This window comes from Octopus bimaculoides, chromosome 4 (assembly GCF_046866305.1).
Source record: "Octopus bimaculoides isolate indiv1 chromosome 4, ASM4686630v1, whole genome shotgun sequence".
In the NCBI taxonomy this organism is placed as follows: Eukaryota; Metazoa; Mollusca; class Cephalopoda; order Octopoda; family Octopodidae; genus Octopus; species Octopus bimaculoides.
The window spans coordinates 38,103,911-38,248,089 of NC_142931.1; the positions used below are offsets into that span (position 1 = coordinate 38,103,911).

At 36.1% G+C, this 144,179-nt stretch overlaps 3 protein-coding genes and 1 pseudogene across 4 annotated transcripts; 3 read left to right on the forward strand and 1 right to left on the reverse strand.

The window, feature by feature from the left end:
* Nucleotides 1-33,525: 33,525 nt before the first annotated feature.
* On the forward strand, nucleotides 33,526-42,338 carry LOC106878576 (MKI67 FHA domain-interacting nucleolar phosphoprotein). Its single transcript, XM_014927825.3, has 5 exons — nucleotides 33,526-35,073; nucleotides 36,179-36,301; nucleotides 37,186-37,294; nucleotides 39,026-39,243; nucleotides 41,968-42,338. The coding sequence occupies exons 1-5, from the start codon at nucleotides 34,963-34,965 to the stop codon at nucleotides 42,301-42,303; spliced, it is 897 nt and encodes a 298-aa protein (XP_014783311.1). The 5' UTR covers nucleotides 33,526-34,962; the 3' UTR covers nucleotides 42,304-42,338.
* Nucleotides 42,339-43,947: 1,609 nt separating this feature from the next.
* On the forward strand, nucleotides 43,948-49,813 carry LOC149136014 (uncharacterized). The gene is made up of 2 exons (XM_089350591.1): nucleotides 43,948-44,058; nucleotides 49,220-49,813. Exon 2 carries the CDS (start codon nucleotides 49,253-49,255, stop codon nucleotides 49,691-49,693), a length of 441 nt encoding a protein of 146 aa, XP_089206717.1. The 5' UTR covers nucleotides 43,948-44,058; nucleotides 49,220-49,252; the 3' UTR covers nucleotides 49,694-49,813.
* Nucleotides 49,814-49,845: 32 nt separating this feature from the next.
* Nucleotides 49,846-114,686, reverse strand: LOC106878585 (bactericidal permeability-increasing protein). Of its 2 annotated transcripts, none has more exons than XM_014927838.3 (15): nucleotides 113,511-114,686; nucleotides 80,607-80,709; nucleotides 79,810-79,938; nucleotides 78,076-78,149; nucleotides 76,189-76,331; nucleotides 74,315-74,378; nucleotides 72,542-72,633; nucleotides 71,416-71,592; nucleotides 65,889-65,957; nucleotides 59,395-59,559; nucleotides 56,698-56,765; nucleotides 54,468-54,516; nucleotides 51,746-51,800; nucleotides 51,538-51,614; nucleotides 49,846-50,228 (listed from the first exon to the last, which is right to left on the reverse strand). In XM_014927838.3, the coding sequence occupies exons 1-15, from the start codon at nucleotides 113,692-113,694 to the stop codon at nucleotides 50,184-50,186; spliced, it is 1,494 nt and encodes a 497-aa protein (XP_014783324.1). In that variant the 5' UTR covers nucleotides 113,695-114,686; the 3' UTR covers nucleotides 49,846-50,183. The 2 variants fall into 2 exon arrangements, with proteins under 2 accessions (XP_014783324.1, XP_014783331.1); XM_014927845.3 differs by lacking the exon at nucleotides 113,511-114,686 and adding an exon at nucleotides 87,495-87,631.
* Nucleotides 89,749-90,649, forward strand: LOC149136015 (uncharacterized; annotated as a pseudogene).
* Nucleotides 114,687-144,179: the final 29,493 nt, after the last annotated feature.

Here is a 144,179-nt window from a genome sequence, read left to right on the forward strand (position 1 = left end):
CATCAGGACATCGAGGAGATGGAAACTCGGTACCAAGGACGTTGAGACGCTGTGATGATGGCAGATTATTGTTGGTGTTTAAAACGAGATGTTCTTGTTGCTCAGTATTCACGGTGCACAAAGAAACGTAAATTCATTCCTTGAATTTTCTGCCAAAAATCTTTGCCAATGTGCATTTTCAATTTTGAATTTTTATTTGTATTTTGTTTTGCTTTGTGTTGCGCTCTCTTTATTGATTCACATTATATGCCACTTGTATGAATAAAATACTTACTCTATCAGGTCTAGTTTTCTAACTAGACCTGATAGAGAAAAACTGAAGTTATTTTTTTAATTTAGCAGGCAAAATCGCTTAAAAATTCGTTGAAATATTCCAGGCACCAAACAAAAGAAAATTTCTTTTGTTGCCCAGTGTTGTTATTCCAAGTTTAAGGCGGCGAGCTGGCAGAAACGTTAGCACGCCGGGTGAAATGGTTAGCGGTATTTCGTCTGCCGCTACGTTCTGAGTTCAAATTCCGCCGAAGTCGACATTGCCTTTGATCCTTTCGGGGTCGATAAATTAAGTACCAGTTGAGTACTGGGATCGATGTAATCGACTATCCCCCTCGCCCAAATTTCAGGCCTTCTTCCTATAGTAGAAAGGATTATTATTCCAAGTTTGTCTCTAATTCTTAGTCCAATGTGCTAATACTTTCTTTTACGACATCAACAACTTCTTTTATTATTATTTCCCGCCAACCCGTCTCATAAATCTGAATTGGTCGAGTCAGTAGTCATCAGACCTGATCTTATAATTCTGCCTAGCTCCCAAAACCTAAAATTATTATCGATTACCACAATTACAAATTCAGACGAGTAATAGTATTGCGAAATCTAATAATATAGACAGAATTCTCAAATAATATATCTGATATACAAGTTGTTCCAAATGAAACTACTATTAGTAGTAATAGGATAGATTTACAAAGTTAATAATGATGGCATTTACTATTTAACATCAAAATTTTAAAATGAAAAAAAAAATGACTTCATTCCAAGTAAGAAAATGAAACAAATTCTAGTACTGAATATTTAATAAATTGTTTTTATTGTTGTTGTTGTTGTTGCTGCTGCTGCTGCTGCTGTTGTTGTTGTTTTTACTGTTGTTATTGCTGGGTTTTTTACATAGTGACTGTTGTTATTTTGCAAATGATGTTTGTTGTTCTACTTGTTAACATTGCTATTGATAAGATCTTAAGAAATTGTTTTGTTTGAAGTCTTGGTTAGGTAATTATTTCGTTTCTTCTGGCATTTTTGATTTTCTTAGTCATTTTAACAACTGCTTCTTGTTCTTATTCTTGTTATTGTTGAAGTTGTTGTTGTTTATCTCTGAGATAGCATTAAATGAACAGACTTATAATCAAAGAAGTTCCACCCGTGACCATTCCATCTTTTTGTAACTATATTGTCCATTATGTAGACCCCATATTTTCGAGAACAAGGTTTCGTCTGGGGAAGATTTAACCGTTATTTCTAACGCGCCAAGCAATTGTGTAGATTCTTTAATTGGCTCGATTAACCACCGTTTCTTGTGGGTTTTTTCCTTTTTAACAAAAACGTTCGATCAAACCCACGATCAAAGGCACTCCAGCTATGATCGTCCCCTGTTTTTAAGAGTATGCAAGACTATATGATCTAATGTATCGTTTCCTTATTTAAAACTGTAAAATGAGATGTGAGGGACATTTGGCTGTTATTTCTCGCAGATCAAGCAACTACGAAAAAGCTATTTGTTGTTTGACTTGCAGCTAGTACATTAACAACAAGTCTTAATTGAACGGTTCCATCCAATCTCTCTTATCTGTTCTCCTACAGTGCTCTCTGTTCCTCTGAAAATTCCCTTACCCAAACCTATTAGATGTATACAACAATCCATTTCCTCTCACCCCTTGCAATATGTTTTAAATCACTTCCGAATATCCTTAAAATTTCTTTGCCTAATCTTTCATCCGTCTCCCAAGGGTATACTCTTCTGTAATACTTTTCACTTAATCCAAGATCCCTTTGTAATCATGTGTGTCTAACTTTCTATCAAGCTATCGCTCACTAAGAGGACTAATATTTTTTTCTCGTAGCATATTTGCTTGTAGTTAGCTTTTTAATACTCAATTTTTTTACTAAATGTATCAATACTAACTTAGTTTACATGGAAATCGTATTACGGTTTATTTAATTTCTAAATAAATTTATTTTCCCACGCCAATAAAATGTACACACTGGTATATTTTACTTAGTGGTTCTATCATTTATACTACATCACAAAAACAGTAGAGGCTACACATTACCGATGATGTTAGAATAAAATGAAAACGATACCCTGAGTTGTTTCCCCGTATTTACAGGGAAAATAAATACATCATCATTGTCTAATATTTTTACGCCAAATTTTTAACAATTTCTTTTAAATTAATAAGCAGGAAGTGGAATTAATAATAATTGGCATTCAATATTTGCAGCAGTAGCCAAGTTCCAAAAGCAAAAACAAAAAGCTGAATTTCTTTTTCCATAAAAATTACCAATATTGTCTCTCATGCTACAACATAAAATTAATAGTTGCAAGACATAACTTAGGTTTAATCTTGTTGTTGTCTACGTTTTTTTTTATATTATTATTTTTACTGAGGTAGTAGCACATAACTTAGGTTTAATCTTGTTTTCTTCTTTTTTTTAACTCAAATAGAAGCCAAATTATTATGGTTGAAATAATTTCTCTCTACAAAATAAAACATATTTCGTTGCCTGAAAATCAAATTTTCTCTTTATCAGAAAATAGACCTCAGAGAATAAAAGCAATTCTGAAACAATGGTAACTATTCTTCCTGATAAATTACAACATAATTTTCTCCATCAGTCACTTCCAAATTTCCAGCATAGACACAGTTTCTTTATTTTTTTACAGATATGACAGAAGATATTCGAGGAGGAATAATAATGGTTTCTTAGATTAGCACAAGGTCATCAATTTTGAAGGTGGGAAACAGTCGGCTAAATTTCTCCCAGTTCTTGACTCGTACTTACTTTGTTGTTCCTGTAATGATGAAATGCAAAGTGGAAACAGACGAAGATTGAATTGAGAACACTACCAATTCTGCGATTATAATAATAAATTCTGGCATAAATTCCTACATAGGAGCTCGGCCAAAAATTTGGAGGAAAAAGTTAGTCGATTAGATTGCTCCCAGTATTTGACTGGCACTATATTTTATCAATCCTAAAATTATGTAAAACAAAGTTGACCTCGGATGATTTCAATTCAGAGCACGAGAAGCTGCAACAAATACCGCAATGCATTTTGTCTGGTACTCTAAAGAATCTGCCAAGTAGTTCTCACTTTTGCGGAATAATAAAGATTTCTAATGTGTATCGCGGCAGGGGGTGAATAATACTCTTAAGGTTATCATTTACTTTTCCGCGACTAATTCTACGTCTTCTAGCTAATCCAATTCTTGACCAAATTAAATGCAGTTACATTCTTTGAAATGGACCAGTGTTCCGCTACATTTTGAGGTATCATAAATGAAAACTGGTTGGGTGAAAAAAAAAGTTACTATAAAATATATGTTCAAAAATGGAATAGTAATGTATATATGCAAATTCTAATCAGTATAGTTTCCTTATGTTTTAGTATTCTTGTTTTAATTACACTTAAATAAAAATTACACTTCAATAAAAATTCGAATGATAGAAAGCTAATTCTTTAAACCTCATCAAAAGTGATGCATTAAAAAAAAACATGAGGAAAAAGTGATCAAATATAAATAAGAGTAAGGCCCACATTCTTCTATAAACCACATTTCTGTTATTTAAAATAAACATTTGGTATAATTATATGCTTATATGAAAGATTTCAATGAAAAGAATATATTTCTGTAAACCAAGTTAAAATTGGAGCAGAAGAAAAACAAAGGGGCAAAAAGTGGTCAAATTGGAATGAGAAAAAAGCCTAAATGTGTCTTCAAACCATCATATCTCGCTCATTCTAGAAAAACTAGAAAGCTTTCTTTAAATATTTAACTTAGAGAAATCTAATAGTGAAAATCGCATAAAATTTGATACCGTAGATAAGAGACTTCTGGTACAAAAAACGATCCAGCTTGAGGAAGACTACTAATAAATTTTGTAAGATTGGAAGCCTTGTAATTATACTTTAAGCGCACAGAGAAGAGGGGAAGCGTTGCACTTGTTCCAAATTTTGACTGGTTTCAGTTTAATTCTAGTTTTGGTTGAGTTCCATCTAGATATGTTTTTTGGGAGGGTATGGGTTTGTGTGGGTTTTTGGAAGGTAGTGTTTCATATGCTAAAAGTTTTCCGATTTTCCAATTTTTTAAAAATTATATATATAAATCATACGTGGAGAGCGAATTTTAGATGTCATTTTAGAGCGAATTTTAGGTGCAAATTTCAAGTGAGAAAAATAGTGGTTTTAGGTGCAAAACATGTCGTTTTTCAGTGCGATCGTTCGATTTAAGAAGAAATAAGTGCGGCATTTGAAATGAAATAAAAGCCTAGAATATACAGAAATAAACTTCGCTAACTTGAGTAAGCGAAACGAATAAGTAAATGCTTAAAAGTAGATTATTAAATGTCAGTATTATGGATTTCTGTTTTCATTCGTCAATAGTTTTATTAAGTTAGCCTTTTGAAGGAGCCATCATTGAAAATAAGGCATTTTTTAATATCAAAAAAAGGATACTTGGTAAAGTCATGGCAAATTGATAACACATTTCGAAAAGGAAAGAAAAATAATATCCGGGTTCCTCAAGGGCATTTTTTATAATTTACCTTTTGACTATAGATTAAGCTTTTAAAAAGAAAATTTTGGGACGTTTATATTTTTTTTTAATCTTTGCCTCAATAGCAATTACTTTTGTCTGTAAAATACGTTTCTGTAAAGGCAGTGTACAAAAGGAGAAAATGCGGGCACAGGAATGATAATATTCTTAATTAAGTGAATTGGAAAAGAAAAAGTCTAGAAAAAGTGGAAGCTCAAAGATATTGTAGCTTAAGATGGAATTTGGATTTAAATAATATACCTTTGTAGAAGTGGTTTGGATGGAAAAAAAGATAGAGAAGTGCATTGTATGTAGTGTGATCAATATGTATCCGGATTGTTGCCATAGTAATGAATCTAAAGTACACTGAGTAAAGCCACTTGGCACAGATTGACCTTGAACTCTGCTGTGCAGGCACACTAAGTTTTAACATCCTAGCTCACTTCCACTATTTACAGCAGTGCTTGGAAGGAAGGTGTGTAGCGTGTCGCATTGACCATGACAGAGAAAGTTGAGCAAAGAATTTGCATCAAATTTTGCCAAAAGCTTCGCGATGCCTGCTCAGAGGCGTACGTAAAGTTTTCGGAACGTTTTCATTGTTCTCGACACAATCAAAGAGATTTTATACAACTGCAACCCGAGTGTCTTTTTTGGTCAGCTGAAAGCAGTTTGGGCAGAAACTTGGTAGACACGCGTCTCATATCCAAATCTTCAGTGATAATGGACTGAACTGAACCATAACTAATTTACACATCCTCTGATAACTCACAGATGGTGATTCGACGATTTCCCCTTACCTTATAGCTGCACGCACATTTACGATGTTTTTCTCAGTTCTGTTGGCTGCAGGTCTCCCAGAACGTTCGTCAATAACGATATTTTTTCGTCCATCTTGGAAGCGTCTGAACCACTCGTACACTTATGTGCAACTCATACACTCCTGTGTGTGTGTGTGTGTGTGTGTGTGTGTGTGTGTGTGTGTGTGTGTGTGTGTATGCACGTGTGTGTGTGTGTTTGGGAACATGTCCATGTTTTTACTGTGTAACTTCGATCACGCCTCTTTCAATTTCATCTTTTTGCCTTAGAGAACATTAGTATAACACTTACAAACTAGAAAAACACGCTAAGCTCTGTACATCACGCAGTTTCTGTACACATATATATATATATATATATATATATATATATATATATATATATATATATATATATATAGATATATAGATATAGAATTGAATATATATATATATAGATATAGAATTGAATATATATATATATATATATATATATATATATATATATATATATATATATATATATATATATATATATATATATATATATAAAATTGAAAATATATATATATATATATATATATAATTGAAAAAATTGAAGTCAACAAGAAGGGGTATGGTTGAAACCATACCCCTTCTTGTAGACTCCAATTTTTTCAATTATATATTTACACATGACAGATGCCCAAACGCAAACCTGGAAGTACGTATAATACTACTACTGGATAGCACAGTGTAAATCTGAAGGTGAACGAGCTTTACACTGTACTCAACTACGTTCTTAACAGAATATACCATATATATATATATATATATATATATATATATATATATACATGTATGTCTATATGTATATATGTGTGTGTATGTATGCATGTATGTTTTATATATGTGTGTATGTGTGTATGCTTTATATATATATAGTATAGCATAGTTTAGTATAGTATAGTATAGTATAATATTATATAGTATAGTTTCAATATATTATGAATTTATTGTGAACAGCTTTCAGTACATCCTTTTAACTTAATTATTCAAATTCATGATTCATAAAATTGTTGCATTTTGAGGGTGAGGTCGTAATTATTACTTTTTGTGTTGTTAATTATGCAAATTATCCTTACTGAAAAAGAAACGTACTTAATTAGTAATCTTGATACACAAATCACAGTACACTTTAGACCGGGATTCAGTTTACTAGAAAACGAGTGTATCTTTTCCAGGATGAAAAACCTTGAGTGATCGGATTACAGCATTAGTTAAGGAGGCGGAAGATGATGGACCATATTCCAACAGAGATATGGCTGGGGGAAATCGGAAATTATACTCTATTAAGTTTAACAAAAACATATTAGAGGACAATTAGTTAATTAGAGAATGATTTATAAACAATCCTTCTTTGTTAATGTATTAGCCACAGGAAAGTTTACTGCCTTGGTCATTTATTGGTGCTAAATGAATGTTGTTAGACTCGAACATACAAAACCCGATAACCGCAGCTAGCATGTTGATTTTGTGCCATCTATGGAGCAAGAGGTCGGCAATTTATATTTTCTCACTGGTATTACATTGTGTACCTGGTAAACTTAATTTTCGGCGAACTATAAATAGATGCTTTGGAAAGGCGCAGATCACACTTGTATACAGTTAAGTCACCGAAAAATTGATATCTTACGTTTACAAAAAGAAAGTCACAGACAGTATTTTTAAGCGATTAACTTAATCCTGACCTGATATCTATTTTAGCAAGCCAAGAAAAATAAAAGACAAAGTCGACTCCATCAGGATTTGAACGCAGAGCATAAAGATAGGAAAGAATGTGGCATTTTATCTGATACTCTACAGGTTCTTCTCCGCTCCTCACCACCTGCTGATGTTTCTAGAATTGAATTAGTGTTTCATTAGCTTGGAGAGCCAAGCTCAAATCAAGGCATGAACCAAAACGTCAACTTCAATAATTTCGGTTATTGAGTTAATGCGTTGTTAGTGACAATGTTAAAGCCTCTACAGCTATTGTCCTTAGCTCTGCTGCAGTTTCATGACAAAATTTGTTTATCATTGGAGTCGTATCAGGTCAACTATAATTATTTCTATCCGAAGAAAATGCGTTTAACAGCACGTTTAAATGGTTTGGAGACCTGACTACGACGTCTATCGAAATGGTTGTTGTAAATTTGTCGGCTCTATTGGAGAATTCTATAGTGAAACTGTTCTGGAGCAGAGGGATTGGTTTTAATACCGAATATCATATGAATAATACAGTATGAGAAGCTAAAAAAGATCGGATGTTACCGAGATGTTGATGCAGATAAGCAAGCCTAGGGAAGTAAGTGAGCCAATATTTTGTTGACAGCTTTTGGTGGGCTATTCCTATATTCTTACATTCTTTTACTCACGTTCGTCTTCCTCCCTCTTCTTTCGCCTTTCTTCTTTCTCTCATTCTCACTCCCACTTCCTCATACACAAACACACGCATCACCGCCATCACCAACAGGGTACACCAAATACTTTATAGCAAAGCAGGAAATATAACTTTCCATATAGATCTATCGTATGTGAGATATGAAATCTTCAATCTTGAAACCTTCAAACATTTGCCGGAAACACAAACCACATAAATATATTTTATGATATCAGTTTAGAATTACGTCTCCAAGGCTGAGCTTCAAATTTCGATTGTGTTACGAAGCTTGGCTTTTGAATATCACAGTTGTAATATTAAGCTTGCAAATGTGTGCACTGGTGCATGTGACTGCAATTGTGAATATCCATATCGGTGTTCGCTAACGGAAAAATCTGAAAACTTGATTTGTACATTGGCAGTATCGGAAGGATTTAATATTTCAAGTCATGTTAAGCCAAATGAACCTGCCACGTGACAGAAACGATAAAAGGACATCAAGAGAAAGCAAAATTAGGTTGGTTGTAATACAAACCCTTTAAATGACATGTAGTGATAAGTGGTTGAGCCAATGTATCTTTTGAAAGCTGCATATAAAACACGTCCTTCTTACATGTATATTTCGGTTACGAAATAATTACATTGAATGTTTCCCGGTGGACGAAATTTGCCAAATAAAAAAGAATCTTTAAATGTCTATTTTTAAAAACCAATTATGTAATATTTAAGCTATTTAATCCTCTGAAGACAAGCGTGTTTAATAAGTTTGCAATACAGATATATTTCTTTCTAGCTATGAATGGCATGTAAATACACTTCATCCTTTTTATTAAAAACTAGTAAGCTATTTAGGCTATTCAAATACCACATTGATTCTATGTTGTCTTATATATATATATATATATATATATATATATATATATATATATATATATATATATATATATATATATATATATATTCCAATCCGAATGATCAGATATGTCTATAAATATCATGATAGCTGAAAGACAATGTTTCTTCGTTTTAGATAGAGCATAGTAACGGTTTAATATATATATATATATATTAAAATTTAATGAAAGTATTCACAAGATTAATTTATATATATTCCGTCAACTTGAGAAATACTTTCTTTTAATTCTTTGTGCTTTACGACAGGTTCTATTCGAGGAATGAGAAGAACATGGAAGATAAAATTGGTCCAGAATGTTGAACAGTAAAATAAATAAATGTGCAATTTTACAATAAAATGTCAAATAATTTAAGTGTGTGCTTCTATGTTGCAGCAGAATCATACTAGTTAAGAGATAAGCTGATGAAGTACTTTAGTCACTGACTTTATACGTTAATCTAAGAAAACGAAGGCATAGCTTTGTTGTTTCGAAGTTCACGTCGAACCCACTGTATGGTCTCTTTGGCGAGTATCGTCTACAATTGCTTTGGATTGACTATAGCCTTGAGAGCGTAATTTGGCCGGCAGAAACCGTGTTGAAGACTGTTAGATGGACCGTTCTTATCCTTAATCTGTACACAACTTAGTGCCATCATCTATGTCCCTAATGAATCCCACTCTGCTGAAAACATTCAAACCAGGCATTTAGTTTCATAATAACTTCCTCAGTCCCGTCCATCCTCCCTCAAGTCAAGCAGGCCCTGAAAAGAGTTATGAACGCTGTCCTCTCTACTTCGACTAAGCCATTAAAAATGGACCGTTTCTTCTATGTCCCATGATAATTTTAGTTATAAGTTTATCATGGGAGATATTTAACTACAATCAGCCAATCGTTTAAAATGCATATTCGAAAATGTTTTATGAGAGAAAATAAATACATAAATAAACGTGTGAGTGGTGTGGTAAATTTTTTGACTCATTTTAATGACTTCGTTAGAGGAAGAAAGGCAACACACATGACCCTTTTCAGAACCGCTATGACTGGTGAATGGAATGGAGAAGCTTACCCTTAAACTGAAGACCGGACCTGAATGCTTGCAACAGAGCAGATGCCGCTAAAATTGATTTCTAATTTTGGCACAAGGCCAGCAATTATGGGGGGGGGGGAATAAGTCGATTACGTCGACCCCAGAACTTAACTGGTACTTATTTTATCTACCAAGAGAGGATGAAAGGAAAAGTCGACGTCGGTGGTGTTTGAACTCAGAACATAAAGACGGGCAAAATGCCACTACGCGTTTTGCCCGGCGTACTAACGATTCACCCAGCTCGCCGTAAGGATGCCACTAAAATTACCAACGGACAAAGCAGCGCTTTTAAAGAAAATGTATCAGTAAAGAGTTCGCTTTCATATAGTGTTCTTACACATAACAGCCGAAAGTGGGTTATTTTCTGTACTGTGCCATACCTCTTCCAAGCTTATCCTTTGTCTAAAGTTGACCAACGTCCAGTATTTCCCCTTTGGCTTGCGACGCTAGCAAAGCATAAGTTGCTGTTAATGGTAATATTTTTCTCAATGGTATTTAAGTTCCCATTTTCACTTCAGAAGCTGTAACTGTCAATGTTTATAAATGACCCCGAATATTTCTTTATCTTTTTTGCTGTTTATCTTTCTAATAATTTTTTAAATCTGTTTTTGTTATTTTAACTTAAAAACAGATTTTTAAAAACTCTTGAGGCTGTGTTCTCTGTTATCAACTTTGTGGTAAGCCTCTGCTTCTGTTACCTCAGAAGTGACCAAATGAAACGAATATAATGAACAAAGTAAAATGAATGGTGGCTGCAATGAACAAAATTAAACGGGTGTTTGCAAACACAAAAATATATGTTGAATACAAATGTCTAAAGCCGTTTCTTCTTTCCTATCCACAGGAAAATGGATGGTCGGTTGAATATAGAAGGAAGCTTTTTATGGATAAGAATTTTTTTTTTTCTCCTGAAAACGTATTCCTGCAGAAAAATATCTTCTAAACGAAGCACTATGAAAACACGTGAGCACACGGTAAACAACAACAACAATAGCACCAATAATGTGTATATATATATATATATATATATATAGAGAGAGAGAGAGAGAGAGAGAGAGAGAGAGAGAGAGAGAGAGAGAGAGAGAGCAGTTCGATTGTCTTTTCAGTTTTGTTTCCATGAATTTCCATAATTAATTGTTCTTTCAAATTATCTTCGCTTAATTTTGTAATTATCTCTGCTACGATAATGATTTCTGATATTTATTGTTCGAGCGAGCGGAATAGTGAATGAGAGGGGAAAGCTGTTACTAAGCCGGCATTGTTAGTAGGTAGGTTTCCATTCTGGCCTTAAGGTCACACTTACTTTCTAGTGTCCATTCTCAATTTCATTGTCATGTGTCTAAATATGAAATCATAATTACATAGGTTGAAAACGAATTTTTGCTTGATCATGTCTCTCTCTCCCTCCTCATTCTCTCCTTTATGTGTGTGTGTGTGTGTGTGTGTGTGTGTGTTGTAGATGGATGTGGCGGGTCCGTGTTTGTATCTAAAAACTTGGTGTTATTTGTGTTGTGTCTATTTATAGACCGTAACTTCGTTGTTCAAAAACCCGATTGAAGTGATGGGGTTCATTTGATGTACTGCAACAATTGAAGGCGGTATTGAAACCAATGAATAAATGAATATAATTGCGTGTGTGTATGTTCATTATTTACATTGGATGGATAGGTGTCCTCACCTTGGTTGTTGTTACCAACACGTTTTTTTCGGATGATGTACTCTCCAGCCTTAAACAGGTGTCCTGGTGGAGTTTCGAACCCAACCCTTTTTTGACTAACGGGATGCTCTGTTCTCATTCCTAAAGTATTCTTTTTTTGCTGATGTTATTTTTTCTACTGATATTATTTCCCAACTCCCTGCCTGTGGTTAAACTCAGGATCCGAAGGTTAGTAGCCCGCGCTCTTATCCACTACGCTATATGCCCGTAGGTAATTATATAGTGAGTTTTGGGACTTATAAACGTAATATTTTATCTTTTCTTAATACCAGTTCCCATATTACGTTCATGTCTGCACTAGGTCTGCTTATGATGTTATTGCGTCCTACTATATGTGCTGCCTCTTTTAATTTTCGTATTTCCCAGTGGTGTTCTCTGTCTATTATTTTAACTTCATCCCACAGGGGGAGGTGGTCTCCATTTTTCCAAAAATGATCGGCTATACCCGATTTTTCAATATCTCCTTGTGTCACAGCTTTACGATATTCCTCTACCGCTATCTTAAGGAGGTAGCATGTTTTGCCTTTGTATAACCTACTGCAAATGCATGGAATAGAATGCACGCATTTTTTGGTTATATTCTCTTTTATGGGTGGTTTTACTAGGAGGAGATATTTGCGAAGTGTTGTATTACTGCTGAATACTGTCCTGGTGTCATATGGACCGCATATCTTTTGTGTCTTTTCCGAGAGGACTTTGACATAGGGTAGACAGACTGCGATCAATTTATGGGTTTCATCCTCTCTCCTCTTCCTAAGTAGAGTTGATAGTATGTTTTCTGGGTAGTCGTTGAATAGTAGATTGTTCCTTAGCCTGATAACATCTTCGTGGTGTGTATCAGGATCGCTACTTATATTCTTTGCGCGATGTTTTAGGCACTGAGTAACACCTATTCCACCAGAACACCTGATGAAGGCTGGAGAGTATATAAGCCGAAACGTTGTGGTAACAACAAATAAGGTGAGGACACCTATCTGCCCAATGTAAATAATGTGCATAATTCCTCATCTCAAAAATATAGAATAGTATTATGTATATATGTTAGTCGGAATCTTGGGGTTAGTAGCCCGCGCTCTTAACCCCAAGATTCCGATTCGATTCCAAGCAGTGACCTGAACAATAACAATAATAATAATAATATCGAAAAATACCTTAGGAATGAGAACCCAGGTTCGAAATTTCCCCAAGACACCTGAAGAAGGCTGGAAAGTATATCAGCCGAAACGTTATGTTAACAACAAACAAGATGAGGACAAATATCCGTCGAATTTAAATAATGTAAATAATGTAAATAATGTATACATATATACACTATATATATAGGTAGAAATCGTCGATCTGGGATTAACCATTAATTTTTTGCTAATTTCCTTGTTCATTTATCTTTTCACCTGTGCCATAAGAATGCACGATGTGGTTTTAGAGTCAGTTTTGACTTCTATATCTAGCATGGTGGTACCTCTCCAGTACCCTTAGTTACAATTATATTTATATAACTATATATCTATAGTAATTATCACCTATGCGGGGTTTTTTTCCATGCTGGCTACTTGACATGATCGTTATTTTAAATAATGGTCTTATCCTCTTTATATATAATTGTGTGTGTGTGTGTGTGTGTGTGTGTGTGTGTGTGTGTGTGTGTGTGTGTGCGTGTGTGCGTGTGTGTGTGTGTGCGTGTGTGTGTGTGTGTGTGTACTCATATTACTGTCAATGATATTATATATCGACGAAAATTTTTAATAGTAGCAAAGAACTTGTGCTCTTTGAATGAAGCCCTTTGCAATATCAAAGTCCTTTGTAGCGAGTTACAGATATTCTCTTCTCACTATCACCATAAGAAATGTCTGGAAATATTGATTGGCCTATCGGAGTCCTGTAAGTTAGGAGCCCCCAACCACGGGGCCACAGACCAATACCGGGCTATGGATCATTTGGTAACGGGTTAGAATCAATTTTTAAATTTTACTTCTATTTTATTGACTATCGTAGTCTGTAGGGTATTTTGCATTACATATGTGCAATATATGTAATATATATGCATTATATATGTAATAACTAAATTATATAGTATGCACTTTATTGTGTTTCGTTATACTCGTGATACTCCGATCTGTGGGAAAATTGTCTTGCATGAAACCGGTCTGTGATACAAAAAAGGTTGGTTACTTCTGCTGTAAAGGACTGCGCTATCGTTTACCAATTGCAATATATAGTTAAATTCGGTGCTACCAATAACCCAAAATTCATTATGTTTTCTAGATATATCGTACAACATATTTCTGTTAACAACTATGTTCTTGGTTATTTTTTTATTTTCTAATTCAAAGTCAAAAAATGGTGACTAGTAGCTTGGATGGTTCCAAATTAAAGACAAGTTTATTTACTGTTCTCATGAATATTTACTGTTTTATACTTCATGAAATAGTGAAATTCATGAATTAAAGAAAACTTTATTTACTCTCCTCATGAATATTTATTCTTTTTCAAGTCTTGAAATCATGAAATTCATGCCCTGGCAATAAATTAATGTTTGAAGTAATCTTATTTTTAGTTACATAAGATGTTTTCTAAACAGCCACCTTCGCTTCACTTATGAAATTATATGTGAGAGAGAGTATGGATTCGACAAATAAACCAAAGCACTGCAGGAAACATACACAAAAAACAACAATTCTGTCATGTATAAAGCTTATTTTCTGTTAGCCTACCTGTGATTCCACTACACCTCTATGTCTAAGGTCTACATTGGGTGCAGTGTATGGTGTTTATACACCCGCCCCTTGTTTGCATATTGAGGAAGACCATTTCTTTGATGAAACTGGTGTTTTGTCTTCTTTCCTACTTACTAAAACTTTAGTTTTTGCTAAGTTTACTCTGGAACCACTTGATTCGAGCTTTAGCTCCTATGGCTAGAATTTCATCATTAATTCCGCTAAAAGTTCAGCTATGCGATCTAGAGCAGCAGAATATTTGAGTTCCCATGTCTATATGTGAACACATACACACATTTGTATGCATATATATATATATATATATATATATATATATATATATATATATTATTTATGTATATATATATCATATATATATATATATATATATATATATATATATATATATATATATATATATATATATTATTTATGTATATATATATCATATATATATATATATATATATATATATATATATATATTATTTATATACATACATACATACGTACGTACATACATATACTAATGTTATATGAAATTGTCTTTTAATTTTAAATACCTACTCTTTAGTATCTGCTTGTTCCCATTTAGCATTCGAATGTCGTCTATGCCACCGATAATTTTCATGTATGTTATAAGGGCTAACATGTGAGTTGGCCTATCAGACCTTATCAGTGTGTAGATATGAAATAAAGTGATCTGTGTTATTTTTTACAGAATGGGTCATGAACAATTGCAGTGTCATGTCGTGCCTGATGAGAATTTTTTAATTCAATGAAGATGTTTTGGAGTTTGATTACTTATTGTAGAAAATGTTTGTGTTTTGTATGTGAAGTGTAAGTAAGTTTAATGTTGATACCCTGTTCGGAATTGCGGCGATGGAAAAGAACATAATGACAGTACTTCCGGTTTCAAATTTTTTTTCCTCTTGTTATAATTTATATTATATGGCGTAATTATTTAAAGTTTTAGTAAATGTTGCTACATTGGCAGAATTGAGTTGGAGAATACAAAACAATTATACAGATTCTAAAATCTTCGTGGTTTTGAGCTGCGTGTATATAACTTTCGTATTGCTAAATTTTCGTTTTCTTCACTCGACCGGCGTTGTGGTCATAAAAATCCCTTCATATTGTGTTGCATATTGTGTACAGAACTACTTCATCTACCATGTTCAGCCAGTTTAAATACGGTAGGCTAAAATTAGAATGAGATTTGACTACTATTGCTAGCGCGTCTTTTATTGAATTGTATGTATGCGTCACACATATAAGTATTAATTTCAATAATTGAAAATTAAGCTACAAGTCAATCATGCTTGAATAATCTGTAGTCAGAGCTGACGAGAAAATGTTCATTTCTTCCATTTTTCTCGTGGTACAAATTGATATAGAAACATTAACACACTCGCACTTTCGTTAAAACATGCTGGGTTTATGTTTTTGCCTCAGGTCAATTGCAGCTCCGATATCTTCTCCAGAATTTATACGAGCATATAGTCATTATTTATAATGAACGGTGAATCCATTTCCACAGAAGTGCGAATATAACTGTAACAGTTTGAAGTGATATTTGCCATATTATTTGTCTTTCTTTTTTCTTTATTGTATTTCTACAAATCAGTGCATTGTTATTTCCAGTTCATAACAACAGTTAGGCTTCGAATACTTCATATCGATAGTGTTAGAAATATTTCATTTTTCTGTCGAAATATGAAGATATTACGACAGAGATGTGTCAACTGCTTGAATAAATAAGGAAAAAACAGCCGGAGAAAAAAAGAGCTGCAGGGAATTCAAAGACATTGCTGTCAGAAATATAACACAAGCTAATCTAGAGAAAACGGTTTTAGCGTCGCGACAATGCGAGTAAAAAACATGTGCAAGAGCAGGAATTATTTCGACGAGAGCAAATAGAAAGTTTTGGTATTTACTTTTACTCCATGAACATTAATACTTATCACCACAATTTAGTCTCTGCATCAGTAATTTATGTTTTTGGATATATTTCTGTTTTATTGGTGAAACCATATTCGTATACAGAAAGGTGTATGTATTTTTGTTGATATGTTTAAGTTACATGAAGATATGTTACATATAGTTAGCTCCTAAACAGTCTATTAGTATGTAGTTTGAGTTAATGGGACGATGCTCTAAGCTTTTAATATTTGGTTGCAGATTCTTTTAAGGTATTTGTGGAGGATGTGCAGATTATTCAGCCAAACGTTTAGTAATCTTTCCAGATTTTTGTCTTAAGTGACAGTGGGTTTGTATGGTATTGTTTTTCCTGTTTTTGCTTATTTTTATTCACTATTCTTCGCGATTATCATGTTGTTGTTTAAAACTTATTCTTTCATCTTTGAAATCTCTACTATGACCTCTTTACGTTCTCTCCTCTTTTTACATGAGAGTTATGATGAGAGTGTCGATAATGAAGCCTACGAGAAGCAAGCTGATGATAATAATAACGATAAAGACAGGAAATGGAACACAGTACTGTTGGTTATGACCGTCCTCTTTATGATATCTCCTAGGATTTGAACTCTGTCCTATAAGGTAGTGAAATATGTTAATGGCTACCTTTGTAAATTACGATTAACTGAACCTGTGAGAACTTTAGTGTTTATCAAAGGTTTAAGTCTATAGTATTTAAGGAGTGTAAATTGTTGATCCCGCGGCACAATAAAAGCTCAAGCAGCTACAATTCTTGAAATCGATAAATAATGAACAACAAAAATCATTGATCTTTATATTACTGTCGGCCACTCCTGTAAAACATAGATAAAAACTACGCCCAAAATATTGGCTCTCATTAGATGTTGATCCTCTACAAAACTTAAGATCCACAATGGACGATTACCTTCATATCTGTGTCACTGCTACAAATACACTAAACTATATGCAACAGAAGACCATTTGACTGATTGGTAAAGGTACACCTACTAACACGTTAAAATCTCTAATCCACAGACGAAGTTTTCTAACTTTTCCTATTCTATCATTAAAACAATTTAAACAATATCCTCTGCTCATCATAGCTAGCCGCCAATTGCATACCACTTTACTCAGACTCATCTTACAAACCTGTTTTTCTCTTCATCACACCTTCATCTCGCTTCATCTCACTTCATCTCGCTCACAAGCCCATACTAAACCACTATTCCTAAACCTTTCTCCGTAAAACGTTGACTTTCTGGAATATCATTTGTTACCAAATTTGTTTGTTTTGTTTTTTCTGCAAATGTCGACAAAATCTCTCCGTGTGGTAAATTGTAAATGAAAACAGAGGTGTTACCTGAAGAATATTAAATTCCATTTCAGAAATTGAGATAAGAACGTGTTTTAATAAAAACAAAATTATACAATTTGATATAAACGAGGAATTGATCAATAAAAATTATTACAAGCGAACATATCAAACACGTACAGACAGAAACACAAAGATTCGGGAGATACACAAATTGAAAATTCTGTAAACAGATCTAGTTAGAGAACAAAAATTGGTAGAAAGTCCTTGCAGGAGCTAAAAAGTTATATATATTAACATTAATTAGATTGAGCAATCATATTTGGGAAGGAAAGTGAATTTCCTCAAACGAAAGCTATATGTTTCACATAACAGGAACATTAACGCGCTAAACAATGAGCGAACAATTAAGAAAAACAGCACAACACATGCCTACCTCTATTGTCACTCCAAAGACCAACAACTGGAAATAAATTATTTCAAATTATTTGGATGAATACTCAGTAATCCACAGAATTGCGCAGAATAGTGAACAAAAATAAGTAACAACAGGAGAAACAATACAATACATACCGCTACTGTTACTCAAAACTGGAAACATATTACAAAACATTTGGATGAATAATCTGCACATCCTCCACAAATACCTTTAAGAAATCTGCAACCAAATATTAAAAGACAGTGTATTCATAGTCTGTTTAGGATCTAACTATATCTAACATATCTTCGAGTAGCCTGAACATATCAACTAAAGTATATACATCTTTCTGTATAAAAATGTGATTTGAGCAATAAAACAGAAATATATACAAAAACAGAAATTACTGATGCAGAGACTAAATTGTGGTGATAAATATTAATGCTCTTGGAGAAAACGTAAATACCGAAACTTCCTATTTGCAGTCGTCGAAATAATCCCCGTTCTTGCACATATGCTTTTTGCTCGCACTGTCGCGACGCTAAACCCGCTTTCTCTAGATTGGCTTGTGTCATATTTCTGACAGTAATGTCATTGAATTCCCTGCAGCTCTTTCTTTCTTTGACTGTTTTTCTTTATTTATTCAAGCAGTTGACACATCTCTGTCGTAATATCTTCTTCTTATTTCGACAGAAAAATAAAATATTTTTAACACTGTCAAAATGAAGTATTCGAGGCCTAACTCCTGCTATGAACTGGAAATAATAATGTAGTGATATAGCGTGCTTTGTAGGAATATAATGAAAAGAAGGAATGGACAAAAATTTATAGCAAATATTACTTCACATTGTTACAGTTACATTCGCACTCCTATGGACATGGATTCGCCGTTCATTATAAATAATGACTATATGCTCGTATAAATTCTGGAGAAGATAGCGGAGCCGCAATTGATGTCAGGCAAAAACATAAACCCAGCATGTTTTATTGAAAGTGTGTGTGTTTATGTTTCTACATCAATCTGCACCACAAGTGGAAGAAATGAACGTTTTCTCTTCAGCTCTGCCTACAGGTTAGTCAAGCCTGTTTGTCATCTATCCTAGTTTTCATTATCAATTATTGAAATTCATGCCTGTATGTGTAACAAATATACATACAATCCAATGAAGGAAGCTCTAGAAAGAGTAGCCAAATTTCCTTTACATTTCACCTTACTGTATTTAAAGCGGCTGAATGTAGTGGATAAAGTAGTCATGTGTACAATTTGCAAGAAAATATGACGAGATGGTCACGGCCAGAAATCCCATCGAGTGATGAACATTTGATAAAAAGAGACAAATAAAACCTTAGTCTAAAATAACGCGTGACATAAATTCAAAAATAGTGAACGTGCGAGAAGCAGATTTCAGAATCTGTATAAATTTCGTGTGTTCTCCAGTACAATTTTCCTCCAACTACAAATGGACATTTACCAAAACTACAAATATACACCATATATTACAAATCGTAAGAATACTAACAATTATTAAAACTAGAAGTATTGTTACTGTCTTCTTTTCTAACAGCACATTTCCGAACAATATACGAACGAGATAAGTCGCATAAAAATACAGATATATTGCTAAAAAAATTAAATACCTTTATTGAAGCCAAAAAAAATGCCATCAACACGCAATTCGTCACATCGTAATAGTTCATGGAATTTTTTTTTTTTGTTTTTTTTTTTGCAAAACCAATTGACATCACCTTAAATTCCTGCTTACATGCCAATGGGTTGTTAAAAGCTAAATAATGCCGTAGGCCTTATAAAATCAAAGATGGCACAAATAACATTCGAACGCTAAAAGAGAACGGTAGAATACTAAAAATGCAGTTTGAATGAAGCTTTTGCACACTTGTCGAGGCCGAATTCCATATTTATGTCATCGCTGAATTTTTTCACAGTTACTAGTAGCCCTTTCAGATCCTTGTTATCTACATTTAATTTCAGGTCATCCATGTAGAGCAAGTGTGAGATGGTCTTGTCAAACATTTTATAACCGTGATTTGTTCTATTCAACTCGTGAGACAAAGGAATTGTTGTTGTTGGCTTGCTCTACTCTCAAGCCAATTCCGATTTCTCTGACATATTTCTCGAACTTGGTTGATAGTGCTCTGGGTGCATCCCTCTCAAAAGGATGTTGAACGAAACACATATGTTTCCAGAGGTGAATTATTCAAACTTCAAAGAATTCCTCTCAACACATGGCTATGATGCTCCCCCACTACTTCTGCTCGTGATCAGAGATACACATATCGTCAACCACCAAGGGACATGCTCAACTGGTTAAGGTCAAACAACTGACAAGCAAATCTGTGGTATTGAAGAGAATATTTGCACTAGCCCATCTTTTACATCAAGGCGAAACATGTACGTGATAACATTTCCAATCAGTTAAGATCAGAAGCCATGAGAGCCAGAGCCTGGTATCGGGGCATTTATTATTATTATTATTATTATTATTGTTTACAAAGTTTAGAACGGGGGTAGTAACACTAGGTTATTTTTTGCGATGACGTATTTTAACAGCATTGGGCAGTGGGTGTAATGCTGCAAGTAAAATATCTTAACAATAGTCTTGTTGCAAGGAAAAAAGAATCTTTCTTATTATCTGTTAATAGCATATGCCATACAAGTAAGCGAACGTTTTTGTAGTATACTCCTTTCTCAAGTCCTTCAATTCTTTTATATTGATCTTACGTTAACGTAGAAACATAGATCCATACCTAACACTTTATTATCCGTTATTTTCAAAATAACTACCTCCATAAATGCTTCTCAGCTCGATGGTTCAATAGCAGGTCTTGTCTTTCCTTGTTTTTTTATTATTATTTTTAGTTTTCAAATAAAGTGGATCTCCATTATCCTAGCTTCGATTGAAATTGGAGTGTCTCACTAAAATTTTTACCTTGAATTTTATTCCTCTTTTCTTTCTGTGGATGAAGAATACGTTGCCATATAGAAAATTAGATGTCTTTCTCAAATTTAGTCTTTGCTGCTTTTCATTACTTTGATATCAATAAAATAAGCATCTACGATAGATTGGAATATATTCCTCCTACTAAAAAGGATCCTTGATGTACAGAAATAATGAAAATGTTTCGAAAGGTAACGTCGTTGCCATAAACGCTTGAGCGTCTAACATGCTTTAGCGAGTCCCATAACACATTGAATACTGTGGGTACAAAAGTGCAATACAGCCAACCGGCACTCGCAATGGACACACTTGACATGGTGGAGCACCTGGGATGTGACAGTTGGAGGAAGAAAGAACTGCGCTAGCAACCGGCTGGTATTCATTTACAGCTGAGTAAACTGGGACAATGTGAAACGAAGTGCCTTACTCAAAGGCACAACGTGCCCCCATCCCACTCGGTCCGGAAACTGAACCCTCGGCCTTATGATCACAAGCTTAACAACCTAACCACTAAAGCACGCGCATTCGTCCCATAGGTATCACAGGAGATTCAATAGAATAATTTATCCTTAATATTAAGGGGAGCTGGCAGAGTTGTTAGCATGTCGGACAAAATGCTTAGCAGTGGTTCTTCTGGCTTTACGTTCTTAGCTCAAATTCTGCCCAGGTCGACTTTGCTTTTCATCCTTCAGGATCGATAAAATAAGTACCAGCTGAGTACTGGGGTCGATGTAATCGACTAATCTCCTCCCTCGAGCTTGCTGGCCTTGTGCCAAAATTTGAAACCAATATTAAGTGGAGTCGGCAGAATCGTTATCACACCGGACAAAATGCTCAACAGAATTTCTTCCGGCTTTGTTCTTAGCTCAATTCCTACCGATGTCGACTTTGCCCTTCATCCTTTTGGAGCCGATAAAATAAGTACTCGTTGAGCACTGGGGGTCGACGAAATAGACTGGCTCCTCCACAGAAATATCAGATTTTGTGCCTACAATAAAAGGAATATCAAGAGTAAATTATTTACCCAGCCCTCTCGAAGTTATATATCCAAGATAATAGGGGGTGGGGCGTTAAACTCATAAGAACTACAAGCTAATGTAACACGAGTCCAGTTTTCATCAAAGCTCTGGTAAGTTGTTTGGAGCCTTGCAGTTTCTACTTGTAGATGAAACTGTTCAAGATTAACTCCCTTGAGCACGATATATGCATCCCATCACTGAAAATGAGATATGAACCGCTAGACTCCTCATCAGTTTCTTTGTTATACTATGATTCCAACAACCTACGACTTATATCACATGCTTTATGGCATTCGGTTTAGGTACCTCCCTATTTCGAGTTCAAATCCAGTTAGCAGTGACTTATTTTGTATTAGTTTGTCAAAGAGGCTAATAATATCTTCCCAGACAAGCAAACTGTTGATGATAGAAGGAAAACAAAAAACAAGAAACAAATAACGGTAATAAATAACAACAATGTGTTGTGCATCAAAGGAATCAAACCAACCACTTGTCCCTTAGATAAAAATTATAAATAGGTGCAGGCATACCTGCGTGGTTAAGAAGCGACCATGCTGTTTCGGGTTCAGTCCCACTGTGCGGCACCTTGAGCAAGTGTCTTCTACTATAACCCCGGGTTGATCATTGCCTTATGAGTGAATTAGGGAGATAGAAACTGTGTGGAATCCCGTCAAATACATGCATACATACAAATTAATATTAATATTTAGCAGAAACAACAGAGTGACTCAATGGTCAAGAGTTCCATGCGTTATCAAACTAGTTTGATAAGTGCCAACGCACGAAACCCTCGGCCCTTGGGTCACTCAGTTACTTTTGCTAAAGATTAATAAAAAATATATACAGGTGTTTATATTTATATATGTCTGGTTATGTTTGCACTGACGAGTGGACAGCGTTGACCATGAAATCGTTTCGACATGCAACTGGACCTTTTCAAAAGAACTTCTGCGCGTCTGTATATTTTGATAAAGTAGTTTGATTTTAGCGTCTCTCTCCGGCCTGTGGCTTTATTTATAGTAACAGCCCTTAATGTAATAGTGTATTTTAAAAAATTATATACTTAGTATTAATTTTTTTACCTTGATTGGTTTTATACTCTGGCTTCTTCATAAAATCTTATATAGATTTTTTCTTTATATTTAATTGATATATGTGCGTGTGTGTTTATATATGTGTGTGTGTGCGTGTGTATGTATGTATGTACGTATGTATGTATGTATGTATGTATGCATGCATGTATGTATGTATGTATGCACGTGTGTGTATGCATGTATATATGTGCGTCTCTATTTTTGTGTTTGCCACACACACACATAACCGCTTTCAACCGGTGTTAGTTTGTTTGCGACACTCGTAACTTAGCGGTGCGGCCATGGCCGGGTGCAATTTATATAAAAGAAAAATAATTACTAGAATCGATTTGTCCAACTAAAACCCTCCAAAGCGGCGCTCCAGCATGACCGCTGCCCAGTGACTGAAACAAGTACTTCAGGAAAAAGAATAAGAAGACAAAATAATATTAGATACTCTGGAATTCCTATAGACTTTTATTTATTTATCTATTTCGTATGGGGTGAACTAGTATCTAAAAATTACATTCCAAAATATATTTGCATAACTGAAATTCTCTTTTTGCTGTTTCCTTCATTTTTCTTTTATTTTTCTGCTTTTTCTTGTACTTCTTATTGTCTAAGTACTGTTTCTACTAGAACTGCTGCTAAAACTACTTCTGCTGGTTTTTAAGATCTACTACAACTGAAAACTGAGGCTTTTTATTACCAGCAGCACCATGACAAAAACAACCAGCGTTCTTCTTCATTCTTCATTCTTCTTCGTCTTTATTCTTCTTCTCCTCCTCTTCTTCCACTGTCTTCTTTTACTTCTTCTCTTCCTCCTCCTCCCCATCATCATCATCATTATTATCTTTGTTCTCTTCCTCCTCTTTCTTTTTTTCCTCTTTCTCCTTCTCCTTCCTCTTCTGCATTTGTTTCTTTCTCTCGTTTTGTTTCTTCTTCTCCTCTTCCTCCTCCTTCTTTTTGTCCTCTTCTTCTTCTTCCTCTATCTCCTCCTCTTCCTTTTCTACCCTTCTTCCTCCACATTATCATCATCATCATCATTGTTCTCTTCCTCCTCTTTTCTTTTTCTCCTTCTTTTCCTTTTCTCTTTCTTCATCCGCTTCTTTCTCGTGTTTTTTCCTTCTTCTTCTACACCTCCCCATCATCATCATCATCATCATCTTTGTTCTTCTCCTCAACTTTCTTTTTCCTCCTCTTTCTCCTCCATCTTAATCTTCTTAATCTTTCTTTTTCTTCTCCTCCTTCTCCTTCTTTTCCTTCTCCTCCTCCTTCACCTCTTCTATCTTCCTTAATCCTCTCCTTTTTCTGCTCTCCATTCCCATCTTCTTTTCCACCATTCCTTTATTCTACCCCTACACCACTATATATTTTGTCTTCTCTTACTTTCGTGTCCCCTATCTATTTTCTTCTCTTCATTCTTACTCCACTTGGCCTTTCTTTTTATTTATCAAATCTTATCCCCCTTCCTTTTATGTTTCTGTTTTTCTTTTACTTTTCCCTGTTCCTCTTCTTTAAGCTCTAATCTTATAATCATTTTTCTCTTACGTATTCACAATCTAATAATAATAATAATAATAATAATAATAATCTTTTCTACTACAGGCACAAGGCCTGAAATTTGTAGATCACAACAACCTCAATACTTGACTGGTGCTTAATTTATCGACCCCACAAAAAGGATGAAAGACAAAGTCGACTTCGGTGGAATTTGAACTCAAAATACTGCTAAGCATTTCGTCCAGCGTGCTAACGATTCTGCCAACTCACCGCCATCTAATAATAATAATAATAATAATAATCCTTTCTACTATAGGCACAAGGCCTGAAATTTTGAGGGAGGGGACTAGTCGATTACATCGATCCCTGTGTTTCACTGGTACTTAATTTATCGACTCCAAAAGGATGAAAGGTGAAGTTAAATTTGTGGAATTTGAACTCAGAACGTAGCGACGGGCGAAATACCGCTAAGCATTTCGTCCAGCGTGCTAATGATTCCGCTTTAATATTAATAATAATAATTTTTTTATTAGCTACAGAGGCAAGCATACCATTACCACTGCTACCGCCACCACCACTAACTACTCCACTACAGGCTACTACTACTGCTAGTCGTGACTATTCTGTCATTTTATAGATCAGGAACTACATTGTCCAATGTGGCCTTCTTTTTTTTTTTAATCGGTAGGATGTGATTTAGGAAAAATTTGGCTGTTATTTCTAGCAGGTCCAGTAACTGTGCAGAAGCTCTTTCGTTGGTTCGTTTAGTTAGTTGTTAGGCATATAGCGGGCAGATGTCCCTAGAATAAATAGTAAGTTTTTTTCCCCACCTCCAAAAAAAAACCCAGAGAATTTATTTTCCCTGTCTAATACGAATGCATCACCCGCCAATATCAAGAATACGGCTGGTTCTGTATACAGTTTGGGTTGAATCGGTCGTTGATATTGGCTGGGGCATCTTACAAAGCAGGATACGAACTGCTAACATCTTTGCTAGCTTTGTGTCTCGCAACAAATATACCAGGTTCTCTAGATATCAATATAGATGGACTCTCTCGTCGAAGACGTGTGAATTCTTCCTTTTTAAATCGATCCCAGGACTTATTCTTGTAAGCCTAGTACTTATTCTATCGGACTATCTTGCCGGACTGCTAAGTGACGAGGACGTAAACACACCAGCATCGGTTGTCAAGCGATGTAGGGGGGACAAATACAGACACACAAACATATACATACACACACATATATATATAAATATATACGACGAGCTTCTTTCAGTTTCCGTCTACCAAATCCACTCACAAGGCTTTGGCCGGCTCGAGGCTATAGTAGAAGACACGCACCTATGGTGCCACGCAGTGGAACTGAGCCCGGAACCATGTGGTTGGTAAGCAAGCTACTTACCACACAGCCACTCCTGCGCCTATATGTTCAGCTTCTACCGAACAACCTACACAAATGATTTGTTTATAGTGATCAAATATTCGTGCTCACCCATTCCATCAAATTGAAGTTGTCTGAACAGATGCACGATGCGTCACGCGTCAGGTATTGAAGTGATAGCAGAGCAACGCGAGATGAAGTGTTTTGCTCAAGAACACAACGCACTAACTTGTCTAGGAACTGAAACCACGATTTCGCGATCGTGTGTACAACACCCTAACCACTAGGCCATGCGTCCTCATTAACCTGTATAGCTCTATACCTCGATACTAATATATCTCGATACCGTTATGCTTATATACATGGATATCAATATACCTAGATACCATGATACCTATATACCTAGATATCAATATACTAATATACCTGGGAACCAATATACCTAGATACGAACATACTTATATACAGCAAGATACGTATATATATATCAACCTACCATTTACCTAGAGCCCAATATACTTAAAAACCAATATTAGCTACATATCAATATACTTTGGTACCAATATTAATAATATACCAATATAATTAGATATCAATATTGACATATCTAGATATCAATATATAAATTTACTGATATATATCAAAATATGAAGAACCCAAAATGTCTAAGTATGAAGATATCTAGTTATCAACATACCTAGATACTCAGATACATAAATACCAAAGTACCTGAGATATCAAGAAATCTAGATATCTACAAGCTTAGATATCAATATACTTATATATCTTGATACCAGAATATCAATATACTTATACACCTATAATGTTATACCAAGATATCAAGATACTTTTATGTAAGCATTACTCGCATTACGGAAACGTTGTGTTTCTGAAAATCTTGCTGTAACGAAGGATTCGTATTACGAAATGTATTCCCCATTGACTTCCATGAGCTTACACGTAACATGAAAGTCAATGAACAGAAGATTTCTAGTTAAAAAAACTCCGCATTACTTCCATACGCGAATTTTTCGTAACGCGTGTAATGTCTGTATCTAGACGCCAATACATCGATATACCTAAATACCATTTTCCCAGCAAGTATACATTCATTATTTCTAGTTAGAGAATTCTAAAATGAGAAAGATAAGTGCCATGTGTGTGTGTGTGTGTGTGTGTGTGTGTGTGTGTGTGTGTGTGTGTGTGTGTGTGTGTGTGTGTGTGTGTGTGTGTGTGTGTGTGTGTGTTTAAACGTCAGACTGCTTGTTTTAACTTCCTGGATTTTGTGTAACTCATTTTTACCTATGAATCGCAGTGAGAGACGGGTGACTCGGAGTGGTCACTCGATTGCTAGAAATAGCAGCCAAATCTCTCTTAAATCACACCGCAGCATTTTAAAAGACGAAGAATTAATTAAATAATATATAGTCCTTTATTGCCCACAGGAGGCTAAACATAGAGGAGGGAAAAAAAGGACAAAGGGATTAAGTCGATAATTCGACTCCAGTGCATAATTGGTATTTATTGAATCGACCCCGAAAGGATGAAAGACAAAGTCGACCTTGGCGGAATTTGAACTCGCCCGGCGTGCTAACGATTCTGCCAGCTCGCCGCCCTATGAATTAAATTATATAGCCTTGGATATGTTGTACTTGGGGAAATGATAGATTGGTCTCGGTTGGAAGGCCTTCAAAGAAAGTCCTACTGTCTGGTCAAAGTCGATGTGGCCACTTCTGTTTACAAAAATACAAGTTATGATTTATTCTATTTATTTACTTGATCTATTTAAACGCCCGGATAAAGTTAGAAGAATAAACAACTACAAAATCCCAAAAACTAAAAGAGAAAAAGAAGCGAGAAAGAAGTACAGATGAATAAGTGAAATGTTCCTGTTTGTATAGTCTCTATGAATTGAAAGATCTTATTTATTATAGGTGGATCTCTAAAGAATAACCTGCAACACCAGCCTTGGTAGCCTTTTTAAGCCATTTTTAAAATGTCCGCTCTCTTAGACTGATAAGACTGGTGAATTTTTTTTACATAGGAAGAAATAATGTAAGGTTTTGTCCATAAGAACCTTATAAAATAATATTTTAAGTAGAGTTACTTCCCTTACACGCTTTTGCTTTCGTTCCATTTTCAAATCACTTAACACAAATAAACCGTTGAGCTGGCACACTCGGTAGCATGTCAGGAAAATGCTTGGTGACATTTCTTGCGGCTCTTCCCGTTGTGAGTTCAAATTCTGCCGAGGTCGACTTTGCTTTTCACCTTTTTGGGGTAGATGAAACAATACCAGTCAAGTATTAGAGTCGATGCAATCAACTGACCCTTTCCCCTCAAAATTGCTGACTTGGTACCAAAATTAGAAATGCTTAACACGAATATATACTCCTCTGGATTTTATTACTTAACGTAAGGATTTCAAATTACACTGAGTTTGATATTTCTTTTCATTTCTCCAGGATTTGTATACTAGAACACCAACACTTGCGTTACGAAAGTGCCACATTCTTAAAAAATACAGCCGTAATGTGGAATTTTTTAGAACATATTTCTCATAACCTCTACGTAACACCGAAGACAATGAACATGTGCTTCGTGTTACGGAAATCCACATTACAACAATATTTTCTACAATGCAGGGACGTTGTTATCTTTTTTCTTCTTATATATAAGGGTTATTATATACCTTTTTTTTTTTTTGTCATAGTTTGCCAGTGTTACATGGGCGCTGAAATTAATTTAATAGATAATAAATAGTTACCAGGCAACTACATCCCTCGCCTACAACAATTGGCTTTGTACATAAATATGAAATCATTTTTTACTGGGCCCAGAGAGGGAACCTCTAAGTGCTCGTTCAACCAGCAAGAAATAGCATCCGAATACCTTCAAATCACACTCTTAACAAAAAGGAAAAAAAAACATTGAAAAAAATATTGTCATCGATATACGAAATTACGGTATGGTCGTTGCTGGAACGCTTTTAGTCATACATCTCTTTAATCTTCTAGAGCTAAACAACAACAACAATGAATCAGTATTTATAACAAAATGTTAGAACAGAGACCGAATTGTTTTGCAGCATTTAATTTCGTTTCCAGTTTCGGTTTTGCTGGTCATTTCTTCTGGGGTGACAAAAAGCAGTAGTAATATATTCGTATCGAATCAGTCAGTTGTATCATTCTCTTAAAGCAACCCTTGTGCCTAAAGACAGAATCGATTATTACAAAACTGACGCCATTTGCCCAAATGCTATGAGTGATGGCGGCGATCGGGTATTGAACAAGTCATTGGTCGGTAGGGCATGTTCTGTGACCAGCGCTACGCTAATGTTATCTTTAGTCAAGGCACCGAACTCTAAACAGACCAAATTTACTCAATTACCTGTAATTTACCGATAGACCAGCATTTTACATCTGCTTAAACACAACAGAAAGCAATGTTCTATATTAGCTTTATGGATGCTTATCGTTCAGAAAAGATTAAAATTTTTTATAAGAATAATATTTATATAAATACCAGTAATCTAAGGCAGCGAGCTAGCACAATCGTTAGCACGTAAAACAAAATGCTTAGCAACATTTCGTCCGTCTTTACATACTGAGCTCAAATTCCGCCGAGGTCGACTTTGTCTTTCATCCTTTCGGGGTCGATAAAATAACTACCAGTTAATCACTGGGGTTCGATGTAATCGACTTATCCCTCCTCCAAACTTGCTGGCCTGATGCACATTTGGAATGAACGTAAGTACCAGTAATAAATTGATTTCAAAGTTAGGCACAAGGTCAACAGTTTCGGATGAGGGAGTTAGGTCGATTACATCGACCCCAGTGCTCAACTGGTAATTATTTTATCGACCCAGAAAGGATGAAAGGCAGAGCGCTAACGATTCTGCCAGCTCGCCGCCCTAAGTACCAGTAATATATTAAGATCGATCCAGTTGACGTTATCCTTCCTATTAAATAGACCTTTTATCTAAAGATGAAATCAATCATTACAAATCTCATAGATCAGTCGAATGCTACAGACGTTAATCAACTTGGTGATTCGTAAGAATGCAAAGCGACGATTAAAACCAAATTTATCCTCTTACTCCCACTCCTGTCTTTCTCTCTAATTATTAATAATGAATAAAACAATACAACTTTAAAGTAGTCACTCATATTATTTTTAAAATTTTCCATAATCCCAAAAGAATATAAATAAGAATCAATATTGCACCGAATCACTCACTAACCGAGAGAGACAGACAGACCTTTAATTGACATTACATTTTGTTTGGCTTCAATACAGTTAGCTGTTGAATAATCCAACAGAGTTAAATGTAAATAGGTACCACCGGTGAGGGGTAGTTCGAGTCCGTAAGAAATGTAAAATGTGACTCGTATTTCTTTGGTGTGCTGGGTTAAGATTTTGTCTTTTGGTTAGACATAAAGCTAATCGCTTCAATTATGTTTTTCATGTTATTAAGTAAATATATGAGTGCCAATTTTCTTCTATAATTAAAAAATAGTTGACGCCTTCCAATCTCTGAACATCAGTTTATTTCATTTTTTTTGTTTTTCGTTTTGTTTTTCTTTTTGTCTTTTGCTTCTTTGTTTGGTTTGGGGGATTTTTTTTTCCTTTTTGTACTCAATATTTCTAATTGAGTATTCTCCAATTACTTCTGTAATTGTACCTTACTTAGTGTTACGTTAAACTATGTGCATACTGAATTGTTGCAGCGGGGAACGGCTCTGTAGGCCCGATGTTAATGTATGTCTACAGTGACTGGGTAAATAGGAGTCCCAGTGCAATACTTTACCCGAAGACTTATAATCATGTTTAGGTGACCTTGACCTTACATATTCTCTAGCTGACTTAGAGCATTCATTTCTAAGTTAATTTGATGTAAATAAACTTGAGTGAAAAAAATATAAATATAGGAAATATTTTCCGGGTATTTCATTTCATTTTCCCCCCTCCCAGTAAAACCAATAAATTCTTTTTTTTTTCTTTTTTTCTTTTTTGTCATTGATTCAAAGCACTCCAGTCGACCAATTCAAATTGTATTCTTTGCTACCTGGACTAAACCAACATATCTCTAAGTTATTCTCCTACAAGGATTTGAACTCAATGGTCCCAAATCCAATTACACTCTCTTGCCTTTTCTTCGAACTGTAATACAGGATATATATATATATATATATATAATAACTGGTTCGTCAAGTGAGTCAAAAAAGATTAAGTATCTTAGGCAGTGAAATATCACCATAAATAAAATATGAATGAATGGTGTTGGCTTTGTGGTCGACTCAACCAAGTGTGATTTTCAGGAATGAGCAATAAATGCTATAACATTTTGTTAGAGATCCTAGGCAGAAATTGAATTAGCAAGGGTATTTAAATCACTTTCCATCATAATTTCTTTGAAAACTATATCAACCTACGCGCACGTCCAAGACATTTTATTTGGTCGTAAAGTTATGGAAGATCGACCTCGGAATTATGAAATGCATTGCAGCTCTGGCAGTACTTGATCTTATAAAACAAAATATTATAACTATGAAATAAAGAACCCGGTGCTCTGCGTTTTCTAAATACAGTAATCACTCGCCATATCACGCCTCAGTACATCGCGGATTTTTCAAGCTAATATATGTAAATTCAAATCGTGGACTCCTCAGTATATCGCAGGTTTCTGCGGCCAATAGGTATTCATATTTTTTTTAGATATTATTTCTGTGGTAAAAAAAAAAAAAGCATTTTCACGCCTAAAAATAAATTAATAAATAAAAATACAGTACAGTACTGCACTGAATAACACATTAATTAAAATATATTAAAAGAAAATACGTAATGTACAGTAGATGAATGAACAAAGAATCGCACATACTGCATGGAAAACGAAACTCGGGAGGCGAGTGTGTGGTGTTGTTTTGCATTTGTGTGCAAAATTGTGAATTTATTTGAAGCCCTACGATGTCGCCCAAGCATTCTGCACCTTCTAAGGTTTCTGACAGTGAACCCAAGCGCCAGAGGAAGACGCTTACTATAGCAGAGGAGGTGAGACTCCTCGACTTGCTTAGGGAAGAGAGAAGGTATGCAGATGTATGCCGGCAAAAGAACTTCAGAGAATGGCGAAAGATTGGGACACCCAGATGATTCGTGTGTTGCAATTCAGAAATGTAATCGACGAAGCCATGGGAGTTTATAAAAACCTCCTTACACAGAAGAAAAGGCAGCGCTAGCAACTGCCCATCACTATGTTCCTTACCCGCAAAAAAAAAAAAAGACACGGGTACTCCTAAGAGTTTGGGGAGAGTTTATAAAAGCTTAAATATGTAAAAATAATAAAATGAATATATACAAATTATGAAAATAATTTTAAAAAATATACAGTACAGTGCTGTTTCTACTTTGCGGATTTTCACCTATCGCGTGGAGTTTGGGAATGGAATACCCGCGATAGTCGAGAGACTACTGTACACCTGAAGATTAACGAATATGGTTATGAGATAAATTCCCACACTCAAATATCCGAATAAACTGTGTATTTGACAACCAGTTAGTATGTTCATTTAACTGTTATAAATGCAGATAATGAAGGAATCCTATTTGGAACAGACGAATAGAACATACAGAAAAGAAAATCTATGCTTTTTTGACGTTATGTAACTAGATTTTTAAATAGGCAAAGACGAAGTCAAGGGAGACTACTTTTAAATGTTAAAGTAGCCTCCCTTGAAAGAAATATTATGGTGAGTAAGCAACTATAAATTATTTTGAACTTCTTGAGAATTTATATTAAACCAACTTTGCAGACAGAGAGTGTGGGACAGACTATTGTCTGCATATTAACATATTAGTGAACAATTCCAGACAAATTTAAAGATAGTAGGTAGTGAACTGGCACAAATGTGTGTCGGTCACAGCACCTGCGATATTCAGTTACGGCCCTTTAATTCTCCCACAGAAATCAACTTTACTTTTCAGCCCTTTAGACATCAATAAAATAAAGTATTAGCCTTCATCGACTGGGATCGATTCCTAAAATACATCGAAGGCGAGAACAGAATTATAACACAAGATAAGACAAAATTTAAGTCACTTCGATTGGTTGTTTTAATTTTGAATACGAATTAATTTTATCGAAAATCTCAGTTATAAAAATAATTCTTCTCTTGAATAGTTTGTAAATTTTGTTCTAATCAGTGGTTTTTATTTGTCTTGTGGATTTTTATGGTTGGGGGCTGTTAATTACAAATGTGTGTGTGTGTGTGTGTGTGTGTGTGTGTGTGTGTGTGTGTGTGTGTGTGTGTGCGCGCGCGTTTTGTTTTGGGGGTTTTATAGACCATATCTCAAATGGAAGTTTTCGTTTTGTTTTATTTTATTTTCGTTTTCTGTCTGCATTGCATAAGTGACTAAACTAACACCCAACCGGGCCAACATGATACAGGCAACCCTAGTGTATTTGTACAACTAACTAGCAGTAGCACACAGGGACAGATAAATACTTTAGGTAATGGACGAGATTGTTATAAGATCACTTTGGTAGTTGCGGACCCCTGGTTCTTGAAGGTATCTTTCAATAAGAGGCTTATGTAAAACCTGGGGAATCATTCAATTTCTGGTTTTCCCAGCCAATGCTGGGCCATATCTGATTGGCTGAAATTCAAAAATATTTCAATTCTTAAAGTTTCGTAGTTACTTTATTCTTAATTTCTCCAAAGAGTTTGCTATCTTTAAGTTCAAATACTTATATCTGCGGGACTGCTAAGAAAATACAAAAATAAACTTGAATATTCTAACTAAGCGAAACGAATATGTAAATGCTCAAAAGTCATTCATTAATTGAAAATATATTGATTTAATTTTCTCTTCGGTGAAATTTTTGAAATATATTTTTATAACTACTTAGGGGTCTTTCCATATTAATTATTCGACTTGCCTCAGGGTTAGTCTTATTCCTGGTAGAGTATATATGGGTAGTAGGTTATTACCTGTAACCTTAGATATCGACATTATTTCTCTAAGCCATCAAATGTTCAAGTCCCTCCTGATTACCTTTCTTTTTCTTCAGAAGCAAACCTCCCGTAGAAGTTCTACAAGAGATTCCATTCCAATCTCCTTTCCCGACATGACCATTTCAAAATTCATAGTCTCTGGTGCACCAACTACTACAAATTTCATGTTCCAAATCTTCAGAATCTCAAATTTTAAGGGGTTGTATTTTTTCCACTGTTCATCTACTTTCTTCGCAATCCTAAGTATCAAATGAGCATGATAGATCAGTTAACAAGCAAATTTGATTTTCTTTGTCTATCTCTGTAATTTTACTTCAAACTCCCCCCCCCCCCATTCCTATCATTATTGTTGTTATCGTTTTGGAGTTTGTTATTTTTTCTCGAAATCTTTCTTAAGATCCAACCAATTTGAAATGTCTTTTATAGAAGTGTGACAATATGATAATTATTTTTTGCAGATTATTTTATTAAGTTACTTTAAAACATCATCATTAAAGTTAAAAATAAAATAATAACAGATTATTTAATAAGTGACTTTTAAATATTTACGTATTCGTTCCGCTTACTCTGAATACCCATGTCTATTTTTATATCAATCCTCGGATTGTTTGGTTTACTCGTTAGACCCGCAGCTATATGTACCTAAAACCAAATATAACCCGGCAAAATCTATGATTTTCATAATTAGCATTAAAAATTACATCTGTGTAAAAAAAATTTCAAAACAATAGCACCGGGTATGTGAAACCGAAAAGACCTCATATAAGCTATATATTTATATATATAAATGCCTAAGCACACGCGTAAACAGTTGTCAAAACACGAGCGACATAAATTTGTTACCTCCCTTTGAAATTCGTGTCATTTAGTAGCAAGTGAAATCCGCTAGAGGACTCTTGCGTCTTCCTCTTTTAATAATTTTCTGATCATGGCAACTGGTAAATCTTTAAGAAAGGATCATAAATTATCAGAAAATTTGGCATTACTGCCATCTGAACAGAAAGAATTCGAAAAATTTGCTAATGTCGAGTCTTCTAAAGTAAGCCATTTTAATTAAATAATTATTTTATCGTAAATCTTTTGAATGTTTGACTGTCAGCACGTGGGGCACTGCCTACATAAACATATTATTGTGTAATAAATTGTTCGTAGCAATTATCTATTAATGGTTTTTTGTTAATATTGTCTCTAAATGCTATTCTCTGTAAATCTTGCTTGTTTCATAATCTTCGAAATCAAAACCAGTAGAAATTACAAGTTTCCTTAATATTTTGCTTCCTTTCCTTTTACTGGAAAAGACGGTGTATGCTGAGTTTGTGATTAAAATCAACATTAAAGCAAATACTTGTCGAAGTGGAACAAGTTTTATCGAGTTGTGATAACCAAGTTGTTTATTAGTGGCTGGAATTTTTAAATTGTCGTGCTTTGATATTTATTTTAACCTAGAGAAGTTTCTTATCCCCGCGAAAATTATGAACATAATGTAACAACTAAGGAACTTCGATGGACATAACTACATATTTCTGTCACCCCCACCTATAACTTTCAGAAAAATGGATATTTTTTAATGAAATTTTCTACGAATATGTAACTAATGCAGTTTCACACCTCTCTTTGAAAAATGCATTCGGTTCCTTATGCATTTTTTTGAAAAGTTTTTTTTTCAGATTCCAACGTTTTAGATGTCGGAGATTACGAATGTACAAAAAAAAATTAATTCCACCAACACCACTCCCCCCCCCCTCCCATTTAAAATTTTGAACCTTTTCGAAAATCCCCCCCTCCCCCATGTTTTAGATGACGGAGATTTCGGATATGCAAGAAACCACGTTTTGAAACTTTTAAATTCAATATATAGATAGGTGTATTAAGAGATATAGGTATGAAAGTCTTCTTTGGGAGAAAACAATTAGGGGTTATTTTTGTTCCCCACTCGGGAGTGTTTCGGAACAAGTCCGTATTTGTTTCATTTTCTGCGTTTGTGCATCCGTAGATTTCTACACATACATGTAATTAAAAAAAGTTCAAACGGAATCATGCTTATTATAGAGATTATGTAACAAGTTATACTTTACACTTCTATATTTAACTGTGCACGTATATACTTTTTATCAAAATGTTATTGATTATATTTTTTCTAAAAGGTAACTAGGCGTGGTGTTGTTTATCTTGGTCATATCCCCTATGGATTCTTTGAGAACCAAATGAGAGCGTATTTCAGTCAATTTGGCAAAGTGACTCGCCTTAGACTATCACGGAGTAAAAGAGTAAGTTTTTTCCTTCTTGTTTTTTTTTTTGGGGGGGGGGTTCTTGTTTTTTTTTCATTTGATGGCTACGATTTCAATTCTTTAAGCAAGGTCCCTTCAATAGGCCTCATATTTTGAAATCAAAGAATAACAAAGTGAAATAAAGACTCCCTTACTGAATCCCATGTCAGTGCAGAGATTAGTGTGATCTAATCCTTTTCAGTTTAATAAATTGAAAATTCTACCAAGTCTTGCATGTATTCCAAAATTTTTTCTTAAATACATGTAAGACTTTGGTAGAATATTAAATTTATTTAACTGAAAGGGATTGCACCAACTTTTGTATTAACATGCATTTCACTAAAAAAATTTATGTCTACATAATTGTACTTTCACTTAAAATATACTGGAGTAAATATTAAGAAGTCTGTGTTTGTACTCTCTAGTTTTGAACTTGTAACATACTATAAATTGTAAATTTTATCAGCTTTACTGATTCTGTAGTTCTTTCTATCAATATAAGTTAATATTAAGGCAGCAAGCTGACAGGGCTATTACTGCGCTGGACAAAATGCTTAGCAGCACTTCATCCATCTTTATGTTCTGAGTTTAAATGCCACCAAAGTTGACTTTGCCTTTTCATCTTTTTGAGGTCAATAAAATAAGTACTAGTTGATCACTGGGGGTCAATGCAATCAACTTACCCCTCCCTCTCCCCAAAATTTGCTAGTGTTGTACCAAAATTTGAAACCAATATAAGTTAATGTTAATTTTATGTTGAACATCATAGAGTAAAAGGTGCTTTCTCCTGAAACTCTCACTTCTACCCTACTAATATTGAATCTAATTTCTCTCAATCAATTAATGTTTACTTCTTTTTTTTTTTTTTTTTTTTTTTTTTTCAGACAGGAAAATCCAAAGGTTTTGCCTTCATTGAATTCTTGAGTGGAGATGTGGCAAAAATTGTAGCTGAAACAATGAATAACTATTTGTTGTTTGAAAATTTACTAAAATGTTAGTATCTACTTTACAACAGTCTTTAAAAACATGTTTTATTTTCCTTGCTTTGATTTTGTAGTACTGAAAGTCTGATATTTTAAAATATGGGAGAAAATCAATAAAACTGGGCTTGAGTGGAGATGCCAAACAAGCTAGTCTCATAATGCCTAGGGCTTTTATATCATGGATTTCAAACTTTGCATTATGAAATACTTATTTTTATATAAAATTAATATAGAATAATCATTGTCATGGTAGACACAGGCATGGCTGTGTGGTTATTTCCAAATCACATAATTCTGGGTTCAGTCCCTCTGCATGACACCTTGGGCAAATGTCTTCCACTATAGCCCTAGGGCTATAGTGGAAGACAAAAAAACCTTGCGAGTGGATTTGGTAGACAGAAACTGAAAGAAGCCTGTTTTATGTTATATAATATATATTTTTTATTAATATTTAGCAGAAGTAACAGTGACTCGAGGTCCGAGAGTTTTGTACATTGGCACTTATCAAACTGGTTACAGGTCAAAGACTTGAGAGTTTATATAGCTGGTGATAAATGTATTTCCTTATGGATTGTTCTAGATCAAATTTTAAAATAATGTAATGTCACATGGATAATTCAAATAGTTTGCCTGTTATATCATTCAGTAAGCAAATATATGGATGAAACCTTGTGCATGTCATCACACACACACTGTTTCTTTACTTATTTGTGTATTTGCTTATTGAACAAAATAACAGGCAAACTATGTGAATTATCCACATGACATTACGATTTTAAAATTTAGTCTAAAAAATCCAGAGGGAACTATATTTATCACCAGCTATATAAGCTCACAGGTCTTCGATCTGTAACTAGTTTGAGTGCCAGCACGCAAAACTCAGATCTTGGCTCACTCTATTTCTTATTAATATTAATAAAAATATACATACTCATATTTTGAGTTCTGCTTTTCCTGTTTACATCAACATATATTATATATAGAGAGGGTGGGATGTAAGGTGGTGACTCCTTGTCTTAGGATAGTTGTAAATGAGTGTCACCAGCATACAACAGTGTCCTCCATTTCCAATCTTTGATGAAAACATGCCTCGCCATACCTTACTTGGTGTTTTAAAGTTGAATGCCATCTCCTTCCTTTTCACTGTGGTGGCAGATGTTCTTATAGTACCATCAGAACTAAAGATATTCTGTTACAAAACTTCTGTGTGTGTCTGTATATATCACCTTTTTTTCTATGTTGGGTTGGTATTTGAAGTGAGAATGAACAGAACCAACAATGTTGTCTCTTTCAACAGCATAAAGGCCCCATTACAACACATTTTTAGGAAACAGACAGGTGTCATTAATCAAATCCAATCTGTTGTGGCTGGGAGATAACAGTTTACTCAAAGCTTCCATCACAGTCTCAAGACAGCTCCAGAACCTGGTACATGTGTTCTCACTCTATCTCTGGGAAGTTCTTCAAACAACTCCTCGGCCTTGATGTTGCAAGCAAAACAGTTGGTATCTTTCTCAACTGTATCCCATACATTGTAATTCATGGTATTACAATGAGGAGGATTAGGAGGCCAAAATTGTAGAAATTCTCGAACAACCACTTGTGACTCTTCCTTGCTTTACCTTTTATATCAGAACTTCCATAAGTAAGATGAAGCTAAAATTCATTGTTTAATAAAATTGTAAGTGAATATTCTTCGCTTATACTAATGAAATCCTATTTTTCTTTTCAATTCCTCCAGGTAGGTTCATTCCACCAGAAGAAGTGAAACTTAATTTATTCAAAGGATGTAACAGAAAATTCACACTACCAAAATCTCATATTATTTCCAGAGATCGACACAACTCAACTAAATCTACTAAAGTAATTCGATATAAAACAATTCGCTCCCTGAAAAGGCTCAATAAAAGGGTGGAAAAGCTTAAGGATATAGGTGTTGAATTTGATTCAAGCAACTTGGTAAGTAGCAGGAGCATGATGAACTTGTAGCAACTTTTTTTTGATTATTTTACGTCTGTTTTCCCATGCCAGCATGGAGGAATGTACTGGACATGCCTGTAAGTAAAATTGTGGCCATCCATACTTGCAGGCATGTCTTCTACATCCCTCTCTCAGCTGGAAGATCCTACTCTTGCAGGCTTGTAGGTGCTGGGGGCCACATAAAAGCACCTAATGCGCTCTGTAAAGTGGTTGACGTTAGGAAGGGCATCCAATCATAGAAACCACGCCAGCATGGAAAACGGATGTTAAATGGTGATGGTGATATACAAGGTCTGATCAATAAGTATCTGTACTGTTGCCATAGTAATGAAGCTAAGGCACGCAGTGAAGCTGCTTGGCATAGGCTGACATTGAACTCTGCTGTGCATGCAAACTAAGTTTTTACGTTCTAGCTCACTTCTGCTGTTTACAGCAGTGCTTGGAAGGAAAATGTGTAGTGTGTGATCATCGCATTGACCCATGACAGTGAAAGTTGTCATGGCAATACCTGCTCAGAGGCATATGCAAAGTTGCAGAAAGTGTATGGAGAAGAGTGTATGAGCCACACACAAGTGTCCAAGTGGTTCAGACGTTTCCAAGAAAGCTGGAAAAAATGTCAATATTGATGAATGTTCTGGTAAACCTGCAACCAGCAGAACTGAGAAAAACTTCACAGATGTTTGTGCAGCTGTGGTGGGGAAACTGTCGAATCACCATCTGTGAATTATGAATGGTTGTGCAGATTAGTTCAGTTTGGTCCATTGTCGCTGAAGATTTGGGTAGGAGACACGTGTCTGCCAAGTTTGTTCCAAAACTGCTTTCAGCTAACCAAAAAAACACTTGGGTTTCAGTTGCACAAGATCTCCCTGATTGTGCCAAGAACGATGGAAACTTTTTGAAAACTTTGCGTAGGCCTCTGAGCAGGTATTGCCAAGATTTTGGCAAAATTTGATGCAGATTCTCTGTCATGGTCAATACAACAATCACACGCTACATGCCTTCCTTCCAAGAACTGCTGTAAACAGTGGAAGTGAGCTAGAACGTTAAAACTTAGCACACATGCACAGCAAAGTTCAAGGCCAATTTGTCATGTGGCTTCATTCTGCATGCTTTAGCTTCATTACTATGGCAACAGTCCAGATACTTAATAATCAGACTTCATATATATACACATACATACATGAGACATTGTTTTACAGCTGGATATCCTTCTTCTCATAAGCCTGACCTGTATTTTCAAGTAAGGGAGTTTTTCTGCTACTTGCCATCTAAAGTGCAGAACTACTAGATGGTTTACTGACAGGGAAATGTCAGTACTTTTAGCTCAGCTTCATGCAGTATGTAAAAATTAATATAGCCGTATGCACTGTATGTGTGTATATATACACACATGTGGGGATGATTGTGTGGTTAAGTTTGTTTTGAAACCAATGTGATTGAAGGCTATATCCTCTGTATGGACATTATTGGCAAGTGGCCTGTACCATAATGCTGTGAGTCAACTAATACTACGTGAGTGAAATTGATGAACAGAAACTGAAGAAGCAAGTCGTTTTTGTGAGTTCATATTCGTTCACTGTCTGTAAACAACCTTGGTATCATTTGCTTGCAATTTCCCATTGAAGCATGTCCAGATTACTTGATATATTATGTGAATCTTTGATCTTCGTAAACAAAAGTCTTGTTTGAATGGTGGTGTTTTCGATTCTCCACATAACCATCTCTGGGCTTTTCATTGTTCTTAGACTTGAGGGTTATTACCGTAACTATAAAAGAAAAGACTTGCCCAAGGTACTGTGTAGGACTGAACTTGAAACCATATGGTTTGAAAGCAAGCTTCTTAACCACAAGACTATGCCTGCAAGCATTGTGCTTGTGTTACTGAGATAAGCTAAATTAATATTGGACATCCAAACAACTCTTTCTCCTCATTTGTCAGTCTGATTCTTAATTTATTGACACCTGCAGGTGATGTATAAGCAATATAAAAGGTAATTAAAAAAACCCTAATCAGAAGACGAGCCACATAACTAGTTTCTAAATTCATAACAAAGTGTCTCAATTCTGATGCCTAACTCCGCAAACAAATCAACTCCTTACCCATTGTGAACAAAAATATCTCTAATATTTGCAGTGGAGAAGGCAGCAAGTTGACATAATCATTAGAACACCAAGCAAAATGCTTGGCAGCATGTCATCCATTTTTACATTCTGAGTTCAAATTCCATTGTGGTTGACTTTGCCTTTCATCTTTTCAGGGTTGATAAAATAACAGTTGAGCACTGGGGTCAGTGTAATCAACTTACCTCTTTGTCAAATTCAGAAGCATATCAGTTTAACTGTGTTTTATCACAAATATTGCATTGTGCTGCTTCAAATATTGCTGGTTGCACATTTTAAAGTGATTATTTTTATATGTATATATAATCTTATTTTCCATACTTATGTCACTGAAACCTAGGGCTTAGGCTGCATGTAGTTTGACTCCTTCCCTCATCCAACCAAGACATAAAAGACAAAAACAAAGCTACTTTGATTTAAACTCAGGATGTTAAGCAAAAATATTTACTGTATTCAATCCATTGTTTCTGGTTAACTCAAACAGACAAGAGTTTGAAATAGTCGAAAAATAAGTCAGGATTTGGAGCATTTTCAATAATGGATAGAATATTTCTTTTAACTTTTTTCTTTTTATTTTTTCAGGAAAAATCAATCAAGGCCAGATTAGATAAGCAGCTATCTGTAGCTAAAAAAGAAACTGATGACAGTTCAGAGATGAAGAAAGATGAGTCCATACTTTCTGCAGGTGATACCAGTCATTTGACTAATGAAACTGACTCCAAAACTGGTGGCAGCATATTATTACTGGAAGATGACATCAGTGATGATGAGATACAGATAAAAACGCCACCAAACTGTGTCAAACGCTCAAAGCTAAACCAGCTTTCCAAAAAAGAACTCAGGAAGGTTAAGACCATAAAAACAGCCAAAGCACCCAGCTATAGATTATTCCCAAAACCAAAAAAGGTTAAAGAATAATTATGAAAGTTTTACAATAAAAATTTTAAAACTAATTTCTTCTCTTTAACTTTTTTAACAACTTTTTTTGTAAAATTGTCCAAGTCAAACTACTATAGAAAAACTTGGGCAATTTTACAAATCTCAAAATTTATTGGGTCATAATAATGTGCTGAAATGGCTTTTATTTGTTTAAATGAACCTCTGGTATGACGATTGCTGTTAAGCTGATATTTTAAGGGATTTTGTTGAATTTTTAAATTTTAACTAGGGGGCATTGCAGTCTCTGGGGTTCTTCAATTATACTATTTTTTTGGTTTTCTGAAAGTGAATTTGACTATTTGAGTTTACTCATTTTATTGAAGGGTTTTTTTTTTTTTATATGGATAGTTGTAGACAGTGTCCATAGTTCATCTAGACATTCCCAACTGGTGAGTTGTAATGGGGTTGATATTCAGCTTGAACTTCTAGTGGATATCTATAGTGAAAACATAGTGGAAGCTTCAGTGGGATACACCTTTGGAAAGAAGAGATTCAGTATAGAGAAGAGTGAGCTCCATGAGGAGTTGCAAGAGGCAGAGAGTGCTTGATTGGCTAGGTTGTAAGCAGGATTCGTAGCTGCAGTAGGAGGGAGGAAACTAAGCACATTGATAGGCTTGTAGTTGTAGCTTGTTAGCAAAGAACTGCTGAACAGGAAGGCTTTCTTTTTACTTGAACCTAGAATCTAGTAGCAGCTACACTGTTCTTGATATGTGGAGTATAGCAGTCATCATCATCATCATTTAACATCTGTTGTCTATGCCAGCATGGGTTGGATGGTTTGACCAGGGCTGCACCAGACTCCCAGTCTGATTTGGCATGGTTTCTATGACCTTCCTAATGCCAACCACTCCAAGAGTGTAATTGGTGCTTTTATGTGCCAATTGTGTGACACCAGTATCTCCCACAACTACGATTTCACTTGGCTTGAAATTATTTTTTTATGGTTCTAGTAGTCAGTGTTGGAATAGCAATGCCTACACCCTTTTGTATAGAATGGAGGAAGAAACCAAGACTTGCATCAGAGTAAATTTCATTGAAGGTGCCAAAAGACCAGGTAATACTGTTAAATTGCATTAGTGTCCCATCTAAGTACAATGGACAAAGTTCTTATCTCTTCAATCTCACCTGTAAGGTTGTGGTATACTATTTCTTGTCATGATGCTCTTCAGTGTTGTTGAACTCAGGACCATGTGATTGAGAAACAAATTTCATAACCACAGGGTCATGTCTGGCCATTGCCTTCAAAGAGGTAACTTTACATTTGTAATGCAATTTTGGTAATGTTATGCTTATAGTTGCCAGAAAAATTCATCAGAGACTGTGAGGTCAAGCATCCCTAACTGTCCAAACTTTTGACTCTTCAAACTGTATTTTAAGAAAATAGTGTAATTTAACAGAAAGTTGGGTTAGAACAACAATTCATAATTAGTATAGCTTACTGAGCTACTATGTATAAAACACTTTCTTTCAAGCAGTCTAGAAGCTGTTCATTTTATATGTCTCTTAGCTGTACAACAAGCTCCTATATATGGATTTTATGTCAAGAAATATCATTAGTTGATCTGTTTAATGGCAGTGAAACCTTAACTTAGCACATATCCTTATGATTCTTTTATAAATTTTAGATGTTTTCATGCTGTTGGAGTATATATCTTCTCAGATGGATCTACTTTCTACAAACCAAAGTTCAACCATGAAATAAGATCATAACTTGACACACTTGTTTTTGAGCAAGTAGGATCTCAAATCATTTTATTTACTCTCACTGATTAACCAAATTATATCTTTCTTACTTAACATTTCTAACTTGCCTTCATTACACATTACAGCTCTATATAATTATATATATATATGAAAGAGTGTGTGTTTGAGTTAAATTTGACAATTTAATTTTTTAAGGTTGATGTATTGGAGAACATAATGATTAAAGTTACAGTTGAGAAAAAGTTAACTGAATGGGAAACTAGAAGCCATCTGAATATTGGAAAAGAATTCCCTGTATCATGATGATTCTTACCAGGTATCATGATATCAACATCATTGCTAGTTAATGCTCTGTGAACACTGTAAAATGTGACAGGGAAAGCTGTAGCCAGCAGGTGTTCTGACTCCACACAGCCTTAGGCTCAATTCAGATGGCATGTTAAGCTACTGGAGACTAGTCAATCCCTGGTTGTAGAGGATTGTTGATGGAAGGACATATGTGTGACAGCAGGTTTCAGCTCTTTGCCATACCTCTAGAAAGAATCAGAAGTGATTATCAGAGAATTTCTGACCTAATTCCCCCAATTGTAATCTCATGGATTACAATGTGTGGGGCACAGTTAAGAAAGACCTTCTGCTCTGCCTGAAATTCCAAGGCCGAGATCGAGGAGGCTTTCAGAGGTCTTCTCAAGGATGCAGTGAGGAATGCATTCACCAGATTCCAGAGTTATCTTGAGGCGCTGATGGTGGCAACTTTGAGTTAACTGTTATCTCCCAACCATAATCTAGTAATTCTTTTTGATTCCTTAAAATACTTTTACTTTTGGATGGGATATTATATTTTCTTTTCCTTTTATGCATACTGTCAAATTTACCCAAAACAGCTTGTACATGTGTGTGATTTCATTCTCACAAATAAGGAAAAGCCTGTTGACAAGTATTTCAAATTCTAAGATTTTTGAGTAACATTTGTGATTTTTTCCTATTGAGGAATGAAATATTAACAACTTTTGAAATTATATCTAACCTACTTTTTAAATACTGTTTTCTTCAGTTTCATTCTAATACACTAATTGACTTGATAAGAAAAGTTTATTGTCACTATAAATATTTCTGTACCTGAAATGAAAGATGTGCCTCATCTATTTAATGTTGGAAAAAAAAAATACTTAGTGGTCTGTGAATGTACAACAGAAGAATACTACTAATGCTCCTGCATTTTATACAGTGCACCAAACATACACATCTGTGATCATATCCATGTTACTTTGATATCTTGCAGTATTGTGTTTCATTTGAGAGGGATACTAGCTCGATACTGTGTCTTCTTCCTTGAAAAAAGATACGTCTACTCATAGTAACCATGCACACTTTGAACAGACCTCTGATCAAATGTATTTCAGCTGTAGTCATGTTGTGATTTCAATTCAAAACATAAAGGGACATAACTGGATACTTCAAAATATTTTGATCAACTGATGTACTAACTCTTTTTTCCACCTTTATCAGGGCAGACAATAGGTATTTTTGTTAGAGAATGGTTTATAAGTGATATAGTCAACCCAAGTAGCTTACTATTCATTTTGTTTGTTTTATTTTTGACACTAGTCTCGCATTATCATTCTAAAATTACTTTTAGCCCCAAATTAATGAAGCATTAACTTTAGCCATGTAAAAAGTATTTGTTTTTGGTCTTTACTATCAATGCCACCATCACTATTACATCACTTATTACCAGTAAAAGCAATTATATATCTCTAATGTCACAAAGTTATCTTTTTCTAATTTGGTAGTCTGTAAGTACTTCTCATCAGACAACTGAAGGCTTCATTTCAGTCTTGTAAAATATGTTGTTCAGTAACTTCTTGTTCTTGTATATCGCTTCCGAATGATCCCTCACAGCTGAAAACTTTAGTGAAAGTAATAACATTGCACTTGACATCAGGAAAACTTACCATGTCTGACATGTGAATCTTCTAGCTAAGATGTCTGGCTAGATTCTTCATATCTCCTACGTCTTGGATTGGAAGAATCTATAAGCCGAGATATTGTGTACATCCTTCAATTAGGACATAACAATGTAATCTCTTTCAACAGTATAATGGTCCCATTACAGCACACTTTTAGGAAACATGTGGTACCATTAATGGAATCCACTCTGTTGTAAGCATTCAGAGCAGGTCTGTGAATAACCCAGGAGTGATGGTTCTTTCTCCTTCCTACATCAGTTTCAGAGGACATGCAGAAATGATTATGCATACAGTCTCTCTTCCTCTAAGCCACAAACATATCTATAAGTGGTCTTGTGTCTAGAATGCCTTACAGGACTGGTTCTAAGTTCAAATCCTGACAAAGTCAACTTTGCTTTTCAAACTTTCAGCAGTCCAGAGTAGTGAGTTGGCAATGGGCAGGATGTCTTACAGCATCTATTTTCGCTCTGTTCATTCTGAGTTCAAATACCAACCCAACATAGAAAAAGGTGATATCACTGCCAAGGATTGGAATCCACAGATAGTAAGATTGTGTCAGCAATTTTAAAAGTCAATGGAAAATTAGTTTCCTTAAATCAACAGCCACCACATGTGTATGTATAGATGAAATGGAAGGGAACAGAACTCAACTCATGATCAAGTAAGACCACTTCCTTAACTTGGAATGTTCATGCAAATGTTCTAAAAACTCACGGAGTTCCTGTGTGTAAATTTGCTTTGAACGGATGAAGTGTTTCACAGCTCTGAACCCACTTTTCAGTGCAATTAGCTATAACATTAATGGTACAACAGAGGCTGAGATGGCCAGAAACTAACTGCACTTCAGGTTTTATATATATATATATATATATATACACCCACACACATAAGCATGTGAGCGCATAAGTTCAAGACAAGGTGGAAAAAATAGCACTCAAATAGCAGAGATATAGTAAAATAATATTTGAATGAAGCTGGAAAGACTTTACAAATTGTTACTCAGTGTTTCAGCAAGAAACTGAACACTCATAATACATCATCTTAAATGGGAGATTCCTCATCATCATCATATGTGTGTGTGTGTGTGTGTTTGTTATCACTTATTAAAACTATATCTCAAAGATTTGACTTGTTATTTGGAGCTAGGAAATTCTTTAGCTCTGATCTGTTGCAAACAGTACCAAGGTACAAGACCCACATTTGAGTCCTACTCACATCAAAGGGATTGTACTGTTGCTGATATATGCACAATCTAGATTGTATCCAAACAAAGGCTGTTGTGCAGCACAATTCTACCACTTTCTCACAGACAAGCCATTTCTTTATTCTCTTTTGACAATGCACCTTTGCCCCTCATAACAGCATGAGATGTTTTGGTGCTGCCTGTTAGACATCACTGATTGAACACTAACTTATTTGACATCAGACAATTTAATGTCTGTCTCTCACCCTCTATCTATCTCTTTATGTATGTAAACATATTTCTCTGTCTATGTATATGAGGATAGGGAAAGTGTTAATGTCATTTATGTTCAATTAATAATGTAATACAATGTCTTTTTTCACTCTATCTATATATGTAAGTTTCTGCATGCACATATGTGTGTGTTTGCCTTGAGAGCCAAAAAGAAATGTTACCCAAATCAGGCTAAATGTCCAGTCAGCCATGCCAAATAATCAGCATTGAAACAGCTGCACCGAATTGTCTCATTCCATTCAGAACACTGTTCACCACAAATTAGTTTGTTCCCAGACTTGTTTGTCACTTTTGCTATCCCTCATCGCCTTCCAGACTCTGCACTTCAAACACTAGAACTAAAACCCTCAAGAATTCTTTCCCTGCTTACATTGTTTCCTAGACACTAACCGACAAGTGTTAAAACTGAATGTTAACAACAGCAATGTCACAAGTCCCAGGGAGACTTCAAAGTACATGGGTACTAATTCCACTTCTCTTCTGTTTTGTACAAAAGAAAATATAACCGTTTTCTAAAAGAATAGTTTTCTACATTTACAATTAGACTGACCAATATTTTGTAATTTCTGTTTTCCATTATCTCCGTTTTATGGGAGGCTTCTTTCTTTTTTAAAAATATACATTCCTTTTTGAATGGTCCCATCTCTGTTGTTAGGTGTTATATTTATTTTGTTTTATGTACTTCTTGTTTAGCCACAGGCCAGCTGAGATCCAGTAAAAACCTATGGAGGGGAGATTAGTCAATATAGTACCTGACTACACATAAAGATGAGTTAGCAATGACTGCTCAGTCAGTGATCTGGAGATAAATAACAACTGCCTTCAACACTATATAGCACTAGAAAATAACATTGATAACTAGCTAGCTACTTTAAACTCTCTCTCTCTCTCTCTCTCTCGCTCACACACACTTCTCTTCTCCCCTCCTCTCTCTCTCTCTCTCTCGCTCACACACACTTCTCTTCTCCCCTCCTCTCTCTCTCTCTCTCTCTCGCTCACACACACTTCTCTTCTCCCCTCCTCTCTCTCTCTCTCTCTCGCTCACACACACTTCTCTTCTCCCCTCCTCTCTCTCTCTCAACAAACTTTCCTTTTTCTTCTATTAAATATCATTTTTTTGATCCACAGCTTTCCTATAGCTCAATTTTGATTTTATTTTAGTTTTTACTATTAAATCAAAGAGAGTCAACATGAATAAAATCAAGAGCAATTTAGAAAAGATAAGATCATAAAAACAGCCTAAAATCTCAGTGGGAAAAATTTAAAGAATAATTTTGAAAATTTGTAATAAAAATAGTTTAACCCTTTCGTTACTGTATTTATTTTGGGATGCTCTGTGTTTCTTTCAATTACTTTAAATATAACAAAGAATTTCGTAAAATAGCTTAATTATCATTCAGCTAGTGTTAGGAACATAAATTGTGACAAAGGTTTGGTGGAAGATTTTAATTCAAAACTTATGAAAACAAGACATTTGTACTCAGAGCCAGTTTCAGTCGGGTTGGTAACAAAAGGGTTAACTTAATAAAAAAAATGTAATTTCTTCACTTCAGTATTATTTAGTACTTGGTTGTTTGTCTTTTACAATATTAAGACATGGTAAGTTGGATGGTTTCAAGATTTCTTAAGTTATCAAAAATATCTTTTGGTTTCTAATTTGCAAGCTACCAACAAGCATGCCAACGTGCATTTTTTTTTTTTTTACTAACTCTGGGTCTTTTTTTTTTTTTTTACATTTCTTCAGTCTCAGCAGGAAAATTTACCAAGTGCTATAAGAATGAAAAGCAGGCATGTAATTAAGAAAGAATCCAATAACAGTCAGACACTGAATGAGAGAAATGAAGGTCAAAGGATTAATGACAACAATATCATGTTTTGGGAAAATAATCATAATAAACCATTTAACAAGAACATTGCCCTTCATTTTAAAACCCTTGATGATTCTTTTACGATTTCTGCTTCTGATGAAAACTATGTGAACGATGAGACCATTTCTGCACACCCTGACTGCTGGATACTCAGTAATACTCCATCTGCATCATCTCGAAATAACAGTTTATATTTATTGGAAGATGACAGCAGTGATGATGAAATAATATTGAAAACACCACCAAACTGTGTTAAACGGTCAAAATTAAACACACTTTCTGAAGAACAGCTCGGGAAAGTAAAAACCATAAAAACAGCCCAGAATCCAAGCTATAAATTATTTCCTTAACTAAAATCGTTTTGAAAATTTGACAAAAATACTTTAGCCTTATTTTTTTGCATTATGATATTATTTAAAACTAATTTTTGAAAGAAAGATATTTTTCTCAGCTATGGAAAGAAAGTTCATTTTAAAATACATTCAATAAAAGAAATAAAACATTTTGGTTTTTTTTTTCTTTCTTTTTATTTTAATTTATCTTTCCTCACTATACTAAAGTTTCAAACTTGGTAAGCGTTCATTAAAGGGAGGTAACTTTTATTGGCCAAAACCGGAAAAATTCATCACAACCTTTTTCAGCATGATATCCATCATGTGTATATGTTTGTGTTCCATATATGTATATACGCGCACACTCATATATAGATACGTTTATAATCAGGAACCATTCTGAAGTTGAGCCTAGAATAAAATTGCATCATCTCGGATGATAAGTAAAAATCAACTTCTACAGAAACATTCTTGTCTATTGTAGAGGTGATCTTCATGTGAAAAAAGCTCATAGATGCTTGATCTCGAAATCTGTACCAAGAGTCAGTGTATGCTGTGGAAAAAAAATTACAATGAATAATAATGTTTAATATTGTTCACAAACATTATATGTACACACTTAATTAACTTTTGATTATTCTAGCAAGTAACAAAAAGATATTTTGGTTGCCTGAACAAGCATATCAAAGTGAGAAACTCTTAGTAACAACAGAATGAATTGTCAGCTTTGAATAAATCTATAAATACATAGCATCATCACCATTGTTACCACAATTTTATGTCCAATTTCTCTGTTGGTATTAAGTGGACAAAGCTTCACATTCCAAGTCAGTTCTTGTTTGAAGGCACTGCCTTCTTAGACAAGCCAGAAGATCATATCTTACTTGTATATTTCATTTTTACCTTAGTTTTAACAGCCATTGTTCCTGCTAACACCTACCACATTGCAGAGTGTACTGCATGGCTCTCAAAGTCAGTCAACTTAAAAACCAAAGATTACAAGCACCGTCTCCTCTCTCACTCTCTCTCTCTCTGCCTTTGTTATTGATACGATAACATCCTCTGCACCTTGGAACTAGCTGGGCTCATGTCATCTCTATTCAAACACTTCTTATTTCTCCTCTTCTCACCATTTTTTTGAAACCAACTATCCCCACTTCTTCAAGCCATACATTCATCACTATACTTGGTCTTTTCTTCCCAGAACATCAGCCTGTGAAAATTTCTCCTTGCGCACAGATTTTGTCTTACAAACATTCAAGAGAAACATTAATGGCATCAGTCTCAACTGGTCTAGAATGGTCTGCAAAGGCCATTTGCACTGGCCCTTTCTCCAAACTCCAAACAAAGTTAAGAAATGTTTGAAGAATCCTGCTAACTTCTCTTCTATCTGTTTTAAATATTGTATTGTATTTTTAAAATAAAGTGTTGATGCAAGCACAAATCTCATTTGAAAAATAGTCAAACAGGAGCAAATGGTGCTTTTGTTTCAAAATATCATTTCTCTTTGCATCTAGATTTAGTTTCAAAATACATATGCCAATGATGGAGTCTCTACATGGTCACTTAACCTACAAGAAATAGCAGTCAAATCACCCCCAAATTACATGCTACTATCAGGAAGAGGAGGATGTCACACTGGGAAATGTAGTCCTAGATATGCAATTTCTGAGAAAGAATAAGATAGTCATGGGCCAGAATGTTTTTGGTCAAAGTCCTTCTCAGAACTCGCCTAGAGCTAAAGAACAAATATGTTTTGCATTCAATCTTAGATTAGTGTGTGTGTGTGTACACACACACACACAAATTATTTAATTCCAAGAATTATTTTTCAGAATTAGCACAGTAGAAATGAAACTCACCTTCTGTATTTTTAATTCTGTATTTACAACCATAGTGCCACTCATCATAACTAAAGGAATTCCAATCCTTCCTTGATCTGAAGATAAAAATCAAAAATATGTGTGTCTTTAATACTTTAGAGACTAAGTCTATCAATACTCTTCTCCATTAAAGAAAATGAAAGATATTGAAAGTGTTTATTAATTATAAACTTATTTAAGTCCATACCATTGATTCGAGGAATCACGTACTTCTTGATAACCAAATTTGTTAATGGATAGAACTGAAAAGATGACAAAAAAGAAAAAAAATATTTGAAGAATTAAAATAGCCATGGTTATGAAAAAATGCATGAATGAACACAGAAATATAGTAACTGAGTATTTGCCAATATTAAGTGTATTTTCCAATGTGTTTAGATGAAAAATACAACATATCACCATTCAATCATCACTTTATTGACCAACAAACATAGTATGCAAATGCAAATGTTCCTGAGATCGGTGGACTGAAGAGATACGATACTTAGTTCCAATCTAGCCAAGAATCAGCTAAGTGAATGAAAAAAAACATCAATCCTATCCCCTGAACAGGCTGATAGATTTTTCCAAGGTAACATTGCTATGTGCTTCACTAATATATATCTATATCTATATATCTATAATACATTAAATGTCAGATTGACTCTTGCTTGCTTGCTTGCAATGTTACTCACAAACTGGCACATAATAGGAAAATACTATGAATTAAGCTTCCCCTGAAATGTAAACACCAGTGGAATGAAACAAATTTCACATAAATTGGATAAGTATTTGTGAAGATATTAAGGGTTTTTGAGGTATAAATGCCCAAAACGGTGCATAATAGGAAATGTCTCCGAAATTAACTTGATCTTGAAAGGGAAGTAACTCTTACAGTGACTTGACAACGAAAAATGTTTCTATTTTCCCTTTTGTTAAACAATATTTTAATCATTTAGAAATATTTTTAAGTGAATGTGATTTCAAAAATGTAAGTTGTTTGTACAATAAGTATTTATATTCTAGCTTTCTTTAAACAGGTTATATTGCATTAAAAGTATGCAATATAACCTGGAAAAGGAAAAAACCACAAAGCAAAACTCCATTACTGGGAAACTCAGACTTTCCCATTGACTCAACGGGTCGCGATAGTCTAGTATATATATATATATTATGTATTATTATTATTATTATTATAAGACAGTATTTTAGAAGTGAAGAGATGATTCATTGTCTTCTTTATACAAAGAAAGACAGTAAGATGTTGTACTTTAACTTCCTATAATAAAGACTGTTTATCATATTAATGTTTAACTCTTATGATATCAACCTGCTAAAAACCACCATTGGTACAATGACACAAACTTTCTGTTTCAAAGTGATTCAAATCAAACCCTTCCATCAATATTTCATGTTAATATATGTTCTAAATCCCAGCTTAATAAGGACAAAGTTATTTTACTAAATTTTTGGCACATAAATAGCACCGCACCATTTGAGCATGATCGTTACCAGCGTCGCACAAGAAGAAACATTCGAGTGAGGTCGTTGCCAGTGCCGCTGGACTGGCTCCTGTGCAGGTGGCATGTAACAAATACCATTTTGAGTGTGGCCGTTGCCAGTACTGCCTGACTGACCCTTGTGCCGGTGACACGTAAAAGCACCCACTACACTCTCAGAGCAGTTGGCGTTAGGAAGGGCATCCAGCTGTAGAAACTCTGTCAGGTCAGATTGGAGCCTGGTGCAGCCATCTAGTTCGCCAGTCCTCAGTCAAATCATCCAACCCATGCTAGCATGGAAGGCGGACGTTAAATGATGATGATGATGATAAAAGCAGTGTATTTCAACAGAAATCATCATCAGAGTCATCTTTTATTATTCATCATCCATGACAGAATAGGTTAAATGGTTTGACTGGATCAGAAGAAAAAGAACAAGAAAAGGAGAAGGATGAAATAAATTTTCCAAACTATTAATTTCACATCTTGTGCTTATCTTATCAATATTCCATTACACACACATGCACACGCATATTTAATCTGTCTACCATTGTTCCATAGCAGTTAAGGAAGAGTTAAGAATGTTTAACCTCTGATTCAAAAATTCAAATTTCTTAGTTCAAACCCAGCTTAGCCTATTAGCATTCAGATTACTCTTTCAAATGTAATGCTTATTTATTCATTGTTTTTAATTAATCAAGCATTAACTCATGGCTTAAGATTTCAATGATTGTTACTTTTAGGATGACATTGTAGGATAGGGGTGGCTGGATCTGGTCAGTTTGAATATAAAACAGATAGAATATTTAGGCCAGATAGAGCTAGTTTAAATACCAAAGAGTTAGAGAATGTAGAGAGGCTTCTGTCAGCCAAAATTAATACTACATCTGCACATGTATGTGCAAGCAGGGATGGGATTTTATTAAGGAAAGTTGACAAGCTGCCCATGCATTCAAGTTTTCACTCTGCATAGCACTGATATTATTCAAGGCAAAGGCCACATACTAAGGCCAATACAGCTTAGCGTTAGTGTCACTGCAGGTGTTGCTGTCAGAACAGAAAGGATTGTAGCAGACACCATAAGGTATTTTGCCTGACTCTTTAACAGATTCATCAATCTACCACCTTGAATCAGTAGTTTTTTACTGACCCTGAAAGGATGAAATGCAAAGTTGACTGCAGCAAGATTTGAAATCACGCTACAGAGAGCCAAAACAAATTTGTGAGGTATTTTATCTAGCATCTAATAACTCAGCCACTTCACCACCATCAGAGAGCATATGTGTGCAGAAATATGGCATCTGAAATTAAGCAACGATTGGCCAAATGAAAACATAAAAACAGATGAGGTTAATAGTTCAGGAAATTTAAATTATCACACCAATAATTCATATCAGAAATGTAGACATGTTATAAATTAAATAAACTCACATTGAAATTTTCACCATATAAACTATTTTTCCTATTAATTGTTTTGAAACTGGAAAAAGAAAAAAAAAAGAAAATGAGATTTGCAAATGATAAGAAATATAGACATCAGATAAATTTGTGCTTTATCAGATTTATATCCTGTCCCCTGTCACAAACTAATCTTGGAAAAAACTGGAGATTGTGTGTAAACATCAATTTTCAAAAAAACTAAAATGTCTGGGAAGTTTCTAGTGTGAGATATATAAAAAGAAATGAAAGCATGAACCTTTCACGTCTGATCAATTTATATATAAACTGATTTTTGGGGGGATAAAGTCCAAAATCAATAATTTATTGTATTGATTCCAGTATTTCACTCATATTTATCTTACTACACCTAAAGGGATGCAAAGTAAAATTGACTTCACTAGCATCTAAATTCAGAGCTTATAGGGATATTGAATAAATATTCTATTTAGTCTTAGCATTGTGAAGGGACATGGCCTAGTGGTTAGGGTGTTTGGCCCATGATCATCATGTTGCAGGCTCAATTCCTGGATCAAGCATCACATTGTGTCCCTAAGAAAGGCATTTCATCTTACACTGCTCCAATCTACTCAGCTGTAATGAGTACCAGTCAGGTACTGGTGCAGCCCCACTCTCTCTCTCCCCAGTGGTCACATCTTCGATGTTTCACTGGGTCATGGGTGAGAGGATTAGATTGTATCCTATGTCTTTTATTATTGACAACATAGTTCTCTAAAACAATTAGTGAATGATGACTGATTGTACTTAGTCTAGCATGCTTTCTACTATTTCTGTATAATATTCATTTACTATTGTTTAGCCCATGTCAGCTACGATCAAGCAAACCTATAATCAAAGTATACTAATCATGACCATTCCATCTTATTTTCATACAGTATATCCAAGACTATATTATTCAAATGTTCTTCTTTTTTTAAGATTATAGGAACTTGAGCTGCTATTTCTGGCAAGCAGAGTGACCATGTACTGGCTTCCACATTCTTTTGATTAGATACTATGTAGATGTTTCCAAAAGAAGGAGTCTAAAGCAATGACAAAACTTGATTAATTTTTTAAAAATCAAAGGAAACCATGTTTCAAACTGCTGATACTATCTGTCAGTTGCAACACCTGGCACAAGTATCACCATCTTTTAGCTGACAGAGTACCATTTAAACCCAGAACGCACAGGGATGGAACTGATACTGCAAGGAAAGCCATCCAATGCAATAACAATTCTGAGAATCCATTGCCCTGAATTGGTACTTCGGATGAAAGACAAAGTTGACCTCAGCAGGATTTGAACTCAGAGCATAGAGAGTTGGAACAGATATAAGATACCACAAGGCATTTTATCTTGCACTAATAATTCAGCCAATTCATCACCCTAGTATCAATAATACACTATGGTTAATTCAATTGTCTATATTATGTACCTGAGCAAAAAACATATTTATTCATATATATATAATTGCTTTATTTTATTTTTAAATATCTTCTCTCACATCATTGTACTATGATACAAAGTAGAATTTCGCAGATATATTACTCCATAGAATTACATTGTCATACAACCACATATTGCTTGCAAGAAAATAGTTTAACTACATCAACCTTAACCCTTTAGCATTCAGATTACTCTGTCAAATGTAATGCTTATTTATTCACATTGTTTGACTTAACGATCATTATTTTGTAGCCCCAGGATTTCAATGATGTGGTTGCTTGTTTTTTTTAATATTATTATGGAGAAGGTGTGAAAAGCCAGATTTGACCAGTTTGAACATACAGCAAGTAGAATATTTGGGCCAGATATGGCCAGTTTAGATGCTAAAGAGTTAAATTATTTCAACCAATATTTCTATCATTCATAATGAATTTTCATGAAGTATATTTCAATAATACAACATTCTAAAAAAAAAAAGAAAAGAAATAATAAAATAAACCCTCTTTGCACTTTTTTTTTTTTTTTTTTGTAGCTCTTTAACTCTTTTCAAATCAACCCATCTCAAAAAGCCCCTGGTTCTAAGATACAAACTTTCTGATTTAAAGTGATTTTAATTAAAACCTTCCATCAAAATTTTACACTGATTTATGTTCCAGACACTAGCTTAATAACGAGAAGGTTGTTTTTACTAAATTCATTATTTTCAAAAGTAGCTAAAAAAAACAGCAGTGTGTTTCAACAAAAATATGATAATGAAAGGGTTAATGTTAAACTTACGTAAATTTGACAATTTGTGAATAAAGTCTACTATCCTTAATGACAGCACTCATGTGTGCTTTTAAATCCTGTAACAAAGAATGAAATGAAAATAAGAAGTTGGATAAACCTTAGTTTTGATATAAACAAATGTTTCATTGATGATTTACAAACAACAAATAAAATCATTGTAAAGTTTTCCTAATAATAAATCATGAGATCAATAATTGGCCCTAAATCAGTTGCTGTCAGCTTGCTGCCTTACAAGGGCTATATAATGAAATTATATTGAACCTTGGTGTGCAATCGGTCATGTTTTTGCTCGCTGATAATACAATGTCCTATTTATATTTTAACTGCTTTAAAGTTTTTGTTTTTTTTAATGTGCTTAAAATGCAAGTGTTGTATCTGGTTAAAATATTTGATTTCTAAAGAAAACGCCCAACACCTCCATAGTAACCCCTTTTGACATATGCCACCCACTTATGGGCCATTAATGCTCCCAAGGAGGTGCTACCACCCAAGGGAAGAACCACTACCTCTAAACTAACTAATATAAATGCTTTTTGTATGGAAAAGTAAATTTGAAGATAACATAACCTCTCTCAGTAATATGCAAATTTTCACATCTACTTATGTACAACGAATCTCTCAACATTACTTTAGCAAGTATGGTAAAATCTGTACTATGCTGAAGAAGTTTAACTAGACTGAAACATGTCTGGCGTTATTTCCTGTAATTACAATAATATTAATCATTGGCTGATGTTGTTTTATCCTCACAACATAACCATTTCAGATTATCCTTTTAATGCTAAACACTAAATCAAATAACACTAAATTAAGTAATGTTTTTCTTGTAGATTACATCTTTGAGTAATATTTCTTCGTAATTTATTCTTTAAAACATTATGCTGTCAGTCATATTTGTATGAATCCATGTGCATATCATTTGACACCAGGTAATTTGTAATAGAGAACGAAACAATTCTAAAAGAGGAAGAACAGACATCTAATGAGAGATAAAGTGTTTAGAAGTTATTAACAAGAGAGAAAGAAGGATAGGAGGCAACATATTTTATTATTTTACATTGAAGTGAATGAAATTACAAAAATATAGTAGAACAAGTTGTTTTTCTAGATTTCATCACTGAAGAAAAATATTTCACATAAGAGAATGTGAGAGGAAGCTAATAAGAGAAAGAAAGGCTAGAACAAAAATTATATCCAAAAAAGCAAGCAGAATATGAAAAGCTACAATAGTTTGTGACTACTCGAATTTTAATTGCTTGAGTGTAAGGTGTTGAAGGTTCCTTTGAACCAAATAATGTAGTATTGAAACAAGAGAATTGGTTTGAACTTAGTTTCAGTCAATTTCAAGATCAAAGATGTCATTATTGTAATTGCATTTCAATATTTTTCATATAACTAGAAAATTAATAAATACAGTGGAAAAGGAAAAAAAAAAAAAATTATTTATCATTACTATCAAAGTGCAGCAACTCATTAAAATAAATATTACTACCAAACAAAATGTACCCAGTACACTTTATAAAGTACTTGGTAAATTAGTGAAGACTATATAAAGTCTAAAAGACCCTTTAGTCTTGTTGAGTACGTAAATAATCTCTCTAATGTTGTTGTTATAATAAAATGTACCCAATAGGCTCTATAAAATGATTGGTGCTTGGAAAAGCATTCAACCATAGAAATCTTGCCAAAAATGGTAAGTAACAGTGTGCCTTGCTCTTCCAACTCATCTACAAGAGCAGCAACTCGAAATAAGAACTGACTCACACTATGATAACCTGTTAATCCATAGCAATGTGGAAAGCAGATGTAAAAATAATGGTGGTGATAGTGGGGGAACAATGATGATGAAGAAGATAACAAAGAAGACAAAAATATGTAGTGGAAAAATGACATACAGCAGCAAAATTAGGCAGCCAGAAAACTAACTCTGAAAGACAGGTTCAATCCATTGCTGAACTATTTTACTTCAATTATTCCTTGTACTAGTAACTGCCAAACTTTTTAAACTGTTTGAAATAGAATAGCTAATACCAGCTGACTTGGGCTCAGAAATTTCAAATTAATTAAGATAAACATGTATTGCTGATATTAATTTTATCATCACAACCACAGGTATGACTGTGTGGTAAGAAGTTTGCTTCCCAACCACAGGGCACCAGATTCAGTCCCACTATGTAGCACTCTGGGCAAGTGGTTTCTACTATAGCCTCAGGCTGGTCACAGGCTTGTGAGTGGATCTGGTAGATGGAAACTGAAAGAAGCCTATCGTGTGTGTGTGTGTGTATTTATATCAGCAGGCTTCTTTCAGTTTCTGTCTACTAAATCCACTCACAAGGCTTTGGTCAGCCCAGGACTATAACAGAAGACACCCAAGTTGCCATACAGTGGGATTGAACCTGGAACCATGTGGCTGGGAAGTAAACTTCTTGCCACAGAGGCACCTATTAAAAATCATTTTATACAGTAACTGAGGTACAAAATTACTATATATATGTAGATATACACACACACACACATACACATACACACACACACACACATACACACATACTCACATACATACAAGCAATCATTATGTCAAAATGTGTGAGCTAAAAAAATAAAATAAGTTGTGTGCATGGATACATATATAGAAAAAAAGATATTAAATATAAACAAACAAAACAAAATAAAATGACAACTTACCAATTCAATCATGAATATTGACACATTACGGCCATTCTTTAGAGGAATATTGAAATTTAATATTCCTTTAAAATTAAGCTGTATGGTGTCATCAAAAGTCCAGTGAGGACTTAGGTTATTGAATACTGAAAGAGATATAGATTCATTTGGGAATTGCTCACCAATCTACAAAAGAAAGATATAAGTGATATTGATAGAATTTTTGTCATTCTAATTATATATACATACATATATACATACAAACATTTTATATTTATTATTTGATTTAGGCATAACGATTGTTAGAACTCAGTATACATGTCCTTCAGAGCAAAGCATCAGTTGAGTACAGAGCATTAATATGAAAATGAAATGGCAAAGGAATAAGAAATTACATCATAAACTTCAACATAATTTCTTATTCCCTTGTCGTTTTAATTTCTTACACACACACACACACATATATATATCCATACACACACATATATAGTGGAATAAAATAAACACAAATATAAATATTAGGTTCTGTAGTGTGATTGACTAACCACTATAAAGAAGGTGATTAGATAATAATAATCTATGTGAAAGTCTAACTCACACAGTAGTAGTCCTCATGGTACTCCATCGGTTACGACGATGAGGGTTCCAGTTGATCTGATCAACAGAACAGCCTGCTCGTGAAATTAACGTGCAAGTGGCTGAGCACTCCACAGACATGTGTACCTTTAACGTAGATCTCGGGGAGATTCAGTGTGACACAGAATGTGACAAGACTGGCCCTTTGAAATACAGGTACAATAGAAACAGGAAGAAAGAGTGAGAGAAGGTTGTGGCAAAAGAGTACAGTAGGTGTTTTCACTCTATAAACACTCACAACACCCAGTCTGGGAATCAAAACCGCGATCCTACGACTGCGAGCCCGCTGCCCTAACCACTGGGCCATTATGCCTCCACTAGTAGTAGTCCTACATCTAAATGAACACAAGATCTATATATACATGAGTTAGTATGATTGCATACAAATAAGTAAATTAGTCAAGGACATTGGGGACCTTGAAGACTGCTAAAATGCAAGAAAGTGTACTAGTCCTTTAATATTTAATATTCAATATTTCATTTATTCAATAAGACAATCAATACTTCATTTCATTTTACTGTATATACTATGTATTCTATATCTTACATTAATATTATAAGAATATAAATAGAGTTGAAATTATTTTGAATAATATATATATATATATTCTTTTATTCTTTTCTTTTACTTGTTTCACTCATTTGACTGCAGCCATGCTGTAGCATTGCCTTTTAGTCAAGTAGATCGACTCCAGGGCTTATTCTTTGTAAGCCTAGAACTTATTCTACGGTATATTTTGCTGAACTGCTAAGTTACAGTGACATAAACACACCAGCATCAGTTGTCAAGCAATGTTGGAGGGCCAAACACACATACACAAATATATACACACACATACATACATATATATATATATATGTATATATATATATATATGTATATATATATATATATATATATATATATATATATATATATATATATATATATATATATATATACAACAGGCTTCTTTCAGTTTCTGTGTACCAAATCTGCTCACAACGCTTTGGTCTGCCAGAGGCTATAGTAGAAGACACTTGCCCAAGGTGCCATGCAGTGGGACTGAACCCAGAACCATGTAGTTGGTAAGCAAGCTACTTACCATACAGCCACACTCCTGCACCTATGTATATATATATATATATGTGCATATATATATATATATATATATATATATATATATATATGTATATATATATGTATGTATATATGCATGCACACAAGCACACATACACTTACATACATACATAAACATATCTGAATGCATGTGTGTGTGCATGTATACATGTGTCTGTGTACACATGTGAGTCAAGCATTTATAGTTCTATAAAAATTACATTAATTCTCTATAAAATGGCATTGCTGAAGTTGCTATTTCAACCTTTTTTCCATATTAAGGAATTACCACTTGTAGTGTCGAACGTGTGGCCTTATGTGCTTATGGTTCCAGAAGGCTCTTTGATCTTATCGTTTTTTTTTGTCTTTTTTGAAATGCTGAACACATTTAAACTACATCATTTAATATTTCACACAGTGACAGAATTTTCTCTTTCTGTCCTACTGAAATAAATTAAAAGAACTTTCTATTGTTCTCTGGCTCGGATGTTTAGAATACGGCAGACTTCTACTCCCTTGCCCTGTGAAGGAATGGCTTCATTCACTGCTTATTCATTTTAACTATGCAACTTTTGCTACAGGAAGAGGGAACTGCACACAGCACTGCAAATAAATAACATATTTGTTACAAGAGACTTGCACAGGGTGTTGTACAGAGGGATTAATACAAGAACCATGTAGTTGCAAAGCAAACTTCTTACTATGCCTTCTGAAGTATACATTCAGATAAAATAATCAGCAGGCTGATGTGAAATTGCATTATGCATTAGAGTTAGTAAATTGCAATCTTGGCTATACATGAAAAACAGCCCGCACATTATTTTAAAATGATGTGTTCTCTTTCAATCAATAAAAAAAAATAGAATTAGTAAATTATTTTTACCTTTTCGAATTATTAGCATTGCAAATCATTTTTAATGAAATGCTAAATTATTTAAAAAGTCCAATAAATCACTTTGAATAGAAATGACTGTTTCTACAAATATCTAAAACTGACTAGAAGTGTCTGAGAAGTGTTTCAAGTATTTCAGCAATAAATTCTATTTTCAACTCAGTGAGAAGTAATTGCATTGTCTGGTGAACGGTTATTAAAGTGTTAGTCGACCAACCAACTGAATAACATAATTTTGTATCAGAACATATATATATACTTTTTATACCTATACACACACACACACACACACACACACACACACGTACATATATATAATATATACACTTATATATATTATACATGTGTGTGTAGATGTGTGTACGCACCATTAAATCACACAATTCCATCTTTCTTTTCCTCTTAGCTAAAGCATATATTAGACAATGTAGACACAGCAGTGTGGTGTATTTGAATTAAAGACAGGATGGTCACATTTGGAATGCTTCTCATCATACGTCTGCTCAGTCAAGACCAAGATGAAGTTAAACAACAATAACACTTTTGGTATCAAATTTATATATTCCCTGCAAAAGAACATTTAAATTTGTTGACAAAATCATTACAGCTTTAATCTATTAGAGTTATTCAGGTTTGGTGCAGTCACAACCCCAAGCCTGTCTTACTCAGACTTTCTGTGTGTGTGTGTGTGTGCACGCATGCATGTGTGCATACGTATGTGTATATGAGTGTGTGTGTGTGTGTGCATATATCATCATCATCATCATTTAATGTCTGTTTTCTCTGATGGCATGGGTTGGACTGCTTGACAAGAGCTGGCAAACCAGAGGACAGCACTAAGCTCCGTCTGTTCTCGCATGGTTTTTTACAGCTGGATGCCCTTCCTAATGCCAACCACTTTACACAATGGACTGATATATATACAGACACAGATATGATTGTGTGGACATGGAGCTTACTTCATAACCCCCTAGTGTTAGGTTCTATCCCACTGTGTGTGTGGGGGGGGGGTGCATGTGTGTATGTGTGTGTACGCGTTTTTGTGTGTGTGCATATATCATCATCATCATCATCATGATCTTCATCATCATTTAATGTCTGTTTTCTCTGATGGCATGGGTTGGACTGCTTGACAAGAGCTGGCAAACTAGAGGACAGTACTGTTTGTTTTCGCAAAGTTTTTACAGCTGGATGCCCTTCCTAATGCCAACCACTTTACACAATGGACTGGGTGCTTTTCCTGTGACACCAGCACTGGTGAGGTCTGTTTTGGCATGGTTTTATACATAAACACACACACACATATATACTAGTAGTAAAACCTGTCGTTGATCAGGTCAGGGGTTTTCAAACTTTTTATATAAATATATATTTGCAATCAGTGTGCTTTGCTTCTAATCTTCCATGGAAACACCTGACCATGAGGAAATATTACCTTACTTGGGAACACGTGGAAGTTGGCAACAGAAACAGTGACATTAAAATGATGATGACGATATATATATATATATAATTATAGAAATCCAAAGTTAAGGAATGGAGCAGATAAAATCCAGGCTACACATGTTTCATAGCTAACAGAACCTCAAAGTAGTAATTACCCAAATGAGGGGTAATCTGCTAGCTACACATCGGGCCCAATGTGTAGCTAGCGGATTACCCCTTGTTTGGATAATTACTACTTCCGAGGTTCTGTTAGCTATGAAACATATGTAGCCTGGATTTTATCTACTCTGTTCCCTAACTTTAGATTTCAATTCGCATACACAGCAACTCTGTTGCTAACCGTAAGCTATAAAAGAATATTTTCAGCTTATCGCACTTTGATATGGGAAGAACTTACAACGTTCTATGTCAATGAACCACTATTGTTCCTGAAAGTAGTTTTTTATACCTTCTACGGATTGCTTGATCTTTGGATCTTACCTTTACTCATATATAATTATAGATATATATAGATATAGATATAAATATGTATATGTATATGAATATATGCCAGTCAATACCCAGAATAAAGCATCTGATGGCTAGACTTAGCAGCAAGGAGCAAATAAAATAACTACTTACAATCACATCACTGAAATGGAATGAAAATTAACATTATTTGAACAGGGTTTCTTTCTACCTTTATGTTTTATCTAAGCATCACAAATTCAAATATATTTTAGAGCAAACTTATATATTTCTTGATATTTAACATTAGAGATTTCTAACATTGGCAGAAGACCATCAATTTTGTGGGGAGTTTTCTTAGTTGATTATATTGATCCCAGTACTTAACTGAAACTTATTTTATTGATTCCAGCAGGAATGGCAACAAAGAACTTATCAGGATTTGAACTCAAAATGTAATTAGACAAAACTAAACTGTAAAGCATTTTGTCCCTTTCTCTATTGTATCTACCAATTTACCACCTGTCATATTAGACATTGTGAACACCAATTTTCTACAGAAGGAATTACATATTTATTGCTTCCCAATGAACCATGTTCTTAGTTTAAATTTTCATTCATATGCAGAATTAATTTGCAAGTTTTCCGGTGAGTTTTGTAATTTTCCTCATCAACTAACTGAATACATATAATACATTACTTGATTAACTTCAGTTAACTTACAGCCATTATAGGAATAGTATCCAACCATAAAATACACGTTCTTCATATTTCTTGCATTTATTTTAACTCTAGAAAACTTATTCATATGTTAACAGAGAAAAAAATTTGTTATAAAAAGCAAAGATTTAAATCTTTAGATTCTAATGTACATTCAAGAGATCGTATTTTTTATATAGTTTATGTATATTTTTCCTCTGCTTCCTGGGGTTCATTTAAAGGATTTTATTTCTTTTCTCCTATCTAGATATATTTTAAAAAGAAACTATTCTTAAATTTCACCCATTTTAAACTTTGTAATATGATACTTTACTACTTAACCATTTTGATACCAATCTACAACACCCATTTTAAATTAAAACTTTCTGACCTAAATTTTGTTAATTTATATTACAAACATCACTTACAAAAATTAATGAATAGGTTATTTTATCAAATGCAATTAAATTGTTGATGATTTTGAAAACTAATAAAAATACATAGGCAGTGCATTTCATTACAAATAAGATCACAAATCGCTTAAACTTAAATTGTATTTTCCAAGACATAATGTCTATTACTGCTTAACCATGATTGGTTTGGTACCTCAAAGCTCTTAGTTTAAACTCTGCTATAATTATCTTTACCTTTCCATTTCTTTGTAATTGATACTATAAAAATCAGAAAAATTATCGTGGTTGATTTTCAATCAAATCTTCCACTTTCACTAAAAAAAGTTAATCCAGTCTAGTGTTTACCAACTAATAGTCCAGTATTCCTTTGATGACAAATCAACTCAACCATCAACCCTCCTTAAACCTTCCTTTGATATATTCAAATGCAGACGGATGTTTAATTTGAATCTGTTTCTTTTACATTCCCAGTGTCCCAGATTGGGAGACATTGATCTAGTGCTTAGTCACCAGAATTCAAAACAGGACAGAACAGTATTTTCTCTTTTACACTAAATGCATGTACAAAGCACCCAGTACATTCTGTAAAATAGTTGGCATTAGGAAGAGCATCCAGCCATAGAAACCATACCAAAGCAGGAAGTAGAGCTTGGTGCAATCATCTAGCTTGTCAGCTCTTGTCAAACCACTCAATCCATGCCAGAATGGAGAATGAATGTTAAATGATGATGATGATGATGATGATTTTATCTAGTCCCATATTAAAGAAACCCTGCAAAGCATTCTGGTCAGCTTTCATAAATAGTTTAGAATTTGAAGTAATAGCATTATCCTTTCTCATATGCAATACAGAAAAATAAAATAAAAGCCATATTGTACTTACTTTTGGAAGCAACCGTCCAATACATAAGCCTCCTGATTCACAAGTTGTAGATAAAATGTTACCTGGCAACTGTGAGAAATACACAAAAATACAAGCAATATTCATTTATTTATATATTTTGTTTATGATATTTTATTAAGCTCCAAAACATCAAAGACATATATATCAATAAATATAACATATTGATACATTTTAGCTTTACTGCTATTTGTGTAAAATATCTGAAAGTTTATTGATGATAACTTCTCAACTTCTATTTACAAAGTGGGCACTGCTATCACAAATATCAATGGATATTAGAAGAAAATCAAATGAAAATTGTACAAGAAAAGAGAGGAATGTCCAGTGAAGTTGTACAAGTTTATTTCAAACATTAAAGAAATATATACAAAGATAGATATCTAAGTATACCACAAATTTATAGGTAGTTACAGTGATAAACCAAGAAGATAGATATGTAAATATATGTAGATTATTGTTTAGTCTCATGTTAGCAGATCTATAATCAAAGTTATTCCAGCAATGATCTTCCTGCCTTTCCTTTTCAAACATAGTATGTCTAGATTCACATTATCTATAATCTATTTCTTTTGAAAGAAAATTGGATGCAGTTGAGGGAGATTTGACTGCTATTTTTTAGATAGAGCAATTGTATAAAGACAACCTTGTTGGTTTGATAAAATATAGGAGAAGTATAAATATATCGTTTATTTTTTGTTTGTTTCAGTCATTAGACTGAGGCCATGTGGGACACCACCTTGAAATGATTTTAGTCCAATTTGACTTATTTTCTTTTTAAACCTGGTCTTTTTTTGCCGAACTGCTACATTACAGGAACATAAACAAACCAACACTGGTTGTCAAGCAGTGGTGGAGGACAAACACAAACACAAAGTTTCCATCAACCATAACCACTCACAAGATATCTCGGTTCATTGTCATCTCCTCCATGAACCCCAACATCTTGAGATCAGCCCTCACTACTTCGCAATGATTATTTTATAATCATCACTCACAAGTGAGTATGACTTGTAGCTGGTACCATGCTTTTCCTAATTCATAAGGGCATGAGTTCAATTCCTGGCAACGTGTTGTGTCCTTGAGCAAGACTCTTTATTTCACATTACTCCAGTTCACTCAGCTGGCAAAAATGAGTAGTACTTGTATTTCAAAGGACCAGCCTTGTCACACTCTGTGTCATGCTGAATCTTCCTGAGAACTACGTTAAGAGTACACATGTCTGTGGAGTGTACAGCCACATACATGTTTGTTTCACGAGCAGGCTGTTCCGTTGATGGGATCAACTGGGACACTCAACGTTGTAACCAACGGTGTCAGTTGTTAGGTGTCTATATAGTCATGAACAGGCATAGACTTTCCCATCCTTGAACCAGCAGAACATCAAGGAGACGTAACAACTGGAGGGAGACAGAGTTACACCAGAACACTCTCTCTTTCTTTCTTTCTCTCTCTCTCTCTCTCTCGCTTTCTGTGTGCTCACTGAAGTTGAAGGTAATAAATATTTCATTCTTTTAGAGAGGTGGTTGGTGAAAGAAGCAATGTGATATATGAAGGCTGTGATAGGTGCCATGTGATATATGAAGGCAAGTGAAGGTGCATGGCTCAGTGGTTAAAGCAATGGGCTCACAATCATGAGGTAGTGAGTTTGATTCCCAGACTGACCATGGGGTAGTGAGTATGATTCCCAGACCGAGTATGGAGTAATGAGTTTGATTCCCAGACCAGGCTATTCTTGAGCAAGACACATTATTTTACATTGTTCCAATTCACTCATCTGTAGAAATGAGTTGCAACATCACTGGTGCCAAGCTGTATCAGCCTTTGCATTTCCCTTGGATAATATCAGAGGGGAGGCTGGAATGCATGGGCAACTGCTGGTCTTCCACAAACAACCTTGCCTGGATTTGTGTCTTGGAGGGAAACTCATGCAATCTCAAGGTCATTCATGATTAAAAGGGGTCACTCTCTTTCAATAGGTGGCAAGCGAAAGGGAGAGTATATATACTTGGAGAGGGATTGGCTCTATCAAGTTTAAAAATACCCAGGAAATACCATATGTTTTGACTATGCCCTTACAACTTCTGATGGAGATGAGGGGACCCAAGGAAGAGATGAATAGATATACTTACTTAAATTCCATTATCATTTTTCATATATTCTAGGAAAAAAAACTGGATTACCTATATTCAGTTCACTGCAGGACAAAGACCTAAGCATGTTCTCTCAACCAAGTGATCATACTGGTTTGTTGACCCTACTCTGTCACACTGGCTTGGTAGAGGCGTGCAGTTTTATACTCTTACCCAGGAGTAGTTAAGTCAATTACATCACCACCACCACCACCACCATGTGTCTCCTCTTCAGCGAGACATCTGTTCTTATCCATCATACTCTTACCCAGGAGTAGTTAAGTCAATTACATCAGCTCCAGTGCTCAACTGGTACTTATTTTATCAACCCCCAAAAAGATGAAAGGCAAAGTTGACCTCAGCAGAATTTTAATTAAGAACATAAGGACAGACGAAATACCACTAAGCATTTTGCCTGACATGCTAATGATTCTGCCAGCTTACCAACTTAAATAAGCATAGTCAAATAAATACAGCAAGATTTTAAAATGACTAAACAGATAAAGTGTTTCTGCAAATGAACACAGCATAACATAAATTCCTTGCAGCATGTAGAACAGCATATAATATTGGTTTCCATAGTTGTAAGATTTAGTTAGCTTCTGCTCATAATTATACAGCTGTGGGTTTTCCAGAATCCTATAGTATTCTGCATAATGTAAAAAAAAAGTTGGCTTACTAACTTAAGACGTACTTGATTTTGCTCAGAAGTTGAAGATAATATGTTTACTTGAGAATTAACATGAGTGAAAAAAACATTGAGCATGTAAAAATTTCTGTCCAATCTAACCTAAATGAGTTAAAATTATAGTCATCAATGACAGACTGTTCCATTTGCCTGCATATTTTTGAAGTTCAAGTTACTCTTGAACTCTCCAGGGATGTATAATTTTCTTCCAGAAACATTCTGTGTGACATGATCCATTAATTCAAAAACCCATCTGCCAAGCTAAGAGAGATATAGTTATCAGAGGCTGTATCAACTTGTAGCTGATTTGGAATGCCATGCATTCTAACTACAATGAATTTATAGCAGGAAGTTAAGTCAGGTTTGAAGGTAGTTAGGATGGTATTTAATCTAGTTCCTTTTTTTTTTTTCTCCAATTTGGTTTTTTTTTTTTTCATTTTGACAGCTGGAATTAGTGTGTTTTGCATTGTTTCCCTTCACAGTGTGACTGTATTCCTATCATTTGGATTTCTGACATTAATACCTTATGAATTAGCAGAATATGCAGTAAAAAATGTTCTGCAGTGTTTGGCATGTCTATTTAAATTGTTGTTACCCACTTTGTGTATTTATTTATATTTGCTTACAAGTGTTTAAAACAGATATGTATACTGTTGGTATACTTGTCACTATGAAGAATGGAGAATGAAAGTATTAACATGCTTTTTCTCTTACCAAAACAGAACTTCCTTCTCCAAGTTCAGAAAGTAGATTAATTTTATACATAAAAGCAGAAGAAAAAAATTAAAATTAAGTATCAAGTGCAGACATACCCATTAGTTTGAGAAGTTCGTTTTACAATTGCATGGTTTGGGGTCTGTTCCCATTGTGAAGTACAACGGGATGACGTCTTCTACAATAATCTCAATAATTCCTTGTGAGTGGAATTGGTAAATAGAAACAGTAGGAAGCCCAGGGTATAAATACACACACATGTATGTATGTGTATATATATATATATATATATATATATATATATATATATATATATATATATATATATATATATATATACATATGTATGTATGTATGTATGTATGTATGTATGTATGTATGTATGTATGTATGCATGCATGCATGTATGTATGCATGCATTATGTATATATGAGTGTATGTGTTTGTGTTGACATTGTTTGCACACTGTGTAAAGATAGTGAATCCACATTTACATCAGTGTTTCCTTCTGTTTCTAAAACATATCAAACCATTGTTCAAAGGACTGGAGAAAATAGTACCTTACTAAGAAACAAGGTAATGTTGGTAACAAGAAGAGCATCCAGCTGTAGAAAAAGTGCCTCAATAAGTGTCATCTAATACACACTAGCATGGAAAGAATGGACTTTAAAATGATGATGTCAGAAAATATCAGACACTTATTAATGATTTTAATTAGTGGTACTGATAAAATAAAGAGAACTAAGATTTGTTTTGGTATGTTGACAACACTAATTCATGTGCTTAATGTCACTATTATCTTTAAAATTTGAAATGGGTATATAGGTAGGTTTGTGAGTGAAATGAATATATAGGTAGGTTTGTGAATGTTAAAGGAGAGTGACAGATAGAGATGGGGATAGAGGTGGACACAGTGAATGGAGCAAATGAATAAGGCACTATCCATGATGAATATTAGTTTGGAGGGTACATAAAGGATATAGAAGTGAACTGAGGAGGAGGAGATAAGTGACAGTTAAAGGGAGACTATATGAAGTCTAAGGGGTTAAATAATATCATTTAGAGCACTCAAATGAGTAGTAACCTAGTTACAAGAGTGATGGAAGGATGGGTATTAGAAGGTGAGATATGGGGAATAATGTTTAACCACGGAGGCAATGACAAGTGACCGAGACTTTTGATGTGCTGTGCTTGAGAAGACCTATCAAGTCAAGTGAAATTGTAGTCATGGCCAATGCCAGTGTCGTGTAGCTGGCACCTGTGCCAGTGGCACGTAAAAAGCACCCTTTAAATGCTGAGCGATATGTCATACTTGAAAAGACCCATCAGACCAAGTGAAATCATAGCCATGGCCAATGCCAGTGGCATGTAAAAAGTACCCTTCGAACTCTGGGTCTCACAAGGGCAGTGACAAGTGACCAAGACCTTCGGCAACATACTATGCTTGAGAAGACCTATCAAGCTAAGTGAGATTGTAGTTATGGCTGATGCTGGTGTTTCATGCCAGTGGCATGTATAAAGCACCCACTACACTCTTGGAGTGGGTGGCATTAGGAATGGCACCCAGCTGCAGAAATCATGCCAAATCAGATCGGAGCATGGTGCAGTTCCCCAGCTTACCAGTTTTCAGTCAAAACATTTAACTCATAACTAAATGGTGGTGGTGGTGGTGGTGGTGGTGGTAGCGGCGGCGGTGCTGGTAATGGCAGCGGCGGTGGCGGCAGCGAGGAGGATGAGGAGGAGGAGCAGCAGCAGTAGCTCATTTTTGCTGATACACACACACATATTGAAAAGTGCAACCAAGTCTTGGTTCTATGACCAGTCTCAGACTCTTAACAACTTGTTGGATATATACTAGCATGAAAATGAGACATACATATTTTTGTGTATGGATGTAAACAAATTACATGAAACAAAGTAAAAAAGAAAATTTCTTTTACATAAGTAACATCTGGTTGAAGCCAGCCTGACTTACGTTGTCATTGGTAACTTCAAAGGACAGCATATTATGTGAGAAGGCAGCATAGCAATAACTGTTGAAGACATGATCAGATATTTGTAAATATAGCATACGATCAGTTTCTATGAGAGGAATTAATGGCATTGGTTTGAAAGGAATTCCTTCTTTGTCATCTTTCCATGTAACTTCACCCTAAACAGGAAGAGAAGAAAAGAGAAATAAATAAATGAATCCGCACACACATATTGGAAAAGTCAAGAGGTTTCACATGAGTAATATTATATGAAATTCTAAAATACTTTGAGAGCTTCCCTATAAATAAAAGGAGGAAGATATTTACATTTTTATCAAAATATGCTACTAGTTTCAATTGTTTAGTCATGTAATGAAAGGAAACATAAATTGAATTGAATTAAATTAATTTTTCATGATAGCAGTTTTTAAAGTTCACATGGTAGTGGTTGTTGGTTTTCCTGTAATGGTTGTTGTTATAGCAACAGTAGTAACTGTAGTGATAGAAGCAGCAGTAGTTGTGGTATTAGTTGTAGTAATGTTTTCTCTCCCACAGTAATTGAGAAGTGGTGGGTATTTTGTTATCAATATTGTTGTTTTTGTTGATTCATTGCTACTGTGATGACATAAAGGGAAGATTGTAAAGTTAGGTTGTTTCAGTACATGTTTATATGTTCATTGATCGCCGTTTGTACTCCAGTATTTAAATTTTTTATCTATGTAGACATGTGTTGTTTTTTGGACATTCTGGTTTGCCCTCTGTAGTTTTCTCCACATCCTGAGCATGTTATTGAATAAATTGGTACTTGTGATGATGATGATGATGGTGATGGTGGTGGTGGTGGTGGTGGTGGTGATGATGATGATGACATTTACTAGTAGTTATCTTAAAGGAAAGTTGATCACTTTGGATTAATTCTTGCCAACACAAACCCACACCAGTTTCCTCAGATTCTGAGCATTGCCTTACCTTATTTTACTAAGCTAACCATTTCTGTAAACTTACTGCCCATAACTGGAACATAAAAGCATAAATAATGTCTGTAAAAAAAAATTGAAAGGAATATATAACAAAAACTAATCATGGTTTTATAAAATGAAAATCTTTGACTTAGTGAAAAATGTACACCTTATGGTATGTTTCCATGTAGTCTTCAGTGAAGTAAGGTGGTTCCAACATGCTGTAGTCCATCACATAGTTGTTCTGGAAGGTGATATTCACTGAAAATATACATATACACACATATAATATATATACATCATCATTGTCATTTTCATCATTATCAACTTGCAAGGAATAGCAGCCAAATCTTTTTCCAAGCCATATGCAAAAGACAGAGAGGGGGAGGGGAAAGAGAGTGAGAGAGAGGGGGGAACACAGTAGAGAATGTGGTCTTAGATATACAAAAAGATGAGGTCATAACTGGAACATCATAAACATGTTTAACCAAAGGTTAACTTGGCATTAAACAACAACAGCAACAACATATTAATATCAGTTTATTGTGATAGTAGTGGCACATAAAAGCACCCGCTACACTCTTGGAGTGGTTGGCATTAGGAAGGGCATCCAGCTGTAGAAACTCTGCCAAATCAGATTGGAGCCTGGTGTAGCCACCTGGTTCACCAGTCCTCAGTCAAATCATCCAACCCATGGTAGCATGGAAGGCGGACGTTAAACGATGATGATGATGATGATGATGTTATTGACAGGGATTAGGCAAATCAGCTGTACAGGAAATCATCATTTGTTTCAGTTCTTTATCATCACATCTTGTGAGACCAAGCATCTTGAGATCTAACCTTAAGTACTCCCTCCCATATCTTACTTTGCACCAGCTACATTCTACAGTCAACATACAACACATTTTCATGCAGCACAGTCTCCATTGCTAAATCATACCAATACCAGCAGTCATCAATATTTCAGTAGTTATACTTTCAACTGTTGGGATGAGGTTAAGATGCTTGCTTTCCAACCACGTGGTCTCAGGTTCAGTCCCACTACATGGCACCTTCGATGTTTTTTTACTATAGCCCTGGGCCAACCAAGCCTTGTAAGTGAATTTGGTAGATGGAAACTGAAAGAAGCCTTTTGTATTTGAGTGTGTGTGTGTGTGTGTGTGTGTGTGTGTGTGTGTGTGTGTGTGTGTGTAAATGCATGTATATATGTATGTTTGTATGTACCCTTCTCTTGACATCATGTGATGGTTATAAATTAGTATCAATGTCATACAAGTGATGTTGTTCATTTCCAATCTTCCATGATAAAACATGTCTGGCCGCGGAGAAATATTATCTTTCTAGGAAAGACGAGAGTCAGCAATAGGAAGAGCATCCAGCTGTAGAAAATCTACCTCAACAAGTTCCATCTGACCCATGCTGCTGCTAATGACGATGATGGCAGTGGTGGTGGCAGAGGCAATGACAATAACTGCTGTTGCTGCTGCTGCTACTGCTACTACTACTAAATTTTGAATTTTTTTCCCATTTTTATGAATTTTGTTTTAATATGTTTCTCAATTAAACGATCCTTTTGAAATTGAAAATGAATATCTTTTAAGAACTTTCTCATTTTCTTCTTGAGTTATCTTTTGAGAGATTTTAATCTTTTAGGATGTCAACATTACAGCATTTATATGTAACCCAATCCTGTTTTTAATAAATTTCAGTTATCCCTGGCTAAATCAGAAAAATGTGGTAGGCCAAAAATTAAACTATTACCATCTTTTATTCCTGTGAGTGCAGTTATTTCTATGTATAAAAATTATTGTATGAAATCATTAGGTATTAGTTTGTCATACTAGCTACCATAGAGATAAATATGTACACATAGTCACAGACACACTTACATATACACATTTATATACACAGATAATATTTTCTGTATTTTCTGTATTACCTGGCAACTTTTCCAAAATTGACATGGCATCAACTTTGATAATTCCTGTAGCAATGTCACAAAGCTGAAAATGAAGATAACAAAATTATTACAATGAAATATGGAATGAAATTAAATAATATCAATGCCTACCATATTTCTGTTTATGTCTGGCAAGTACAGGATATGATCTTGAACATGTTTCTGTCTTATGACCTCGTCATCAAAGCATAATCTTTACCGTTTTTTGACAAAGTAGTGATATGAAAGTGATATAAATGTACAAGACTGTACATTGGTAAATATTGTTTTCCCCTTGCTGTATAATATTCAGTTGGCTTAATACTCCTTGAATTATATCTTAAGACTAAGTTAACTACAGCTTTTCCTGCAGATAGCATCCTTGAGTAATTTATATTCTCAAAACAATTCTAGTTTTCTACATCAACTAGTTTACATTTTTGCACATTAATTTACTTGATGAATCTTCCATCAATACTTCATTAGGTATGATAATGCATATGCTTTGCTAATGAGATCGTAATAAAACCAAAACATGTCTGAAGTTGTTTTTCTTACTGACCAAAATAATTAAAATAACATTAATCAATAATCTATATTTCAATGTTTTTTTTTTTTTTGTGCATCACAATTAGTTCAAGTTAGTTTTTTTTTGATGCTCATGGCATAACTCAATAGTTATTGTTTTTTAATTCTTGAAACAATATAAGTAAATACAGATAAGTGGAATCAAAACATTACTGAAGTCAATATGCACCAGTAATAAGTCTGAAACTGGTGCATTTTCAGGTTTTATTTCTTAAACTATTTCAAGCTATACACACAGATTTTGTCGTTTTATGCAATTTCATGGTGTATACAAAAGATTGACAGGACACACGAAAGTCAGAAATAATTATACTCTCTAACACATTTTAAGAATGAAGTAACAGCTAAGATTTTTAACGTAGAATAACATTAGGCATCATAAGAACTGATTTGAGAGAGAAAAAGAGAAACCTCAGTTGCCTTTCATCCTTTCAGGATTGATAAAATAAGTACCAGTTGAGCACTGGGGTTGATGTAATTGACTTATTCTCTTCCCCAAAACTGCTGGGCTTGTGCTAAAATTTGAAACTGAAATTTCAGACCTTTTAAAGTCTTGAAGCGAGGGTGGCAGGAATTATCTCCTGCTTGCAATAAATACCGAGTGCAAGAAGTGCACTGAGTAAACCAGCTGGAGGAGATGTCTTCCTGGGGTTAAATGGTCGTAATGTTGTCTCTTAGAGGACAGCCACATTAAAATGACCACAAGCAACACTTTTCAGTTCATATACTGCTTCTATCTTGAACAGAGATTTTCTAACAGACTAGTTTCCTGAAAAAATAATGATTTCTCAAACCATTAAGGCTACACATTTTTAAAGAATAAATATAATCAGATGAATCAATCCCAGTAAATCACTGGTATTTATTTTATCAACCATAAATGGCAAAGTAGTACTAAAAGGATCTTAACTCAAAACATAATGGGACTGAATTAAATTTTGTTATACATTTTAGTCTGCCAAGTTACCAATTTTGCGAAGCCATTGTCATAGTATTCAGAATAATAATAATTATTTATTTTACAATGTAATAATATAAACATATATTAACTGTATTTTGTAATAATTTATATACCTAGTTATTATCGATATTTATTTTATATACATTTTTTTTTATATTGAAGACAGAAGCATCAATAGATGCAGGCATCCAAAAGACCAACCACTAATTCACATAATTTCTGATGGTGAAACTAAAAAAGATTTCAATGGACTTCATTCTAAAGCACTGGCTTTTCCATTTTCTCAAAATTGACCTTAAGTAATATAAAGAGATCAGTAAAATACCTGACTCTGCAAAATGTTCTCCAAAAATGGTTGAGCCAGACTTGCTACAATATTATAAAGCCAACTGCCCAAATTCATTTCTAAGTTGATGATACTTTCACATTCAGATACCGTCATAACAACTCCACCATAACTGCTGCGGGCTGAAATGACATGATAAAAATATTTTCATATTCTTTAATTGCAAATACATGAATTGAGGTGTTCGGGTAGAGATAATACCATAGTTTCCAGCAACAGCATCTTTAAGGATGGAAGGATACATGGGTTCTCATCTGACTCTCACTTTTGGCTCCAATACCATTCTCAGCCACACCCTGGTAATTGCTTCTTGTTATTTCTTTTTGAGATCTACTGCCCTTTGATCTTTTTGAGATCTACTGTTCAAGGACAGCAGATCTCAAAAAGAAATAACAAGACTCAGATTAGCCTTTCCTGCTATGATGAAGCTGAACACCCTATAGAAAAGCCATTAGTTTTCCAACAAGACTCATTGTGCACAAGTCCCTGGTGACTGTGATCTTTCTGTATGAGTGTGAGAGCTGGACTCTTACAGCTGACATGGAACAAAGAATCCAGGCATTTGAGTACAAGCGCTTCAGAAGGCTGCTACACGCCCCACAGAGCACAAAACAAACAGCTTTGTCAGGCAGCAAAGTCAACAAATACATTGGCAGACAGGAACTCTTCTTATGCAGATAAAAAGAAGGAAGTATGCTACCACAATTCCCTGTCCAAAACCATTCTTCAGGGTATAGTTGAGGGAGGACAAGAGAGAGGCAGACAGAGCTAATCCTGGTTTGATAAAATCAAAGACTGGACTAGTCAGTCACAACACTGCAAACCTGCTACACATGACAGAGAACAGAGACCAGTAGCGATGGCTGACTACTAATGTGTCTAGAGTGGCACCCCAATGACTGGCCGCATCAGTTAAGGGCTCTTGATGATGATAATGTGAACTGGCACACATGAATTTTGTTGGCTGTGATATAGATTTCAGAAGACTGAAAGACAAAGTTGGTTCAACCAAGATTTGAGCTAAAAACTTAAAGACACTTAATTAAAAATAACATCTTGTCTGACACTTTACCAGTCTTGCTATAGACCACACTTTTGAATACATATATTAATAATTCATACAAAAGTTTTTGTAATAGCATAGGTGCAAGCATTGCTGTGTAGTTAAGAAGTTCACTTTGCAATGGTTTTAAGTTCAGTCTCACTGCGCAACACTATGGGCTTCTGCTATAGTCCTGGGCCAACCGAAGCCTTGTGAATGAATTTGATAGACGAAGACTGTGTGGAAGTCTATCGCACGCGCATGTGTGTGTGTGTGTGCATGTATGTGTGTACACACCTCTGTGTATATGAGTGTGTGTATGTCTTTGTGTCTTTGTATTATAGGTACAAGGCCTTAATTATAGTAGTAAGGTTATACACAGTTTAACCCCTTCATTACCATATTTCTGTTGAGATGCTCTGTGTTTTTTTTTTCAATTACTTTTAAATATAACAAAGAATTTAGTAAAATAACTTACTTATCATTAAGCTAGTGTTAAGAACATAAATTGTGATTAAGGTTTGGTGGGAGATTTTAATTCAGAACTTTTGAAAACAAGACATATGTACTACAGAGCAAGAGGTGGTTTCAGCCAGGTTGATATCAAAAGGGTTACTCAAACTAGAGTATCCACTGCTCTACTAATTCTTCTAATCCATTAATCTTTTTGACAGGTTAAGAAGAAAGCATTATTAATGAGAGGTGTCAACTTTCTCAGTTAACCACTTCTCATTAGCCTGTCAATAAAACCATTATTTCTATTTCAAATGAATAAAAAGGATGTGAAAAACATTCTTCAAATAAGTAAAATTTTGGAACTTAACTGATTTCAATCGTAATATTCAGTATTGTTTCATGAAGAACAGCTAAAAAGCTTCCTTCATCTTGAAAGGTAAACCTTTGAACAGTTAAGGAGAAAAAAGAATATTCTTCAAAATTCAGTTAATCATTATACAAAATCTGGCCTCATACTAATATTGAAAATCAATATTAATACAAAACCATAAATGTTTTGACATATAAAGAACACAAAATATTCTCTACACACATGCAGACATATACATATTTATATGAACAAAGACAAGTATATACATATGTTTACATATAATCAGTCGCACATACACATGCATTTGTAACTATAAATATACACATATGTGAATACAAAAGAAAAACTTACATACTCAAACATACACAAGCATCCACATACACAAGTATCTACAAGCAATCACAAACATGTACATACTCAAGCACAGATTACTCCTGTATGCAAACATACACAAACACACATTATATTAAACCTGCAGATATAAAAACAAAAGTTGCACACACATCCATGCATATACAGGGTGCAGTGAATATATTGTCGTCTAAAGTACACAAAAATGAAAATAACACTGACATCTCATTTTAACAGATATATTTACCAAAATTACATAAAAATATCTTGAAATATTAAAGGGTAAATTTATTCAATAAAATCACCATTGGCTTCAACCACGGCCACCAGATCACTTTGAAATCTCCTGCAACTCTTTTGGACAGTCCTTGTTTAAGTTGGTGAATGCTGCCATAATCCTTAGCTTCAGTTCATCTTTGGTGTTACAAAGAGTTTTGTTGGTCTCTCACTCAACTGAGCCCCACACATAATAATCAAGGGGCTTGCAGTTTGGGGAGTTAGGTGGCCAGATATTAGGGATGATGTAGTCGCAGAAATTGTCTGACAACCATTACTGGGTTCTCCTGCTTGTGTGATATGGTGCAGGGTCCTGTTACCAGACATAGGGTGTTCCAGTAGCCACCCTCTTGACCCAGGATAGCACTACCTCCTCCAGGTGCTTGATGAAAGTTTCCATGTTGAGTCTAAGGCCATATAGGAAGATGAATGGAGGAATAACGTTGCCATTACTAGTGATCACTCTAAACACCATGATGTTGACTGAATGTTTGATTTTTATCACTCTTGGTACATGTCCTCAGATTGCACTGTCCTCAGATTGCACTGTCCTCAGATTGACACCCACTCTGAAATATTTGTATTGGAGCTTCCTGCATGAATGCCAAACAGTACAGCATATCATTTCCAAATTTCTGGCAGAGTGAATTGCATCATGGTGCTGTTTTTCTCACAGACGGTGCCCAACGGACCTTACCATACTGTGTAGTGAACAAAATCAAAAATAAACAATGTGCATGCATGAAATTAAAAATATAAAATGGTGACAATTTACACACTGCACTATGTACAAGTGTACACACAAACACATATATCTGTATATGTGCACAGAACACATATGCTCAGACAAGGTTTATACAAAAAAAAAAAGAATTCACAGTAGCTGAATCAACAGAAAACTGTTGTACATTCTATAGAGTTGATGGTGTATATCCAATCAGTAGTGTTGTACAACATCCCTGGCAAAGATTTTTAACCAACAAGCTCTAATGAATTATATGAGCAACAGGAATCTTTCAATCAATCCCAACTCATACAATGTACTAAGAAAAGAACAATAAAAAGCAAGGTTTAGTAAAAATACAAAACAGAAAGATCACTTTACCAAGCACGTGTGATATAGTTCCAATATCCGCTCACTTTTGTATGATTAATGGAGAGGATCCATCGCACTCCATGATCAGGAATCAGCTCAGCATAGCCAACTGGTGGAGAAAAATCCACAATAGATAAGCTGGAAAATAAAATGATAGCATATTGAATTGTTAGAGAATGTATTAATAAAAAAGTGATAATAATATACACAATGGTTTCCAATTTTGATACAAGGTCAGCAATTTTAGACACAAGGAATTAGTCAATAAAAGAATTCTAATCTTCAGAGACGAACCATCTTGATTAGAATCCCATCTAGTGGGATTTATGTTTCTTATTCATTCACTTAACATTACAGAAACAGGATATAAGCAGTGGCCATGCTAGGGCACCACCAGCAAAAGTAACACATTCCCATGTCGGGAATGAAGCTAGGCTGCATGGGTGAATGCTAAGAATCCTACCCAGTAGAGTATGCAGGTCTGTTGTTTGGATTCTCCACTGAAAACAAATAGATCAGTCATCAATACCACAACACTGCTGCTATTTACATGATTTATGTTACCTGTAGAGCATCCTTAAAGCACACAAGTCAATGAGATAGCCACTATGTGGTTGTTCAATCCGCAAGACACAGCAGCCAAATTTTCTTCAAATCACACCCCATGGTTTCAGAAGGAAACTGAGAGACCACAGTTTTAAGTGATGTAAATAATACAGTTAAACAGTGACAGTTAATGAAGGCAATGAATATAGAATTAAAAAAATAACCAATTAATAACCAGTAAATTTGCTGAATATACTCACTTGGTTATGGTCATTTCAACACCATTTTGTTTTGTTATCAAATCTGGGATGTAATTCATATGTTTTAGCTTTTGATAAAGGACATCAGCACCCAACTGTGCCCCTAAAAAACGAGAATATGAAAAATTAACAAGACATATAATGTTAATATAAAGTATTAAATTTTGGTAGTATTAAATTTTCCCTTTTTATTAACTGCATATATTGTTAAGTTAAAGAATGATGTGCTGAATGCTAGGTGAAAAATATTCTTAATTAATAGATATTTTTTTTCTTAGTTGTAAAAAGAAAACAAAAACCTAGCAGCATTTGTTAGTGATTTGCATAGAGGACACAAACAAACCAACATTGGTTGTCTAGTAGTGTGAGAGGACAAGCACACATACTAAGATACACACAACATTATATATATATATACATAGATCCTTCTGTCCGGCATTCGCCATGATAGATCGCTGACCACTACATTTATATATTTTTTCTCTCCTTGTTTCTTTCTGTGTTCCTTTCTGTTGAAGAGCGTAGGCTCGAAACGTTAAAGACTTTCTCTATTCCCGAACGTTATACTAATACATCCATTTGTTGTTTACACCACCTGTCTTCGTCTGTTGTTTTTTTTGTAAATTCTCTTATATATATATATATATATATTGTGCTTATATCTATACACACAAACACACACATATATATATATACATACAAACAATGGTCTTCCACAAGTTTCCATCTACCAAATTCACACTCAAGGCATCAGTGAACCCAGAGCTGTAGAAGACACTTGCCTATGGTGCAACACAGTTTTACATAATTAAGGAAAGAAAAGTTTGAGCTTTATTTGCAGGCAAGAGACAAAGACTGTATTCTGATGATGAGGTCTAATAGAAGGAAACATGTACATAGTTGTCTCTTGCCTACAAACAAAAATCTTAATTTCTTGAAACTATCTCTCCAATAGTAGTTGCCATTGTCTGTAAACATTTGGAATTGTGTCTAGGTCCAGCATGGCTGTGTGGTAAGAAGCTTGCTTCCCAACCACATGGTTTTGGGTTCAGTCCCACTGCATGGCACCTTGGGCAAGTGTCTTCTGCTATAAGCCTCAGGCCGACCAAAGCTTTGTGAGTGGATTTGGTAGACGGAGACTGAAAGAAGCCCATCGTGCGTATGTGTGTGTGTGTGTTGTGTGTGTATGTATGTGTGTGTGTATTTGTGTGTGTATCTGTGTTTGTCCCCCCACCATCACTTGACAACCGATGTTGGTGTGTTTACATCCCCATAACTTAGTAGTTCGGGCAAAACTTCCTTTTGTATCCCCACAAAAACACCCCTTTTTTCATTTTTTTTTTCTACACAAACCCCTGCTTTAGGCTATACAGAATACGAATCTGCAAAAAAATTAGCAAAAATCAGCATTTTGAAATTACCCTCCTTCTTCTCTTCCCCCACCCCCACCCCCACACATACACACACACCTAATTCCTACCATTTTAACTTTTTCAGAATTTTTTTTTTTTTCAAATTATGTGGAAAAATATGGAGATTATGATTCTGAAAAATTTTTCAAAAATTTTTGTAGTTAGGGTTAGGGTTACGGTTTTAGGGTTAGGGTTAGGGTTTTAGGGTTAGGGTTATGGTTAGGGTTAGTGGAAAAAGTGAAAAATGAAGAAATTGGGGGAAGGGGACGAAATTTCAAAATGCCGATTTTTGGCAACTTTCTGGAATTTCCGTATCCATAAACGGGTTTTTGGGAAAAAAAAAAAATTGCAAGAAAATGGTGGGGGGAGGAAGTCTTTCCGCTGTTCGGCAAAAGGGACCAATAAAGTACTAGGCTTACAAAGAATAAGACCTGGGATCGATTTGTTCGACTAAAGGCAGTGCTCCAGCATGGCCGCAATCAAATGACTGAAACAAGTAAAAGAATAATATATCACTAATATTCCAAGGAAAATGCATGAACTCCACTCCTTCCAATTTATCTACCTCTATAAATAATTACAGAAGAATTCGTTGCTGGGCAGTTTAGTTTAATGGTAAAACACTTGACGCGTAATCACAGAGATGTGAGTTCGAGTCTCATTCATGGCTGGCCGGTAACGTATTTTTCTGCAAAATATGGATAATTTATCCTGATCACGCTATTTATAGCATTATCACGTGTTTGAGAAATAAATTTATTTCTGTATCTTACAATACATCTCAACGCTTCTAAAAACAAACTTTGTTTACTTTCATCGTAAAGTTGAATTTATTCTTTATGTTTATGTTCAATAATATTAATACCAATTAGTAGAAATGGCAATTTAATTTAATGTTTATAACACATTAACATTGTTATGAAACTTAAATCTGCTGTCATACGATAAACTCTTTGGTAGCAACAATGCATGACAGTCCACAACTTTATTTTGTTAAAATTTGTCATATCTACGACTGTCTTTAGAATATGATTTAGTTATTAGTAACTCTATGCTATTTTCAGTATGTCATGGTAAAGTACATTTCCATCTGATGCGGAAACCGAGAAGCTCTTGAAATCAGTCAGGGAAATAAATTTGTCACTTATATTGCTAAAATTATTGTGGGGTAATAAAACCAGCAAGCATATAAGTATACTATATACATTAAATATTCTTTTACATACTGAAGTAGTTAATTCTTAAACGCGCGCGCACGCACGTACGCGAACGCGCTGTCATGGAAGCAGAGGAGGACTGAAATGACAAATGGAAAGGGGATGGAGCGGTAGTTGGAGATGTTAAGTGTAGATGAGAGAAAATAGTGGATAATTTTTTTTTAAATATTTCACACACACACATACACGTTTGTATTAAATGATTTGTTACAAAGAGTTTCATAGATGTAAAAAAAAAAAAAAAGCACTATCACATTCATGAATCATTACAATATTTTTCTGTCAAATAAAAAATACGGTGAGAAATTTATCATATGGATGGGCCAATTTCTATCATTAATAAAACTGTTGTAATTTTTGACAACATGAGTATACTCGCATAGGAAATGAGATATATTCACCCAAAATTTCATTACGTATAACTGCGGAAAGGGGTTTTATACAACAATCTATCTTTTGCTGAGGAATGTCATGTTGAAACTATTTTTTGTTGAGAGACACAGAAGTGGCTGTGTGGTAAGTAGCTTGCTTACTCACTACCGTGTGGACGTGTTTTTTTTACGCTGCTGCTGTCACGTCACTGTATGCCAGCGTCGTGAATTGTTGCCGCACAACTACAGGTAAGACGTTTGTGTTTTTTTGTTTTTTTTGGATTTAGTGGGGGTTTGTTGCTCGTGTTTATTTATTTTTGTCGAACAATAAATCTCCATTGAGTTCCACGCATTTGTCTGCCTGTAGTTGTGCTTAAAGTCTCACTTAGCGGTGAGAAGTGTGTTTTGGGGGTATCCCTCCTCCAAAAACTGTGAACTTTGTTTGGAAAAAATCTGTTGTTTTCAAACCAAGTTTTGAAAACTACTAATAAAAATTGTGAACTTTGTTTAGAAAAATTTATTGTTTTCAAACCAAGTTTTGAAAACTACTAATTTGAAGAAAAGTTTTCCTCTTGCTTTGAATTTCACCACGTGGAACTGTGCAAAGGATTGGATTTTACCATCAAAGTGATGACTGCAGCAGAGCTGGGATCAAATCGGGCCAGAGTACCGTTGTGGTCTGAAAAATTTTATTCTGCCTGGAACTGCATATTTTTATCTATTCTTTCTGAACTGTTGTCTTTCCTCTCTCTTTCTTTTATGGACTTTTTTTTAGTACAAACTATTAATTCTATTTATTCCGCTTTTTTTAACTGTTTTCTCTTTTTGCCTGTTTTTAAATTTTTTCGTTGTGTTTATTCTTATGTGAACATTTTTCTCATGGCAGAGAATATAAAGAAAAATAAGACCACTGCTGTGGAGTGGGAAATTGTCCCACTCAAAAAGTGGCTGGAAGACCTGGAGAGGAGGGTTGTCACACGACGTTATTCTAGGTCACACGACGCCATCGCCCTCTTCGACAGGAACATTATTGACAAAGAGCTGGCAAATTGTTTATCAGCAAAAAATTATTTTGTGTCCAGGGGAGTCAAATTTGCAACGGTGTGGTTGCTGTTTGACTCCCCTGAGGAAGCTTGCACTGTGGCAAGCCAGCCCCTAGAAGGGGAAAAGATTTTGTTCCTTCCCACATATTGTGAGAAGAAAATAACGAGGGCTTGGGTATGTAGGCTGCTGCCCAGAGTTCGGTCTGAATAGATTGAACAGACCATTCGTAGAGGTCTGGGCGGTAGCGGAACCAAGCTCCTTAGCATCAGGGTGGAGGACACGACCGATTGGGCTGGGTCAAAAGCAGTTCTGACCCTTTGGACCCAGTCGGTCGGACACCTAGTATTCCCGGATTTTCTGGCAATGGCCGGGGCCAGGTATCTGGTGATTCTTGAGGGTCGCCCTCCCAAGTGTCACCTGTGCCTGGAACCAGGCCATATGAAAAAGAACTGCCCCCCCCCCAGGGCTGAGGTAAGGCCCTGGAGCAGAAGAAAAAAGAAAAGTGCCCTCCGCCCCCGCCCTCCCCATTGGAGGGGGAGACGGAGTTAGTCGTGGAGGCGGTTGCCTCCTCTAAAAGAAAAAGAAAGGTGAGCAACAATGGTTGCTCACCAAAAGACATACAGGTTGTGGGAGAGGAGGAGGACCTCAAGGTTAAGTTGATAGAGGCCCTGACTCCCGCAACCCCAAATAAGACAAAAAGAAGAAAAAATGGGAGACGGCCGGCGGAGGTTGCTGTGCAGCCGATAGATCCTGACGTTCTGCCGGTGGGATGTGTGCCACCAGCGCAAGAGGCTCTGTCAGTGGAAATTGTGCCACTGACAGAGCAGGTTGAGGCCCCTCCCCGTGAGGAAGAGGTGGAACCCATCGTTTTCTATCACAGGGAGGGCCTGTTGAGAGTTTCTTGGACAGACTTCTCGACCGAGAACATTACGACCCGGTCTGCATGGACTGTCCAGCTTGACCTCCGCAGGTGGCTGCGGAGGCATTAACGCAAAAAGAACTTTTCGAGGTCATGGTGACCTTTGGAAAGGACAAATTTGTTTTTCTCATTCCGGGCCCCGACCTGTCGATGCAGGATTTCCTGCAGGCGGCATGGAAATTACTCGGGGGCTCGAATAAGGAAGTTTAATGGAAATCGTATAATTGATAATTTTTGTGATAATTGGTTGAAAAAAAATGACAAACATCCGTATCCGAAAACGGTGGTTTTTGGCAAAAAAAAAAAATTTAAATAAACAAATTTGGGAGAAAATGAGGGGGGGGGGCGGAAGTCTTTCCATATATATATGCCAATATGTGCCTGCCAACATTTTTTTTTTCATACAGAATTACGATATAATCGTAATCTACACCATTTGAAAGGTATTTGTAAAATTTCATTACAAAATACATACTTTTTTCTGAAAGTAATGAAGAAACAAAGTCAACTTGTATGAATTATTCGATATACTTCTCCCTGCCCCAATAATATTTTCACAACATATTCTGATATAATCGTAATCTACACCACCTGAAAGGTATTTATGGAAAATTTTATTCAAAAACATATATTTTTCTGAAAATTATAAGGAAACAAAATCGGGGTTAGGACACACTTCTTTGGGTACGCCATATTGATAAACATAATGCTGCAATAAAAATGGACAAATGAGAGACGATGCAAAAAGGGAGCCTCTACACAAGTTACTCCTGGTAGAAATATCAGTCGGATTCTCTCAATTAACTCCTTATTATCTTTAAAAAAAAGAAACCACCGAGGCGATGACTACGGACCGAGACCTTTGGAAATGGGCTGTGCGTGAGAAGACCCGGCAAGCCAAGTAAGATCGTTGCCAGTGCCCCTGGACTGGTTCTTGTGCGGTTGGCACATGAGATGCACCATTTTGAGCGTGGCCGTTGCCAGTACCGCCTGACTGGCTCCTGTAGGATTTTCGAGCGAGATCGTTGCCAGTGCCCCTGGACTGGCTTGTGCGGGTGGCACATAAAAGACACCATTTCGAGCGTGGCCGTTTTCGTGCGGGTGACACGTAAAAGCACCCACTACACTCTCTGAGTGGTTGGCGTTAGGAAGGGCATCCAGCTGTAGAAACTCTGCCAAATCAGACTGGAGCCTGGTGTTGCCATCCGGTTTCACCAGTCCTCAGTCAAATCGTCCAACCCATGCTAGCATGGAAAGCGGACGTTAAACGATGATGATGATGATGATGATGTAAGTGGGAATACTTTTGATCAAGATCTGTTTCATCTAAATCCGTTGAACTAAATAACAAATATATAAAAAAAAAAAGCAAAACATCTATGCAGCAATGCAAGTTAGCCAAATTTATATCATATTCTGTTGAAATAGTTAAATTTTTATATGCTGTAACAATAATACAAATAAAATGCTACAAAATTAAATGTGATTCGTAAAGTAGCTGAAATCTGAATATGGTACAACAGATGCTCTCTATTCATTCTAAGTGTGAGGTGGTTTATATACAACTCCATTACTACAAATAGCACAAAATTAGACAGGAAAGTCCTCACTGACAGCACAGTAATCTTATAAAAACAATAACAGATGTATGATCATCAAAGCAAGTCTCACTAATTTCGAAATTCCTTTCAACAAACAAACAAGCTTATTGGTTATGAACCGACTTATACTAACAACATACATACTGGATTCAATGAGAGAACAACTATGACGCGATGTCTACGTAATCGTTCGACATGCCAGAAATAACTGACAAATCTTCCTCAAATTACATATATCCTTATTGTCTTTAAAAACAAGAGAGGCATATTTAATAATGTAGCCTTAGATACACTATCCCCGAAAAAATACAGGGTGGTAATTACCTGAATGCCTCTATCTGGCCAGAGTTGACTTGGGTTTAAGCAAACTATGAGTGTAGGGTACATTCTTAGGACACCTCGCATCAGACAAAACCTCCACTGATGAATGTCCCCGAGGACAACCCACCTCTTAGGACAACACTCTGCCAGTTAAATTCTGTTCGGCCAGGAAGGAAAAAAAAACACATTTGAAATGTCTGTGGTATGACATCAGCAACTGGGGAGCTGACCGCTGACCGGAACCGTGAACTAACCGGAACGGGGAGCTGACCGGAAGAGGAAGAGGGGCAAAGGGAGCCTCGATTAGGATTTCGTGCCCTTTTTTGAGTGGGATTGTTGTGACGAGAGGACGTGCCAAGCGATCGTCTAGGTGTTGGGAGAAGAAGCTGCTATTTCTAGGAGGCCGAGGAGAAGGAGTTCAAGACCCTCATGGACACGGATTGCATGACTACCCTCGTGACACCAAGGGTAGCGAAGAAATGGGATGGGGCGAGTAACGTCCGGGCGGTCGTCGGCAGAGAGATCCGTTGCAAGGGCAGCTGCAGTGTGGAGATAGCATTGAGAGGCGCGGCGCTAAGGCTACGGGTGATCACGATCGAATATGTGATAGACGGGGTTGATCTCGTGTTGGGGATGGACGCCATCAACCGTCTTGGTGGTGTCAGGATTGCAGGAGATGAGGTCACGTTCGGAAGTGTGGGGGCATCATGCGCCGTGAGTCGGGACCGCTGGGGAGAGCAGAGCCCCGTCAGGGACAGCGCCGCTTACACCATCGAGGACAAAGATTTTCAGGCGGCGTTCGATGGTCGGAGGTGGACGATAGAGTGGCGATGGAAAGACGATCCCCCAATACTAAAGAACAGGGTGAGCTGCTACCAGCATACCCTGAGAGGTCACGCCGGGGTCGAGTTCGACGAAGAGGTAGAGAGATGGATCGAGGAAGGAGTCCTTGTCCCGTGGAAAGAGGAGGTGGTGAGCGGAGTGCTACCTATGATGGCAGTGGTGCAGCTGACGAAGGGGAAAGTCAGACCGGTGCTGGACTTTAGGGAGCTGAACGAACATATATCGTGCCACACGGGAGGCAAGGCAACGGACGTTTGCAGTGAGACGTTACGTGTGTGGAGACAGTCGACCAAGGCAGCTACGATCGTCGACTTGAAGTCGGCATATTTGCAGCTCCGTGTCAGTAACAAGCTGTGGCAATATCAGCTGGTGCGGTACAAGGGCCGGACGTACTGTTTAACCAGGCTGGGTTTCGGGCTGAATTCCACTCCGAAAATCATGGCAATGGTGCTCAAGTCCATCCTAGGGAAAGAGGAGAAGATAAGGAAGACCACCAGTTCCTACATTGACGACATTTTGGTTGACGAGACTGTAGTGCCAGCCACCGAGGTAGTGAGACACCTGAAGAGGTTCGGGCTGATTGCGAAGCCGCCAGAGTTGATGGTGGGGGGAGCTGCGCTGGGGCTGAAACTACGAAGAGACAGATTGGGTGAGCTGGTGTTCCGGAGAGGAAACGAGATCCCAGAGCTGAGTTCCAGCGTCAGCAGGAGAGAGTTGTTCTCAGTTTGTGGGAAGTTGGTTGGACACTACCCAATCGCTGGATGGCTGCGCACAGCGTGCAGTTACACCAAGAGACGAGCAGAGGGGGAGAGTTGGGGTGACAAGGTGGGAGAGGCGACGGTGGCGATGATGCGGGAAATCCTAGAGAGGACGAGAGCGGAAGACCCGGTTAGGGGAAACTGGTATGTGCCCAATACAGAATGCGGGACGGTTTGGTGTGATGCTAGCAGTATAGCAATAGGGGTTGTGTTGGAGATTGAAGGTGCTGAAGTGGAGGATGCGGCCTGGCTACGGAAAGCGGACGACTTCAACCACATGAATGTCGCCGAACTAGACGCAATGCTGAAAGGGGTGAACTTGGCCCTGAGATGGGGACTACGCTCGATCGAGATCCAGACGGATTCGGCCACCATGGTCGGCTGGGTAGGAACAGTGATTACCAGTGAGAAGAGAGTCCAAACGAAAGGTGCCCCGGAGATGTTGGTGAAACGCCGCCTAGGAGTTCTAGGAGAGCTGATCGCCGAGTTCGGACTGAAGCTGAACGTGGTTTTCGTGCCTTCGGAGAGAAACAGGGCGGACGCACTGACCAGGGTGAAAAGGGCGTAGCTGGAGGAACCGGAGGAAGCAAGGAAAGGGATAGCGGCAGTGTATCGGCTGGGTGACTCCAAACTGAAGAAGCTACATGCTATGCATTACTTGGGGTGGATAGGACCCTGTATCTAGCGAAGATGATTGATGCTGACGTCACTAGGAGAAGCGTCAAGAAAGTGGTCGGTAACTGTGACAGATGCCAGTCCATTGACCCCGCCCCGGGTGAGCATGAGCAAGGGAACCTCAGTAGAGTGCAACTGGAGGAGACTAGCTGTGGATGTGACGCACTACCGTCAGGGAATGTATCTCACCATGGTCGACAGCGGGCCGGGCCGGCAAGCCATTTGGAGTGAGTTGAGGACAGGCATTGCTGATGAGATTGCCCGGATTTTGAACGGGATATTCTTGGAGAGGGGTCTCGTAGAAGAACTGCTGATGGACAACGGGGCGGCGTTTCGTTCGGAAGCATTGGGGGAGATGCTCGACCGGTGGAAGGTACGACGATTGTTCAGAGCGGCGTATAGGCCGAGCGGCAACGGAATCGTAGAGAGGCACCATCGGACGATTAAAGCCATGGCTGAAAGGGGACACATTTCGCCTCTGGAAGCGGTTTTCTAGTATAACATGTCTCCCCGATCCGAACAAGCGGAAGAATCTGTGCCGCACAGAGCAGTGTTCAAGTATGAATGGAGGAATCCCAGTAAGACGCCGGAGTACTGCGAGGAAGAGAAGGAACCCGCCGGCGTGAAAGTAGGGGAGGAAGTTTGGGTTAAGCCACTGAAGGCACGCTGCACGTCGCAATGGGGCAGGGGAACGGTGACGGCGGTCAATTCCAGAAACAATGTATCCGTGGATGGAATGCCGCGTCACGTGCTGGACCTGCGTAGGATAGCCACTTCTTCGGATGAAGAGCGCGAGAGGGAAACGAGGCACCTAGCTTGAGAAGATCTCGACGCGTAAGGCGCCCGCTCGGTTGGATGGCGGACTTCGAAATGGAGTAGGGGCGGACGTGATCTTTAAGATCAGGGTGGCGTGTGGGATGACGTCAGCAACTGGGGAGCTGACCGCTGACCGGAACCGTGAACTGAACGGAACCGTGAACTGACCGGAACGGGGAGCTGACCGGAAGAGGAAGAGGGGCAAAGGGAACCTCGATTGGGATTTCGTGCCCTTTTTCGAGTGGGGTTGTTGTGACGAAAAGACGTGCCAAGCGATCGTCTAGGTGTTGGGAGAAGCAGCTGCTATTTCTAGCGTTCTTCGGGTCGGGCCAGTCGCGAGGATCGGATACCGCAGGACAGACTCGTGCGACCACAGGACAGACTCGTGCGACCACAGGACAGACTCGTGCGACCACAGGACAGACTCGTGCGACCACAGGACAGACTCGTGCAAGGGAAGGAAAATGAGGTAAGCCAAGTACTTCTACTCGCACGCATACACCACAATGTCAAGTACCCATGCAATTACACGAAAATTAGTATAAACATTTTCTAAACGAAAATCATTTTTAAAAAAACTAAACATTTCATTTATTGTTTAATTTTAGTAGTTTGGAATGAAAACAGGTTCTTGTCAGACAAGATCCTGAAAAGATTCTGAGAAAGTGGAAGAGTGCAATACTACGAACTTTCAGTAATCGTCTTCATTATAGAAAATAAAAGTAACTAATGCTTTCGTTAATAGATAAATATTGCTTTCATTTACCAAATCGTTAGCGCATCGGACAAAATGCATGAGCTATTCCTACTGGATTCTTACTTTCTCGGTTCAATTCCCACCGAGGTCAACTTTGCCTTTCATCTTACCGGACTCTAACCAAGTACTTGAATCGATTTATCGACTAGTTCCCTTCACCAAATTTCTAGCTTTGTGTCTGTTAGAATCGACTCTGTTCAAAAAAATCTTTAATAAAAAATACATTGAAAAATCTGTTGTCAGAAAAGGCTTTAACCAATGGAATTTTGTCCACTTTGCACCTTAATCGAGGTTATTTGGTTAAAGGGTTTTCTACTATTGCAGTGGTAGTCTATCACACAATTGTGTTTATATTTTTCGTAAACTCTCCCCCTTTCAGTTTGCTGTTTTTTCTCTCAAATTTACAAGCAACTTTCAAAAATCCATCTTCTAAATTGTTCTTTTTCTGATGTCACGAATTTTTAATAATTTAAACTATCTAATTTTTAATATTGCGCTACTACTTTTTACGTATGTAATATTTAACTATGGAACGAAATCAGAGCTATTAATTTCATATTAACACACAATTTACACGTTAAGACAATTCACTGACACACTATGGAAGGAAATTGAAGATATAAGTTTATTATGAACACATTCACATTATTCAAATTATTCGTAAGACAACTGACTGAAATATGCGTGTGTATGTAGAGAGAGAATAGGGAATCCTTCGCATTGCGGGATGCAGCCTGTAATTTTGCTCTTACTGAAATTCAGATAGATTTAAAAAAATTAAAATCTATACTTTCTTCTTAGTCAAAAAGCAACTTAGTTAAAAATATAATCAAGATACACACACAAAACTATAATCAAGATACATACATAAATAAAAATATATACATATATGCATATTTGTGTGGGGGGTTAGGGTGCAAATGTTTCTGTATATTTTCTTAGTTTACAATAAGTATCCTAAACAATAACAATGCAATTAACAAGAACAATATGACCACTGCCACCGCCAACATACCCTACTATCACCAAACGAAAACCAATACAATCATCGGTACCGCCACTACCAACCCACCAAACTTTGAACAATAATAACAGAAATAATAGTATCAGCGTTATAGCAATGTCTGTAGCTACATACGTTGTATGTCAGCATAACGGGGGTGACTAGATTGTAAAGTTTTTATGACGCAATTCAGAAGTGTGAAATGTCTATGAACCGGAAAATCCTTCAATTGACTGTAATCATACAGAACTTCCAACTATCACGCTCCTCACCTTTTCATTTTCTCATTTCATTCTTACATTTATAAGAATAAGACAAAAAATTTTGCTCTCACAAAACAGGTTTTTTACTACATAACTATTGTGGTTAATTGTTGATTGCCGCTACTGGTGGATTTACCTACAATTCAAGATGTCTGTAAGAAGCTATCAAGTGGAATAGTCGTGCGAAAAGTAACCGTAAAAGTCATACATAAGATATCGAACTTGATGCTTTAAAACGACTTCATGCGAGAGTAAAAAGTCAGCCACATTGCCAAAACATTTAAACTTGAAGTGTCCAGTGAGAATAATTCCTAACAATACAGAGAAAATTAAATCAAGGGCTCAAGGAGCTACTCCGTTAACTGCTCGGAACTTATTTTGTCATAGATCTAATGTGATGTTTAAAAATGGGATGGTTTTTGAGCGTATAGATCGAGGATCAGACTCGACACATTGTGTCGATAAGCATGATAGTAATTTAAAAACAAAAATAAAAAGTTTGCATGGCGATTTTCAGAAGAAATGCAGCTGATAGTAGTAAAGGCTGGTTTGAAAGGTTTAACAAGCACTTGAATTTTCAAAATACAAAATTGATTGATAAAGCTGCCAGTACTAATACAGAGGTTGCTACTAATTATCCCGAAAAGCTGAAAAAAATTAGAAATGATTTATTTCTAAATTTCACAGAGAGAAAATAATTGTAGCTAGAAAAAGCTACACACTAGAGCACGTAGTGACTTCATTTAGGCATAGAGTAGATTCGAATTTGAATCTTCCAATTTCCCTTAACATGGCAATAGCATTTTTCTCACAGAAAAACAATGGTTGACATTAGTTACAATGAACACATGGCCTCGCTAAGCCGATTTATGTCTTTGACACTTGACTCTTCTAACCTCTTGTATGCGGTGGAGAGTTGAATTGAGATAACAGTCGACCCCCAAAGAATATCTATTGTCCTTTACAATATACCTATTTTTCTAGCTAGTTTTGTATAGTTATAAATACAAGAACTCCGTAAGCCAAGGCGGTGGTCCTCCGGGAGGTTGGACTGGGCCCGACTTTCTGTGGATGGATCAATGCTATGTATAGCGACATCGACTCAGTCGTCCGGGTGAACGGTTTCCTCTCGAAGAAGTTCGCGATCGAGCGTTCAGTTCGCCAGGGCTGCCCCCTGTCCCCGCTTCTGTATGTATTGGCTCTTGAACCACTGCTGCGGAGGTTGGAGACCACGGAAGGAGACCCGCGTGAACTATGTTATGGTAGAGGAGCGACCGGCATATGCGGATGATGTCACCATCATCGTGTCTGATGAAGGGCAGCTACCGCGTGTAGAAGACGACATGGAAAGATACGAAACGGTGGCAGGAGCAAAAGTTAACCAGGAAAAATCAGTTGGCTTGCAACTCGGTACCTGGAGGGGCAAGTCGATGCCCCTCAACAGCGTCGTGGGACGTTGGACGGAGGGCCCGGTTAAACTGCTCGGGGTCTGGTTTGGACCGGACCTCCAAATGGAGAAAAACTGGAGCGAGGTCACAAGCAAGGTGACGGCCATAACCCAGACTTGGTCTAGGAGGACGCTATGGGTGTGGTCACCGCATGTCAAGTTCTTCCTGCCACAATTGACGTCCCTGCGGGACGTAGGCACATGCATCATGCGGAGACCGAAAATGAGTGAATGGTAGAGGGAGTGCAGACATGCACTCGCTCTGTTCTCCTGAGCGAGCAATACCAGCAGCGGGGCTACCACTGTGGATTTTTATAGCGGGTTGTAGAGCACATGTCCGACGACGTCCTGAGGGAGACTGAGCTTCGATGGGGAACAGCTTGTCAACCTCGGCCCGAACATTCGGGCCTGGTTGTGCTACTAATCAGCCTTGCCAGTTCGAGAGAGGTTGTCAAGGCATGGTGCTGGTACTGCACCCACATGCCCGAGGTGAAGGCGTGTCAGTGAAACTGTTACGCACGCCTTCGTACAATGTGAGGAACTGGAGGGGGTGATTGATAACCTATGTCAAACAACTGGTGTCGGAAACAGAAAGAGTACGGTTATCGACTGAGTCTATCATCAAGATTGTGCCACCTCTCTCCTTTAACAAGGAAAAGGAGGCGTCATTTTTTCTGTGTAGTAGCCGTATTGAAAGAGACAGTATTGGTGATGCGTGGAAGAGGAATTGAGACAGGCAACTTCATCTCCGGACACGGGTTGGTTAGTTTTTTCTAACTACCACCTGTCCAGGAAGATCAATCTAGAAAAGAGGTACCTGCCTCAAAGAACGTTTGAGAAAAGATGGACAAATGTCGTTGAGAGTGAATGAAGCCGCACTAGTGTAGCCGGTCTGAACAGAAAAAAAAGGGAAAAGGAAGAAAAACAAAAAAAAAAATTATTCATAAAGTGGAAAAAAGGGAAAAAAACCGGCGGGTTGAACACAAACCCGGGAAAACTATATATTATCATTTAATTTTTAATTCATTTAAAATTCTTTGATCATCCTTTCGATTTCATTATACTCGATTTTTACCACCGACTAACTAATATATAACCCCAATCCCTAAATGTTTTTGTTTTGTCCTTGTGCTGTCCCCTCTGTGTTAGCCATGTATTGGCAAATAAAGAAATTAGTTACTGAGAACCGAGTTGGCTGAACGAAACGCCGTCTCTTAATGAAAAGGTACAGAGGGTCAACAATGGTAACTCATCAATTTAATTAATCTTTCTGATAATGTGAGAGCATAATCTATCGCCAAGAATAACACCTTTACTCCAGCTAATGGATTGAGGAGCGATAGCTAACCTCAATGTTTGTTATCTGAGAACTTTCAAGCAGCTTATGAAAGCAGTTGACATGGAGGATAAACCTACAGTTAGAGACTTCTGAAATTTCAAGATAATGGGTGACAATAAATAACAAATGAATAACAAATGAACAATAAATAACAAATGAATGTATATAAAAATACTTATTATATCAAGATAGAAAAATGTTAAACAATATTATAATTTATATTAAAATCAAAGTTATTTATATTACGTTTATAATTTTAAAACTTCGTTTAAATTGTATTTTAAACGAAAGATTCGTTAAGATAAGATTTGCATTTAATATTTCTGTTAGTTTATATTCTAATAAACATAAAGTTAATAATGTCACGTTTATAATTTTCGATAAGATTAGTATTACATTTCTTTATAATAATATTGTTTAACATTTTTCTATCTTGATATAATAAGTATTTTTATATACATTCATTTGTTATTTATTGTGGTTGATATATACATTCATTTTATTATTATTGTTGTTGTATTTTGACCTGAAGATTAGCTATATTTTTGAATAGAATTGCTTTTCGATAGATTTAATCTATTTGATTATATTTTATTTTCTATTTGAAAACTTGGTTATGAAACACGTGTAGTCGTTTTATTATTATTATTTTATGATTTTTACTTTGTATTTTATTATACTTATTTATTGTGTATTTACTTATTAATTTTTTCTATATGTGACTGTAGATTTTCATGGATGAGTTCATGAACTTTGGTTCTTTTCTCTAAATTATATATTTATATATTTATACTGTGAAACTTAATTTAATTTTAATTTTTGATAAATTGAATTTAACAGAATTTTTACCTGTAAATTTGGATTTTTATCCCTAATATTATTATCATTATATATATATGAACGTTGTGTGGTGCAGGAAAAGGAGCAAACAGCATAAAATGAGTAAACAAGAATGGCAAACTTAGCTGGAAATAGTATCATTTCTTAAAAGTCTACTGCTGAAAAGTGAGGAAAAAAATGTACATGCAAAGAAAAAGGAGTTGTTGAGAGTTTATATGAGAATCTTATATAAGCACAAAAATTCGTGGATAATGCAATGTCTGTACGTCGGGACGAGACGAAAAGTGTATGTGCCGAAAAGGTTGCATGTGCGGGCTTCCATATATTCATCCAGTTAGTTTCTGTCGAAATGCTGCGTTTATGGACTTCCATGGTCAGCGAATTCTTGGTATATCGGCAGGGTTGCATTGTAGTGAGATGCATCGCAGTATAGTGCTTTCTGTCGCGCGTTCTGCAACAAGTCGAACGAGAGTTGTGATTTGATGAAAGTGAAGTACATTTGTGGCACTTGAGTAGTAGCCAGGTAGAATTTAACTGCAGAATCTGATTGTCAGTGGACAGCACGTAGTTAGTTTGAGACTGGACATCAAGTTGATAAGGGTGCATTCTTTTCCTCTGGTATGACGACCGTTGAAGCGAAGCAAAAGTTATTGAAAAGAAGGCTGTATTTCTTCAGCTCGGGTTACCAAATGTATGTGATGATGTAATGGAACATGTAATACCAGAAAGGCAGTAATTCTTTTTAGCGCCGGAGTCAGCAAAATGTAGCGACTAATGTAGCATCAGAAGGTAGTAATCCCTTTTAGTCGGGTCAGTGAATTCTTTTTAAGTCAGGGCGACCATTTATAACGATAAATGTTAGAGTCGGTGGGGGTCACCATTTGTAATGCGTATATGTTAGAGTTAGCGGTTACCATTTGTAACGGAGTTAGACGTCGGAGAGCATCAATTGTATTATATATGAACATGTCTAGATATGCAAGTATATGCATGAGAAGACATACATAAAACAAAACATACAAATCTGCACATATACATACATACATACATACATACATACATACATACATACAAAAATACCTTGCTGCTGTTGAAATTCTAATGAAGGAGCCTTGGATCTAGGTTAGAAACCGGCTCTTTCTCTATTGGTAAGAAATCTTGAAATAAAACTGAGTAATGACAGACATACATACATGCATACAGTATATTACTCTGTTATGCACTATAACAAAAAGAAACTGCACTGTATAACAAGGGTTTAACAATACCTACAGCTTAGTGACCCTCACAAACTCTTAAACCTACTTTTCATCCAGGGTGGTGGTCAATGAACTGATTACTAATCAATCAATGGAGCCGACTGAATCAAACGTGCCCATTCTTAAATTTGTAACTTTGTGCAAATGCTACATACTGTTATGTCACAGAACACCATCAGAGCTTGCTAAATTCGTATCAGACATGCACTGAGTGCAATTCAATCGACTATATCCTTTTCACTATAACTTTATGGCTTTGTGCCAATATCAAAAACCACTATTCTACCATAGTGCCAACATTTATTCTCGCTCTCTTTGCTCTTGCAAAAGCGCCTAAATTTATATTTTCTTGAAATAAATTTAATCTACCTCTATGTTTTTCTTGAAATAAATTTAATCTACCTCACTTCGTTTATTTAATATTTTCCTGGTCGTTCACATCAGTTTCTAAGCTCTTTTGAGTTTTCTGTCTAACATATTTCCTTTTACTTGTTTTCTTTAGATTATATTTCACCTCAGGTAGTGTAAATGTCACGCAGACACTAGTTGTTTGTGATCTTACTGTTAGACTTTACATACGCTGTTTTCTTATACTTTCCAGATTACCACACAACAAGAGTAAACAGGTTTAATCCGTTGGGAAGAAATATTTCTTTTAAGTTTAACACGCACGCTAATAAAGAAAACTAAGCATTTGGAGTTTGTGGGGTGGCGGAGTTAGTGGTGGTGATGGTGGTGGTAATGGTGATACTGGTGTAGATAATGGTCATGGTGAGATTGTAATATTGATGGTGATGATGTTAGTGGATGATAGTAGTGGTGGTGGTGGTAATTATGGTATTGGTATATTTGCTGTTATTGGTGAAGGTAGAGTGGTAGTGTTAGCAATGGTAATAACTTTCTCCAGCCGTTTGCAGACACAGCATGTCAAACAGTTGTTTTAACAACTCTATACTCGTCTTTCTGTTCTCCAACCGAGCAGAGAGAAGGAAAAGATTTGTCATCAGCGTGATATTTCTCCAGTCGTGACAGCGTAGTTACAGAGCTATACGTACCAACTATTTTTTCATAGACCAAAGGGTTTGTCTCACCCAGTGTATATAAATTGTTTGTATTCTTCATTCAAATGTACTAGCGTAGCTAGTGGGAGGCGGTAGGGGCGGTCCACCCCGGGCGGCACTTTTGGGACTGCTGTAGGCAATGTGTTTTTGTGGGGTCCGGAGGCGGCAAATGGAAGGGCCACTCCGGGTGACATACACTCTAGCTACGCTAGTGTTCAAAAGCCAACACGGAAAATACTATGTGCAATTAATAAAGTTTCTGTTTAATTGTTTGTGATTGTTGTTCAGCATCTATACGCAGCCAGCAACCCAAGACAGCTACCAGAGAAGAAACACACCTCGCGACAGACAGTAGTAATATTTATTGGGTGTAATGGGCGATAGTCAGCATTGGTGTTTCTTTGATATTACATAATCACCACCGCCGCCCATTTGAGTAATTTTAATTTTCATTGTAATTAGTGAGTCTGTTATTCATATTCACTAGTTAAATATGTATGTACATAATACGAAATAATTCCAACAAATAATACCAGATAAAATATTGGAGTCGATATAATCGAGTAAAGAACAACTTTGAAAAAGGTACCTATGGAAGGTCAATGACCGAAAGAATAAAATATTTATGTCTTGAAATATAGATTTTAAACCTCACTATCACAGGAATTCTCTAGAGCCTTGCACATCTACTTTTATCAAACGATTCCCTACTATTTTCAAGTTCAGTTCCATTTATTTCTGTTATTCTCATCTTTTACATGTGGCATCTGTATCCCCTAAGTAAAAACAAACAGTAGACATACTATGCTGATATTCCTTTTTGTTTCATTCTTTAAATGCCATTTATTCCAAAGAGAACGAGTATTATACATCTTTGTTGTTATTGTTTAACTTTACTTTGCAGAATGAACCCTATAATGTGCGGCGTCTCCTTCTCCCAGTTGTACAACGTACTACTGCTTCCAGCTCTACTATGTGTGCCTTCTTTTACCAGCCATACATTGTCCACCCTCTACTACTAGCCATACAACATGCGCTCCCTTCTCCCAGTCATACAACGTACGCTCTATTCTGCCTTTCATACAGTCCTACAAAAGTGCCCTCTTCATTTAGCCCCACATTGTGCACCTTCTTCAACAGCTTTTTTTCTTTTTTTCAGAAATTTTCTTTACAACAGCTAAACAATGCAGTAGAAAAATTAAAATTAATTTATGCACAAGAAATCTATAGTTTGGTCACTAATTAAATCTAAATCCGGTAAAATTTTAAATGTTTCGCACCAACTTATTTGACACGTGATAAGGCTAAACAATTCTCTCAGTTCTCTCTCACTCCACCCCAACACTGTCCTCCATCCTCCTCTGTTCCAGGGTAACTTCTCCAACTCTCTTTTTTTACTGAGATTTAGTTTTTAGTTGGTTTAAGAAATTTTAAGTGGATCTTTTTGGTTTGACGGGCAACACTTGTTTTCTTAACGAAACACTTTCAAACTTGGGACACTGGTAGAATGTGTCATATAAAACAACTTCTTCTCTTAACCTTCTTAAGAACCTTTTAAGTTGTTCAGAATGGGTACAGTCCCCACCCACAAGATTTTAATGCCCTAGGTGATCACTGAGTTTGCATAGTGCCTAACATACGGCCCTTGTTCAAGCTATTAGAAAACAACAGCCAAATTTACTTTAAATAATCTTTTCTACTATTGGCTCAAGGCTGAAATTTGAGTAGGAGGTGCTATTTAATTACATTACCCCACTGCTCGAGTGGTACATATTTTATCGACTCCAAAAGGTAAAGTCGATCTCGGTGGAATTTGAACTCAAATGTAAAACCGAAAGAAATGCCGCTGTTTTGTCCCGCATGCTAATGATTCTGCAAGTTCGCCGCCTTAAATCTGACTTAAGAACGGTTTCAAATTTTGGCACAAGGCCAGCAAGTTCGTGGGGAAGAAATAAGTCGATTACATCAACCCTAGTGCTCAACCGGTATTTATTTTATCGACCCCGAAAGTATGAAAGGTAAAGTTGACCTCGGTGGAATTTGAATTCAGGGCGTAAAGACCGACGAAATGCCGCTAAGCATTTTGCTCGGCGTGCTAACGATTCTGCCAGCTCTCTGCCTTAAATCTGACTTAACTAATTAAAAACACATTAATGTAGTCCTACGTGATGTGATGATGATATCTGGGGTGTATTTGATTATAGCTCTGCCTTAACAGGGTTGACCTGGAGTTAAATCGTAACAACAAAAACAGCAACTTTGGAAGAACCCAAAATAAAATAGAAATATCAGTTTAAATTGATATAGAACGTGAATGTAAAATAATGTAATTATGATCTGATGTTAGGAGATTGATAAGTCATGCTGTGGACTGTATTTTATGGTGGTTGATAAGATTTCATTTTTCATCCTTCACCTCTGTATTATTAAAAGATTAGGTAGTGTAATTTAATTGGGAATAAAGCTTTCTTCTTTGTTTATTCGTGACCCTAGTGGATGAATTAAGCTGAATCTTTTGTTTACTACATAGATGATCTTTTTTCTCATGCTTTAAAATATGTCAACGCCAAGACTGAGCCCAAAACACAATGAAGAATGAGATTAGTTACTGTTTGGTTATATAATCTCTTCTGTTTTTCGTACGTTTGTGTGTACGTATCCGATATATTCTTTTTCTGGGAACACGTATTTTAAACATATATATGAACAAGAAGACATGTGTGCTAACATACATGTATTCAGACACATACAAAGTGACCTTCAGACATATGTATGTATGCATGTAAGTATGTATGTATGTATGTATGTATGTATGTATGTATGTATGTATGTATCTATGTATGTATGTATGTATGCACATACATACATACATACATACATACATACATACATACATACATACATACATACATTCATTCATACATATAAAGACAAATTTGATATTCAGTGATCTTCAAAAATTACTTCACACAAGTGTGAGAACTTTCTTGTATTTTTAGTGTTATATGACCGCCCTGTTTGTAAACTTTCATAAAGTGTTCTTGGATTCCCATAATTGTAGTCAGCACGAAGAAGTTACTTTTAGAACATTCATTGATGCTTACATTCTTCCAATGTAAATCATAAAAACAGGTTATATATCATATTAGGGGTTGCTATATCAGTACATAATACGGTCTTCGTGTGCAAAATGTTGAGTAAATATTTCCCAAATAGTTTCAAAATACAAGTTTGCACTAAACTATTAGTGCACGTAAACTTAAAAATGCTTAGATGATTTGGAATTTTAGATATCTGATAGAATCGTAATTTACATAACTTACGTATCGCTGGATTTGGCCATTGAATACTATCAGTCCAAGCGTTTGTCTCAAGCAAATGTCTTGTACACTGGCTACGCAACATATGTGCGTGAAATTCAGGGGGAAATGGTCAACAGTATAACTGCAGGGGGAAATGGTCAGCAGTATAACTGCAATATATATATATATATATATATATATATATATATAATCAAAATAAGCAACAGGATATCAGGAGCATGTCTAGATATTCAACTATATGCATGATACAAATCTGCCCATGCATACATACATACATACATACATACATACATACATACATACATACATACATGCATATCCTGTTGTTGGATGTTGAAATTCCAATGAAGGAGCCAAAGTTAGAAATCGGTCCTTTCTCTATTGGCAAGAAATTTTGAAATAAACTGAATAATGACATACATATGTGTCGAAGTGATCACAGAGCAACGTGACATGAAGTGTTTCGCTCAAGAACACAACGCACCACCCGGTCTAAGAATTGAAACCACGAGCTCGCAATCGTGAGTGCAACACCCTAATCACTAGACCATGCCTCTACGCTTAGTCTTTCTTTTAATTTGCGATGCTTTGAGGGTCACTTGGCCACATTGCGATACAATTTATGTTAAGATTTCGAAAAGATTGGCATTCGAGTAAGGTTTACATTGCAGCGTTAGATATACTTCTTGGCTGAAAGCCACACCGGTTGTTTGTGCTTCAAGTTTATTTCAATCTTTTTTGCATTGCAACTGCTTACAGTGTACGTGCAAATGTCCTTTGATTATTCGCAGTTCACTACCGAGTGACATTGCATTTTCCTTTAATGGCATCTCCAATAGGTTTTATCGCTTTATTCTGTCTTTTGTAGACAAGTTTAATTTTGCTTCTTTGTGAGGTTGGGAATATAGTCATGACTGAAAAGTGAAGGATTTTTTTTTTACTGAATTTGAAATGAATATAGTGTACAACAAAAAATACCGATATGTCGAGTGTGCTAGTGTTATTTGAGGTACATAATTATCCTGTGGTGCATGTAGCTGTCACACTGTTCCCAGCGAATTTGAAGAAAATAGAAGTGACGCCAACAATTCTATGCAGAAGATATCATTGTAGGTTTTGTGTTCATGTAGTTTATCATGAGCAAGCCAGTTTACCCATTCTTCTCTGAACAGTATCTGTTGGAAAGCAGGTTGTTCCGATTCTGCATAAACGATGGAACTTCCGAATCTGTTATTAACACTTATTCCGTTTGCGGGGAAATCGAGAGCTCTTCGATGTCTATAAGCAATAGCTAACAAAGGATCCTCCGTACGATCGCTCAAGTTGCTAGAAATAGCAGTCAAATTACATCAAATCACACCCTGCCATCTTAAAAATCAGGAAGGACACGTTTTACAACGTACTCCTACATAAACAAGAGATGGTCGCAGCAGGAGCGCATAGGTCTGCATGATTAACAACAGTCACTCGTTTTACACAATACTTGCTCGCTGTCAAGTAAACTTATAGATACCCAAATCTCAGCAGCTGTTTACTCAATCTGAGGCTTGGCACTGGCGTGTAACAAATAGAATTCCCGAATAAAAGAAATTAGAGAAATATATATAATTTCTCAATTTTAGTTGGAATTCTTTCTTAACATAGTAGAATGGTGCGAAGATATTGATGTCTAGAAGTAATACTGCATTTAAAAACTCTTTGACGGGGGTGGTGCGTTGTGTCTTTGAGCGAGGTACATCATTTCACGTTACTTCATTCTATTCAGCTGCAATTAGTACCTTCGAGTGCTGATGTAGCTTCCACTTTCTCCAGTGGAAGGGCCGACTGGGTGCCTATGTCTGTTCGCAACTATATAAACACATAAAACAACTAATTAAAACATAATACAGCCGACCAAGTCATATCTGTTTGCAAGTGACAGGTGTACTTATTCTTTCAAAGAAACAGTTCTACTAAGCACCTTCTGATTATTTTGCTTCCGTAGCATTTTCTTGAACCAAGAAGATTCTACTGAACGATTTCAGTAAACAAACGTACCAAACTCAGCACGTATTCTTGACTTATTATTACATTATGTCCATTTTCAGTTTTCACGAAATAGGTTTCGCCTTATAGCATTGCAAAGTATTGGAAAATTAGTTTTAATTAATCCGAAGAAAGAAAAATTAGAAACTTAAAAGTTTTAGTTGTTCTTAGTTATATTCAGTCCCGTCAAGTTTCAATTAGTCCATGCTACCGTGCTTCGCAATAGATATGGTTCAGTTCAGAATAATATATATTTTCTATAAACGTCTGAGTTTATCAAAAAGAACTATCAATCGTATCCTTACAAACCTCTTTGCAAAAATCTATGTTCAACTCTAATACGTCCTTCATCGCGCTGTTTTTCTGTAATGTGGCTGTTTTTGACATTTAAAAAACCCGGACGATCTATTATTAACTACTCAACTGATTTGGAAGCTGACCACGGCCATTAGACTACTGATGTACTGAATATTTGTTTGTTCTATCATTTCTACTGGATCGCCTTGGTAAGCCTCACTTCCTCTGACTGTACTAAACACTTCACTTAGTCCTTTCTTTTAATGGCGGAGCGTAGGTTTCCACCACCCTGTGCAATAGCCAAATTGGCCGCCTTCTTTGAACGTAACTCACCGATTATAGCAAACTCGCGTGTATTTAGCAGCCCCACTGAGCAGTCTGCACATCCCACTACACCACTGCTTTCTTTCCATAACTACAACCCAAAAGAACAAAATTTTTCTAACGTGTTTTTTCTTCAAATCTTGGACTTACAGAAATCTAATATCAATTGCATTGACTTTACCAGTTTAAAAAAAGGTGTCATAGATAGGAAAAAGTATACCATCTTTGACTTAGTTTGTTTGGCGGTTCCGCAGATTTTTGGAGTTCGTTCTTTTTCCATGTTTGTTTGTTTGTTTTCTTGTTTTGTTTTAATGTTATTTGTTAGTATTGTTGTTTAAGACTAGAAGCATGATTGTATCAAAAAATTGGAACAGAATTTTTATTGTTACAGGTGAAATTTTTTGTTGTTATTTCTTTGTTTGTTTTTTATTGTTTAAAATGGGAGTATGTGCTTACAGGGAGATTTAGCGGCAGTTTCTAGAAGATCGAGCGACTGCATAGATTTCATCGCGAGATGAAAAATAGACATTATTCAATTGATATTTCTTAGGGGTTCAAATAGAAGGGTATTTAATTTATTTCTGTCTTCTTTTTCTTGAGATAAAATAGGACAAATTATACCTGTAAATTTTAACTTTCCTCTCATTTTCACAAATAAATGGTATCCATAATAAATAATTTCCTAACTTATAAAAATTCAAACAAATGAAATTTTTATTGCTATAGAAATAGTAATAAATTGAAGAAATATTTTACTAAGGCTGGACCACCGTAATTTACAGTAAATCAAATATTTTATATTATAAATCAGCAAGTCCATGAAATAAATAAACAATTACAGAATATATTATTCACGAGTAACAATCATGATCTTTTCAGTTGCTCGACCATCACGAACTCGTGTCACAGCGCCATCTCTACAGAAATTCTTTCCAATAAATATCGAAAAGTTCTTCATCTGCTTCAATTCTTTCTTGGCATGTAATTAAAAGAACTCAATGTCAGACGGTTAGCAGGATTGATGAAATTTTTACTATGGTTCTCAATGTAGTGATTAAATGCAAGTGGTTAATAGTTCTATGTCATCATATGAACGCCATTGTTCGAGTATATTATTGATTCACTATTTCCTAATATTCAACGGTCTGTCTGTTCTTTCTAGTGGTCGGTCGTGTTCAATATAACACAGCAACGGATAGCAAGAATACTACTTAATTTTCCTCCATCGAATCATTTTTTCTTTTTCCATTTTCTCTTTGATATAGCTAGTAATTTTATGAATATTGTAAATTTACAATAAAAATATCAATGTGAATAAGGGAAAAAAATTAATTTAACAAAATTTATGGACAAAAAAATAAAATAGTTGTGCGCTTACTCATACACAGGAAAGTATTAGATATCGATATTTGTGAATTTACTGCGTGTTGGTAAAATTACTAGATTATTCCATAAGAATGCATCATTATTAATAAATTACAAATTGCACCACTAAGAAAAAGAAAAAATATTTTAATCAACATAAATCAAAGTATGTTTTGCAGCATTACTTTTATCACAACTCAATCTGGTACCCCTTCGAGGTAACATATCTTTACGCCTCTTCGAACTATACCTCAAAATATCCTGTGATCCGTCCACCGACTCTTACGTACTTTCTGTGGAAATAATTTGTTTCGTCTATTTCCAATTTGTATGTGTATCTAGACTGTTCCATCAATTACAACCAGTTATAATAACCATCAATAACAACAACTAAATAACAACAAACATCCTTCATGAACAATACATCAATCTGCAGCTATTCCGTTTTGTCCACTTTGTATTCTTTAGTAATTTTCATTGAAAAATATATCCTTAAACAACAGTTTGAATAATTAATGTTTCTTACAGAAAAAAAAGCAACCTTTTCTTATAGCAGCTTTTACATCATGAACTTCATTGCGAGCGATATTTTCCGCAGTTTGAGCATATTTATAAATTTGTAATTAACTTGACTATTTCATTCTTTATGATCCCTTTTCGGTAAACCACACTAATCTGTGAAAAATAACGAGCGCCTCTTTACAAACCAGACCTATTTATACTACCAAGCTTATATACACAGTGTATTGATAGGCTCAGTACATATACACAATTGTCTTACTGGCAACTGGGTTATTATATACAATTGTGTAAAAACATGAAAAAAATTCCTTGCTCAATCCACTTGTGTACGGTAAGGATGTTATGATAGTAAATAGATGCAATAAAACGACGAGTGGGTGGCAGAAATGTTGAAAACCAGATCACGGAAGAACGAGCAAAAGAGACAGGTAATAAATTACAGATAGAAGGTCACCCAAGTCGTGTGAAAATTACTTTTATTTAAGTGGAACTGGTATGTTATCAGTTACATCATCCAAATTTATATTCCATCTTAACAAAATTCCTAAATAATCTAATACAATCACATCATCTTCATCTTGAATAACATAGCAAAAGCATCTTAAAATATACTTTGTGGCAAACAAGATGGCCGCGTCACAGCGTAAAAAATATAATTTTCCGCGGTTGCCATGTAAATTGATACCAGTTAAAGTTTGAGAAAATTGTGCATTATAGTCAAAGATCGACTAAATCACAGTGGTTCTCAACCATTTTTTTATTTTAATTAATCTATGGATCCCTTTAATTACTATTTTATTCAGGTGGACTTCCATGGCCATTCGATGTTTAAAAATTAGTTTTATAGATACTTCTGTCAAAATTCCTATTTTGCTTTACTCATATTAATTTGTGTAAGTTGAACAATGTAAAACGTTAGAGAAAGAAACCTGACTGTTTCTTGCAAAAAATACATTGAAATCAAAATTTTTCACGAACTCTTAAAATACTACTGTAGATCCCTAATGTATTATATTGCTTACGTGGCCCACCAAAAAAGGGTCGTTGAGAACCACTGGACAAAAAATTATTGGAGGGTAAGCTCCTGGTGAGTCGAAACTCCAAGGCGGTTCAGTTCTTAGTTGAGCTGCTTCACAATATTCGTTGTATCCTTGATCAAGTTCTACATGCAGCTCCATTGGACAACGAAAATCCCACCGATTATCTTTCTTTATCGAATACTTTGGGGTTTTTTTTTATTAGTTTCGTATAACAATCCCATTTGCATCGGGGATGCTTTACAGTATTGACTGACTGATACTTCAGTTTATCGAGCCCAGAAGGATAAAAGCAAAATTTGGTCTTGGAAAAATTGGTCTTGGCGGAATCTGAACTCAGAACGTAAAGACGGACGAAATGCTGCTAAGCATTTTGCTCGACATGCTAACGAGTCTGCCAGCTCACCGTCATGAATTAGTAACTTTAATAATGATTTCTGACACAGGCACAAGAGGTTTGCTGGAAAGAGGGGTTAGTCGATTAAATTAATTCAATACTCGATTGATGCTTTATTTCATCGACTCCTGAAGACGAAATCCAAAGCTGACTTCCGACTACAAGTTCAGGAGCTCCATTTGAAATTCATCAGGAGCAGCAGCCGCATCTGCCTCCATAGGTGCTGAAAATATTTTCATCAAGAGTAAGGAATCCTTGAGTTCATCAAAACAGCGTCCAAATTCGTCAATCAGGTCGCTGATGATCTTGTTGTATGTATTGTATAATCCGTTGCCCTTGTGCTCAGAAACTGAGGAGAAATGGGTCATAATGACACCTGCAGTTTGCATCTTCCAATGGTTAAGCTTTTCAATGAAGGCAGATACTGTGCTATGCAATTCACGGTAGAGTTTGTCCTTACCTTGTAGGGCACTGTTCAAAGTCGAAAGTCATGCGGTAATATCAACCATGAAAGCCAAATCAGCTATCCATTTTTTTGTTGCTTAGCTGATGGAAGATTATCTTCCTTGCAACTTTGATTTCTAGAAGTTTGTAGATCCTATTGAGGAATGTGCTACAGCTTAACTATCAAACAACAGTATGAGAACGTCCCCATAGTCAGCATCAATATGTGCCAGAAATTACTAGAAATTACAATGGTTCAGGGCTTTTACACGAATCCAGTTTACCATTGATATTGCAGCTCTTGACTTAGCAGTGATATTTTCCAAGTGTCTAATGCAGTGGTGCCCTATCACAGGAGTAGGGTTGTCCTCTCGTCACTACCTGGTAATGAGACCTTGAAGACTTTGTTTCTGTCCCAGCATAGAAGGACCTCCATCATCTACTACTGAAAACAGCCTTGACGGAGTCAAATGTGCTCGTTGAGGCTTGCATTAAATTCAAGGAATATATCTGTCCCTTTGCTGAGCCATGAATAAAACGCAACGTGAGAAATTCTTCGTAAATATGGAAATCTGGCATGAATCCCTTAAGGAACACAATAATTGTTCTGTATCGGTAATGTCTTTTGTGCCGTAAAAAGCAAACAAAATCCCTCGACTTACTGAGAAGCTAGTCATGTAGGTCATTAGATATGAGTTCAACTCGTCGAGTTTGCTGTATCATTCAGTGAATACGATAATAGCGTGTTTCATGATTTCGTCATCTGAATACGACTTCATGTAGCAAGCTAGAAGTAGCCAATCTTCTATGATGCCATTGCTACGTCTTTAAAATCACATGTTTGAAGAAATTCGTTTGCTTTGTGCGCGTCGACTTTAACAATTCCAACTTCCTTGGTAGCAATCAAAATCTGCAGAATAAGTTTTGTAATGCCGCTCAAAATTAAATTACCTTAAACTCTTTATCATCATAGGATAGAGAAAGCAATGTGCCTTGCCGTCTTTTTCGATGAAAGAATTAATAATAGCTGAGTGGTTTCTTGCTTTACTGACACTGGTAATTGAAGGTCGTAGCATGCGCAGATCAATAATGCTGACTTACTGTTCTGTGATTTGTCTATCTCAATAACCGTTTCTTGCCAGTGCGTACGTGCGTGTGTGTGTATCTCAACGTCCATGCTAAAGTCATTGCAAGTTCGAATGAGTGAATGATCGAAAATTGTGCTATTTCAGTTGATATTTTTCGAGTAAGGTGACCACAATAAGACCAGTCATTCTCAACATAGTCATCGATCGTATGCTATGTACTAGTATAACAGAGCACAGACAAGGGAGGAAATGAAAGGGAAATGAAGAGGAGAGAGTGAAGAAAGAAAATAAATGTCTATAGTTTCCAAAGGCAGACGAAGTACATGGTGACCTATCTGCTTTTGATCAAAAACTGTCAAAAAGGCACTTAACGGCTACTAATTGTTTTTACTGTTTTAAGTGTTTCTTACATTTTGCCCCTGCCATGGGTCACGTCTATCAATCAAGACATCAGCTACCAGTGGTTACAACTTCAACAATGACAAGCCAGCCAAGGGAGGAGCCTCTGCGTTGTTGTTCAATTTGCTAGAGATAGCAGACAGCTGTACCTTAAACTACACTCAAGTATTTTTAAAAAGTGAAATGGAACGGATATCGATAAACAAAGAGACGGAAAAATAGATAGAACGCTTCTGATCACAAGTCTTCTTGATCGTGGTCGACTTGGAAGTAATCAACAACTTCAATAATCACAATTGTATCTGAAAAGAGTGTTATTTAACAGTACTCTGATTTAACGTGACGTATGTAGACATCATTTAGTAGTTCATTTTTTCCCGATTAAGTGGACCTGATACAATAGAGGAAACTTTGATGACCAAAAGGAAGTACAACACTGGTCACATAATGCTTCAGGGATGAAGTCGATTGCCATGAACTGATCTAGCGACCAAAATTGGACTTTTTGTTTTCGTAATTGTTATATAGAGGACAGCTGCAAACATTGCAATCAATTACTGAAAATTATATTTTATTGCTTCTGTCTCAGCCATTTCTTCCAAAGCTTGGCTATCTTATGTGGAATACAAGCAATTCATATTTTACCTCCATATCACTGTCGCTTTTCCCCTTTCCGGTATCTTCTCTCTCTCTTCATTCATATTTTATAGACTAAGTAGTTAATTTCCTCCGATAAATTTGCCATTTGATAGTAATGTCTGATATCTTTATTACAGACGTGTTCACTTCTCTATTTTCAGCTATTTTTAACCATAGCCTGTTTTCATACCTTGCTAAGTAGCGTGGTTCTAGAAACCTATAACAAATAAGATTTTGTTTTTTCTTTTGTTTTGTTTTGTTTTTGCATTAAAAAAACAGTGAAATACTATTACTACTGTACAAGATTGTTCAGTAGTAAGAGTAAAAGATTTCTTAGAAAAATAAATGAAACTAGTGAAACGGATGGTTAGAAGAACGAATCTCTTAAATAAAGTTTCTGTGAGCAAGCGAAGACAGAAAGACCTTGTAAATAAGGCATGCCGGAAATAGAGAAGTAAAATTCGTTAGTAAGAATGGTTAACAAACAAATACTTTTCTTCAAAAATATTGGGTTGGTGCATAATTATTGCGGTTTTTTCCAACAATTTTTACTCAACAAAAACAATAACAATATTTAACCAAAAGATCTTTAAATGATGGTCTGACCGTCTGCCAAGCAAATAGGAAGCAGTCAATTGAAGTAGATGGTGAATATGCTCCGGAATAATCATTTAAAGATGTTTTTGTTACATGTTGTTATTGTTTTTGTTGAATAAAATTTGTTGAAAAAAAGCCGCAATAATTATGCATGTATGTTTCACTTCGAGTGCTTTCAAAAACCAAAAAGCGTTTTATCATCAAATAGTCACACATACTCCCACCTTTGTTGATCTTGTTATAAGAGAATATACAATACCAAATTCGTAGAAATGCAAAATAAAACTCAAGATAGGCATTTATTCTATACTGCTTTTTGACCTTTTAGCTGAATATCTGTTGATGCATTTGACAAAATTTTATTTCATATTTCCGAGTAGTATCCAGCGTGACTTTTTAGTTGTATTGATTTGTTAATTTAATCTTTAACGTTTAAATATTATATATTTATAGATTGATTCTCCGTATCGATTATTTCCTAATTTCGTTTCAAATATATTCATTGCTGTAAGGTCGACGGAAATATGTCACTACATAATATTTATATTTAAAAACTGAAAGTATTTAATTATGAAACTATTTGATAATGAAAGTAGACTCAAATTGTAGTGTTCCTCAATGCCTTGATTTATTTTACCTAGCTTGAAAGGATCCAAAGCTCTCTGGGAAATTTCCCTTTCATACAGTTATCTTATCTTCTTGGATGGGGTGGTCGTGCATGGAAGGGCAATTTTTCGATTAACCTGACAGCGAAATTAAACAGCGAACCTCTTGAACTTTGTAACCGTTATCTTCATAGAGACGGAAAATGAGAGGTTCAGAGCCTCTCAGTGTGGATCAAAACTGGGATGCAGTCTGGATTCGCTAAAATTACTGCTAAGTTTGACACTCAAATAATAACTAACAACAACTAATATTCATCTTAGTCAAGGATGATCGAACAGGAAATATGATAATGGCGATGTGAGTCTGATTTACAAACATTTCATTTCACTGAAAAGGAGTGAATGCTACAACTGCCAATTTCCTATCTTTCAAAGTTAATTCCATTTAGTTTTATGAAAATCTATTGTTGTTTAATCGCAGGTTAGAATTATATAGAGGCTCCTTGCTGGCTCGAAACGGTATTGTTGGTCAGCGGCAAAGGTAACATACAATAATACTTAAACTCACAACAAACCGATTCTGCGATGATTGTTTCAGTTATCGAGCACTGCTGATTGTTCTTTGGAAAGACGCAATATATATTTATCAATTTCTCATACCTGCACCATCATCACACCACCACCCACCAAAATAAAACAAAAGCGTTTGAGCCTAGTCAAATGAATTCAATATGTAACACTCCAGTGAGTCATCGACTTTGCAGAATAGTTTAAGATTCCAGTTTGAAATCATTTAATCTCGCGTATATCGCTAATACCTCCTAATAATTTTGGGAACTTGTGCCCATTGGCAAAAGAAACTATTTTAACTGCTTTCAGTAGTTGTATTAAATCGTGAATTACCTGGTTTTTCTCGGTAATTATCTCGCAATGGATGATTAGAGTGTATGGCATTTGTGAAGAGGTAGTTAGAAATTATGTCTTTTATGGCACTTTTTCCATCCATTAATTTTCGCTGCCCACTATTCCTGGGGGAGTTGTAGGGGTAGAGTTCTCAAGCACCTCTTCCATAAGGTCTTGTCAGAAACAGCAGTCATTAAACTTTCTTGCTGGATTCCCATGTGTCCAACTGAGGCTATGGATGCTATCCAACCATTTCGCTCTTAATCTACCCCTAGGTCTCCTACCAGTTGGCTCAGCTTGAAGAATCTATCTTGCAATCCTTTCCTGCAGCATTGTAACCACATGTCTGTAGCACCAAAACTGTGACCGCTCATCGGAAAAGTAATGTCTCAATTTGGATGGACTCCCTGATCTCCGAGTTATGCAAGCTATCGAGACCGTTCGGAGGAACCCCATTCTAGCCGCTTGTATTCGACATTACTTCCGTACAAATGAAGTGAAAACTATCTGTGATAGAGAATTAAAATCGAATTAGAGGTTCAGTGGCTGCTATAAAATATAATAGCATTCTTTTTAAAAGTAAACCTTAAGTTCTACCTACAAGATCTAAAGGTGGTTAGCTCTTGCAGAAAGAGAAGATTGTTAAAGAGGAACGTTTAATACCTTTGACAAATTATCTTTTCAACAAATGTTGATTCAGTTAAGGGGAAAAAAATCTACTTTTGTAATCGCTTCTTTGTTTAAAACATGTTTATTTAAGCTATTTTATTTTCAGTTTTTATTTTGGAAACAAACATTGTGCGACAAATGTCAATTTATGAAAATTTTTTTTCAGTCATTTGATGCGTTTAAAACACCGCCCTTTTTAAAAACAAAACTAAAGGTTTGCTTTAGTAAAAAAAAAAAGAAAGAAAGAAAGGTAAAAGAAAGAAAGAAAGGTAAAAGAAAGAAAGAAAGGTAAAAGAAAGAAAGAAAGAAAGAAATGGACTATACCGTAATCGAATCCTTGGGCGGTAATCCGCATGATAAATCCGATGTCCGAGTTATTCTGAACCGATGGTTGCTCTTTGTTAGTTACAATATCTTCTGCTGTGGTCGTCTGGGTTTTGACAAAGATAAATAAACTTAAAAATAATAATCCCGTCGGTATTGCAAAAACTTGAATTTTGTTACTCATCTTTGATTAATTTTAAGATGAGGTCAGCGCCAAGAAATAACGTCGAAGAGATAATGTTATTTCTAATGTTAAATAGTCACACTTTGTTCAATTAATTGTTGTTAGTTTTTTTTTTCTTTTCTCTCAATGAAACTTAAATTTTGAGAAAAATTTTACTGAATTTTTCACTCTCTTTCTTTTTCTGTAATGAATTAAATTGTTTTTCTTTTGTTTTTGTTTTTTAATCTTATAAAGCTATTTCACTTTAGAATAGTATTTTATATTATTCCCTTTGATTCAAATTCGGTAAAAGAAAATATCAGTGTACACGTGAGTAGGTGTACATATGATGTAAACATGTGAGGTTTGCTTTGTTTTTCCGTCTTGTGTTTTGTATTTCCTTTTTATCTTACGTATAAATCTTCAGTGTATGTATGTATGTATGTATGTGTGTATGTATGCGCGTGTTTGTGAATATATATATATATATGTATGTATAAATATATATATATAGAGAGAGAGAGAGAGAATGAGAGAGTGGGGTGCGCAGGGGAGGGAAAAGTTTCTACAAAATGATCTGCATAAATATGTGTATGCGTGTTTGTACGTATCTCTGTCTGTATCTATATATGTGAGCGCGCGTGTAAGTGTCTGTATGTAAGTCAGCCTATATGTATGTGTATACCTTTTGTGCGTGTGTGTGTGTATATGTTAGTTGTATATAAACCTTAACTTCTCAGACGGTACCTATCGACAATAGTTTCCAAAGAGATATCAACAAGTATTCCATTCAGGCGTATTGATGATTAAAAGAATAAATATAAATATGTAAAGAAAACAAACAAAAAGAAAAGAAAGCTTAAACATAAAACATTTTTCTTGTTATTGCAGTCGATTTTAGTTATGGGTGCCATATGAAAAGAGTTTCGAAAGTGGTGGTGGTTGCGGCGTTGATGGTTACTATATTTGTAATGTGAAGGGAATGTAGAGGGGGTAGTGGTGAAGCTAATTATGTAAGTGGTAATGTAGATGATGGTGGCGGGATAAGGTTCGTAACGGTGATATTGCTGGGAGGGGAATGACGTTTGAAGTGGCGGCAAGTTGTGGAGGTGTGTCAGACGGTAGGGTGATGATGGGTGATGAGTGCTGTATGGTTGATGGTTATGTTGGTGGTAGTGACGTCTAGTGGTGGAGAGGAGAGGGAAGTACAGCCATTTTAGGGGGTGGTGATGGGATCTGTGTACGTGTGTGGTGTCAACAACTAGTTTTTACATGGAAAGGGAGAAGTATGCAGTTGCAGAGGTGATGTCGGTGGGGACGGAGACTAAATTGGTGGGATGTCATGTAGTAGTGGTTGTGAGTTGTGTACGTTGGTGTTGGTACGTGGGAGTACAGACATGAAGACAGGAAAAAGGGGGTAATTTTAGAGGTAGCAATTGCGGGTGGTGATTTAAAAAGAGAAATCGGTGCAAGCACACTCGAACAAATGTGCGCACACGCGTTTAGACAAATACAGGTATATCAGATACCATACAACAGAAATCCGCGATTTATTAAAATTATCTCCACCTCCAGAGGATGTGTCGTAATTAACAAATAGCAATTAAGATCAGCTCCATATGAGAAGAGGCGATAACCTCAAGGATCAAGAATTCTTCATAATTGACATAACATTAAGAAAACGAAGTCTTAAAAGAGAGTAGTCTTGGTCACGTGTTTCTGGCTCAATAGGCCTCATCAGAACGACATCTTAGACTTGTACAAAAAGAGTAGAACTCGGATCTTTTTTAAAACGGGGGCCACATTTTTCATTAATGTTTTACGTAGTGCTTTTGGTACCGAAAGACTTTCAAACTTCGTATACTTATCTATTTTGTGTTATAGAACAGAAAAATATTTTTGTATTCGAATTTATTTCATGTAAAAAATTGTCTTATTTCGATAATTTCAACCAATCACTGACGTCCATTCAGCCGATATACATTAAGTGCCGACTACATAAACAAACGATTCTTCGTTTTATTTGCTTTTTTCATTTTAAATTTGCTTTAACCCTAACCCTAACCCTAACCCTAACCCTAGGGTTAGGGTTAGGGTTAGAGTTAGGGTTAGGGTTAGGGTTAATTGTTTCAGAATCGTTTGTTTATGTAGTCGGCACATAATGTATATCGGCTGAATGGACGTCAGTGATTGGTTGAAATTACAGAAATACGACAACTTTAACATGGAATAATTTATGGATTTCTTTTTTTTTTAAGAAGACTAAGAGAAAAAGATGTTTTATATGACACATTCTACCAGTGATCCAAGTTTCAAAGTGTTTCGTTAATGAAAAATGTGGCCCCCGTTTTAAAAAAGATCCTAGAACTCATTTATGGTCTTGGTAATTTGCTTAAATTAAACAAAAATAAGCTAAGGTAAATAACTCAGAACAGCCAGTAGCATGTATTTGAACAACATAGACTATTAAAGGTACATAAAATATCATACAATATAAATTCTTGTTTAATTAAAAATATCTCAGCCTGCACATGATGTGTCATAATTACCAAATCATAATTTTGACTACCTCCGGCCATTTTGAGTTATTTCTTTTGGCAATGATTGCCTGTTGCCACACTCAAGGAAAAAGTTTCCGATTTATGTACTTTTCCTAATATTACATACCATTTTGTATGCTGGAACACTCAGCTGTGAAGCGTATGATTGCTTAGAAATTTGTATCAAGTCAATTAATAAAATTAAAGGACATCTCACTTCATAACTGTTTGCAAAATTATGCGAAAAAATTATGAAACTTTTATTGAATTTCTTTTACACATAGGGATCAGATAGTTCTCAAGAGGTGATAGCTTACAAAAGCCTATCAGCTTGTATGACTCAACTTTAGAGTTTCTTGCCAGAATAGAACCATTCTTATGTGGCAAAAGTTGAAAAAGTGTAAGAAGCATCAATTCTGTTTATCAAACTAATATTCAAAGTTTGATGAAGTAAAAATACTGTCTACAAAGTAAAGATGTTACAATTATTCAAGCCTGAACAACCCTAATATGTTTCGAAGTTTATTTTAACTTATTTAAATCTACATAGGCATATAGAGATTTTGAATATTTTATAAATTCACGGCAATTAGAAGGGGGAAGATGAAAATATTTCAGACTGTTAACTGGAGACTTACATAAAACACTTTGTAAAATTAAGAGAAGGTTTTAAAGTGTGTTTCAAGGGTACGGAGATAATGTGCGCAGCTGACTGAAGTGTAACATTTGATGAGTTGGAAATAGGGAATTTAAGTCTCGCTTAAAAGATGAACTCGTTGATATAAGCGTTGATCTTGATATTAAATCATTATTCAAAAGAAATAACTTCAGTGGCTATTGGCGCAGTTTAAGTAATGGTATCAAATACCTCCATGCTTAGTGCAGCAGCTAGGCCACTTTTACCTACATTACCCAGTTCGTACTTAGTAGAAATTAGTTTTAGCCGCGGGCCGGCCAAAAGCCTCCTAAGTAGAGTTGGCAGAGAGAAACTAAAAGTAGCTTGTTGTGTGTACACACACACACATACACACACAACTGGAAATCTTGGAATTTAAATTGATGCGCTCAACGTTAGAGCCCACCAAAAGACTGTTTAATATTTCACCTTGGTCAGGCAGTGAGTTGGCAGAATCGTTAGACCGCTGGGCTAATTGTTTAACGGCATTTCGTCCGTCTTTACGGAGTTCGAATTCCGCCGAGGTTGACTTTGCCTTTCATCCTTCCGAAGTCGATAAAATAAATATCCAATTGAAACAGGGGTCAATGTAATCGACTTAACCCCACCCCCGAAATTGTAGTCTTGTACCAAAATTTGAAACCAATATTTCATCTTAGTAAGACACCGAACTGCAAGAATCGTTAGCACGCCGTGCAAAATGTTTAGCGGCATTTCGTCCATCTTTTCGTTCTGAGTTCAAATGCAGCCGGGGTCGACTTAGCCCGTCATCCTTTCGGGGTCGATAAAATAAGTACCAATTAAGCACTGCTTAATTAAATGCCATATTATGTAACAAGTACGGGATTTTTAGGAAATAGGTTGCCAATTCTAACGCGGTTAATGCATTAAAGTATTCTAGTTATGTGTGATACGTCTATAATCTTATTATTCCAACTGTTTTTCTGAATTTGCTGGACGATCGCTTGATTCAATATTTGGGGAGTTTTGCACGTTTAAAAGTTTAATTTTGTTACTTTACTTTATCTTTCTTTTCTTTTTTCTCTCCCTTTTCAATATATTTTTCTGGATCTAGTTCAAAACGGGGGCGCCAGTATTTTTTAACGAAACACTTTGAAACTTGGGACACTGGTAGAATGTGTCATATAAAACATCTTTTTCTCTTAGTCTTCTTAAGAAAAATTCTTATATTGCAACTTATTTCATGTTAAAGTTGTCGTATTTCTGTAATTTCAACCAATGACTGACGTCCATTCAGCCGAATACAGTAAGTGCTGACTACGTAAACAAACGATTCTCAAACGATTCTGGCGGTGATAAAATTATTATTTCCTTGTCAAAAAATGGCTGAAGCATATTGGCAGTAGCTAATAAACCTGTAGTAACGCCTGCGCATGCGTAGTCTTACGCATGCGTAGAATTAATAAAGCAAGCGTTTCCCGCTCAATTCATTCTCTTTCTCGCTGGCCAGCGATTGAGCATGGACGTGTGTTTAAAGCTGTCTCTACATCTTTCGGTCTTATACTCGACAGCTCGTTATTCTCACCTCTAAAGATGTATAACTAAAAGATATGTATGTTTACCAAGTAAATAAATGTTGTTTAAGTTGTTTAGTCTGGAGTTCAGCGTTTCCGTCTATTTCTTTAATTTTATAGTAGAAAGTCAGGTATACAATCTAAAGATGTATAACCCACTTTCTACTAAAAACCTTTCTATTATAGGCACAAGGCCTGGTTTTTGAGGGTAGGGTTAGGGTTAGGGTTAGGGCAAATGTTGTACACATACAGTTCAGGCAGATGTTAACGAAATTATATTAAAAATAAAACGAAGGAAAACGAACACACGTGTGTTGCCTCTCTGTAAAATGTCAGAAGTAATGGAGATTAAATACGCTTTACACCGCTTAAACTGCCAAAGGAGTAACTGTAAACAGCTGAATACTTGTCAGTGATTGGTTGAAATTATCGAAATAAGACAATTTTTTACATGAAATAACTTCGAATACAAAAATTTTTTTCTGCTCTATAACACAAAATAGATAAGTATACGAAGTTTGAAAGTCTTTCAGTACCAAAAACACTACATAAAACATAAATGAAAACTGGTGCCCCCGTTTTGAACTAGATCCATTTTTCTTTCTTTCTACTCTAGAATAAATTTTAATAATTTTGTAATTCTTGCATAAGAACAACAGCAATTGGAAGGCTCCTTGCACATGGAGTTGAGAATTGAGATACAAAATGTTTAAGCATGTGTGCATATGCATGTTAGAATGTTTATTTTTCTTTATTTTTGAATCAAGAGCGAAGGCAGTGTCCATGACCCTTCACGGGGCCTCCGAGACTGGTAGAGCAAAGAAAGAAGATATCCTTAAACTGGAAATGTGATCCGAATGCTTACAATAGAATGGACTCCACTAAAGTCATCTAAGGTGCTAGGTAGTGTTGCTAAACCGGCCATCGGATTGAGTTTACATCACTCAAGACTGGACGACGGATTAAGATGCACCTGATTTTTTGTTTGTTTATTTATGTGTGTATTTGTACCGACGCGTGTATATGTGTGCATATGTATGCATCATATACGCTAAGTTTGTGTGAGAATGTATTGTTTGTAACAAAGCATCGTATAATATATTAAATATGATGTTACTGACAGTAGAGAGGTTGTCTATATGAATTCATGCTGTAATTTTTCGTACAACAAAACATATGTAGCAATCAGAATAGTTTAGATCAAAATTATTTGCAAATCTGCAACAAGTGTACCAGAAGAATTTGGCATAGCGGAATCCGTGTTAATATTAGCAAGTAAAATAATACATACCTACATGCATTACATACGTACGTACAAATATACACAGATTCATACATGCATACATACGTACGTACGTAAATATGTACGTACATGCATACATACATACGCACATACATACACAGGTGTGTGGGTGGTGAGGCAATTTATATACATGCAAACATGCGTATGAAATACATTTATTATGTGTCTACGAATGCATGTGCGTATACATATATGTGTGTGTGTATGTGTGTGTGTGTGTATGTATGTATGTATATATATATATATATATATATATATATATATATATATATATATATATATATATATATATATATATATATATATATATATACGCCCGTGTGTGTTTATTTGTGAGAATAAATGCACAAGATATAAATCTCACACATATAATAGCATTTCATATTATGCGCTTACGTTCATGACAGTATGGCGCCTTTTATATTTCACCTCAACGAAAGCTAGTGCGTTCTGCTTAATTAATTAACCACACTCTGTAAAAATGTACAGTATTCCCACCCACAATTTGTTGTTTTTAATTAACACAAGAGTTATGCTTTTCTCAAAAGTCTCAACTGTTCTCATTCAGGCAAACTGTTTTGTTTCTGCTCTTTTATACTTAAGAATCTCTTGAAACTGACTGAAAGCATAACGTTTCGTGGTGCTTGAACATCAACGATGCACCAACTCAACTATGAATAAATAATCTTATTCCTACCTAATCATTCATCACACGTCTCGTATCCTCTCCCCTTCTCCCAACTCTCTATCCATTCTGCAGTTGTATTTTGCTTTTCAAACATCTGTTTTATCTCCTTCATTCTGTACTAACTTTATTTATTTATTTTAATATTTTACCACGAGACACCCTGCTTTAATAAAACGCTATTACATCAAGGTATGCACAGCAGTATGCAATAAATCAGTGACATTTTCTTCTTCTGTCGCCTCTTCCTTTTTTTCATTTTTTACACCGTGTTTTTCTTTCTCTTCTTCCTAATTTCCCATTCATTTATTTGTTCTTCTTCTTTTCGTTTTCTTCTCCTGTCTCCAGTTCTTGAATTTCACAGTAATACTAGTGTTAGGAAAAGCATGACTATCATGACTTCTCGTGTTTTTCTTCCCCAAAAGTCTCAAGCTGCATATCAAAGGATGAATTGAAACCAAACCGATCCCTGTCAGGAAAGAAATACTCCAAGAGATCTTCTCTCCATTATTATTCTGCTTAACGTTCTCATATTTAATCTAAATCGGAATCAAGCGATATCGGATAACATTTATTCGTTTCCTGCGTATATGGTTGATCTCACGATGTATGCTACAGATGACAAATATCTGGAAACCCTGCTAAACATGGCGGACGGATCAGTAGGGAAATTTGTATGAAATATGATTTGGAAAAATATTCCAAGCCAGACTTGAAGAGAGGAAAAGTAATGAAAACCAGATATGGCAGTGTGGTTAAGAAGTTAGCATCGCAACCCCGTGGTTTCGAGTTCAGTCCCAATGCACAGCATTTTCGGGTCAATTTTTTTTTTTTTGCTACAATCCTGGGCCGACTAACGCCTTATGAATAAATTTGATAGACAGAAAATGTGCGAAAGCCAGTCGTATACATATATACATTTATATATGGTTGCCAAGTTATGTTTTTTCTCGCCACTGGGCAACCAGTGCTTGTCTATTTACGTCCCCCATAACATCGATTAAGCAAAAAGAGAGCGAATAAATATTAGGGCTGATAAATGCTTAAAATAAATACTGGGGTTGATTTGATCGACTACACTCTTCAAGATGATACCCCAGTATGGTTGCAGTTCAATGACTGAAACAAGTATAAAAAAGGAAATTATCATGTTACATAAATCTTCATAAATACTTTGGAAGGAATGAACTTGGTATTGTATAATGCTCACAAATGAATGAACATGATAGAATGTAATACTATCACATAGACAAGTAATTTACACTAAAATTAGGGTTAAATGCTTAAAATAAGCAAAAGTGTCAATGTTCCATTTGTGACTAATAGTTACAATTACAATTTGGGGGAATGTACTTGCCTGGCAAGAGATTTGATCCGAGACCGTGTATTAAGATTAAAACAATTACAGCGTAGAAGGCGCATATTAGCCATTCAGAAATGCATTAAAAAAAAAACCGTTAACTTCACTTGAATATGTATTAATTTTGTGTCAAAATTTTCTGTGTCAGTCAGTAACCAGGTCGTAGTTGGTGTGACGAAAATTTTGACATCACCTTAATAAATGTTCAAGTGAAATTAACACTTTTTGTGCATTTTTGAACGGCTAATACGCGTTTTCCACGCTGTAATTGTTACAATAATAATATTGTCTAAGGCGGCGAGCTGGCAGAAACGTTAGCACGCCGCATCCTTTCGGGGTCGATTAAATAAGTACTAGTTACGCACTGGGATCGATGTTTGTCTGTCCTTGTTTGTTCCCTCTGTGTGTAGCCCTTTGTGGGCAGTAAAGAAATAAGAAACGTTAGCACGCCGGGCGAAATGCTTAGCGGTATTTCGTCTGTCTTTATGTTCTGAGTTCAAATTCTACCGAGGTCGGATCTTTTTTAAAACGGGGGCCACATTTTTCATTAATGTTTTACGTAGTGTTTTTGGTACCGAAAGACTTTCAAACTTCGTATACTTATCTATTTTGTGTTATAGAACAGAAAAATATTTTTGTATTCGAATTTATTTCATGTAAAAAATTGTCTTATTTCGATAATTTCAACCAATCACTGACAAGTATTCAGTTGTTTATATTTACTCCTTTGGCTGATTAAGCGATAGCTTCGTTTTATTTGCTTTTTTTCATTTTAAATTTGCTTTTTTCATTTTCTTTTTTTTCTCTTCGTTTTATTTACTTTTTTCTTTTTAAATTTGCTGTTTTACCCTAACCCTAACCCTAACCCTATCACCGATAGAATTGTTTCAGAATCGTTTGTTTATGTAGTCGGCACTTAATGTATATCGGCTGAATGGACGTCAGTGATTGGTTGAAATTACAGAAATACGACAACTTTAACATGGAATAACTTAGGGATTTCTTTTTTTTCAAGAAGACTAAGAGAAAAAGATGTTTTATATGACACATTCTACCAGTGTTCCAAGTTACAAAGTGTTTCGTTAATGAAAAATGTGGCCCCCGTTTTAAAAAAGATCCCCGAGGTCGACTTTGCCTTTCATCTTTTCGGGGTTGATAAATTAAGTACCAATTGCGTCCTGGGGTCGATCTAATCGACTGGCCTCCTCCCACAAAATTTCGGGCCTTGTGCCTAGAGTAGAAAAGAATGATACTGTGTCTAATTTAGGCACAAAGCCATAAATTTTGAAGCGAAAGTATTAATCGATACAATCTACCCTAGTACCTCACTGATACTTTATCCTATCGACTCCGAAGGAATGAAAGGTAAAGCTGACGTCGTAGGGATTTGAACTTAGAACATAATGATCTGTAACAACTGTGAATTATCATTGCTAGTTACAAAAACAAGAAAGGTTAATGACTACATTGAGAATCTTTTCTACTTTAGGCACAAGACCCGCAATTTGGGTGGAGGGAGCCAGGCGATTAGATCGACCTCAGTACGCAACTGGTACTTAATTTATCGACCCCAGGGGACGAAAGGCAAAGTCAACCTCGGCGGAAGACTATATTGAGAATGCAATAAACAAAATTCAGCACAAAATAGATAAATTCTATTTAATACTAGTAGACATAAAGAGAGGATTTTCTACAACTATCCACAAAATGTATACTATATGACTCAAACGATGTTGTTTGTTGGCACTCCGTCGCTTACGACGTCGAGGGTTCCAGTTGATCCGATCAACGGAACAGCCTGCTCGTGAAATTAACGTGCAAGTGGCTGAGCACTCCACAGACACGTGTACCCTTAACGTAGTTCTCGGGGATATTCAGCGTGACACAGTGTGACAAGGCTGATCCTTTGAATTACAAGAACAACAGAAACAGGAAGTAAGAGTGAGAGAAAGTTGTGGTGAAAGAATACAGCAGGGTTCGCCACCATCCCCTGCCGGAGCCTCGTGGAGCTTTAGGTGTCTTCGCTCAATAAACACTCACAACGCCCGGTCTGGGAATCGAAACCGCGATCCTATGACCGCTGCCCTAACCACTGGGCCATTGCGCCTCCATATTCAAACGATGTAAGGTAAAATAAATGCCTTTCAAGTACTGGAAGAGGGGTCGACTTAATTGACTACACTCTTCCCAAAATTCGTTACGTAATACCTACGCTAGAAATCATTAGTAAAATATAGATAAAATATTGAGAGCATTGCAAATTATCAGAACTAATATTATGTCGACTAAATACCCTGCAATAGTTAATTAACTTCGTTTACGTTTGATTTCAAATCCCGATGGAATTGTCATTAAATTTTGCTTTTCTGGTGGCCGGGGGATCTATAAAATAACTACAACAAACATACTGATTGGTTCAGCATCATAGTACTACCGACCCTGAGAAAATTGTTTTCTTTCTTTCTTTCTTTTTTTTTTTCTTTTTGCCACCTTAAAGAAAATTACAATTAAACAATAAAAGTAAATCGTGGAAATCGGTTCGGAGATTTGAATCCTGTTGCCGAATCTATGCTGTTTCCATGACCGACCGAGATCTTCAAGGCACAGTCCACCTATTACTAATTATTTATAACGAGATTGTGTGCATGTATGAGTGTATGCATGTATGTATGTATTACTACTATATATCTGTGTGTCTTGGGTATGAATTTAAACTTGATTCAAATGTGGGGCCCCGGCACGAAAGTTTGAGGCGTGTAGAACCACCTGTTAGTCACCATTGATTCCAGATCTACTCTGGCACGGAGTAGCAGCAGCTGTTAGGGTTCCAGCAAAGGACTAACTAGCATGTGAAGGACCCCTAATTTTCGTAAAAACTTCTTTCTAGAAGGTAAAACTCATTTAAAAAAACCAGAAATGCAGTTGGCTTTTAGTCGCCTCAACCTTTGTTGTGCTACTGATTTTATAGTTGTTTGCGATAGAAAGTGGGTTCAATGCTGTGCAACACTTTATTCACTCAAATCTAATTCACGCACAGGAAATTCTTGGACTCTCCGGACGTTTGCACGGACTAGGAAGTGGTGTTATTCGGTCACGAGTTGACTTCCACCATTACCACTGCAAATTGCAAACGCAACAGTATATCTCACAAGTGTTTCGTTAGTGCTGAGTTCAACCCTACCCCTGGATTTTGACAGTAGTGGTGTTGGGTCCCATTAACCTCTTGTGTGCACATCTGAATGTACTTTGGATTTGATCATAGTCGTTGAACCTTAGAAAGAGTTTCACTTCAAGTTAGAGAAAACAACTGCTGTTATGAGCACTCAGATCAGATCCTCTATTCTTATTTAGTCTCAGGTCCTGATAGAACATACCTATATCAAAACATTTCAGGAAGGACAATATTATACAATGTATCGTTCCCTTTTCAAAACTATAGGGTGGGATGAGATGTTGCTGTTTATAGAAAGTCGAGCAACTATGTACAGATTATTTTTTGGGGCTCGCTTGCAACAGAGTAAACTCTAATAGTCTTGTTAAACCAGATCGAATTTTAAGTCTACTACCTTATAAAAAAACGCGTTTGATTCAATCACCTAAAACGGTAAAGCAATAGATTATACGTCATAATTGTTCAGTTCTCTAGAAATTCAGCATTCTATTCTTAAAAAGGGTTCGCTTAAGTACAGTAATAATCTGGAGTAAATATGGCTAATTATAATTTTATTGATTGCAAAGTTGACCATTAGATAAGGCAATTCCACAATCCTCATCTGCCTCATCTTCCATCTTTTTCACCTTCTCCTCCCATCATCATAATCATCTCATTTCCACCAACATCATCATCACCACCTCGATTTTTCTAATTTACTCTGAAATATAAGTCTAGACGTAGATATGTTCTTATAGACTTGACAATAGTAAGTTCCGTATATGCTATTTGAGTACTCTCAAAAGACTTTCTATAAACTTTGGATATTTGTATGTATTTTGTAAAATGTACCAAATGTTTTCGAAATGTGCATCTATGCAATGCAAAAAAGAGAGTGTGAGAGAGAGGGAGAAACTTTCGATTAATTCTCTAGTAATAATAGTTAAAATAATAGGTTGGATAACACAATGAACATAGAAGCATAACTCTCCATAAAACATAGATAATCTCAAAATGAAACGAAGAATACAATTATGCTATACGAACCCCCGAGAAAGTATATTTAACACTTATGTATTATATACTAATGCGGCGAACTGACAACATGCTTAGCGGCGTTTCGTCTAGCCTAACGCTCTGAGTTCAAATTCCGCCGAGATCGACTTTGTCTTTCATGCTATTGGAGTCGATGAAATAAATACCAGTTGAGCACTGGGGTCGATGTAATCGACTTATTCCCTCCTTCGAAATTGCTAGCTAAGTACCAAAATTTGAAATCAATATTTATATCTTATATATCATTTTATTAATGTAAAAACAAAATATATAACGATAGATTAGCAGAATCTTTAGAGCGCCAGGAAACACCCAGCTGTACTTGTTCTGTCTCGCTCTTTATGCTCTGAGTTCAAATCTCGCCAGATAAACTTTGCGTTTCAAAAGTCCGATAAAGTACCAGTCAAATAATGGAGTCAGTATAATCGACCAGATCCCTTTCTCCAAGTATCTGGCCTCATGTTTATGTAAGAAATTATACACAAAGTACATTGATTAAATAATATGTAACAACATATGACATTAGCGAACTAATAAGCAATAAGACATATGAAACATAAGCAGCACCCTAAAAATGAAGTACGAGTTACAGCGAATAAAAAAACAAAGCAAAAAAAAAAAAGATAAAACCTAAAACACTAGCGAATGTATCAAATTTTATAATAAACAATAAACATATCCTAAAAAGAGAACAAGTTATGCATAGAATTTTACACAACAAATAAAACAATCGGAAACAAAAGTAAGCACGGTTTTAAGGTTAGAAAATTACTTCCAAAACAATGGGTTTCGGTTACAATCTCATTGCTCGACACTGAGCGACGGAAATATAATAAACTAAAATTGTATGGAAGCCTATCGGAGAAACCGTTCTTGTATAATAGACTTAATCCATCGCCCGATTTAACACCACCCGTTCTTGGATGACTTTAGGAAAGTTCACTTTGTTTCGAGCATTCGAATCAAGTCTCTGGTCTGAGGATATTCTCCTTCCTTCCTCCCTTTGAGTCTTTGAAAAAATTTACATGCGCAACTCTCTCTCCTTTGACAAAACCAAAGAAAACAAACGAGCCAATGATGCTACTTCTACGTGGCTGCTTGACCGAATAGAAATATTGATTACAGAAATATTGATATAGGGCGGCGAGCTAGCAGAAACGTTAGCACGCGGGTCGAACTGCTTCGCGGTATAACGGCTCTGTGAATTATTGTGAATACTGTTGTGTTACTTTGTGAAAACTGTCTCGGTGATTAATTGTGATTTTTGTGGAATTATTACGGTTACATTTCACGTGAGCTGCTGCATTTTCCCCAGCTATGGCAAGTGGTAGTGTCTCCAGTATGGAGAGCTACGCCAAGGCCACTGCGGTGAGGAAGCCAGTGCCGCTGGAAACCAAGTTAATCAAGTTGGATATGGAGGAGGTGACTAGAAGCAGGAATTTGATAGAAGTTGAGGGAGGCTCGTACAAATTGTGTCCCCCAAAAGAGACTAAAGAAAAATAAGATTCTGAGGACAGTAGTGTATCGTACACAAGCTGTCGAAACCGGTAAAATTGAAATGGTGACAGAAGAAGAAATCGAGGAGTGCCTGGGTGAAATTGTCAATGAAGCCACGTACATCAACAGAGGAAGAAAGTTCGGTACAGTTGAGGTGAGGTTCGCCACTATAGAAGAGGCAACCAAGCATGCAACCAACATATTAAGAAGTGAGAAAATAGCATTGCTACCAAGCTATAGAGGAAGAAGAAGTGTAAAAATACGAATTCCCAAAGTTACACCAGATATTAAACCAGAGTGGTTGGTTGCAACAGTGCTGACTGCAACCAAGGAGGAGCCGGAATTGGGACCAGTGGCGAAAATAAAAGTGTGCAAATGGTTAGGATTTGGACTCGAAATGTGGCTTTTTCCCACATTCGAGGACATAGAAAAAATTCCCTACCAGATAGAAGTGGAGGATGAGAGAACGCTAAATGTTGTAGTCGAGGGAAGGAAACCAAATTGCTACATATGCGGGGAAACAGGTCATATGAAAACCAAATGCCCCCTATATGAGTTCACACAGCCACAGCAAGAGAAAGTACAAGCAGAGGAGGAAAACATTGTAGACCACACGGAGGAAATAAAAGAGAGACAGAAGTGTGAAACAGAGAAAACAATGTGAAGAACGAAAATGGAGCTACTAACCCTAAAAAACGAAAGAAAAATAAGTCAAAGGAACGGTCAACAGAAAGCATAAAAGAGATAGAAAAGCCAGAAACTAATAATGCACAAGAAGAGGAGGAGAGAACGGAGAAAGATGTCAAATACAAGGAGTTTTTGATAAAGTACGAGAATTGCGAGCAGATGGAGAGAAAAGTTGAAGGAAACAATAACAGTGAAAATGTCAGAGAAATGTGCTGAGAAATGCATTTTGATAAAAGAGAGAAACTACTGGAAGTAGATAAAAGAACTTGGTGAAAATACAATAACGAAACGGATATGGTTGGTGGAGACACCACCCACTAGAACTGATTATTTGCAGTTGTTAAGGACGGACGTAACAATGATTAATGGAAGAAAGGTAACGCGAGTGTTTGAATTTTTTGAGTTACAAAACCGTTAAAATGTTTACATGACGTTGAACGTAAAAGTGAAAAACTGGATAAATGTAACCACCCGACTTTGGGGATCGAGTGGACATTGCGCCTCATTTTTTTCATTCTTGCATATAATCATTTTATTTTAATTACTCCGATTTTATATTTGCGTTTTGTACTGTTTTTATGTTTTGTGATGTCTTAAAAATTCTTTGTATAGCCCTTTATGGGTAATAAAGAAATCGGTATTTCGTCTGCCGCTACGTTCTGAGTTCAAATTCTACCGAGGCCGACTTTGCCTTTCATCCTTTCGGGGTCGATTAAATAAGTACCAGTTACGCACTGGAGTCGATATAATCGACTTAACCCGTTTGTCTGTCCTTGTTTGTCCCCTCTGTGTGTAGCCCCTTGTGAGCAGAAAAGAAATAAGAAATGTTGATTACAAATTTTGGCACAAGGCCAGCAACTTCGTGGAAGTGGGTAAAGCGATTACGTCGAACCCAGTACTCAACTGGTACTTATTTTATCAACTCCGAAAGGCTGAAAGGTAAAGATGGACGAAATGCCGCTAAGCATTTAGCCCGGCGTGCTTACATTTCTGCCAGCTCGCTGCCTTTCCGAGCAGGAATATTAGTCAAACCCTCTCAAACCACATTCTACTTTCTGTTAAAAGGGGATATATTGCAGGAAGATTTTTCTTGGGAAAGATACAGCAGCGGTTACACGTTACACTGGTATATTTATAGTTTACTCTGCTAGTCTCTCCCTACCTTACCCTTGAGGCACTGGGCTTATTTAACCCTCAGGCATGGGGTTTGGCTCATGTGATATCAAAGCATGTCGAACCACCAGTAGGACTTTGTGATACATGTTTTGAGTCCAGCCCTCCTCCAAGTCCTGTATTTTCGACAATTTGATCCATAACTGGGGTCGCTGACAGGTGCAATCACCCAGAGCAAAGAGGATTTGGGAACAGTAATTACAAAACATTAAGTAATAAGAATAGTTACCGTGAAATATTATCATCAATAAGGGGAGTGGATAAAAACCCAGTATGTATGTGGCTCAGATCAAAGTTAATGATATCACTGGAAAGATATAGTTGTCATAATATCACTGATACTTATAAATGTAATATTATGGACATGAGCTTGTAACAGAAAAAAAAAAAATTAGAAAAAAGCCAAGAAGACAATAAAAGACCTAAGTCTGCTTTCCATATCTTTAAAGAAAACGAATATCAAAAACAAGATCTATGAGATATTTCTCAGGAAATACTGATTAAAACGAAATGGTATACTGATTAGACGAGGTAAATTAATAGATATAATTCATAGATAAAGCAATATTAATAAAACAGAATGCTTAAAAATCAATGAAACGATGAAAGCACATTCTCTCAACAACTAAACAAAGATATTGGTATGCAGTTTGTAATAAAGAGAAGAAAGCAGTAAAGTGTGAAGGAATCACCGTTCCAGATAGGAAAGCAATACTACCAGTAATGGAATATGTCTATATACATAAATGTGTAATGGTGTCTATCTGTGTGTGTGTTTGGGGTTACACTAAGTTTTCCCACACCGTCCAACCGATTTTAATGATTTTTTGCACATAGGTAGATCACATGCCCTGAAGTTCAAAAAAGGCCGAAGTTTTCGTAAACTCGATAATGAATCGATTTTTGTTGGCATCGATTTTTGTGAGCTCAATCGGGCGTTTGAATGGAAATTCCCTTAACGATGTTATTTTCCTGCAGCTTTTGCATTTTTTGTCCGATTTTGATGAAAATCGATGAGGGAGCGATGACAGTATATGGCGTTGACGAAAAATCGATAATTGCACCTGAGCAGTGGTTTTATAAAATCAATAGATATTTTGCGTAATTTTTATACATTATTTACATCTGACGGATATTCGTCCTCATCTTGTTTGTTGTTAACACAATGTTTCGGCTGATATACTCTCCAGCCTTCATCAGGTATTTTTCGATGTTATTATTATTACTATTATTCAGGTCACTGCCTGAAATCGAACTCGGAATCTTCGGGCTAGTAGCCCGCGCTCTTAACCACTACGCCATATGTCCGTGGGCAATTATGGAGTGAATTTTAGAGGTTATAAATCTAATATTCCCCTATCCTTCCTTAATACCAGTTCCCATATGCTATTCATATCTGCACTCGGTCTGCTTAGGAGGTTGTTGTGCCCTTGCATATGTGCTGCTTTTTTTAGTTTTCGCATTTTCCAGTGGTGTTCTCTGTCTATTATTTTAACTTCATCCCACAAGGGGAGGTGGTCTCCATTTTTCCATACATGATCAGCTGTACCCGATTTATCAATATCTCCTTGTGTCATAACTTTGCGATGTTCCTCTACCCTTATTTTGAGGGAGCGACATGTTTCGCCTTTGTATAACCTACCACAGCTGCATGGGATGGAGTACTCGCAGTTTTTGGTCATATTCTCTTCTATTGGTGGTTTTACCCGAAGGAGATATTTGCGAAGTGTTGTATTACTCTTGAATACTGTCCTGATGTCATATGGGCCACATATCTTTTGTATCTTTTCGAAGAGGCCTGTCACATTGGGTAGACAGACTGTGGACAGTTTATTGGTTTCATCCCCTCTTTTCTTCATAATTGGAGTAGATAGCATGTTTTTGGGGTAGTTGTTGCTTAATAGATTGTTACTGAGCTTGATCATTTCTACGTGGTGTGTATCACAATCGCTACTTATATTCTTTGCTCGATGTTTTTGGCACTGAGCAATCCCTCTCTTTACATTGTATGGATGGTGGGAATTGAAGTTGAGGTATCATCCAATGAAGGTCGGCTTGTGGTGTACTGATGTCCTTCTAAAGGCAAATTCACTACAGTTACCACGGATAAAAAAAATCTATGATTCTGTTATTTTTATTCGACCAGGAGGCCCACTAGCGTAACTCAGTCACTGATGCTGGACTGTTTTTTAGTGGAGAAAAAATTCTCTGATGTTGCTATCTTCAATGTGACCAGGCAGTTTACAAGCGCAACTCTATCGCTGATGTTGATTGTCTTTTAGCTAAAGCTACGATTTTGAATTTGTTCAGGGTTATCTCTCTTCGGTATTTTCCATTGAGGAAGGCTACAGAGCCAGAAACGCACGTATGGAAATCCGCTATAAAGAAGCACTGGGCAGATATGGTGATTTTACACTTTTTACCATAAGAAAGAATTTTTTTATCCACAGTAACTACAGTGAATTTGCCTTTAGAAGTTAAAATATGTCACAAACATATTTTAACTGACCTAAAATTCATGTGTGTGGTGCGACAGGATGATAAGGTTAAAAACAGTTGTGAAAGAATATAAAAAATTAAATAAAATGGAAGGAAGACCACCATCAAAGGAATCAATACCTGGACAATATGCCATTGAGAATCTCTGTAGCCTTCTTTCAACAAAAACAAAAAGAATTAACATGATGAAATGGACTGGTGCACTGAGAACTGTTCCGGTTCTACAATGTTTTAAAACAACAAAACTGTTAATAAATTCTATGTACTAAAATGAAGACAGATATAACACTTAGCAATTATATAACTGAGGTTTGTTAGGAAAAGTAACGAAAATATTATACGTGCAGCTTGGAAGATTCAACGAGAGGGATGAAAGAAATTATTTTATATTTAATAGAACAATTATAAAATTAATTGCAGCGTAGAAGGTGTTTATAAGCCATTTAAAAACACACAAAAACCGTTAGATTCACTTCAACATTTAAATTTAATTTGTCGCAGTTTCAAAGCGGCGAAAATATTTTGACAAATTAGATTTAAATATTGAAGTGAATCTAACGGTTTTTGTGTGTGTTTTCAAATGGCTTATAAACACCTTCCACGCTGCAATTGTTTTTGCTTCAGCACACGATCTCAGATCAAGTCACTTGCTAGGCAAGTACATCTCATTATAAAATTGTAAAAACAAATGATTGAGCAGAATAGATAAAAAAGTATAATTAAACAAATTTAAACAAGTGATAGATGTATATCATTAAACGTCCCCTTGTTTTGATCACAATACACCACTGCCTTGATTACGTCTTCTCTTTACGTACCCTCTCTACGTACTGTATGGTTTGCTTAATGCTGTATGTCGCTTATTTATTTTATTTATTTATTTATTTATTTATTTTCGTAATTGATTCCACCTCCTGCCTGATTAACACTTCATATGGTTTTTTATTTATTTATTTATTTATTCATTTTCCATAAACGTCTTCTGTAGATTTTATTGACCTTTCAAATGACATTTCAATCAGGCAATAGCTAGATTTCTCCTCACTTAAGATACGTTTATTTTCACGGGAAACCGGATCTTCCTTGCCAGAATGGTGTTCCTCTCAGAGAGATAAGTTACCTTTCATAAAAGATTGTCTCCTCACCAGAGGTAAATTCCTCTTTGCGTTTTTTATTACCTCTTGCAGTTGCTTCCTCCCGTTGCCTCTGTTTTCTATCCTCATTAGTGGATGAGGTGAAGCTGCCCTGAAGAGGAGCTTCCTAGGGATTTAGTTCTCGTTATCGTTGTTATTGCTAATGGAGAATTCTCATATTCTCCACCAGTTGAAGTTTGGAGAAGTTATAGGGTTTTAGTTCCTGGCAAGGAGTACAAGCTGGGGGGGGGGGGGGGGGGTACGATTTTAGGGTAAATATTCTAAACGAAAATTAATTTCTTCAGTTAACTTGAAGATCATTAATTATCGGAGCAAAATTTTAGGCTTCTGAATGAGACAGTAGGTAACAGTTGTAGTAGTGATAATGATTTAAGCACAAGGCCAGCAATTTTGAGGAGAGGAGTAGTCGACTCCGAAAAAAATGAGAGATAAAGTTGACCTTTGTGGGATTTAAATTATGCATTTTACCTGAATCGCTAACGATTCTGAATAATTATAATAATCCTTTCTACTAAAGGTACAAAGCCTGCAATTTTGGGGGAGGGGACTACTCGATTACATCGTACCCAGTGTTTCACTGGTACTTAACATATCGACTCCGAAAGGATGAAAAGCAAAGTCGACCTCAGCAATTTGAACTCAGAACGTAGCGACGGGTGAAATACCTCTAAGCATTTTGTCCGGTGTGCTAACGATTCTGGCAGCTCGCCACCTTAGAAAAAGAATCTAATATTAACACCAAATGTAGGTATAAAGCCACATATTCTAACAAGAGGAATCAGTCGTTGAAATCCCTTCCTCATACCTGATAGGAATTATTTTACCCAGTAGAGTGACATGTAAAGTCGACTTCGGAAGGATTTGGACTCAGAAACTTTAAAGGGCGTAACTAAACACTACTCAGCATTTTGTCTTATGTCTACTGATTCTGCCATCTACCACTCTAACTAGAACATCAACAAAAAATTACTTCTCTTTCAAAACATACTTGAATGGAAAGTGCAAAAGTACGTGATATTACGTAGCACAGTCTGTGGTCTACCATATGACATAACTCAATAGATAAGACATGAGGAATTCCCATCGTAGGAGTAAATAGACTGAACGTGGCAAACAACAACTGTGAAAAAAATGTGAGATGGTTAGTGCCATTGAAGAAATTTTTCAGCAAGAAAAATGGCTGAAATGTTTCAAGCTATCATGTTTCTTTGAGGAGACAAACAAAATGGATATTTCTAAACTCCCCAGAGAATATACAGCAACATGAAGAGCGGTAAAAGTGCTTGGCGTTAGTTATAAGTACAATGAACCAAAGAGCTCTTGTATGTCTATGTGTATGTATTTATATATTATGTAAGCGCTTACTCGTGCACGCGTTCTCACACAAATGTAAAGTTCATAAAATAGGTGTGTGTGTGTGTGTGCGCGCGCGCGCGCGTATGTACGTGCGCGCTTGTGTGCTAATTTTAGGTTGTTATTATTGAAACGTGAAGGCGCGTGGCTTTGTGGTTAGGGCATTCGACTCGCGATCGTAAAGTCATGAGTTCAATTCCCGGCGACGCGTTGTGTCCTTCAGCAAGACACTTTATTTCACGTTGCAAAAATGAATAGTACCTGTATTTCAAAGGGCCAGTATTGCCACATTCTGTGTCACGCTGAATCTCCCTGAGAACTACGTTAGGAGTACACGTGTCTGTAGATTGCTCAGTCACTTGCACGTTAATTTCACGAGTGAGCTGTTCTGTTGATCGTATTAGCTGGGACCCTCGTCGTCGTAACCGACGGAGTGCTTCTATTAATGGAGTGCCAACCATTATTGAAACATTTTAAGGATAACAATTCATTTACTGATGGCAAGACTTAATACTAACAGTAGAGTCAAATGTATAAAAATTCATTTTCAATTAGTTTCACTTGCGGCTTATTCCCTCGTCAGACGCAAACATATGTATATGTACATATGTGTGTGTGTATTTCGCTTGTTTCGGTCATTTGACTGTGGTCATGCTGGCGCATTGTCTCGAAGATTTTTAGTTGAACATATCGACCTGCAGGACTTATTTTTAAAGCCTGGGTCTTATTCTATCGGTCTCTTGTGCTGAACCGCTAGATTACGAGGACGTAAACAAACCTGAATCAGTAGTCAAGCGATGATGAGGTACAAACATGTATCACGGGGTTTAGTAGCTGTGTCACCGATGTCGTTGTTCCGTGGTTGAGTTATTGAATGAAAATAAGTTTCTTGACTGCATGAAGAAATAACTGAACAATACCCACGAACATTTAACTGAAATATTTATTGTCGCACATAAAGACAATCTTAGTTGGTCATTTACAGTTAACAAAAGCAATAATTACAGATTGGGAGAGAGATACTGCTGAGATTACAGAACACTATTGGCACGACAGCATGCGGTTTGCCATACCTCTCTGAAATCAATTGCTCTATCTTCGTGGCGACGGAAGTCCTTGGTCATCTGCTCTAGGCCATCTGCGTGGAAAGAGAGAAGGCGCATATCATTCAGCGGCTTTTCAACACACTGCCTCGCATGTGAATGAGCGTGTGAATGAGTCGGTCGCTCTCAATGCTCTAATAAGAGTTTAGGCGCCAAAACGGTTTGTTTTCACAGAGTACAAGAAGATTCCAGAAGATTAAATCACGCTAGAGGTTGACGCTGATTGGTGGCTTGATAGACCGATCACGTGAAACTATTGTGGTTTGGTCGATCGTGGTATCTGATCGCATAACTAGCGATTCGGTTTCGAATCACCGCCACACACACACATACACATATATACATAAATTCATACATATATATATATATATATATATATATATATATATATATTAGATGTAGTGCTTCTTGCAGGCATGAAGTGACGCAAGCACACGCGCATACACGCAACAAAATGCACGCATAACCCGACACACATCTTCACATTCACACACACATATACACACGTACATGCACACACTCGCACATATACCTCCAGCACACACTCATACAGACACGCACACAATTGCACACACATGGGCACAAATACACACGCACGTAAGCACATACACACCTACACAAACCCCACACACACGTACACACATACGCACACGCAAATGAACCCACACATACCTCCCATACACACAGCACACACTCATACATACGCGCACACAATTATACATATATGTACAGACACACACACATACACACACAGAGTAACGTAGTTACTCCACAGACACAACCTCACGCGTACACACATACCCACACGTACACACATACATACATACATACACTGCAAACAAAACACACACATACTACATATACATACATGCACACACACATACTTCAAACTACCATTACCTTTCTACTGACCATTCTACTACGCACATATGTAGGAAGAGACACAACAGACAGCCACTCCTACCAAAATTCTTATAAATTCTTCCTATGACCTTACACGATACTAAGTCCAACCACACACATACATAAACAGCCACAACCACACACACACACATACACGTGCTGTCATTACACACACAGACCTTGCGCGCACAAACATACCCACACATGCTTCCTTCTCTTGCACTCTCCTGTCTTGAAAGAACTTTTTCTTCACCCATTCCTTTCCGGTCATTTCAATATGTGACCGCGTGTGTATCGTTGGCGATTTTCTTTCTCCGTCTTCCCTTCTTTGGACTTGTAAAATGTCCGTGCGAACGTCGGGTTGCGTGTTCGAATCACAGGAGAGGTGAGGAAGAATGGCTCCTTTAGTACATCGCACGGTCAATACAAATAAAAATATGAAAAGAGGATAAATGAGTACAAGTGCCAGAAGGAAAAGAGAGACACAACCGGTAGAATGTTTATGAGAAGATTTTATTTAGATGTTAACATGTGTGTGCGACATATAAACATAATAGTAGATAGGCCGTCATGTATACAAAGTCTATGTGTAAAAACATAGATGTATGCGTGTGCAATAAGTACAGAGCATAGAAAGAGTCTATAATGACGTTAGAAGAATGTTCAGACACTAGGATGATAAATACCAGTTCGTAGTCAAGGTACACAGTAGTTGAGATGCTGTATCAAGAAGTTGAGGATGCAATGCAGAGCCAGGGAGAGGCACATGTCATATAAGAAGCGAAGCTGTGGCTATAATGCTGCTGCCGGTCTCTTGTTGCAGGAGGTTGTCGCAGGTTGTATTTGCTGTTAACCATGGTGAAGTAATTCACAAGCAGTGTGGAGATAGAACCTGTGCGAGCGTTGCTGGTTGCTGTCGTTAAAAAGATGATGGTGGCGACAGAGATGGAGGTCCTGAATGCTGCTGGACGAAGTGATGATGAGTCTCCAGGTGGCTGCTGTTGTGACGTTGCTGGAACTGGCTGTGTGCTCTGCGGTCAGTGGCTAGACCTCAGAAGGTCTGGAGCTGAAAGACATTCGAGACGGTGTGAAGGTAGCTTTTATAGCGTACTGTCCGTTCACCGGAAGTTTAGAAAAGACTGTCTCACGTGACCTTGCACTATACAAGCAGAAATCATCTTGTTATTCGTCTGATTTATAGCCATTTGAAGACAAATCTGAAGAGCGCTGAGATGGCTACTGCTTGAACCATTTGAGTGGGTTCAGATCTCAGATCTCTTCCTCATAGCATGAAACTTTACGTAATTTGTTACAAATAAAATAATGTATGTATCTATGTATGCATGCAGTGGCGGATACAGGGGTGTTGCCCTAGTTGCTCGGGCAACACCCTTTCTAGCCGAGCCGACGCCAAAAAAATATCCGAACCAAGGTTTAAGAAGGATTAAATTTTGAAAATACAAGCTTAAACTTTAATGATGGTTTTGTATGTAGTCATTAACTTGGATTATAAAGTGACCATAGGTAAATCAATACTCACCGCACTGTTGCAAATATAACATTGTAATTTTATTTCCAGCAATTTCACAGTATTACAGTTTCATATGCATATGGTCTGCTACAACAAAGTTAGAATACATAAAAATGTGTCCATTTGTTACGAATTGCGATTTCCACCTTATATAGTATTTTTTTCGAAACTTTTGGGCAACACCCCGAAAAAATCCTGGATCCCGCCCTGGTGTGTGTGTGTGTGTGTGTGTGTGTGTGTGTGTGTGCGTGCGCGCGCGCGTTTGTGTGCTATGGAGTATGGGGTAGGGATAGAAAAATAAAGCGAGACAAAAGAAAAAGACTGGTAGAAAATTAAGAATAAACATTTTTTAAAAAACAGTTAAAAACATATCCTGTTTTATGAAGCACGACAATAAATGTTATTAACAGCTAATTGTATGGTTTGGATGTGTTAATCTAATTTGCATTCGGTGGAGGGAACATGTATTTGTACATTTTTTCTTTTTTTCCTTTCTTAATTTCGTTTCGCTTTTTATTTTTTCAAATTTCCGACATCCCATTAGACTTGTTTCCATGCACCAAACTGACAGGGCGATTAAAATTAAAACACGTTTTTGTTCACACTGATGTAATACTGTTCCTTCTTTGTACAGCATGTTCCTCTCCTTTCGTTTCTTTCATTTTCTTCAATTTTTGTCACAGGTTTAAATTTCTTGTACAGTTTTTGTTGTTTAACAATATTTTTTAGCGACTCAGCAAAATCTACCTAAAATAATAATAATAAAACAATATGTAATGTCTCTTCATACTTCGTTTGCTTTTTTAAGCGTTGACGTTTGCAGCCGGATTCCATTATTGAAAAAGGCTTACAAAAAAAAAAAAAAAAGCGTATATCTCATGATGATTTTTCTAACGTATTCTGAGAAACAAGACAAAGAAAAGATTGTGTGTGTGTGTGTGTGTGTTTTGTATATGCATTTCTAGTATTGTGAAGTAGATTTTCTTTAAAGCATGTTGAACACGTGGCTAAGTCATTTTAGCTGTCATTGTACAACGATTGTCCAAAATATTGAATGTTTTGAGTGTTCCATATCCATAAACAAACCTTAGTTTCATTCAGCATATGAAACCGTTAATCCAAACACATCTTCTCTCTCTCTCTCTCTCCGTTTCTTTCCTCATTCATTTCTGTTAAAGATTTTTCCATTTTTCCTGAAAGTCAAACTAATACACCTTGTTTGTAGTTCCCTCTTTTGTTTTTCGTACAAATATATATTCTCGTATATTTATTGTATCTTCAACCTTACTTGGTTGGTCATCCGAATCCGAAGACATTGTTAAGCTCATCGGATTTACCTTCAAACCATTGTCTTGCCTATTGAATGAATGGACGTTTTTCTATTTTCTTTACTTGCTCCCACCCTCTCTCCCTACCTACCTGTTTTTTATGTATGTGTTTTAACCTGAATATCTGTATAAGAATGCTTTTTATTTATTTTAATTGCCATTGTCATTATTAATTTCTTTTCTAATATTACATCTTATTGTTACTGCAGATGTTTGGGAACGATGGATTTTCTGAATCCGTAACGCAGCAAACAAAATGCCTTGCGGTATTTAGTTGTTACCTCAACAAATTTTAAACTTCCGGATGAGCATGCATATCACGTTAGTACATAAATGTGTGTTTCATTACTGTTTATTTGTGTGTGCGTATGTGTATTCCATATGTATATGTGGATGTGTGCCTGTTTTCAGTTCAGGAATTTCAAGTGGAGGATCTCTCAAATATTTTACAAATTTTCCCCGTACTTCTAATCGATTACATTTGGAGAATGTTAATCATTTGACCCATTTCTTTCTATGAGAACCCCAACATTTCTAGTGTTTTTCTTTTAAGAATAGATCAGTTGTTACGTAACCCAATGCGCCTATAATGATAGATACAGATGAAAATATATTGCCATGATATATGGGCTGTAAATCTTTCGTTAGTTTTACTTAAACGTTTTCCTTTTTCTACGTTCTTGACGAGACATTCACATCCGCCGGGCAACCAATCTTTAAAACAATGCATTAGCTTTGTTCTCTGTTCCAGAACAATCTCGGGCATAATGTGCTTTCACGGGGTTGCTATTGCTATTGGAGTGTTCCATCAGTATTCTATATTTTTTAAAGAGGTGGCTTTGGTATGGCCGTCAAGACAATCTTCCTTACGTAATGCATTGTAGACAGTTTTGGCGACTCTGTCAGATTTCAAGTTAAGGTAGTCTCTTGTGGACATTTTTGAACAGCAGATGATAATGTAAATGATATCTTCCACACTAGTATGGCACAATCGACATTTTCTGTCACAATGCAGGATATAAGAGGCATCTTTATCTTTCTTGTTGATATGATATTTAGTAATTATTTCCTGTTCATGGATAACAAAGGTATAACCTTCTAGGTGACATGTGATTTATTTACTGTAGATCCAAGAAAGACGATCATTCTTGTTAATTGTCAGTTATTGATATTCCATAGCTTGCAGGACATGTACCCAGGCATAACTTTCTGCTGGTATGATTAGTATTTCGCTTCTGAGTCCCTGTTTAGATAGGTTAGCTCTGCTACTTTTATCAAACATGAAACAACTGTACACTCAGCAGAGTACTAGTTCACAGGTTTTTTGTCTAATTCCATCATATTATTACTTTCAATGTTAAGTATTCATGTGATGTACTCGTTTCTTTCTTTATTGTTCAGTAGCTATTGTCTAAGTGAGGTAGTAAATGCTGTTTCGACTGATCTTATCCTCTACCTCCATCTCTCCGTTTAACATTGATCCTGTCTCAGTCACTGCTGATGTTGAAGTCACCGGTTGTTGTTAGTAACTTTCTTATTATGTATGTATAATAAAAATATATACATACATAGAAACATAAATATATACATACACACATACACTGACATATGTATGCACACACACACACGCAGCGCACACATACACACACGTGTGCATGCAAACATACGGGCTGCAGTGAATAAACTGTCGTCTAGATTACACAAAAATGAAAATAACATTGACATCTCATTTTAACAGATATATTTACCAAAATTACGTAAAAGTATCTTGAAATACTAAAGAGTAAATTTATTTTTAAAAATCACCATTGGCTTCAACCACAGCCTCCAAACGACTTCAGAATCTCCTACAACTCTACTGCACAGTTGTTTAAGTTGGTGAATGCTGCTTTAGATGTACTGTGGCCTAGCGTGGCAGAACCATCAAAGTAACAGCTCTGTTCATAAGGCTGGAAAAGAAGATATTACTTCGCGAAAAAAGAACACCGTGTATTGAACATCTCGGAACCAAGTTGTAGTGTTTATGCCTTTTACTTGAGGTTTCAGATATGTACAAGTGGAATAAGTTATACAAAATATTTACAGATGAAGACCATATTCATCTTCTGTGGAATCCAAGTCATAGTGGCTTAATGCCTACTTGTTGTTGCTTGACTCATGGTTGTGCATCTATCCAAGGTGAGATTAAGAGCTGAGGAAGTCACGTCTTGCTCGCTGTGAGCCGCTGTGAAAAAAGAGAGAGAGACAAGTCCTAGAATTCCAAAGTTACACGCTACTCCGCGTAACGTTGCCATCACTAGTGATCACTCCAAACACCATGATGTTGACTGGATGTCTGCTTTGTTCCTTTCTGAAGGCCCAAAGACCACGCTCAGCTTCAAACCAAATTCGGCAGCTAGCTCTCCTAGAATCCCTAAGCGACGCTTTACTAATATCTCTGTACCCCCTTTGGTTCGAACCCTCTTTTCATCGGTGATCACTGATCCTACCCACCCAAGCACAGTTGCCGAATCGGTTTGGATTTCGATGGAGTGCAGCCCCCATTTCAGGGCCAAGTTCACCCGCTTCAGCACAGCGTCCAACTCAGCCACATTGGTGTGGTTGTAATCATCTACTTTTCGAAGCCAAGCCGCGCCCTCCACTTCGACGCCTCCGATTTCCAGTACAACCCCTGTCGCTATGCTGCTAGTATCGCACCATAGGGTCCCATTCTCCAATTTGGGCACGTACCAGTTTCCTCTTATTGGATCTTCTGCTCTTGTCCTCTCTAGGATCTCCCGCATCATCGCCACCGTCCCCTCTCCCACTTTGTCTCTCCAGTTCGCCCCGTCTGCTCGTCTCTTAGTGTAGCTGCACGCTGTTCGTAGCCACCCTGCGATTGGGTAGTGACCCACTAGTCTCCCACACATCGAGAATAGTTCTCTCCTGCTGACGCTGGTACTCAGCTCCAGGATCTCATTACCCCTCCGAAACTTTATTGATGGCTGGATTCATTCGCACAGTCCGTTAAAAGTCCAGTCTTGATATATTTAGGATGGCAAACCTTTAACGAATACCACTGAAAGTTTAAAACTCATTGGTTACCTTGTGCTTGGTTGAACTGGTTTACAAGTGCTGTTGCCCAGGAAATGGCACATTGCCGCATGTAGTCAGTTTGTGAAGCCAGTTTGAGCGTGGGTTAGTGGTTAGGGTATTCAGTTCACGATCGTATGGTCGTGAGTTCGATTTCTAGTGACGCGTTATATCCTTGAGCAAGATTCTTTATTTCATGTTAGTCCAGTCCACTCGACTCGTAAAAGTGAGTTGTACCTGTAATTCAAAAGCCAGCCTTGTCACATTCTATCATGGTGAATCTCCCAGAGAACTACGTTAAGCGTACGCGTGTCTGTGAAATGCTCAGTCACGTGCAAGTTAATTTCACAAGCAGGTTGTTCCGTTGATCGGATCAAATGGATCACAAGTCGTCGTAACCGACGGAGTGCTAGCTATAGTTGTGTGTGTGTGTGTGTGTGTGTGTGTAGTTGATTGTGGTTGGTTAAAGCAGAGAACACTCAGCTATACGAATTGCGTGAGGGTGTATAATATAGTGATCACTATTAGACTACACACATACACAAACGCACGTATCTATCTCACACACTCTATCTATGCTTATATTTATAAGTGTACATTTAATGTTGGTGAAGATCAAGCAAGCAATTATGTATATTTTAGTATGTTTGCATATGTCACTTACCATTTTGATCAAGTATTAAATTCAATATTTGGACTTACATAGAAAGAGCCCTATGCAATTTGTATACAGTCTAGAATTTCATCGACTCTACATTCATTTCTTCACTAATTTTTATAGACATGAAATCCTTTAAAAGATATGAGAGTAGCGTCATGTATGTAACCGCAAAGAAAGTGATAGCTTACCATAATTAGTCATTACCCTTCCTTTAATTTGTTTATTTTTGTTTGTAGTTTTCATAATTAATTTCGTTATTTCGTTATTTTATTTGTTTTATGTCAATTCATTCTCACATTTATATTTTTGTCAATCGCCCCACCCCCGTGGAGCAACTGTCAACGAGTTCAGGCTGTACCAGGATAGACGTCCTGGAGGAGCCTCGATGTTGCCAGTTTCCTGTCACCTCTTGAGCCTGTTTGTCTTCGACCGTAGCGATCGGACGGGATAACCCTTTTCCCGTTTGAGGGATGAGTGCAAGTCGCTTATCTGGGACGCCATCCTGTTGCGACACATTTTTTTTTTGTGTCGATCTTGTCCTCTCAATCATTGACCCGGGAACCTGTAAAGCAGAAGAGCGGAAGATGGCCAAATACCAATTATTAACGGTAAGCATTCCTATTCCCTTTGTCTCTATTAAGAGACTGCCAGTTAAGCAGTCTGCAAACTGTCGCGTTCCTCCCTCAAAATGAGATGAAAACGTTGCACCAAGGAAAGAAATTCCATAGGTTAGGGGATACCACTGTCTGTTCTTCGCTGGCAAACTTTTGCCATCTTGTGCGTGGGGCGTAGATGACATAAGTTCTTCAACGGTGTGTGGATTTTAGTTGTCATAACATATTTATAGCTACTGTTATTAAAGATGTTATTAAGTCCAATAATTTGCCCAGATGACACATTCTTGACAGTTGGTTCAATTAAATGAATTATGAGTTAGCAACGTTCGTTATTTACGTTTATTCACTCAGAAGAAAACAGTTTATATATTTGTAATTTTTCGCCCCCCCCCCCAAAAAAATATTGAGGATTTAAAAAAAATATTATTTTCATGCCTTTATGTGTTTGTGTGCGCGTGATTGTTTTTGTCCCCCACCATTGCTTGACAACTAGTGTTGGTTTATTTACGTCCCTGTAACTCAGCAGTTCAGCCAAAGAGACTGATAGAATAGGTACCAAGCTTTAAAAAACAAATTGAATAAGTACTGGGATCATTCGTTTGGTGATTCTCCTGTATGATTG

Bases quoted from the DNA above. Each gene is read 5' to 3' on its own strand.
- LOC106878576 (XM_014927825.3), top strand. From the start codon at position 34,963: ATGGCAACTGGTAAATCTTTAAGAAAGGATCATAAATTATCAGAAAAT. The intron at 35,074-36,178 runs GTAAGCCATTTT...TTTTTCTAAAAG, and splicing joins CTAATGTCGAGTCTTCTAAA to GTAACTAGGCGTGGTGTTGT. The intron at 37,295-39,025 runs GTTAGTATCTAC...CAATTCCTCCAG, and splicing joins GTTTGAAAATTTACTAAAAT to GTAGGTTCATTCCACCAGAA.
- LOC149136014 (XM_089350591.1), top strand. From the start codon at position 49,253: ATGAAAAGCAGGCATGTAATTAAGAAAGAATCCAATAACAGTCAGACA.
- LOC106878585 (XM_014927838.3), bottom strand. From the start codon at position 113,694: ATGAGTAACAAAATTCAAGTTTTTGCAATACCGACGGGATTATTATTT. The intron at 76,332-78,075 runs GTTAAGTTCCAA...ATGTCATTTCAG, and splicing joins GAATATTACGATTGAAATCA to CCCGCAGCAGTTATGGTGGA. The intron at 50,229-51,537 runs GTGAGTTTCATT...TTTTTTCCACAG, and splicing joins CAGAATTAAAAATACAGAAG to CATACACTGACTCTTGGTAC.